The sequence below is a fragment of the Anolis sagrei genome, chromosome Y, assembly GCF_037176765.1.
Source record: "Anolis sagrei isolate rAnoSag1 chromosome Y, rAnoSag1.mat, whole genome shotgun sequence".
NCBI classification, from domain to species: Eukaryota; Metazoa; Chordata; class Lepidosauria; order Squamata; family Dactyloidae; genus Anolis; species Anolis sagrei.
In genome coordinates this window covers 23434764-23578942 of record NC_090035.1, presented here as the reverse complement: position 1 = coordinate 23578942, position 144179 = coordinate 23434764, and the positions used below count along the sequence as shown (strand labels likewise).

The 144179-nt window shown below is 44.8% G+C and overlaps 1 protein-coding gene and 3 pseudogenes across 1 annotated transcript; 2 read left to right on the top strand and 2 right to left on the bottom strand.

Annotated features, from left to right (window-relative positions):
• The window catches only part of LOC137095134 (conserved oligomeric Golgi complex subunit 7-like), a 16421-nt pseudogene extending 11939 nt beyond the window's left edge, over positions 1-4482 (top strand).
• Positions 4483-19116: 14634 nt separating this feature from the next.
• LOC137095136 (conserved oligomeric Golgi complex subunit 7-like) lies at positions 19117-19887 on the top strand. The gene is made up of 2 exons (XM_067461436.1): positions 19117-19298; positions 19478-19887. The coding sequence occupies exons 1-2, from the start codon at positions 19181-19183 to the stop codon at positions 19642-19644; spliced, it is 285 nt and encodes a 94-aa protein (XP_067317537.1). The 5' UTR covers positions 19117-19180; the 3' UTR covers positions 19645-19887.
• A 3980-nt stretch (positions 19888-23867) lies between these two features.
• Positions 23868-109273, bottom strand: LOC137095554 (amiloride-sensitive sodium channel subunit beta-like; annotated as a pseudogene).
• A 6171-nt stretch (positions 109274-115444) lies between these two features.
• LOC137095553 (amiloride-sensitive sodium channel subunit gamma-like) lies at positions 115445-143038 on the bottom strand (annotated as a pseudogene).
• Positions 143039-144179: the final 1141 nt, after the last annotated feature.

Here is a 144179-nt window from a genome sequence, read left to right as displayed (position 1 = left end):
ATCTTCCTACACTCCCAAAATTGATGGTAGTATGTTCCAGTTTCTTTCTTGCATTTCCAGCACATTCCGTTGTATCTTTTATTAAATTTTGATAATTGTAATGGCGTGAGGTGCCATCTATGGAATACCTTGTGCCAATTCTCGATTATCTTCGTGGCCCTTGTATTTTTTAATTGTGTTTTCCATACCTGCTCCCATTCTTTGAGCAGAATGGAATGGCCGAAGTCTTTAGCCCACCTAATCATATTTTCCTTTATATATTCTGTCTCGTTATTCCATTCTAGTAAGCTTAAGTATAATATTCTAATTAGTTTTTTTCTCTTCTCATTATAATCTCCCAACACGTATCCTTTTCATTAAATCCTACCCTCTGATCTGCTTTGAAACATTCTTTTATTTGCAAATAGCTAAGCCAGTTCATCTCCTTATCTTCCTGTCTGAGTTCTTCTAAGGACTTTAGACACCACTCGTTATTCTTTTTTACCAGCAATTGTTTGTATGTTAGCCATCTACTTTTTGGGGTCTCTCTCCTGTGGTGCGCCTCTACCACATTGGTGTTTTGGAATATATGACTTTTTTTATATTTGTTCCAAATCCTTAATAGAGATGCTCTTATATAATGGTTAGAGAAATTCTTTTCTATTTTCTCCTTTCCGTACCATAGATAGGTGTGCCAGCCTCTTCTAATATCATGCCCCTCTAGTGTTAAGATCTTTTTCTGTTCTAAGGTGGCCCATGTTTTTACCCATGATAGAGTGCACGCTTCATAGTATAGTTGCAAATCCGGTAATGACAGTCCCCCTCTCTCTTTGGCATCAGTAAGATTTTTAAATTTGATTCTAGGTTTTCTCCCATCCCAAATGAAATTTGCTATTTCTCTGTTCCATTTTTTAAACCATTTACTTGTTTTTATAATTGGGACCATTTGGAATAAGAAAATCATTTGGGGCAGTACACTCATTTTGATGGTTGATATTTTCCCTAATAATGATAAATTCAGAAACTTCCAATTTTTAAATTTCTTTTGTATTTTTGCCCATACCTTTTCATAGTTGTCCTTAAACAAGTGTCTGTTCGTTGCTGAGATTATAATACCCAAGTATTTAATTTTTTTACCACCTCTATCCCTAAATCCTTTACGATCTTCTCTTTCCCTTCCTTGTTTACATTTTTGGTTAGAACCTTGGTCTTGTTTATATTTATTTTTAGCCCTGCCACTCTTCCGAAATTTTCGATTTTTGATATCCATTTTATGATGGTTTGAGCCGGATTTTCTATGACACATACCATGTCATCGGCAAACGCAATTATTTTGTATTCCTCTTTTTAAATTTTCAGTCCCTTGATTTCTTTATCTGTCCTAAGGTCCTCTAGCAAAATTTCCAATATTAATATAAACAATAAGGGGGATAGGGGGCATCCCTGCCTGACGCCTCTTTGGGTTTTTATTTCTTCGGTTTGTAGGCCGTTGACAATTACTTTCGCCGATTGGTTGGTATATATGGCGTTTATGGCGTTCAGTACGGGGTATCAGATGTCCATTTCTTTTAGTGTTAGTGTTAAAAAATCCCAGTTGGTATGGTCAAAGGCCTTTTCGGCGTCAAGAAATAATAGCCCTAGTTCTTTCTGTGGATTCTTTTCATATAATTCTATTATGTCTAGGATTATCCTTACATTATCTCTCATTTGTCTATTGGGCAAGAATCCTCTTTGATCTTCTTTGATTCAATCATTTAGGAGCTTTTTAAATCTTTCTGCTAGTATGCCCGTGAAGATTTTATAATCATAGTTCAAAAGGGAGATAGGTCGATAGTTCTTAAGTCTTTCCGGCTCGGTACCCTCTTTATGGATCAGCGTAATGTATGCCTCGTGCCAGCTACTTGGTATGTCGCCTCCCCTCATTATGTTATTCATTATTTCTTTCAAGTGGCTGGCCACTTCTTCCTTGAATGTTTTGTAATATTGGGCCATGAGGCCGTCTGGTCCAGGAGTCTTGTTAGTTGCTAAGTTTTTTATGGTTCTTATAACTTCTTCCTCTTCTATAGGTGTATTTATATATTCTCTCTCCATGTCTGTAATTTTTAGAATTCTTTGGTCACATATGTATGCAACTATATCTTCTTTTGCCACCATGTCCTTTTTGTAAAGTTTTTAGTAAAATTTTTGGATTTGCGCCGCAATGTCTTTTTCTCTGGTATAATTTTCCCCCTCTTCTCTTATTTGCGTTATGAGTCTTTGCTGTCTCCTCTTTGCTAGCTTTTTGGCCAAATATTTTCCTGGTTTGTTGGCCTGGACAAAGTGGTGTGCTTTGAGATATTTTAAGTTTTTGGCCATTCTGTCTGTCTCTAGGGAGCTTATTTCTTTTCTTATTATTTCTATTTCTAATTTTATTTTCTTATTTCCTGGTCTCTTTTTGAGTGAGTCTTCTTTTTTTTAAAGTTTTTCTTCCAGTTTGTTCAGTTTTTTTTCCTGTTTCTTAGAGCTCCTTTTTGAATAAAATGCCCTCGCATAACTGCTTTTCCAGCATCCCAGACTATTTCGAGCTTTGTTCCTTTGCCTAGATTATTTTCAAAATATTTTTTCAATATTTTCTTATTATTTTTAATGTCCTCTTCTGATCTTATCAATAAGTTATTTAATTTCCATCTTTGGTGTATTGGCCCGTTTGTATCTCAATTCTTAATGGACAGTGGTCTGTATGTATTCTCGATAGTATTTTCACCTTTTTAGTTTTTATTGCCAGAGATTTAGATTCCCAACACATGTCGATTCGCGACCATGTCTCATGTCAGCTTGAGTAAAAAGTGAAGTCTTTTGTTTCAGGGTTCTTCGTCCGCCATATATCTTCTAGTTGAAATTCTTGTAATAGGTATAGGAAATTTTGTGGTAGCCTTCCTCCTTTCTGGTCCCCCCCCCCCCTTCGTCTTTTTTTGGATTTGGCCATATTGCTGTCCAACACTCCATTGAAATCCCCTATTATTATTAGGTTGTCGTGTGGGTGTTCTATTATTTTTTGTTTTAGGAGTTTTACAAAGTTGGATTTTGCACCATTTGGGGCATGAATATTACAGATAAGTATGTCCAAATCATTAATTTTGATTTTAACCCCAATTATCCTGCCATCCTCATCCCTCAGTTCAGACTTTTGAGTTGATTGCTTATTAATTTTCTTTTATTGGGACTGTTTAGCCTGTTTACATTATTGGACACAATCTTTAATGCCATCGTCAGGTTTTAAATCAATTAAGTCCGTTGTTGCCTTGCTTTTGTAAAATTGTTTGTCGTAATCTTCTGGGGATTTCTGTCTAACTCTTTTTTCTCCTTTGTTCCTCTTGGTCTCATCCCGTTCTTTGGTTAGTTCCATATCCTCTTCTTCTTCCTCTTTATCTTCTCTGGATGTTGTATTTTCATCACTTTGTTTTTTTTCCTGCCCCTGTTATTTTTTTCTGATTTTCTGGTTAAAAGCTTTGGCCTTGTCAACTGATGTTATCCAATACTTTTCACCTTCATATGTCGCCATGACTCCTTCATTGTTTTTCCACCTAAATTTTATTTGTTGTTTCTTTAGTTCATCCCTTAAAAAGTAGTATTGTTTCCTTTTACTCATTGTGGATGCTGGAACTTCTTTTATAATGGCCACTTTTTTTCCTCTGAAGATTGTGGGTTCTTTTATATTGTTTCTCAAAATTTGGTCCTCGTTAGGTGCACGACAATGTCTCTAGGTGTGCCATGTTTTTTTGCATATGTTGTCTGTACCCTATACATTCGGTCTATATTTTTGTCCATCTCATCTTTGTTGCCATCAAATAACAATAATCTCCCTGCACCACCACCACCATCATCATTATCATCATCATTATTATTTGGGAAGCCCCCTTCCGGACTCAGAGCAGAACCTGGAAGATCCCCAGTGCCATTGCAGCCTTGGTTTGGGATTGTTTCTGTGTGTGAAGGTTGTTGGGGGCTTTATATTGCAGTGGGGGCACAGCCTGTGTTGAGAGACACAGAGCGGCTGGGCTGGGACCTGTTTGTCTCAGTGTTGCTGCCTTGGCTCTTCTCTCCCTGAAGACCCCCATCCTCCACTTGTCATTCCAGATCGGCCAGTATCTGATGTCCCTCCCGCTACACTTGGAGCCCTTTGTGACGACCCAGGAGGACTTGGCTCTGGAGCTCGCCTTGCATGCTGGGAAGCTCTCCTTCCCCCCGGAGCAAGGTGGGTGGGTGCATCCACGAGGGCAAAGGAAGACATTTATTTATTTCCAGTTTAAATCCCGGCCGCTCTTACCCCAAAGGAGATTCAGAGCAGCTTACTGGTTGTATGTATACAGTGTTAGAAAAATCACAGGTGTTACATTCCAGGACCACCCGCGAAAAGTGAAAATCTGCAAAGTAGGGACACCATATATGTATATCGAGTTCTGAGGATGAGGCAGACGTGAGGAGAGATTTAAAGGAACCTCGCACCTTTTTTTTTTTTTTTTTGCTAGCTATCTCTGCTTTGCTTTGCAATCTCCCTTGATTGACTGCCTCTCTCCCGAGGGGGTGGGTGAAACCCCCTTCCACACTTCATCATTGCCAGGAGGCAGGATTAGAATGACGCACTGGGCAACGGCAACCATTCATAAACTGAGAGGCAAAACCCCACGAAACTGTGAGTCCGCGAAAAGCAAACCACAAAGTAGCAAGGGAACACTGTATACAATACATTATATTAGCATAGTACAATGTTAGGATTATATATTACTATACTGTATAATACCACTATAATGCAATAATATTAGTAATATTACATGTAATATATAATATACTAGCTGTACCCTGTACCTATAGTAAATCTTTTCATAGTAGAGGTAGGTATCTGGTCTATTATGAAAGAGAGGTACCGTCTCTCTTTCCTTCCCCCTTTTTCTCCCCCTTTCTCTCCTTTCATCCTTCTCCCTTTCCTTTATTCCCTCCCCCTTTCTTCCTTTGCCTCCTTTCTTCCCTCCGTGTTTCCTTCCTTCTTTCACTTTTTATTTGCTGTGGCCAACCTTCCCTCTTTCTCTCCTACTTTCCCTCCTTTCTTCCCATCTTTCCTTCTCCTCTTCCTTCTCTATCTCTTTCCTTCCTTCCCCCTTTTTCTTTGGCTGTCTCTCTTTTCTTCCTTCTCTCTTTTCTTCTTTCCTTCCCTCACTCTTTCTCTACATCTTCCCCCTTCCTTCACTTCCTCTTTCCCTCCTTCATTCCCTTTTTTCTTTCCTTCTCTCCTTACTCCCTTCCCCCTTTTTCTTTCCCTCCCTCTTTCTCTCATTTCTTCCTTCTCTACCTCTTTCCTTCCTTCCTTCCCCCTTTTCCTTTTTCTTCTGCTGTCTCTCTTATCTTTCCTTCCATCTTTCCTTTTCTTTCCTTTTCTTCTTCCTTCTTTCTCTTACTTTCCTTCCTTCCCCCTTTTTCTTTACCTCTCTTTCTCTTTCTTCCTTCTTTCCTTCCCGTCTTCTCTATCTCTTTCCTTCCTCCCCCCTTTTTCTTTCTCTTCTGCTGTCTCTTTTTTTCCTTCCTTCTCTCTTTCCTTCTTTCCTTCCTTCCCTTTTTTCTATGGGAAGGGGGGTGGGGCTTGGAGGGGGCGGGCTTTGGAGGGGAAGAAGAAGGAGGGGAGGAGGGATGGATTTGGAGAGGGCGGGAAGGGGCGGGGCTTGGAGGGGGTGGGGTTTGGAGGGGAAGAAGAAGGAGGGGAGGAGGGATGGATTTGGAGAGGGTGGGAAGGGGAGGGGCTTGGATGGGGTGGGGTTTGGAGGGGAAGAAGGAGGGGAGGAAGGATAGATTTGGAGAGGGCAGGAAGGGGCGGGGCTTGGAGGGGGCGGGGTTTGGAGGGGAAGAAGGAGGGGAGGAGGGATGGATTTGGAGAGGGTGGGAAGGGGTGGGGCTTGGAGGGGGCGGGGTTTGGAGGGGAAGAAGGAGGAGAGGAGGGATAGATTTGGAGAAGGCGGGAAGGGGCAGGGCTTGGAAGGGGTGGGGTTTGGAGGGGAAGAAGGAGGGGAGGAGGGAGATTTGGAGGGGCGGGAAGGGGCGTGGCTTGGAGGGGGCAGGGTTTGGAGGGGAAGAAGAAGGAGGGGAGGAGGGATAGAGCCTCCCCCTCCTCTCCCTTCCCGCCTTTCCCTTCCCTTCCCAGTACTCGCCTCTTTTGCTGCTCTTCCGTCGTCCCTCCCTCCGGCCGGAGCCGTCCAAAAAGGCAAGAAGGAAGTGGGGGGGGGGGGGCGGAGGGAGGGAAGATGGAAGAGCCGAGAGAGACGAGCGGCGGCGAAAGCAGTGTTCCTTGAGTTTCGCCTCAGTAGCTTTCCAAGCGCAGTCCCACGGGCAGTGCCTTGGAGCGCTCCTCCCGTCAGCTGGGGCTTCGTTTCCTGGCGAGGGAAGGCTGCGGCACTCGGCGGTGGCGCTGCTGCTTCCTGACGGGGAGCATGGGCAAAGGGCTCCCTGCCCAGCGGCGCCTTCGACGTAAGCAAACTTAGGCTCTCCGCCTTTGCGCGGCGAGGGAGGATGGGGGCGTGGCTTGAGCGGAGGGAGTGTTGGCCGGCATGCCATGTGCGCACGCCAGGGAACTTGTGGCTGGGTGCCATTGCGCATGCTCAGTTGTTTTGTCGTTTTGTGAGTGCGTGGTGTTGTTTTTCATTTTGATTCGATTTGTTTGTACCTTGTGGGTTGTGGTAGGTGCATGGAAATTTTGGTTAATTTCCGCTGGGGTTTTTTTTTGAGTTTTGCGGCTCCGTTTAACACCCAGAACAGATTTATATATATAGATAATTTTATTTATTTTTTTTTAAATAAGTTTTTATTGAATTATCTACTACATACAACGAAAGAGGGAGAACATTAAAAAGAAGATAGAACAGTGCAGAAAAAAGAAAGAGAAGAGAAAAAAAAGGAAAAAAGGGAAAAAGGAAAAAAAGGGGTAAAAAATATAATAATAAAAATAAAAAGGATTGACTTCCATCTCCTCATCAGGTGTTGTGTCTCCAAAAACCAAGTTATTCCCTTTACTTTAAAATAAGACTCTTAATTACTTTCTTCTTTCTCGTAAATGTCATAAAGTGTCCAATCTGTCCTCTTTATCGGATTTCCAGTATTTTTTTTCAACAAAAAAGTTAGATCATCCATCTCTCTTATTTCTCTGATTTTTCCAAGCCATTCTTCCTTAGTAGGAATACTATTCTGTTTCCAAACTTTTGCTAAAATAATTCTGGCTGCCGTCGTAATATAAGTAAAGAGTCTGTCCTCATTTTCTTGTAGTTGTAAATCCAAGTCTGTAAAGCCTAACAGGTAATATTCTGGTTTCTTCTTAAAGGTTCTTTTCAAGATTTTTTGTAGTTCTTCATGTACCATGGACCAATACTTCCCTATTTCTTTGCATGTCCACCACATATGGTAAAAGGTACCAATCTGTTGGCAACCTTTCCAACACTTATCAGAAGAGTTTTTGTTCATTAAAGATAGTTTCTTTGGGGTGGTATACCATCTGTGGAACATTTTTATCCAATTTTCTCTTAGGTCTGTTGCGTACACATATTTCAACTTTTTGTTCCACATCTGTTCCCATTCCTTAAATTGTATAGGCCTTCTTATATTTTCTGCCCATTTTATCATACATGATTTCACTTGTTCACATTCCGTTAGCCAGTTCAAGAGTGTATTATAAATAACTGCAATTACTTTTTTCTTTAAATTCAGGATTTTATCCCAAATTGTTTCTTCCCACGAAAAGCCTATCTTATTATCTTGCTTGATGTATTCTTTCATCTGTAAATAGTGCAGCCATGTCAAGTTAACATTTCTTTCTTTTAAATGTTGATATGGTTTAATCTCCGCTGTCTTCTCTATCAAAATGTCTTTATATGTTAACCATGCTCTCCATCCCAATAGTCTTCTTTGATGGGCCTCCATTGGAGATACCCATAGAGGTGTTTTATTATAAAAGTAATTCTTGTATTTCGTCCATACTCTTATCAAGGATGCCCTTACGAAATGATTTCCAAAATTTTTTTCTTTTTTTTTCTCTGTCATACCACGTATAGGCATGCCATCCTACTCGTAGGTCATGTCCTTCTAAATTCAAACCTTTTTCGTTTCCTAACAACATCCAATCTCTTATCCATAAGAGGGCACTTGCATCATGGTAAGCTTTTAAGTCTGGGAACCCTAGTCCACCTCTTGTTTTTTTATCAATTAAGTTTAAATATTTAATTCTAGGTCTTTTTCCATTCCACACGAATTTCAATAATTCTTTGTTCCAATTCTTGAAAATTACTTGATTTCTGATTACTGGTATATTTTGAAATAGAAACAATAACTTTGGTAATATATTCATTTTAACTAATGCTATTCTTCCTAAAAGAGATAGTTTCAGTGATTTCCAATTTTTAAGATCTTTCTGTATCTTGCTCCAAGCAAATTCGTAGTTATTTTTCAACAATTGTCCATTCTTTGCAGTTATCCAGATTCCTAGATATCTTAATTTTTTAACAATCTCCATTCCTGTAGCTTTTATTATTTTTTCCTGATGTTCGACCTTTACATTTTTTGTTAAAATTTTAGTTTTTCCCTTATTAATTTTGAAGCCTGCCACTCTTCCAAATTCATACAACTTCTTTATCCAACTCTCCAAATTATTTATTGGGTCTTCTACAATTCCCAATAAATCATCCGCGAAGGCTTTAATCTTGTATTCATATTTTCCTACTTTTACACCTTTAACATTCGTATCTTCTCTTATTTTCCTCATTAACGGTTCTAAAGCCATAATAAAGATCAGAGGGGATAACGGACATCCTTGTCGTGTTCCTTTCGTAATTACAAATTCCTCAGATTGTTGGCCGTTTATCCGTATTTTCGCCCTTTGTACTTCATAAATGGCATTAATTGCATTTGTAAATTTCGCCCCCATGTCCATTTCTTGAATTAAAATCTTGAAGAAGTCCCAGTTTAAATTATCAAACGCTTTCTCTGCGTCAATGGATAGTATTGCAACTTCTTTCTGGTGGTTTGCTTCAAAATATTCTATCAGATCTAAAACAGTCCGTATATTGTCCTTCATATATCTTCCTGGGAGGAACCCTGTTTGGTCCTCCCCTATCCAGTCTATCAAAAATTCTTTCAATCTTGTCGCCAAAATGTTCGTAAATATTTTATAATCTACATTCAGTAAGGAGATAGGTCTATAATTTTTAATGTCTTCTGGTGTTGAATCATTACTATTTCAGCTTGATTCCAAGAATCTGGAATTTTTTGGTATAATAGTGCCTCGTTTAAAACCCTTTTCAGTATTGGTAAAACCGTTTTCTTCATTGATTTATAAAATCCAGCTGTAAATCCATCTGGGCCTGGGGCTTTATCCGAATCCATTTTACTCACTGCTTTATCTATCTCTTCCTCCGTAATCTCTTTATTCAACTTTTCCCATATTTCTTCAGAAACTTTTTGTAATTTCAATTGGCTTATATACTCAGTAATTTCCTCTTTCTTTATTCCATCACTAGTATATAGTTTACTGTAGTATTTTTTAAATTCTTCCATAATGTCCTTGTCCGTCATCAATGTTCTATCACCATCAGTTATTTTCGTTATCTGTGTGGCCTGTTTCTTCTTACGAACTTGCCTTGCCAACCATTTCCCAGATCTATTCGCATTCTCAAACGTTTGTTGTTTCAAAAATTTTAGCTCTCTTGCATGCTTTTCCATCTCCAAACGGGATTTCTCCTGTTTAAGTCTTAATAGTTCTTTATTCACTTTTTTACTGTCCGGTTTCTTCTTTAGTTCAGTCTCCTTATTTTCAATTTTATTCATCACTTCCTTCATTTGTCTATTTCTTTCTTTATTTTTCCTGGCTCCATGTCGTATAAGGCAGCCTCTTAGCACAGCTTTCAACGCATCCCATATAACTTGTACTTTTGTCTCTTCAATATCATTGATTTCTAAATAGTCCTTGATAGTTTTATTATAGTATACTTTGTCTTCTTCTGTCTTAATCAAATTTTCATTTAATCTCCATTTTCTTTGATAATTTTTTTGATTTATTTTTATTTCCAGTGGGCAATGATCTGAAGTATCCCTAGGAAGTATTTCCATTTCTACAACTTTAGTTGATAGATTTTTTGTAATCCATGCAAGGTCTATTCTTGACCATGATTGATGTCGGTGAGAGTAAAAAGTGTAATCCATCTTTTTTTCATTTCTAACTCTCCAAGTGTCTTCCAAATCAAATTCTCTTTGAAGATCAAAGAATTTTTGCGGTAACAGCCCCCCGCTATCTCCGTTTCCTTTTGACTTGTTCCTATCTTTTTTCTTATCCATCACTCCATTGAAATCTCCCATCAATATAAGCTCATCAAATTCTGTTTCTCTCAGTTTTGTAGACAAAAATTGAATGAATTTGGTCTTTGGGCCATTTGGTGCATATATATTACATATAAGGATTTTCAAAGTACCCATCAAAATTCTGACAGCAACACATCTTCCCTCGACATCTTTAAATATCAATTCCGGTGTCAAATTGTCCTTTATATATGTGACTACTCCTCTTTTCTTCTTTTCATATGATGAGTAAAATGTCTTTCCTAATCTTTTATTTTCCAAATGTGCCACATGCTTGTGGCAGATATGCGTTTCTTGTAATAAGATTATGTCATAATTCGCCTTTTGTAATTTCTCAAATATTTTTTTGCGTTTCTGGGGTGAGTTCAAACCATTGATATTATTCAAAAAACATTTAATTTGTCGTTCCGCCATTTATCCAAGTAAATCTGTATCTGATCCTACGTCGCCAAGATTCAATTCCGAAATTCCTTGCGCAGTCACATCCGGTCCATAAGCTCCTTCTCCTAGGTCTTCTGACATTGGTACACTACTCCCTTGGCTTTTACTGAATCGTCTATACTCTTCTGGGGTCTCAATTCTTGGTTTTTTCTTCTCTTTGCCATTGCCATTTCCATTTCCCGGTGTTAATGCCTTTTTGTCTCCCTTTCTTTCTCCAGGTTTTTCCTCTCCTGATTCCTTCATTAAATTTTCATAAAAAGCCTTGGCTTTCTGTTCCGTTGTTAACCAATATCTTTCTTCTTTATATGTTACCATGATACCTTCGATTCTTTCCCATCGAAATCTGATGGATCTTTTCTTAAGTTCATCTGTAAGGAAGTAGTATTTTCTTCTTCTACTCAATGTTGCTTGTGGATATTCTTTCAAAACAGCAATCTTGGTCTCTTTGTAGTAAATTGGATTTTTATTACTTTTATATAAAACCTCATCTCTAGTTTTTTTACGTGTGAATTGAACTATCACATCTCGTGGTGTCTTGTTTTTCCTTGAATAAAATGAAGATACTCGATACACTTGGTCTAACTCCATCTCCAATTCATCTTCGTCACATTCTAAGCATTTTGCGATCAGGTCGGTCATCAATTGCTCAATATCCTCCTGTTTCTCTTCTTGAATATTTCTAAATCTTAAGTAGTAGTCCATTTGTTTCTGAAGTAATTTTTCTTGCTCTATTTCTATTTTTTCCTTTTGTCTATCTATACCTTTAATTCTCTTCAAAATATGGGATTGTGTTTCTTCCATCTTTTCCTTGCTAGTTTTCAATTCTTTTACTTCTCCATGCAACTGGGTTATATCTTTTTTTATTTGCCCAAATTCCTCTTCCATTTTCTTTTTCATACCTTGAAACTCTTCCATCATGTTTTTATAATTCTTTTCTTGTTTGTTGAAAAACTCCTCTTGTTTATCCGCCATCTCTTTTTTTAATGAATCTTGTTTTTCAGATAATTTTTTAATTTCTTTCAATATATTTTCCATGTTGAGGCTGGTATCAAGTGATCCTCTTCTTAATTGAGTCTTCTCCTTCTCTTGTTTACCTTTTAATGACATCTACTTTTTGTTACTCACACCAACACTTATTAATACTTTATTGGGATTTCCTTAATTAATTCTAGATATTTAATTTTAAATTTATTTCATTTAATCTAAATTTTATATATGTGTATATATATATATATATTTAACTAATCTGTATCATTTAATTTTATTCAATATTCAATCAATCTAATTTATAATCAAATTAATCAAATATTAGTGATAGATACTTCAATCTAATAATAATTCACTTTAATTAAATCAATTAATATACTTTAAACCTTCAACATTCATTCATTCAATTTAATATGAGTTAAAAATAGATAATTTTATTAATATATTGGATTATAAGTATTATATTATATTACATTATAAAATTATGATCAATATTATACGTACATACAATATATTATATTATTAGCATAGCACAATATTAGTATGATATATTATGGTATTATATTGTACTATATCACTATACCTCAATATTATTAGTAATATTACATGTATTATACAATATAAAATTATTATATTGTATTATTAGTGTCATATTGTATTACATTATAATATTATGATCAATATTATATGTACATACCATATATTATATTACTAGCAAAGCACAATATTAGTGTTATATATTATTATATTGGACTATACCACGATTCTGCAATATTATGAGTAATATTATGTGTAATATATAATAAAGAATTATTATATTATTACATTAACATTATATTGTATTACATTATAATATTATGATCAATATCATATATATATACAATATATTATTAGCATAGCGCACTATTAGTATTGCGTGCATTGTCTTACATTGTTTTCATTATTGTTTTGCACTATGAACCAAACAGGGTCCAGTGTTGGAGTTAAGGAGGGGATACATTCACTAACGACTCAATTAATCTCCCCTTAATTATTCCCTTTTCCTTCATCTCTTCTCTTTTCGGCCTTTGCAGATTGGGACAGTGACAAATCCCCCATTTCTGAGAGCCTTCGGCCTTCCTGCTGTCTTTTTGTGTGTGTCTGCAGAGTGTGTCTAATCACACCTTTGTCATCCAAAAACCCAGTGTGCTGCTGTAATCCCTTCCTGGCACAATGGTGGTCTTGCCTGCATATTTTGGCCTTGAACCAGATCACTCTGGGAAGAGAGGAGACAATGGGTTTGGCCCTGGGAGGTCTAAAAAGATGGGACCTGGGGAGAAGCCTCTCTGTTGGGGAATCTGAGCTGTTAAAAATAACCCTCAGCTGGGGTGATTCCACCATAAATACAGCAGAGTACCAGAAGCAAACTTCATAATTAGCAGAAACACACATTTAATGAGCTGGGATCAGCTTCTATTTGTTAGGATGGCACAGGATTGCAGAGTCAGAACATTAGGTTCAAAAATATTTATTGAAGTAAAAGAAATACATTCTAGATAGGAAAGGTCTTGGAGCTGACTAGCTTGCTAAATCTCATCTTCTAAAGAAGTAAAAAGGTAAAAAGTCAAATCCATGCAGCTACATTTTGCCTAAAGAGAGATAGGCAAAATGTGCATCCTCACTGGAAGGAAAGAAAGGCAGAAGAAACAATGATGGCGAATGGCCACATGGCCAGCCCAGGGCAATAAAAATACCTTTAAAAAGGAAGTTCCCTCACAGATGTATTGTTGAAGACTTTCGTGGCCGGAATCACTGGGTTGTTGTAGGTTTTGTGGGCTGTATGGCCATTTTCTAGAAGCATTCTCTCCTGATGTTTCACCTACATCTATGGCAGGCATCCTCAGAGATTGTGAGGATGACTGCCATAGTTGTAGGCGAAATGTCAGGAGAGAATGCTTCTAGAAAATGGCCATACTGCCCTCGCAGTGATTCCATGGCTACATCTTCAAAGGGGAAGGAGACAGTGGTGAAGAGGAGGTAAGACCTTTTGGTAAACATGCATAGGAATGTGGGGGAGGAATCCCTCATCCTAATCCTATCTCTAGCTACTCATTAAGGACTAGGGACTTGATTATCAGGAGCCGGTTTCCAGGCCTTGGGTTTTGGTGCTAAAAACCAGGATCCTGACATGCAACGCTGATAAGAACTGTGCAGCTGGTGACCTCGGGGGCAGCAATTTGCATTTGACGGGAATGTTGTGCGGAACTCTTGGCTGGCGGGAAAGGGGATTTCAAATGTGGGGGAGGATATATAAGGGTTGACCGGTGGCTGCTAGTCAATCCTGGCTTTTTTTGTGTCTGAATGTCCAGCAATAAAAGTTTCTGATTGATTACGGAGTAGAGTCCTGTGTCATTTTTGGGAACGGCTTTTGTGAGCTGACATTAAGCCAGGATTTACTGGCACCATCCTGCGGCTGTGGTGAGGTGCTCCCATGGAACAAGAAGAGATTCCAGCAGGGGAGGAACCGGGTCCCCCTTTCAAGAATGTGGAGGAGGAATTGGAGAGAGTGGCTGCACGGGCATCGTTGACCGGTTATGCCCGGCCCAATGGTGTGACCCAGAGGCGGGTGAAGGGGCCGGAAGCAGCGGCGAGAGCAGCGGACTAGAATTTCCCTCCCCGCAGAGGATGGAATACCTGGAGAAGAAGGTGGCGGCCACGGAAACCACCCTCGCTGTGATGTCGAGGCTGATGGACCGCTTAGCCCCCTTGATGGAGGACTCACGACCCCGGGGGGAGTCGATGTGGAGTATGGAGGGGAGAAGTGACTGAGGACTCGGGGCACAGCCCAAGAGACAGGCGAGTGGAGGAGCTGGAGCAGAGAGTGACGAGGAAGAGGGACGACCACAGCGTCTCGCACAAACATCCCAGCAGGCGCTCCTGGTGCCCCCGGCCGAGGCTGGGTGTTGCACAGGGCAACAGGGATGGCGTCCCGAGCAACCAGGAACTCAAGGGGGGGCACCGCGAGCGGATGGTCAGGAGGTGCAACTCCCCTTCTATCAGCAGAGGAGAGAGGAACTGAGAGTGGAGTTTGGAGGCGAGGCCAGGAACCTCAATTTCTTCCTGACCATGGTGAGAGGCTATCTGAGGACAATGCACTTACCTTTAGGTCAGAAGCCAACATGGTATGGGCAGTGGGCGCGGTGCTGAGGAGAGGAGCAGCAGAGTGGTATGTCCAGCTCCATGCCAGGCATGACCCATACCTGGGATCCATGAGACGATTCCTAGCAGCGATGGAAGCGCACTTCCGGGACCCGCTTGAGAGAGTTAGAGCGAGGGAAAAGTTGCAGACCATAACCCAAGGCCAGCGATCCGTGTCCGAGTATGTAGAGGAGTTCCAGTTGCTGGCGGAAAAGGTGCCAGAATGGTCCGGCACCACAAAGGTCCAGATATTTAAAGGAGGGCTGCGGAAGGAGATCTTGTCCTGGGCGCTCCATCGCGATGACCCAGAGACAATCGGTGGATGGATTGAGTTGGCTGGCCACATCGAGACGACGCTGGCTCAGGTCATGAGGCATCGGGGGGCGGCGCCACAGCAAGCGAGAGCCAAGAAGGAGAGTCGGAGGACGGAGAGAGGCCCGATCGGGAAGGGACCAGCCGGAGGATCCAAGGAGCAGAAAAACGGATGTTTTGTATGTGGCCGTTTGGGGCATAGGGCTGCAAGTTGTTGGCAGCGCAAAGGGGGGTGGGGAACCCCCTCAGCCAAAGCCTAAACTGGCTGCTGGGAAGAGAGCAGAAGAGAGCCTCCCTCACGAGGCCCCAGTGGGGGATCTGGTGAGTCACAGCCCAGGAATGCTAGTGTTCCCGATAAGGCTAGAAGGGGAGGGGAAGTGGGCTAGTTGTAAAGCCCTCATGGATTACAGATGCTCCAGGAACATTATGACCCCCGAATTGGCAGACGAACTGAAATGTGAGAAAGCCGTCTTGCCAGCCCCTATAGCATTTTCTGAACTGGACGGATCAGTGGCAGCCGGAGCTCCAGCACAATTCGAGGCGGGGAAAGTGCAATGCAAGATAGGGAATTGGGAATGTGGCATAACGTTTGTAGTGTCTCCTATGGCAACTTATGTGATATTGGGGATGCCGTGGTTGAAGGAAGCAAACCCACAGGTCAACTGGAGGAAGGGCAGCATGAGTTTCCAAGAGGCGCAAAAGGGGGAATGCTGTAAGGGGGAGGGGTGCGCGACAGATTGGGTGCAGGAAATCCCTCTCGAATACCGGGACTTTGCGGACATGTTTGATGAGAAGGAAGCGGATCAACTCCCTCCCCCAAGAAGGGTGGAGGTGAAAATTGAACTCAATAAAGACGCTAAGCTGCCTAGGAGTAGATTATGCCCTATGTCAGCGAGAGAGATGGAGGAATTGAGAAAGTACATAGATAAGAACTTGGCCCGAGGGTTCATAGAACCATCTGAATCCCCGTTGGGGGCCCGGTGCTATTTAGGCACAATAAGGATGGCTCATTGAGGTTGTGCATGGACTATAGGGGGCTGAACGCAGTGAGCATGACCAACAATTACCCGTTGCCTCTAACCAAGGACTTATTATCGAGACTGTCAGAGGCACGGGTGTTCACGAAAATCGACCTAATTGAGGTCTACCATAAGTTGCGGATATGGCCTGAGGACAGATGGAAAACTACGTTCTCCTGTGCGCTTGGCCATTTTGAATATTCCGTGTGTCCCTTCGGGCTAAAGGGCTCGGGAGGGGAGTTTATGCAAATGATTAATGAGGTGCTGCATCCATTATTGTACTGGGGGGTGTACTGCTTTGTGGATAATGTAATCATATTCAGTCACGATAGACAATCCCATGTCCAATTGGTGAGGGAGGTACTTCAGAAATTGAGGGAGGCAAAGCTGTTTGCGAAACTACCCAAATGCGAATTTAATAAGGAACAAATAGACTTCCTCGGGTACAGGATCTCCCAGGGAGTGGTGGCGATGGACCCTTCAAAGGTAGAGGATGTCAAGGGGTGGGAACCTCCCAAGCCACGCAAGCAGTTGCAATCGTTCCTGGGGTTTGCAAACTTTTATCGGGTGTTTATAAAGGATTTCGCCCAGTTGGCTCTACCCCTCACTGAATTGCTGAAGACAAAGGGGAGGGGGGAGACAGTAAGAGTGCGGTCTCCAGGAGCAAAGTTAGATTGCCAGAGGGCTTTCGAGGAACTGAAACGCAGGTTCACAGAAGAGCCTATCCCGGTTCATCCCGACCTGACTAAGCAATTGTGATTCATTGTGATGCATCAGATTGGGCCTATGGGGCAGCTTTGATGCAAAAGGACCCGGAGGGTAGATTGAAGCCATGTGGGTTCATATCAAAAAAGTTCAGCGAAGCTGAGCGAAACTGGCCAGTGTGGGAATAGGAAGCCCTGTCGATATTAAAAGCTTTGGAGACTTGGAGGCACCTAGTAGAGGGAAGCGGCATACCCTTTGAGGTATGGACCAACCACAAGAACCTACAATATATCACTTCGCCCCGGAAGTTGTCAGCAAAACAAATAAGGTGGGCTCAGTTCTTCAGCAGATTTGATTTTCAGCTGAAGTTCCACAAGGGGAGGCAAAACATTGTGGCAGACACATTGTCGCGTATGCCGGAGGTTGAAGGGAGGGGGCAAGACCAAAAGGGGAGTATTTTCTCGGAACGACAATGGGGCATGGCGGTGCAGACCAGGGCACAGGAACACAACCAAAGGCTTGTGGGAGTAGAGAGCAAAGATGGGGGATGGGAGGAGATAAAACAAGCATACAAGAAGGATGAGTGGCTGGAGAGAAACAAGGAAAAGGTGTAATGGAAGGGTGGATTGGGATTTGTGAACAGGAAAATGTATATCCCAGGCAGCCTGCGGGGGAAAATGATGATAAGATGCCATGACAGTAAGGGGGCAGGACACTTGGGGGTTACCAAAATCCTGAAATTACTGGCACGACAATGTTGGTGGCCTGGGATGAGGGGAGACACAAAATTGTATGTATCCCAATGTGACACATGTGCAAGAAATAAAGTACCCACACAAAAGCCGGCAGGGTTGTTACAGAGGGTAGCAGAGCCATCGAAGCCATGGAGTGTGATTGCCAAGGATTTTGTAGGTGAACTTCCAAATAGCTGGGGCCAACACTACATATGGACAGTGATGGACTTATTCTCGAAACAGACGCATTTTGTGGTGCTGCCCAAATTGCCATCCGCAGAAAAATTAGCTGAACTTTTCATCAAACACATATATCGGCTACATGGGTGTCCCGATCAGGTTATAAGCGATCGAAGGGTGCAGTTTACAGCAAAATTCTGGGAGAAGGTCATGAAGCTGCTGGGAGTAGAAAGGACCCTGAGCTCGGCATTCCATCTCATGACCAATGGGGGGTGGGGGGGTGGAGCGCACTCAGCAGACATTGGGGTTATTCCTAAGGACATACACAAATCATTGCCAGAATGACTGGGCAGATCTTATCCCATATGCAGAAGACACATATAACGGAGCCTGTCACGCATCAACGGGGAAGTCCCCATTCGAAATAGTTTATGGTAGAGAGGTAGCCCCTTTACCGAAACTGCCGAATTGGGAGGAGGAAGAATCATGGGGAAAGGACCGATGGCCAGACATGGTGAAGGCCAGTTGGGAGGAGGTGGTGAAGTCACTCCGGGAAGCCCAACGGAGATATAAGTTATTCGCAGATCGTAAGAGAAGGGAAGGAGACAGATCGGAGGAGAGGGATTTGGTATGGCTAAGCACCAAAAATCTCAAGCTGGATGCCCCGTCCAGGAAGTTATCTCCTAGGTATATTGGCCCATTTAGAATCTCCAATAAAATCAACGATGTCACATATAAATTGCAACTGCCAAAGGTTTTGGGGAAGATACACACAACTTTCCATTGTAGCTTGTTGAAAAAGTACCAAGGTTCGCTAGATGAAGAAGGAATGTAGTAGTGACATGTATTACCAGTCCAGGAAGAAGAGGAGGAGGACATCATGTCAGGAGCCGGTTTCCAGGCCTTGGGTTTTGGCACTAAAAACCAGGATCCTGACATGCAACGCTGATAAGAACTGTGCAGCTGATGACCTTGGGGGGAGCAGTTGGCATTTGGCGGGAATGTTGCGCGGGACTCTTGGCTGGCGGGAAAGGGGATTTCGAATGTGGGGGAGGGTATATAAGGGTTGACCGGAAGCTGCTGTCAATCCTGGCTTTCATTGTGTCTGAATGTCCAGCAGTAAAAGTTTCTGATTGATTACTTAGTGGAGTCCTGTGTCATTTTTGGGAACGGCTGTTGTGAGCTGACACTTGACACAGTCCAGGATTGAAACCCAGCACTTTCTGCTCCAGACACATTCTTTCTTCCATCCCAAAAGGTGATGAGCTTCCGGAGCTGGACAACATGGCTGACTATTGGCTAGGCTCCCTGGCCAGGGCCACCATGCAGACTTACTGTGAGACCATTCTCCAGATCCCTGAGCTCAGCCCGTACTCTGCCAAGCAGCTGGCCACAGATATTGGTAAATAAGGGCAAGGGAGGGCATGCTCTGCGTGGGCCACAAATGCTCCCATGGATCCAATCCCTACTTCTTCCTTCCTCTTGGGGACCCCGATTCCTCCTTGGTGTCTCTCCTTTGCTCCTTGGCCTTCATGGGAGAAATGGCCACCCTACATAGACCGACCTGATTTGCTCTTCCAGACTACCTGGCTAATGTGATGGACACGCTGGGCCTCCAGCCCTACAAGGCTCTCCAGAATACTGTCACCCTCCTCAAGACCAAACCCGAGGACTATAAGCAGGTGGCCAAGAGCTTCCCCCGGCGCCTGGCCAGTACCATCGCATCCATGCGGGGCTTAGACTATTGAGCCAATGCCTGGAGTCTGCAGCGGGGCTTTGGGGCAGAGTCCTTTACGGCCCCACTGTGTGTGCCTGGAGTTTTTCCCCATCTCACCTTGCAGGGTTGTTGTGCATCTACCTGGTGCTGGTCTGAAGATGAAACTGTGCTGTGCAGCCCACAGATTGTGCAGCACGGAGGCTGCCTTTTGAAAGCACTTGGTGATGTGAGTGAAATGTTCAGATTTGTAAATTAATAAAACTCTTTAACAGTGCAGTTGTCAATTACGTCTGAGGAGGCACTTGTCCCAAAGAGTCACTTTTGTTGTTTATTCATTCAGTTGCTTCCGACTCTTTGTGACCTCATGGACCAGACCACACTAGAGCTCCCTGTTGGCCATGGCCACCTCCAGCTCCTTCAAGATCAAGCCAGTCCCTTCAAAGATAACATCAATCCATGCATCTTGCCCTTGGTTGCCCCTCTTCCTTTTTCCTTCCATTTTCCCCAGCATCATTATCTTCTCAAAGCTTTCCCATCTTCTCATTCTGTGGCCAAAGTACTTCATCTTTGCTCTAATATCCTTCCCTCCAGTGAGCAGTTGGGCTTTATTTCCTTGAGCAGAAGCAGTCTGTATAAATGACTGCTGTTTTACAAGGTGGGGTGGGGCAGAATGGTGGCCACCTCCAGAAAGAAAGTCAGTGCTAGTCCCAAACCTGGGGTAAATTGTGGGCAGTATCTAAAAGGAGGCCTAGTGAGGAATAGGGAGAGACAGATCTACTCTTCCTGCTGCTATTTGTTCCTTCCTCCTGCATTTAATCTTCCATGTACTCCTTAGCTGAATGTAAAACATTTTGTTCCCTGTTAGATAAGGTACACCTTTACTTCCACATACCAGAATGCAGTGTGACCAGCATGTGTGTGGCATAGACATATACATTTTTTTATTGTGTCAGGAGTGACTTGAGAAACTGCAAGTCACTTCTGGTGTGAGAGAATTGGCCGCCTGCAAGGATTCTGCCCAGGGGAGGCCTGGATGTTTTGATGTTTTACCATACTTGTGGGATGCTTTTCTCTTGTCCATGCATGGGGAGCTGGAACTGACAGAGGGAGCTCACATGTGCTGGACAATGCTGGACAAAGACCATGCTGGTCAGAGTAGGACCAGGGCTGGCTCTGAATAGGGAAGGGGTAACATAGTGTCCCGCAATGAAAGATCTACCTGCTACCTCTTGGTGGGAAAGGGCTGGCTGCTGCTCAGCGTGTGCCATGTGCCTGGGAGGCTGGCCCTTGCATGCGCCTTGTGGGCGCCTGCCTCTTGCTCAAGGCTCTCTTGCTAGAACAGGCAGGACCGCTGCTTCTCCCGCTTCTGAGAGGGAACCCGTTTGGCGGGTTGGTTGCAGCAATGAGGCCGGGTGTTCCCAGCCCTGGATTCTGCGGAGCAGGAGGGGACCTCGGTGCTTCTTCTTTCTAGGGTCTGGATCCGCTACTGCCCAGGCCAAGCTGGCCCCTTTTCTAGGGCCTGGGAAAAGTCGGAGCCAGGGGGCTGTCCCAACTGGATCCTGCTGCCCCAAACAGGCTCCCTTGGCCCTCGCCAGGCACCTGCCAATCTTTATGGGCTCTTGGTCCCCCAGGGGAGGTGGGCAGGGCTCTGCCTGGAATGGTATCTTCTCAGTCGAGGGCCAAGTCTTGGCAGGAGGTAAAGAGCCTAGTGCCTCCCACGCACCAAGGTGGGTGCCTCCTAAGTGTGGAATGCCCAGCTCTGTTTATGGGTTCTTTCCCAACACTCTTTACAAGCCTCCTGGAGCCCTTAAGGAGGAATCGGAGAGAGGAGATGAAGAAGGGAGACTGGCTGGTCCCAGGAGGAAGATAACATTGTGTGCCCCATCCCATAGAATTAAAGGGTAATGCAGTCAGCCCTCCTGCTGCTCAAACAGGGGTAGGTGGGCAACTGGGCCACTGAAAAGGTTTTGGGAAGGCTATAGGTAAAGGTTTCCCCTTGACATTAAGTCTAGTCATGTCTGACTGGGGGGTGGTGCTCATCTCCATTTCGAAGTCAAAGAACCAGCGTTATCCATAGACACCTCCATTTTCATGTGGCCAGCATGACTGCATGGAGCGCCATTACCGTTCTGGTGGTGCAGTGGGTTAAACCCTTGTGCCGGCAGAACTGAAGACCGACATGACGCAGGTTCGAATTCGGAGACAGTGCGAATAAGCTCCCTCTGTCAGCTCCGGCTCCCCATGCAGGGACACGGGAGAAGCCTCCCACAAGGATGGTAAAACATCCTGGCATCCCCTGGGCACGTCCTTGCAGACAGCCAATTCTCTCACACCAGAAGCGACTTGCAGTTTCTCAAGTTGCTTCTGACATGAAAAATAACTAAACCTTCTCGCCGGAGTGGTACCTACTTATCTACTCACATTTGCATGTTTTCAGACTGCTAGGTTTGCAGAAGCTGGGTTAACAGAGGGAGCTCACCTTGCTCCCTGGACTCAAACAGCTGTCATTTCGGTCAGCAAGTTCAACAGCTCAACGCACTGCGCCAACACGGGCTCTTTTGGGGAAGATTGATGGACTGAAACTCCCACCAAACACCTTCCCAAAAGCCCTGGTGAGAAATGCTGGAAATTGCCATTCACTAGTGCCTAGAAGATTGCCCTTTCCTTCCAAGCACATGGTGCTGCCAATCCTGTCCTGAAGCCTCCTCGAGGACAAAACCATAATAATGGCTGAAAGCCAAGGGTTTGGGTCCTCCATCTTGGTTAGAAGGATTACCAGACATAGAAAGGGAGCCCTTGAGGGGGACACAGATTGGAAGCCAAGAGGCCCATCTTCCAGCCAAAGTGAAGGAGACGTTGTGAGGAAGTCGTTATTAAACTGCTGCCACCAATTGTAAAGAAGACTGTATTAATGCCACCGAATGCCACCAAATGTGAAGGCGCGCGTGGTAAAACACCCACTGCCACCTAATCTATGAGGGAAGCTGGGCAATGATCAATATCAGCCTAGGAACTACTTTACAAAGGAACTGTTAATTACAGAAGGCTTTGTTTCAGTGATAGCGTAGCGTTTACTTTCCTGGCCTGACTTTACTATTCCAGGCTGTTCAGCTTATAAGGAACTGTATCAGGCAAGGCTTGAGGAAAAAGTAACTATTTTAACAGGAGTATAACAATGTATAACTGTTCTACGAGGTACAAATCTTGATGGATACATTGGAAAGGTTTCATGAGTAAACTCAGGCAAACACTTCATAAGGTTTTACAGCTGGCACAACAGGCTTAAACCCAGCCAAACCTTGATTCTTAATTCAGAATCAACAACCCCCTGTACCGGGTCCTTCTCTGCAACCACTTTGGTCACCAATTGATTCCCTGAATCTCCAAGAGATTCAGTTTTTCCCTATAGCACACTGGCTACAGACACATTCCCTGAATCTCCACCAAAAGATTCAGTGTCCTCTCAGTAGCTCTCCGGCCACTGACTGACTTTTTAAAACACAGCTGCCTCTGAAGAGGCGGTTGGCTCCACCCCTGTTGCTATGGCAACTTAGCTAACATCAAGCCACTCTCTCCAACAAAACATAATCTCCCATACCATCCCTAAACCATTGTCCAAACTACACATAACCAAAGGAATAAAACTTACACATCGTCACAGACGTCTATGCCTGTAGCTAGTCCTGCAGAACCAGCCAAAGGTGGTCCACCAAGACAAACCATTTAGGAGAAGTGCTTGACTCCAGGAGTTCAAAACTTGTGTGATCTGATCCTGTTTGGCAGGATCCTGGATTCTGAAAAATCTGGAAGGACCAGAGATTTCAACCCAGAAATTTGAAGATGCAAGCTTTAGGTTTTGGGTGTGCAGAGGTTTCTCCCACGGCTAGAAGGACTCAAAAAGCCAGAAGGGACCAAAGGGGAGGCGGTACATTTCCACAAAAGAAGAAGCAGAGAGGCAGGGAGACGTTTGGTAAGGAAAAGTGAACTTTAATGGGAGAGACAGAGGGGTGGGTTGGTAGCTTGTGACAAGGCCAGGGCCCATTGCTGCTGATGAGGGTCACTTGCAGTTTTCCACCTAAACAAAGGTTGGGTAGCCTGGCCTGGCTGGTTCCAGTTGGGAAGGAGGCCTTTGAATTCCCTTCCAAACCTGTGAATCTCGCTATGGAGCTGGGGTTGGCGTAAATGTTTAAATGGGGACCAGAATCCCCTTGGTGCACAATACAAAGTCTGCACCTTTCTACAATTTCCCTGTGGCAGAGACTGCCCAAATCCACTGCCCTTCTTCTCTGGAGCTTTTGCCGCCCTCCTTGTCTCCCGTGGCCTTTTTCTTCCTGCTGATGCATGGCTATCACTGGCGCAGGGCACCAACAGGATCTGAGCCACGGAGCACATCCCGCCTTCCTTCTTTCCTTCTGACTGTTCAGGGCTTAGACCGCCGTCCTACTGGAAACAGAGGCCTCTCCATCGTCACGCTCCATCTCCATGGGGCCCAGGGGACGAACGCGGAGGGAGTCATTGCGGGGGTGAGGTCCCTGGTTCGGGTAGTGCCCTCGGGAGGTTCCCTGCCTGGCCCGCAGCCTCCTCTTCCTTTTCCCCACTTTCAAATGCTGGGTTTGTGTGGACCTCCCTCTTTGCAGAGATTGTGGTGGCAGGGAGACCCTCGTTCTGGGGGTCCAGGCCATTGGGGTGCCACTTCCTGCAGACACTCCGGCACCAGCCGATCAGCTGGAGCAGGAAGATCCACAGAAAGATGATGATCTCGCCAAACTCGATGAGGCACAAAACAGAGCCGCCCATCCAGAAGCCAAACTGGCCGCCCAGGCTGGAGGGGAGCCAGACGATCTGTCAAGGAGAATACAGAAAAGATGGAGGTGCCTCCTTCCCAATATCATCCCTGGGAAGCCATTGGTCTTTTCTCCCCTTTGGTGAAAGTGATCTCCAGAGAAAGAGAGCCAGTGGGCAGAAGAGGAGAGCAAAGCAAACCATGGCCAAGGGTTTGAGCTCCTGGTTGCTCCACTAACGGTGGTTGCTGCTGATTCAGAGATGGTCCGGTAGTTGTACTCTTGGAAGTAGATGTTCAGCTTGATGATCCCAGTTCTGCTGGAGGCAAACGGAGACAAGATGAGCCAAGCACTCTCCATCTCTTACTACTCGGCCAAAGAAGTCTCTAACCGGTACAAAACTTTATATTGAGATTCAAGCACTTTCCTGTACACTCTGATTGGAAATAGCTAGGGTTTCCAGCATGATTCCCCTTCGCCTGACCCTATAGAGCAGGGGTCCCCAAACTGCGGCCCGCGGGCCGTATGCGGCCCGCCGAGGCCATTTCTCCGGCCCGCCTGGCCTGGCCACGCCCACTCGCCGCCGCTCCGCCAATGGCAGAAATCCTCTTCTCCGGGCGCTCTGCCTGTGTGGGAGGGAGCAGCCTCCCAGATGGGTGCTTTGCAGAACAGAGCGGCCGGAGCTGAGGTTGTCCGCCATGGGCGGAGCGGCGCTGGGTGGGCATGGCCAGGGAACGCTGGCGTTCCCTGGCCATGCCCATCCGGCGCTGCTCCGCCCATGGCGGACAACCTCAGCTCCGGCCACTCTGCTAAGCATCCATCTGGGAGGCTGCTCCCTCCCACACAGGCAGAGCACCCGGAGAAGAGGATTTCTGCCATTGGCGGAGCGGTGGCGGGTGGGCGTGGCCAGGGAAGCCGGCGTTCCCTGGCCACGCCCACCCGGCGCCATTCCGCAAATCGCGGACAACTTCTGCTCCGGCCGCTCTGCTCTCCGCGGCCACGAGGCGCCTCCCGCTCAACTCCCAGCCGTGCTGGGAGAACAAGCCCCCGGAGCGCCGCTGTTTTGCACTCTGATTGCAGGTGAACTATAAATCCCAGCAAATACAACCCCCAAACGCCACCAGTGTTCACATTTGGACATATTGAGTATCAGTGCCAAGTTTGGTCCAGATCTATCACTGAGTCCACAGTGATTTATGGAGGCAAGTGAACTACAACTCCAAAACCAAAGGACACTGCCCACCAAACCCTTCTAGTATTTTCTGTTGGTCATGGGAGAACTGTGTGCCAAGTTTGGTTCAATTCCATTGTTGATGGGGTTCAGAATGCTCTTTGATTGTAGGTGAACTATAAATCCCAGCAACTACAACTCCCAAATAACAAAATCATTTTCTTTAAGTGAAGGACATACATTGGGTTGTTAGGTGTCTTGTGTCTAAAATTGTTGTCAGTTTGTCCAGTGGTTTTTGAGTTCTGTTAATCCCACAAACAAACATTACATTTTATTTATATAGAAGTGTGGGTCTTTGTTTTTTGATTTTTTGGGGTGGTTTTTGCACTGCAAATAATATATGTGCAGAGTGCATAGGAATTCATTCATGTTTTTTTTTTCAAATTATAATCTGGCCCTCCAACAGTTTGCGGGACTGTGACCCCGCCCTCTGTTCAAAAAGTTTGGGGACCCCTGCTGTAGAGGCTACCAGGAATGGATTCCAGGCTATTCACCATAGGAACATGGGCGAGGCTTTTTCATGGAGCCCAAGGCGCTCACACATCCCTTCAGTCCCATTCTGCCAGCTCTGGCCACAGGAGCAACCACTCTTTTCTGGGGTTTTGGGCCTTTAACTCACTTGTCCAATTTCACTTGGGTCACAGTCTTTTTTTCATAGGCTAAAATATGGTAAATCCAGTCATCTGAAGCCTTGGAGGGCCAGTCAGCCATGGTCATCTTGTACTGAGTGTTGCTGGAGGAAGAAAGAGGGAACCAAGTCACACCTTTCAGACCCCCGAAGTCCCCATGGGTCAGCCAAGGAAGAGCCTTAGAGAGGTCCATTCCCCCTGTGCCCTCAAATCACTGCCTGAACTGCCTCTGGACTTACTTGCAGGTCTCCTTGCACTTTTCAATGTAAGACTGCCAGTGCTTCAGGCTGGGACGAAGGGAGGAGTAGCAATATGCTGCAAGTGGAAAACAAAGCTCAGACAGCAGAACAAATCACTTTTCTGTATTTATCATCCCATCCACACTGTTTTTATTTTGTGACTGGAATACTTTTTGCCAGCTTCTGGTTTACAGTTGGCATTTTGGACAGAAAGCATAACAACAACACTACTTTATTTATATTCCGACTTATCTCCAAAAGGGAGATAGGGTGGAATGCCAAAATGCATTCAAACTCTTACAAACTTTGACATTTCACCTTCAAAATGTAGCTGAAGTGTTTAAGGTTGGTCCATCTGCCAGAGAGATGCCAAATGAAGGCCTCAGACTGCTGCTGCTGCTTGCCACAGGAGACCTGGAAGCTTACCATCCAGCTCTGCTGTTTTCCAGTCTACTTGTGAGTAGCAGAAGCCCTAGGCCCATTCCATCTGGGTGTGACTCAGCAACTTCCAAGGAGGGAGTGACTATAAAAGCTGAGTTGGACTAGGCCTGGCAAGGCCTTAGACTGCTGCTGCTGCTTGCCACAGGAGACCTGGAAGCTTCCCATCCAGCTCTGCTGTTTTCCAGTATACTTGTGAGTAGCAGAAGCCCCAGGCCCATTCCATCTGGGTGTGACTCAGCAACCTCCAAGGAGGGAGTGACTATAAAAGCTGAGTTGGACTAGGCCTGGCAAGGCCTCAGACTGCTGCTGCTGCTTGCCACAGGAGACCTGGAAGCTTCCCATCCAGCTCTGCTGTTTTCCAGTCTACTTGTGAGTAGTAGAAGTGATTTGGCAGTTTGGATTGTCGGTTTCTGAAGGCCCGGCGGGATTTGGGCGAGGAGCGGAGCAGGAGTCATCGGCGGAGCTCTGCTTGCTGGGGTCCTCCAGCCCTTCTCTCTCTCCTGCTGTCCGCTTCGGCTGCCTTCCACGGGGGCCTGTGCGATGCTGCCCTGACGGCGGAGTCCCTCAATGGGCGACCGGCTGTTCTAGTGGCTGGTGGGCGCTTGGGATGGTCAGTCCTTGCCAACAACAGCCTTACCCGGGGCTGTTCCCCGAGGCTCTTCCCTAGCGGTGAGGCGGGCCTTGCTGCAAGAAACCTTTGGCGGCCCCCAGCAATTGAGTTTTCTACAGCTGGGGTTTGCACAGGATGGGGAGCTTCACAGGATTGTAACCATTAGTCACACTGTATAACCTGGTGCATCCACACTAGCTGGAGCCCCTTTTTGTGGAGGCCTAAATAATATGTTTTACTCATGAGTTACGTGCCTTTACATGTGCCTTTACCTGGCTTGGTTGTTGTGTAATTGTGAAGCTGCTCTTTTACTGCTTACTGTTTGTTTGAGACCAGTCGCTAGTTGCCAACTGTCATTATAGACATCCTCGGCTTGCCAAGAGTCAGTCGCCCTTCCATCCACCAACAAACAGGAATATATTCCAACCTCCAGTAATACAGCTGTACTCTATCCTGGGCAGTGGCTCTGGGGGAGGGGGGGGGTATTGTGTGTTTGGTGCTACTGTTCCACCTATGTGCAGAGAATACTGTCAACAGCTACAGATTGACTGAAGGCATCAGTAGAGGAATTATACGGCTCCCTCCTGGAGCCCGAGGTCTTGCTGCGAATATCTCTCAAGCTACTGTGATTTGCACCTGGCACTTTTTCCTATGCCCCCTACCTAATGTCAATTATACTGCCAATCTGCCGATTTCTTGCCAATAAGAACTGCACTGTGTAGGAATACCTCTGTAGTCTAAACCCCCATTGCACTGTTGTGAAAGATGACTCATTAGCACCCCAGCACTTTAATTAACGGTGAGAGTTCTGTTAGTTACGAATATCAATGGTGCTATTGTGCGGTCACTTTAATTTTGCATTTGAACTTTACATCGTGTATTATATAATCACTCCCAACAATGGTCGAATGGCTGGGGAAAATTGGAGATGGTTTTATAAGGAGGAGGAATTGAACTACAATAATGGCGGAAATGATGGTTTAACAACCATCCGAGCTATTGACATATCATATAACAGCGCACTAGTGAACTACCAGGATGTGGAGAATGATGGGGGGGGGGAGGGAGTTCCGGTGCTTGGGGGCCCCCCATCGAGGTGATGATGGGGAGGGGGAGATACGGGAAAGGGAGAGTTAAAAAACCAATTCGACCAATTCGTGAGCAAACCTTAAGAAAAATTCCAAAATGTCCTCCTGACATGGTAAACTTGGGTACCAAGGTAAATGGTCCTCCCAGATTAAAGGTGGTGCTGTTGAACGCCAGGTCTGTCAATGGTAAAACATCAACCATTCAGGATTTAATCCTGGATGAAAAGGCAGACCTGGCGTACATCACGGAGACCTGGTTGGACGAGGCTGGAGGGGTTAATCTCATCCAGCTTTGCCCACCATGTTATGCCATGCAACACCAACCGAGATCCAGGGGGCGGGGAGGTGGAGTTGCAATAGTCTATAAAGATTCTATCTCCTTGGTCAGGGGCCCAGCCTTACAGTCAACCTTGTTTGAATGTGTCTACCTGAGGCTAGGAGACCAGGACAGAATAGGGCTGTTGTTGGTGTACCGACCACCCCGCTGCACCACGGCCACCCTACCTGAGCTTGCAGAGTTGGTCTCGGGCCTGGCATTGGAGTCCCGGTGGCTTGTAGTGCTAGGGGACTTCAATGTCCATGCAGAGGCCACTCTTTCAGGAGCAGCTCAGGACTTCATGGCTGCCATGGCAACTATGGGGCTGTCCCAATTAATATCTGGCCCTACCCACTGTGCTGGACACACACTTGACTTGGTCTTCTGTCAGGGCTAGGAAGAAGGTGGCGGTGTGGAGGAGTTATCAATCTCTCCTTTGCCATGGACTGACCACCACCAGATCAAGTTTAGACTTGCTGCAACTTCTAACCTCCGCAGGGGTGGTGGACCCATTAAGATGGTCCACCCCAGGAGGCTTATGGATCCAGAAGGACTCCTGATGGCTCTTGGGGATGTTTCCGCTGCCTTGGATGGTGATTCTGTTGATGCCCTGGTCGCTCACTGGAATAGGGAGTTGACTAGGGCAATAGACACGATTGCTCCGGAGCACCCCTTCTTAAGTCGCTGAGCGAAACCTGCCCCTTGGTTCAACAAGGAGCTGGTGGAGCTAAAGCGAACAAAGAGGTGGCTAGAGAGTGTGTGGAGGAAAGAGCCCAGTGAGCCAAACCGAACACGCCTACGCCTTTATCTAAGGGCGTATGGCGCGGCAATAGAGGCCGTGCAAAATGCTTTCTACTTGGCCAATATTGCTTCCGCAAGGAACCGTCCGGCAGAGCTGTTCCGAGTAGTCAGAGGGTTGTTGAATCCCACCTCGAGTGGGTCCCCTGACGACTCGGCAGCGTGCTGTGAAGCATTTGCTCAGTACTTTGCGGACAAAGACGCTTTGATCCGCGCGGGCTTTGACACCACATTAACTGCAGTCTCTGAGGATGTAACTCAAGCATCTGCATGTCCAGTTTTGTTGGATTCATTTCGATCTGTTCAACTCGACGAGGTCATCAGGGTTCTGGGAGAGGTGAGGCCTACCACATGCATCCTAGACCCCTGCCCTTCCTGGCTGGTAAAAGAAGCCAAAGGGGGTTTGGCAGAGTGGGTAAAGGTGGTGGTTAATTCCTCCCTTCGGGAAGGCAAGATTCCAGCCAGCTTAAAAGAAGCTGTCATCAAACCGCTGTTGAAAAAACCATCACTAGACCCCACCCAATTCGTCAACTTTCGGCCAGTTTCCAATCTCCCCTACTTGGGCAAAGTCCTGGAACATGTGGTGGCCTCGCAATTCCAGGAATTCCTGGTGGACATGGACTATCTAGATCTGTCACAGTCTGGCTTTAGGCCGGGACAAGGTACTGAGGCAGCCTTGGTCGCCTTAGTGGATGATCTTCGCCGGGAATTGGACAGGGTGAGTGTGTCCCTGCTGGTTCTGCTGGACCTCTCTTCGGCCTTCGATACCGTCGACCATGGTATCCTTCTGAGACGCCTCGCGGGAATGGGCCTTGGGGGTACTGCATTGCAGTGGCTCCAGTCGTTCCTCGAGGGTCGTTCTCAGAAGGTGTCTTTAGGGGGCACCTGCTCAACTCCGCGGCCATTGTACTGTGGAGTCTCGCAGGGTTCAGTTTTGTCCCCTATGTTGTTTAACATATACACGAAGCCGTTGGGAGAGATCATCCGGAATTTTGGGGTGCGATGTCATCTGTACGCAGATGATGTCCAACTCTATCACTCTTTTTCACCTGCCATTAAGGAGGCTGTTCAGGTCATGAACCGGTGTTTGGCCGCTGTCATGGACTGGATGAGGGACAACAGATTGAAACTAAATCCAGACAAGACGGAGGTATTCCTGGTCAGTCGTAAGACCGAACAGGGTACGGGGTTACAGCCTGTGCTGGACCGAGTCACACTCCCCCTAAAAGCACAGGTACGCAGTGGGAGTTCTCCTGGATTCATCGCTGAGCCTGGAACCCCAGGTTTCAGTGGTGGTCAGGGGAGCATTCGCACAATTAAAACTTGTGCGCCAGCTGCGTCTGTACCTTGGGAAGGCTGACTTGCACGGTAGTACATGCTTTGGTTACATCCCGCTTAGATTACTGCAACACTCTCTACGTGGGGTTGCCTCTGAAGACTGCCCGGAAGCTGCAGCAAGTACAACGCGCGGCAGCCAGATTACTATCGGGTGCTGGGTACAGGGAGCACACCATTCCGCTGTTACTCGAACTCCACTGGCTGCTGATTAGCTTCCGAGCACAATTCAAAGTGCTGATGTTAACCTATAAAGCCCTAAACGACTCCGGCCTTGTTTACCTCTCCGAACGTATTCTCCCCTACGAACCATCAAGACCACTAAGATCGTCTGGAGGGGCCCTGCTCTCGGTCCCACCGCCTGCACAAGCACGGCTGGTGGGGACGAGGAACAGGGCCTTCTCGATGGTGGCCCCTCGACTTTGGAACTCCCTGCCATTAGAGATCAGAACTGCCCCCTCCCTCATGACGTTCAGGAAACTAACAAAGACCTGGCTGTGGAACGCGGCATTTGACAACTGATTTAATTCTTTGCCCACATGAAAGGAGGATGATGAATGGGATTGTGATGGTGTTGGACGATTTGGCTCTTTTAACTGTGATGGTAATGTTTTAATGTGTATGGTGCTGATATTTTAATTGTGTAATGTAGTGGCATTGTGTTGTTATTGTATATTCTTTGTATGTTAACACATGTTGTGAACCGGTCCGAATCCCTCTTTGAAGGTGAGCGGGTATAAAACCTCGAAATAAATAATAAATAATAAATAAATGATTAGTGTCTTCTGGCGACCACGAGTGCTTGGAAACTGGCTCAGCTCTGCCAGGCACCATGGCTTTTATAGGGCCCTCCATTAAAGATCTTGGCTAAGTAGCAAGTTAGAGAGGAAGGCTAGCCATCCTGACTAGCAATCACTCAGGGCCCCTGTTGCTATGAAGTTGTTCAATGCCCTTTCAGAGCTGTCCCAAGTTGGCAACCGTTGCAAGGCAGTAAGTTCCACTGTCTGGCCTTTTGCCTTCAAGTGGGAACGTTCCCCTCCCTGTAGCTGGCCCTACTCACCCCAGTCTGGGAAATCTTCATTGTTGCAGTACTTTTCCCCTTTGGGGAGCGGGAAGGAGTAGTGGCCACAGACGCATTTTCCTGTCGTAGTCAACTGCGAATCACACATATGGTATTCTTGTGCCTGCGCAGGCCCAACTTCGGAACCTTCTGGCAATCAAAGAAACAATTTACCCCTCCTGGCCCCTCCCCCCCCCACCTCGGGTATATAAGGCCCCTGGGCGGAGCCTACCACTAGTTTTCTTTTTTCCGCCAAGCTATAGGCATCAATTTGAGAACCTTCGCATTGCTATTATCGGACTGCCTCTAAATATACGACCTTTGGACTGAAATTGACTACTCTAGGTAATCTGTTGCCCCCTGATTTTGGACTGGACTGACAGCTCCCTAATTGCCCTAGAACCAGGCAAAACCATCGCCTTGCCTGTGGATCGCCGTTCGCGGGGCCTTTGCTCATACAATATGGCGACGTCTTCCTTCAAAAAATGTTCCAAATGCCCTAACGTGTTGCTTACGGCCAATAGGCCAATAAATAAAATGTATCTATCTACCCTAATGTGTTGCCGGACACGGACGGCCACGAGCTTTGTCTGGGCTATGTGGCATCTGCGCGGCCTTCACGCTGCAGACGCGGAGGAACAGGGAGGACTGCTTAAAGGCGGCCCTCTATGAAAAGGCCTTAATGCCCACGATCGTCACTTCAACTCCCAGGGCCTCAGGCAACTTACCTGGAGAGAGACCCCCTCAAATCACGGGGCAGGCCAAGAAAAAGGCCAAGAAACAGAGGGTGCAAGATGGCCACTCCTCAGGGAGCCCGGAAAAGACCGCTGCAAAAAGGGCGGGAAGAACATTGGCCGCCTCTCTCCCGGTCACTGTTCAACCTCCCCTCGATCTCCATGAAGAGAGCATGCTGCCAGTGCTGGAGACCGAGCCGCCACAGGTCCTTCTCGCACACCAGCGCCACCCAGGACCCGCGCAGGAATCGACGCGCTCGGCGCCGTCTTTGACTCTCCTGTGACACCGACGTCGACCCAGCTGGGAGCAGGGTCCCCGGGAGCGCCGATCGCCGCGCTGCCGCCCTGAGCCTCTGCAAACTGCGCTTCCGCCGCTGCCGGAAAGGAGGCCATGCCGGAGGGTGGGGCTTCCGATCGGCCCCAGGAGGGGCCCTCCCTTTCGAGTCTGGAGGAGGAGCGCAGGAGCGAGCCTCTTCAGATGATCTCGCCGATACCGGCGAACACTCAAGCTCCTCCCCCAGTGCCCATCCCGGTACCGCGAGTGCCTTCTGGGAGGCACGCCTCCAGACGTCGGAGGTCTCGATCCCCCTTGAGATGCAGCGGACGGCGAGAGGGGAGGCGACACCGTTGTTCACCGTTGTTCACCAGGGAACTTCATGTATGCCCAGCATCCTAACCTCTCAAGGGTTTCTGGCCCCCAAATGGACCCAATTCAGGGCATCCAGCAGAGGGGATGTGGCACCTCTACAACTGTTTTTCCCCAATTGGACCTGATGCCCCCTGCGGGTGGCAATTCAACTGCTGCACCACTTGATCCATCACCACCTGTTGAGAGAGGGGGTTGCGTGGGTCGCTCAACCAATGCGACTCCTTGTGCAGATGTTTCCACTTCTGTTGATAATTCTAATTGTAATGTTGTTGATATGTTACCTGCTCCTTGACCGGGACCCTCGGCTACCCCTACATTGGTTCAGGACATTCCTGCCACATTGGTTGAGCAGGGAACTGTTGACCAAGAGGACTCGGACTCAGACTCTCACTCCCCTGACTCAGCTCACTCCCAGACGGGGACGGAGCCCAACTCGTTACCATCTGATTTTAGCAAATTTGCTTCACTTGTGGGGAGGATGATTAAGGCTCTGGATCTCCCAGCCCCAAGGGTCCCTGATCATGTCGAAGATCCCATGTTCCCTTTGGAGGAGCAGAACACACCAACCTCCGCTGCCCTCCCCAAGTTACCCTATTTGTTGAAGCTGGTAAAGATTCTGGAAGCTCCTCCCGCTAATGTACCCGCCACCCCTAAAAGAGTGAACTCTTTATACAGGATCGATCTTGCTAATGCTAAATGGGTCACAAACCCACCCAAACCAAATACGGTTGTGGTGGAAGTGGTGAAATCTAAACGCCCAAAGGGGACCCTCTCTGCTCCCCCAGACAAGGAGGGAAAGAAGGTGGATTCTCTAGGAAAGAAAGCCCATTTAGCAGCTGGTCTCTTTATTAGAATGGCACATTATTCCACATATATATGTCAGGGTACCAGACTTTCTTGTGGTCCAAAATACTACCATACTTAGAGAAGCTGCCAATGGAGGACCAGCGTTTCCCAAAGGCGCTTCAGGCAGAGGCCGTCCTTCTGTCAAAGATCCAGAAGGATTTTGCCAAACACTTGGCAGGTCACCTCTTTGCCACGGCCACTTGCATTAGGCGACATGCCCGGTTACGATTGGCAAATTTGTCAGAGGAGGGCAAGGCCTTAGCGGAAGAACTCCCCCTTCACAAGGGAGGACTCTTCAACCCAGAGACTGATGCCACTCTTAAGGAGAAGCAAGAGGTTTGCCAGGCCCCCAACAAGTTTGGCTACACCTAGCAGCCCTATTATCAACAAAAACCGAGATGGCAGGGACCCCCGAATACTTACCATAAGAACTTTAACAATAATTACCAGGGTCCCTTTAGGGGTAGGAATGCGTCATCCTACAGGTACCAGTCCAATAGGAGAAACTCCTATCCCCCCAAATCATGGTACCAACCATACCCGAATAAGCCAAGGACTCAGGGCGCCTCAAAGAAGTGCCTTTGATGAGGCTTGCCCTAGCGGCTTCAACACGCCTCCTCCCGATGATTGCCCTGTTGGGAACCCCTCTCTGGAGGGGGACCCTGAAGTTGCTAGTTCTGTTCACCCCCCCCCCTTCAGGACCTCCCCTGTTTGGAGACAGGCTCGCGCCTTTCTATAACAACTGGGCAGAGATCACATCAGATAAATGGGTCCTGGCTATCATCGAACGAGGGTATACCATAGAGTTCGAAGAGTCCCCACAAGTGGGCACAGTTAACGTTACCCCTCCATCTTCAATTCTGTTACAAGAGATTGAAATGTTATTGCAAAAAGGGGCCATTTCCCCTGTTCATTCTATGTTCCCATATTGTTTTTTCTCGAAGTATTTTGTGGTTAACAAGCATGGAGGGGGCTTCAGAGCCATCCTGAATTTACGGGCCTTGAATAAATCCATTTTGCCCAAAAAATTTTGTATGGTCACTCTGTCAGCTATTCTGCCGTTGTTGTCTAAGAATGTCTGGTTTGCCACTATTTACCTGAAAGATGCGTACTTTCATTTGTCAATAGTACCTCACAATCGCAGGTTCTTGTCGTTCATGGTGGGCTGCAGGGATTTCTGGTATAACGTACTCCCATTTGGCTTAAGCACTGCGCCCCGTGTGTTCACAAAATGCATGGCAGTAGTCATTGCACACCTCCGGACCCAGGGGATTATGGTTTATCCTTACATAGATGATTGGCTCCTGGTTTCCATGTCATACTCCCAATTACAGGACCATGTCCATATTGTTTTGTCTCTTCTGCAGCATCTGGGCCTGGTGGCAAACCTGGAGAAGTCGCTGCTGCGTCCGGTCTACCGGATCCAGTTCATTGGCGCTCTTCTGGATTCCTCCTCACAGAGGGCCTACCTCCCGGGGAACCGTTTCTTCGCGCTTCAAGAGCACATCACGCTAGCCCTAACCTCAACTTACCTGTCTGCCAGGCAGATACAGGTCCTATTGGACCACATGGTATCTACCACATCGGTCAACCCCTTCTCAGACTTCGGTTGCGCCCCCTTCAGGATTGGTTCAGGTTGAACTTCAACCCCATTACGGACGACCCCTGTACCATGCTAGTGCTACCACAGGAAGTACGCTGCTCTCTATGGGAGTGGACACACCCCCAGTGTTTGCATGGGGCTACCCTTCCACCCTCCTGTCCCGTCACATACGGTCACAACAGATTCCTCCCTTATGGGTTGGGGAGCTCATTCAAATGGCCTCGTCACCCACGGAAGATGGGCGCCAGGAGAGGCCGCTCTACACATAAACGTTCTAGAGCTCATGGCCATAGAAAGGGCCCTAAAATCCTTCGAGCAGATGATTCACAACACCATAGTCCAAATACTGACGGACAACATGACCGTTATGTATTATTTGAACAAACAGGGGGGCACCCACTCCCAACGTCTTCTGGGGCTCACATTTCAGATCTGGGAGTGGTGCATTCAGAGAGGGATTTACTTGGTTGCGGCCCATCTCCCAGGGGAGGAGAACTCCCTTGAGGACGCTCTGAGCAGGAACCCAATGGGTTGTCATGACTGGTCTTTGAACAGGGACGAGGTGCATCAACTTTTTCAGGAGTGGGGAACTCCGGAGATCGACCTCTTTGCCACTCCGGAGAACAAGAAGTGTGTCAGATTTTGTGTGAGGATGAGGCACCCTCCAGAAGAGGGATGCCTGGGAGATGCGTTCCTGCTCGGCTGGGGGAGGGCCGTGACTTTCCCCCATTCCCCTTGCTACTAAGGGTGGTTGCAAAGTTACAACGGGACAACGCCCGCTGCATTCTGGTGATACCGTGGTGGCCTCGGCAACCATGGTTTGCTCCCCTCTTACACTTGTCCCAGGGAACTTTCAGGAGATTCAGGAACAGATTGGACCTATTGACGTTCCAAGAGGGACGAGTCTTCTACTGAGACTTACACCTTCTGAAGCTCACGGCTTGGCGAATACAGCCGGCCTAGGTATCCCGACTCAGTCTCTGTCACAATCCGTTTTAACCATTATTGATGCGGCGCATAGACCCTCCACGAAAAGATCATATATTTTTAAATGGGCCCGTTTTAGGGATTACGCTAGAGCATGTGGTCAGGAACCAGAATCAGCTCCGATTTCCCTAGTTTTGGAGTTTATGGTATCTCTGTACGAGAAAGGTTTGTCTAATTCATCTTTAAAATGTTACTTAGCAGCCATCTCTTGGTTCCGTAGGAAGGCTGACTTGTCTTGTTTTTTGGACTCCATGGTGAAATCCTTCTTCAAAGGTCTAGCCAATATTAAACCAACCATAGCTCCAGTGGTCCCCACCTGGGATCTGGAATTGGTGTTGTCTTTTCTAATGAAGGCCCCCTTTGAACCTCTGGCTACCATGGATTTAGCCTACCTTACTTGGAAGGGGGCCTTTTTAGTGGCAATAACATCGGCCAGGAGAGCTAGCGAACTGTGTGCATTGTGGGTAGACCCTCCATACTTGAGGTTCCATAGGGATAAGGTAGTCTTACGCACTGATGTAGCATTTTTACCTAAGGTTGCAACCAGGTTCCATATGTCTCAGGAATTGGTGTTGCCTTCGTTCTTTCAGAACCCTGAGACTCCTTTAGAAAGGAATCTGCATTTACTGGATGTTCGGAGGGCTTTGGCGTTCTATGTTCAGAGAACAGCTGATTTTAGGACTTCTCCTAGGTTGTTTATTAAATATCGTAGGGACATGCGAGGTTGTCCAGTGTCCTCCCAGCGTTTCTCAGCTTGGATCGTTTCTACTATACGTACATATTACAAATTGTCAGGGAGGGATCTCCCACAACAGATACGGGGTCATTCAACAAGAGCTATGGCTGCATCGGCAGCATTCATGAAGGGCATTCCATTGGATATGGTGTGCAGGGCAGCAATTTGGGCTTCCCCTAGTACTTTTGTCTCCCATTACAAGCTGGATATTGTTTCTAGGAGACAGGCCAATTTTGGTGGGGTAGTCCTGTTTTCGGCAGTGGCATGACACCCTCCTGCCATAAATTAGAGCTTGTGAATCTACCATATGTGCGATTCGCAGTTGACTACGACAGGAAAATATGGGTTGCTTACCTGTAACCGTAGTTTCCTGAGTGGTCACCTGCAAATACGCACATCCCCACCCTTCCTCCCCTCGGATGTCATGCCACGCCTTCTGGCCAGTTTTTTGGTGGAAGAGAACTAGTGGTAGGCTCCGCCCAGGGGCCTTATATACCCGAGGTGGGGGAGGGAGGGGCCAGGAGGGGTAAATTGTTTCTTTGATTTCTAGAAGTTCCAAAGTTGGGCCTGCGCAGGCACAGGAATACCATATGTGCATATTTGCAGGTGACTACTCAGGAAACTATGGTTACAGGTAAGCAACCCATATTTCTCCACCACCTCAGCCTGGAAGCAGGAGCGCAGGCAAGCCTGGGAAGAAGAAGGGCCCTGGTTGAATATTTGAAGGGGGGGGGGGGGGGACAGTAGCAGCCATCATGCTTTGAAGAGGATGCCCCAAAGGCTCAGAGTTTAAGTCTGACTCTATACCCACTGCATGGCCTCTGTCCGGTCCCTTTCCTTCCTGCCCTCTAATAAGGAGGATGAGTATGGCCGCAATCAGAAGCTCTTTGGATTTGCAAGGCCACTTATTTCCAAGTCTGGAGGCCTGAACCCCTTTCTCCACTCTGCAGGGCAAAGGGAGGAGTCTCAGGGTGATAGCAGTGCCTTGCAAATAATGTAAAAGTGCATTTACATCGTGTTCCTGCCTGCTGTTTAAGGAATGCTCTGAAGAGGATGCGGTTGTCCCTCCTCCTGGGATACTGACTAAGGGCAATGACTTGGTCTTAGAGTCTGGGCCCTGAAATCTGAAGGTTTAGGATACTGCTAGTGTGGCTTCCCTGTTTCTAGGTATGATCTTGGGATCTGCAAAGAGAAGAGCGCAGGAAACAGGAGCCCAGGGGGAACTCACGATAGAGGAACAGCTGGACATGACCCACCTGGATGGAGTAGATCTTTGTGAAGGAGTGTGGTTAAAGCTTACTGCCACCTAATCTGTGAGAAAAGCCAGGCAACGATCAATATCCACTTAGGAGCTATTTTATAAAGGGACTATTAATTACAGAAGGCTTTATTCATTTGATAGCGTAGCGTTTACTGTCCCTGCCTTTACTTTACTTCTTATGCAGGCTGTTTGCCTTGAGAGAAACTGTATCAGGCAAGGCTTGAGGAAAACAGTAACAAGTTTATTTTAACAGGAGTATAACATGTTTAACTGTTTCTTCACAAGAGGCACAAATCTTGATTGGTTACATTAGTAAGGTTTCATGAGTAATCTCAGGCACAGACTTCAAGAGGTTTCTATAAGCAGATGTAACTTCTGGACAACTGTCCTAATAAAACAAATAAGCTAAAAGGCTTATTAACAGATTTGGCTCCCAGTCAAACCTTGATTCTTAACTCAGAATCAATAACCCCCTGTAGTTTTATCACTACCGGGTCCTTTTCTGTAACCCCATTGGTCACCAATTAATTCCCTGAATCTCCACCCAGAGACTCAGTCTTCCCAGTAGCTCACCGTCTTACTGACTGACTTTCAAAACAGCTGCCCCGTGAAGAGGCAGTTGGCTCCGTCCCTGTTGCTATAGCAACCCAGCTAACGCCAAGCCACCATCTCCAACAAAATATATTCCTTCATACTTACCATTTATCAACCACTGTCTAAACAACACATAAACATGAGAATAAAAGTTACACATCGTCACAATCCTTCTGTAGGATCTGCCTGAGGAGTCATTTCCGCTGCTGGCATCTTGGCCTTCAACTGTGCAGTTTATACAAAGCTTGGTTGGCTCTGTCTGGCCTTGAGGGAGACAGGAACATGGTCCAGCTGTGTCTCCTTCTCACTTTGTTCCCAGGGAGGATAGATCAGGACCTGGCCCTTTTAGCTTTGGTGCCCAAAGGTGTCCAAATCACTGGGTTTCCCCATGATTTGGGTGGTAAAAGGGCCTTGGCTGCTCACCTGGAAGGCAAGATAGTCCTCATAGAGGCTGCGGACGGGGATGTCAGAGCCGTTGTCTGTGCAGTCGCTGTAGGGAGACCCCAACCGCTTGAGCTCATCCTGGGAAAGAAAAAAGGAAGGTGCATCTAAATACAGCTCTGGGTGGCAACTACCTATTTCTTCCATTGTAAGACGCACCCTAATTTCAGTATTCCCACTGCCAACAAAATGCACAAGATCACCTGTGATTCTAAGACAAAATCCTGTTTTTATGGATGTCTCTATAAGCATCTTAGAATGGAAGAAATATCATTTATTCACATTAGGCTCTGCTGCTTTCCCTTCATGCAAACGTATCCACTACTTGCCTGTCATCCAAGTACCATTTTGCAGTTGGAAGGATCCATTCTGGTTGAGACTCATCAGCCATCAATGAGCAATGAGTAAACAGATGGTAAAGCAACATTTGGCTATCTGCGAGACAACAGTTGAGCAGAGGACTGGCACCTGGCCGCCCTTTTCCCATGTACCACCATGATGCCAATGGTCTCTGTGCCGGCCATGGCGTAGATGCCCTGGACATTGAGGAAGGGGAAGCTCTCCTGTTCATGGAGTATGAGCCGGGCTCCAGCCATTGTAGTCAGGAAGGGGATGTAGTCTGCCTGGCTCACATCCAGGATGAGCTTCAGCCCTGAGATTGAGGAAGAGGAGGAGGAGGAAGATGGCAGTCTGAGGAGAAACGGCAAGGAAGTCCTCCCAGGACCACCATATTCCTCTGGAGGGAAGGGGCACCTACCAAACTCTGCTCCGGGGTTGGAGGAAATGAGTTGCTCCTTGTCCATGCCCCAGTTGAAAGTGAAGCAGTTGCCATGGTCCGGGTGGTAGAGGCGGGTGAAGTTCCTGGAAGGGGAAAGAAAGGGGTCACTGGAGAGGAGGGAATGGAGGGGCTCCTACATCTGCAGGACGGTAAAGAGTAGGATGCTCTGTTCCACTCTGCCTGCGTTTCCCTCCTTCTCCCTCTGCATAGAGGCACACTATTGTTTCCCCTTCAGAGTGTGCAGTGTGCCCCATGGTATGTGCCTTGTATCTTATGACAAAGGAAGACTGAGGGATCCAGACTGTCAACAGAGCCACTTTCATAAAGACAAAGACTCCTAGAGTTGGGAGGAACCCTCCAAAGGCCATCCAGTCCAACCTCTTCTGTCATTGTGGAAGACATTATCTGTTCCTTCCCGACAGATGACCATCTAACCCAGGTATGGTTAAACTTTGGCCCTCCAAGTGTTTTGCACTGCAAGTCCCACAATTTAACAGCCTGAGGCTGTTAGTAATTGTGGGAATTGTAGTCCCAAACACCTGGAGGGCCCAAGCTTGCCCATGCCTGATCTACCCTGTATTAAAAATACATATCATACATATCAGTTAGAAGAGACCCAAAAGGCCATCCAACCTTCTTCATTCAGGCAGGAAATGTACCATCAAAGTACTCTCAACAGATGCCCATTCAGCCTCCATTTCTTCCACTATGGAGGAAGGAAGCATAATGGCCCCTGTGAAGTCTCGGCCTAGTAGTTATTTCCCTGTTTGCTTTCTTGCCTGCGGACTGTTCCCTTTTGCTTAGTTTAGGGGAGAAGCTTAGGTTCCCCCTAGAGGCCAAGCTCGGTTGGTGCAGCCCATTCTGTCTCAGAGCCAGAATGGGCTGGTGAAAGAACCTTTATCCCCATTCTTTTTGGACAATAGCTTATAGTTGGTTGCCAGAAAGTGTCTGGTCTGGCTTGCAGTCTGAACAGGCCATCCTTAGCACATACATGCCCCAGAGTTCATAGACAATACATGCCATAGTCTATAGCCAATACATGCTCCATAGATTATAGATTTGTATATGTTATAAAAGGTAAGGTAAAAGTAGTCCCCTGGATACAAAGTCCAGTCATGTCTGACTTTGGGGTGTGGTGCTCATCTCCATTTCTAAGCCGAAGAGCCAGAGTTGTCCGTAGACACCTCCAAGGTCATGTGGCTGGCATGACTGCATGGAGCGCCGTTACCTTCCCGCCGGAGCGGTACCTATTGATCTACTCACATTTGCATGTTTTCGAACTGCTAGCTTGGCAGAAGCTAGGGCGGACAGCGGAAGCTCACGCCGCTTCCCGGAATCGAACCTGCGACCTTTCAATCAACAAGCTCAGCAGCTCAGTGCTTTAACCCACTGCGCCACCGGGGGCTCCTAGATATGCTATAGAGACTAGTTAATAGATATACATGCCCCAGAGTTCATAAACAATATATGCCATAGTTAATAGCCATACATGTGTTAGAGTTTGTAGATTATAGAATATGCCATAGTTAGTAGTTATATTTACCTCATAGAAATTATAGTTGTTACCTCAGAGTTTATATTTTACTATTCTAACTCTATATCATAATCAAACTGCACTTTTATACCTTGATTCATCTTAATTGTTTAGTAAACTCAATTGTTTGAATTTAGTCTTGTCTGTAGAGTTTTATTTTGGGGGAATTACAGTACTTATAGGGCATACCGATGGTCACTGGGAAAATAGCCAGACACATTTAGTTTTCTCATTAGATCTACCTGGTGTGCCATCATAGTGCTAAGGAGCCTGATTGGCGTGCAGCCGATTCAGATTGCTATTAGAGAGTTTAAAAAAGAGAGAGCCCACTCCTTTTGTGAATGCGTGTAAGAGAGAAAGGCACAGCTTCCATAGTGCTAAGGTGCCTGATCAGCCTGTAGCCGGTTCGGATTGCTTATAGAGAGTTAGAAAAGAAAGAGCCCACTCCTTCAGGGTGTGTGTGAGAGGAAAAGGCACTGTTTCCTCATTGCCATATTGTCCCCTCAAAAGAAGCGGCAGCCATTTTGTCTTCACCATTTACATAGATTTCTTTTTTTTATTGAGGTTTTTCACTTAAATACAACCAACAGTGCTTTCACATGGATACAAAGACCCGATCGACGGACACTTACATCAACTGACACATACAACAGTGCAAATACCAATAACAGAGGGCTCCCTATCCCCTGAGTCCTTTATGTCACACACGGCTACCATTAGAAAGTAACACACAACACTTTCGGAGAGGGGGGAGAGGGGGAGGGGGGGATGTGGTGGGAACTGAAGGGGGGGGGGAGTGGTAGGGGTTACATTTAAAACATTGGACTTCCCCAACAGATTACGAGGTATTTCAACTGGTACAAAGATTCCGTACTCTTTCTATAGTAACAACGTCATCTGCTCAACATTTATGCGTTATAGTCTAACATTTTTCTTAGCTTTTAAGTATTGACTTAGAGGTTGCCAATCAATCCCTTTCTTTTTACTAACACCGTATACCATGTTTGCAAGAGAGTCTAGTTCCAAAAATTCAGTAATTTTTAACAGCCAGGCTTCCAAAGACGGCAGTTCTTTTGATTTCCATTCGCTGGCGAACACATTTCTCGCTGTCGCAGAGAAGTGATACAATAGTCTCTCCTTGTTTCGATCCAATTCGAAATCTAGTAAGTGCAGTAAATAGTATTCTGCTCTCAACTCAAATTTAACTTGTAGAATTCCCTGTACGTGGTGGTGTATTTCCCTCCAATAAGCCCTGGCTCTTTTGCAATGCCACCACATATGCAGGTAAGTGCCTAGCTTTGTACCGCATTTCCAACACAGATTACATGTACCTTTATAAAATTTTGCCAATTTTTGGTGTGTTAGATGCCAACGTACAAACACTTTGTATCAGCTTTCTGTGATGTTTACTGACTTGGCAAACTTTATTTTTCTCCTCCATAAATCCTCCCATTCTTTAAGCAGAATGGTATGCCCCAAATCTTAAGCCCAGGAGATCATGTTTTCTTAAATGAGCTCTGTCTCAGTGGCCCATTCGAGTAATTTCTGATATAACCCTTTTATTAATTTTTTATCTTTCTTCATGATTGTCTCCCAAAATGTCTCCTGGGGGGCAAAAACGATTTTGTTGTCTTCCTTGTAACAGTCTAAGACTTGTAGGTAGTGGAACCAAGAAAATTTTCCATCTAGAGTCCTTAGTGTTTCTAACTTCCACTGCTTTTCCTTTCTTTCCATCAATAGCCTATATGTATGCCAATTTTCGCTGGGGAGCTCTCTTTTGTGACAGGCCTCTATTGGGGATAGCCATAAAGGCGTTTTGCTATAAAACCTGGTCTTATATTTTCCCCATACCTTGAGGAGGGCCGCTCTAATAAAATGATTGGAAAAATTCTTTTCAATCTTATCCTTCCCATGACATAAGTACGCATGCCAACCCCTCCTAGTATCTGCTCCCTCCAGATTTAGTAGTTTCTTTCTCTTTAATAAGGCCCACTCCCTTACCCATGTCAAAGCACTGGCCTCAAAGTAGAATTGTAAGTCGGGTAGGCCCAGCCCCCCCCCCCTCCCTTGATGGTCTTATATTTAATCCTAGCTTTTTTGCCACACCAAATGAATTTCAGAATATCTCTCTTCCAACGATTAAAGCAATGTTTAGTTCTCAACACAGGTATCATTTGAAAGAGAAAAATCATCTTCGGGAGTACGTTCATTTTTATCATGGCCACTCTACCCAGCAAACTCAAATTCAGTTGTTTCCAACTTTCCAATTTTTTGCTTATATCTCTCCATACTTGTTCGTAATTATTTTTCACAAGTTGTGAGTTATTAGCAGTTAGATTTATCCCTAGGTACTTGATCTTATTAGTAATCCTAAAATGTGAGATTTTCTCTAATTCAGCTTTCTTGGTTTCCCTGATATTCTTCGTTAGAAATTTCATCTTTGTCTCGTTAATTCTCAGACCTGCCACTTCTCCATATTCATTAATTTTTTTTCCAATTTAAAACTGTTTCCACAGGATTTTCCATTATGTAAACCAAATCGTCTGCATAAGCTTTCAGTTTGAATTCTTCTTTTCTTATTTTAGTACCTCTCAAGTTTTTATCTCTCCTTATTTCCTCTAACAGGACTTCCAGCAACATTATATACAACAGAGGGTATAGGGCGCAACCCTGTCTAGTACCTTTTTCCACCTTGATCTCTTCTGTGAGCTGGCCATTTACTCTGATCTTTGCTCTTTGATTTGCATATATTGCTTTTAATACATTGTTGAATTAGTATCCCATATCTTTTTCTTTAGCAAGCTAAAACATAAACTCCCAATTTACACAGTCAAAAGCTTTCTCGGCGTCGGGAAACAACAGACCGATCTCCCTTTGAGGGTTTACCTCATAGAACTCAATTAAATTCAAAATAGTTCTTAGGTTTTCGCTCATATGCCTATTCGGTAGAAATCTGGTTTGGTCTTCATTAATAGTGTCACTCAGGAAGGTTTTTAATCTATTTGCTATCACATTTGCGAAGATTTTATAATCGATGTTTAAGAGTGATATCGGCCTGTAGCTCTTCACACAAGTCTTCCTCCGAGCCTTCCTTGTGTATCAAAGTGACCGTTGCCTCTTGCCACGAATCCGGAATTCTTGCCTCAAACATAATATTATTAAAGATTTCTTTTAGGTGTGGTATTAGTTCATCTTGGTATATCTTATAATATATCGCAGTTATTCCATCAGGGCCGGGCAATTTATCATTAACTAATTTGTTTATGGCCTTGCTAATCTCCTTCTCCTCTATCTGTTTATTAAGGGTATCTCTTTGCTCCTCTGTTAGTCTATCCGGTTTGTGTGTCGCCAAGTATTCTACTATTTTCTCTGCCTGTATCTCATCCTTCTTATAAAGGTCCTTATAGAAATCACTGAACTTTTTCCTAATTTCCTCATCCTCAGTATGAGAAATCCCATCTTTGGTTATTTTGGTTATATATTGTGATTGTCTTTTTACCAAAAGTTTCTTGGCTAGGAGTTTGCCTGGTTTATTGGCCTGGGCGTAGTACTTTACCTTCAGGAATTTTAGGTTCTTTGCTATCTGTTCTAATTGTGTTGTGTTCCATTGTTTTTTCAGAATCCCAAGTTCTAGTTTCAGCTTTTTATTTCCTGGCTTCTTCTTTAATAACTTTTCTTTAGCCCGTATTTCCTCTAGCAACGCCACCTGTGCCGTTATTCTTAGTCTGTTGTGGAGCGTTCCCTGTTGGATAAAAAGCCCTCTAATCACTGCCTTGCTGGCATCCCACACCACCTCGGGTTTGGTACCCTTATTACTATTAAGCTCAAAGTATTCCTTGATTTTTTTTTCTGAAGAATTCCACATCCTCTTCTTTTTTTAGGAGAAATTCATTTAATTTCCAATTCCTCTGCAACTTTTTCCCTTGGAGCTCTACTACTATGGGGCAGTGGTCTGAACTGAGCCTTGGCATTATCTTAATCTTGCTAATGTTGGTTACTATCGAGTTTGAAACCCAGGCCATATCTATCCTAGACTATGCGGCATGTCTATTTGAATAGAAGGTATAATCCCTTTCGTAAGGGTTTTTTACCCTCCAGGCATCTTGCAAGAAAAGGTCTCTCTTCATTCTCAGGAAGTTCTCAGGTAGTTTCCCACCTTTGAGCTTCCTCCTCCCAGTCCTGGATTTGTCACTTGCACAGTCTATTACCCCGTTGAAGTCCCCCAGCACAATCAGGTTTTCAAATGATTGTTCCGCTATCTTTTTCCTTAATGTATTTATAAAGTTCGTTTTAGGGCCGTTGGGCGCGTAGATGTTGCAAATGAGTGTCTCCTGGTTATTTAAACGTGTTTTAATACCTATAATTCTGCCCTCATCATCTTTAAAAGCCATAGTGGCTTTCCCTGTGTCTCTCACATATATTGCGACTCCTCTTTTTTTTGTGTGTGGCCAATGAATGGAATTCTTTACCCAACTGTGGTTGGGTCAGGTACCTACTGTGTTTTTGGGTAACATGGACCTCCTGTAGGGCAATGACGTCATAATTCCCTTTTTTCAGTGTATTGAAAATGAGTTTTCTTTTATTGGGGGAGTTCATCCCATTTACATTATTAGAATACAATGTTATATTCTTCATTATGCATTATTTGTGTCTCCAGGTCTGAAGGTCCCACTTCTTTCTCTCCCTCTTCGTCTTCTGTGGAGTCTGGTCTAGGTCGTTTCTTTTCCTTTTTGCTTTGCTCTGTGTTTTTGGTTGTATTTCTCCTTGGCTCACCTACTCCTTTGAGCATTTCCTCACTTTTTCCTGATTTTATCCCAGCTTCAAGATCTTTCATAAGCTTCTGGTGGAACTCTTTTGTTTTGTCTTCCGAAGTAAGCCAAAATTTGTTTTCCTTGTATGTTACTTGGATTCCTTCCAACCTTTCCCATCGAAATTTAATTTTGTGTTTTTTGAGTTCGTCTGTGAGAAAATAATATTTCTTTCTGCTGTTCATTGAGCTATAGGAGAATTCCTTGAGGATTATCACCCTTTTACCTTTGTAATTTATCTGTTCTTTTGCCTTTGCTTTTATAATCCCTTCCCTGATATTTCTTCTACAGAAAGTTACCACGATGTCTCTTGGTACTTTATTTCTTCTCGCATAATTAGAATTCACCCTCCGAAGCGAATCGATCTCTCTGTTCATCTCTTCTATGGGAATTTCTAGGATTTCCGATGTAATTTCAGCTACTATATTTCATAGATTGTCCTCTTCTTTCTCCTCGATGTTCCTGTATCTCAGTTAAAATTCTGCTTCCTTACTTGCAATAATTTCCTGTTGTCTCTCCATTTTCTCATTAACTTCTTCAAGTCTTTTTATTCTGGCATCTGTTTTCCCTTGATTTCTTTTGAGTAAGGCATTCTCTTTTTTCAGGTCTTTTATCTCCATTTGCGCCCCATCCACCTCTCTTTTTATCAATGCTAGGTCTTCTTTTAGTTTCTGTCTCATTTTCCCCATTTCCTTCTGAAACAATTTTTCCAAGTTATTCTGAGTTTTAATTTGATTATCTTCAATTTTTTCCCCGATATTCTCTTGAATCTTTAACATTTCTGCCATCAGGTCTTTTAGAGAGATCTCCCCTTGTACTGATGTTGAGAGTCTTCTCGCTGGGATTGGGGTAGTTCCTTGTGCAGTTGTTGGGTTTGCTAAGGTAGGTGTCACGTTAGTTGTTTTATTTTGCTTTGATTGAGTCAAAAATTTCTCCATTTTGCCCTCAGTCATTCTTTGGAGGAGTCGTAATAAGTTGATTCCCTATTTCTGTGTGGGATAATGGCAGATGATCCAGTGGCAAATTTATTCCTCCAGCAGGTGTTTTCTTTTCTACTTATTTTCCCAATATGACAGTTTTCCCCTTCTTTCCCCTTCTTTCCCCGCTCTTCTGCCAGACTTCTTGTGGCCTTTAGCTTATAGCTTCGAAACACAGGGTTGCCCTCCTTTCTCAGCTCCTCTCGTAGCACTGGATCCTTCTGTGTCCTCTTCTTTCCTCTTCACTCCTTTCTCCCTCTTCTTTCTTGTCCTAAACCCCCTCCTCTTATCCACTTTGCCATAACCTACAGTGAGGGTCATTCCGCCTTTGCAGTATTCCTCCGCGCTCCCTTCTCTCCTCCCCTCACGTCCCTTTCTTTTCTTCTTCCCCCTTCCACTCCTCCCTCTTTACGCCTTCACTTTTCTGTCTCAGTCCTTTCCTAGGCTTTCCAGGCTTTCTGGGCTTTCTTACCTTTCGCTTCTTCCCGCTGCTCTCTGAGTGCTCTCTGAGTGCTGCTGTTTCTATGGTGATGTTCCTCTTCACGTCTCCCCCACATGCGCGCCGGCGCAGCGCATGCATTGCGTGATGCACGGCGCGTTCTTTGTGGCGGCTACTTCCTCACTAGATGCTATTGTTAGTTCCGGAGTTCTTCAGCAGTTACTTAAAGGGACAGCTCTTTCGCGGCCGCTTAAAGGAACAGCGGTCTTATGCAGGCTTGGCCCAAATCGCCTGGAGCAAGGTTCGGGGACTGAGCACAGAGGGTGGGGGGGGGGGTATATGTAAGGGCGCAGGAAAACCACAAGGTGAGGGAATCGGTGGGGTTTGATAGAGGACCCTTATGTCTCCTTCACATCTTGGCCCATATCTTTCCAGGTCTTTCCCGGCCTACCTTAGGTTCTCCTCATTCTCTTTCTGCTCCGGGTCTCTCCTTGAGTTCTCCCCACAGTGGTTGAGTAGCTTCTGAAGAGCTTAAATTCTAACCGGGGGTCTATTCCCTCTTTTCGCTTAGCGCTTTCCGCTTTTCTTCCTTTCCTTTCTTCTTATTCTCCTTCTCCTTAGTGGATTGATTGGTTTGCATTAACTCCTCTCTCTCTCTCTCTCACCCGTTCTCTTCTTCACACTATTTTATTTGTTTGTTTACATATTGACGATGCTGTCCCTTTTCCTCGCTTTCTTATTGTCTCTTTCTTATTCCTGCTCTGTATAGGTCTCCTTCTGCTCCTTCTTTCTTAAATAGAGGCTGGTGGCGATAGCGGCTCTTTCGAGCCGTGCTTCCCCTCCGGGTGCTGGCTCGGCGTCTTGCCAGGCGAGAGGTGGCCGCCTCCCTTGAGGGGAGACCGCTCCTTCCGCCCCCGCAAGACTGCTTCGAGCTTTGCTTGCAAGTGGTCCTCGAGTCCAACCACTTGTGGGGTTTCGAGACCCCTTCCCTCACGAGGGGTACACAGGTCTCTCTCTAGGCTCACGGAGCCTCAGGAACCTGCATCCGCTGCCATTCCGCCTCTACCGGAAGTCCTCCCATTTACATAGATTTCTATGGGATTTGTGCTTATAGTTTAAAAAGAGTGGGAAAAGGTGTTTTGGGGCCTGTTCTTGCATTTTTTTGAGGAAAAGGAGTTAGAAGACTCTTTAACCTATCCCAGTAAATTGTTGTTTTGCTGTTATAACATAGGTGGTGACAGTAGGCTGTGTGAACATTTTGCCTCACACTCAGTCCTCTTCACCCACATAGAGTTGTTGCCTCAGCAACCAGTGAACAACAAGAATGGATGGGCTTTCTGATGGAAGTGCAGACATACATGTACACAGCTCCCGTTCACATAATTAGGCACTCCACAGAAAAGGCCCTACAGCTGTTGCTGGAAAGGGAAAGTCATTTAATTGTGAAGGCAGAAAGTGCTTGGAAACACCTGCAGTATGGCATGAAAACTTTGTCAGCCTCCAGAGACCCTGAGGTAATAGCAGTGCATAAAGAAGAGCTCCAGGATAGTTTTTTTACTCTGGAAAACTATTATAGAAAGGCAACAACAAGCCCTTACAAACATTAATGATGATGATGCCCAAGTAAGGCTGCAAGTATTATCACTGGACTATCAAAGTAAAGAAAGAGAGTTTAATGCCATGCTTGAAGCTGCACAGTTTCGGCTTCAGGAATTTCAGCTGAGGGAGGCTTACTCTTTATCCCCTACTAGAAGCCCCAAGTCCAGCAAGGGTTTCTACCCTCACCATCCTCTAAGTGCCAAAGGTTCTGTCACACACAGATCGCATAGATCAAATTCCAGTGCTGGCAGCAATAGTGCCTCATCTTGCCACAGTAAGATTTTTCTGTGGCAGCCCAACATTTCAAAGAAGTTGAGAGGATGAAGCTCAAGGCGCAAATCTTGCAGGCAGAGGCTGAATCGGCTATGGCTGCCAAAGAGCTTGACTTCTCTCAACTAGAAGCTGATCAGGCCAAGCACCAAGCTGAAATACAAGCTAAGCAGGCCATACAGCAAGCTGAAATGGAAGCCCAGTTAACAGCTTTACAAAGCAAAAGAAATATATCAGAAAAGGCCAAAGGAGCGGCCAAGCTTGCTGTTAAGGCAAAAATTCTTGCCAAAGCTTTTCAGGACGAGTTGATTCCTGAAAATGTTAGGCTGCTGCCTCAGGAGGACATCGAACCAAAGATGTAATTTCTTCTCTTGTCTGACAAAGATGTCACCACCAAAGAGCTCAGCCCTATTAATACCAACACAATAGAGGATCTGCCTAATGCTGAGGGGGAAAGATCTGCACCTCAGCGTAACCATCAGCCATCAGCAGCAGTCTTTCACAAAAATGAGAGTCCTGTCAAAGTGCAGAAGTCTACAGCGGGGAGCCAGTCCTTTATGATCTCCACCTGTTCCCCTGTTCCTGCTACCTGGTCCCTCCCTGACCCCAAACCTGAGAAAGAAGTTAAAGTGGAGTTTTTGGACAATGCACCTTGTGTCCAGAATTCCTTCCCCAATCAAACCATAGCCTCAGGTGATTCTCCTTTGCGTCAGGGCAAAGGTGCAGAGAGGAAAAAAGCAGTTTTTTCTGTGCCAAATCAAATGTTTTCTATGCCATCTGTGGCCTGGAACCCCTCCTTCTTCAAAAGCCTTCTTCAAAAGCCTCAAAAAGCCTCAAAAGAGGGGATTCAAAGGTTTTCAGACCAGCCAGAAGACTTCCACATTTGGAAGACAACCTTTAAAAGGGCTATAAAAGATTTACAGTTATCTGCTGATGAGGAGCTTACTTTGCTTCATTCTTGGCTGGGTCCTACTTCTTCGCTTCAGGTTCAGAAAGTCTATGCCGCTCATGTATCAGACCCTGAAAGGGCGCTAGATTCTGCCTGGTCACAGCTTATGAGAGATATGGGGCCTCCTCTGAAATAGAGACTTCTCTCCTAAATAGACATCATAGTTTTCCAGTTCTTAAACTCAAGAACTATAAGCAACTATGGGATTTAAGTGACCTGTTAGTGGAGTTAGAATCTGCCATGGCCAACCCACAGCTCCCTGGACCAATATATCACTCAGAGGCAAATTCTGCAAAAGCTTCCCTTCCAATTTCAAAGCATGGGGAAAAGAAGTCTTCACTTATAAGGAGCAGAATATGCAAAAATACCCTTCTTTTGCACACCTTGCTGCATTAGTAAACAGAGTTGCAAGGGAAAGAAATGATCCTCAAACAGGATTTCCCACTCTTTACCAAGGCCCTCGACAGGAAAGGTTTTTTGAAGCTCAGAAGAACCTGCCAGATGGTGGCAAAAGGTCTGCCTTTTCTGTTAAGTCCACAGAAGTTATTCAACAAGGGCCTGAGTGTGGACCAGAGACTAAAGAAATTCTTTGCCCTCTACATAAAAGGCCCCATAGACTCGCAGACTGCACCGAGTTTGCTAAAAGGTCTTACAAAGAAAGAGTTGCCATAGTGGAAAACGCAAAGGTCTGCTTTAGGTGTTGCAGTTCCCAAAGACATTTTGCAAGGGACAGCAAGTCTACAGTAAAATGTACGGAATGCAATGCTGCAAAACATTGCACTGCCATGCACAATTTCAAAGCCAGGGGTAAAGCAGTCAACTCTAAAGAGGGAGGGTCGGGCTCTGTAAAAGCAATATAAACTGTGAATCCTAGTCTTCACAAGGAAGAAAATAAGACCGCTGTAGCTTGCACCAAGCTATGTCAGAGTTCCGATCAGCAACGAACCTGCCACCCGATTTGTTTGGCTGAGGTTTTCCCTCAAGGAAAGCCTCAACTGAAGAAGAGACTTTATGTTGCCCTGGATTCACAGAGTGATGCATCTTTAGCTACCCCTAGTTTCTTTGATATGTTCAACATCAAAGCCAAAACTATAGAGTACGTAATGTCCACCTGCACTGGCCAACAGAAACTGCAGGGAAGAGTTACATCAGGCTTCACCATCTCCCCGTGTGGTAGCAAGACAAGTTTCAAGTTGCCTGCATTGCTTGAGTGTTCCACCATACCAAGGAACAAAGGTCAAATAGTTACCAAATCAGTGGTTGAGAGTCATCCTCATTTAAAGAGACTTGAAAGTCAGATCCCTGACATAGACATAGAGGCTGACATAGCTCTCCTTTTAGGTTCTGACTGCCCAGATTTATTTCAAATCCTAGAACAAATAAAAGGCCCTCCAGGAGCTCCTATCGCCCAGAAGCTTCCGTTAGGGCGGATAGTCATAGGGCCAGTTTGCAAGGACAAAATGTGCCCTCCAGCCACATCCAAGCTACTGGGCTGCAGCAAATCTTCCAAGTCATGCCCTATACAATTGCAAAGCTGTTTAAGTCAAATCAGTGTTTGCTGTTCAAGTTCGATCATTGACAACTTGCCAATTTTTGAATCTGCTTGTAGGGGTGATTATTTGAGCTTCTCCAGAAAGGAGCAAAGGTTTATGGGCATTCCAAACAAATAAGCAGTGCAGTTGGAAGAGGGAAACTGGATAGCTCCCCTTTCCTTTAAAGACATTAAGCCTGACAAAGTGAGATTAGCCTTTGACTCCAGTGATACATCTGGCACTCCACCTGGCCTTCCACTCACACAGCAGGTGCTGCTTGCCAAAACTGCTGAGAAAGAGGCTCCATGTTTCAGTGGCTGCAAATCAGATTTTCTGGGGTCTGGTGCTCATGCATTCCATTGTGATTCTGAGCAGCTTGAGGCAACAGAGGCAGTGTCCCCTGCAGCAGTGCCATCCCACAAAAAGGTATTGCTCAAAACGTCAGCTTGCCAGGATTCCATTCCTGTGGGGCCAAATACTGCGTGTGAGACCAGCAAAAGGCCAGATAGAAACAACAAGAGCATTTCCTGTGCTAAGCCAAGTCGGTGGATTCACATCGCCGCTGAGGAGAGACCTGCAGACATCATTTTCAAGGGGCGTCCACACGGAGGTTGCTGCGTTCCAGCTAGCTGTTGGGTTCCGGATGCCTCGCAGACCCTGGTTCTCCAAAGGACAACAAACCATTGACCTTTCCAGAGCTTCCTGAATCAACTCCAGAGAAGAAAGGTTGGACAGCACCCCCACAAGGACGTCAAGGTATGAGACATTGTTTTAAAGGACCAAAGTGCTTCCTGGAACTTTTGGCTTATGGGTGTCGCCCAAGAAGAAGGCCCAAGTGCAGATGACCACAGCAGGAAGACTCCAATCAAGACGGCCTCCTAAGAAAAGACTGAAACTTACCAAAGACTTATCACAGACTTGGTGGTTTTAATAAAAGTTTAAAGTTTGTTGTATTGTTATTGTAGAGTAATATGTGACAATGTATATTTGCAAATTTGTTCCAAATTTGAGCGGAGAGTATGAAGTCTCGGCCTAGTAGTTATTTCCCTGTTTGCTTTCTTGCCTGCGGACTGTTCCATTTTGCTTAGTTTAGGGGAGAAGCTTAGGTTCCCCTTAGAGGCCAAGCTCGGTTGGTGCAGCCCATTCTGTCTCAGAGCCAGAATGGGCTGGTGAAAGAACCTTTTACCCCATTCTTTTTGGACAATAGCTTATAGTTGGTTTCCAGAAAGTGTCCGGTCTGGCTTGCAGTCCGAACAGGCCATCCTTAGCACATACATGCCCCAGAGTTCATAGACAATACATGCCATAGTCTATAGCCAATACATGCCCCATAGATTTGTATATGCTATAGAGGAGCCCCTGGTGGCACAGTGGGTTAAAGCACTGAGCTGCTGAGCTTGTTGATCGAAAGGTCGCAGGTTCGATCCCGGAGAGCAGTGTGAGCTTCCGCTGTCAGCCCTAGCTTCTGCCAACCTAGCAGTTCGAAAACATGCAAATGTGAGTAGATCAATAGGTACCGCTCCGGCGGGAAGGTAACGGCGCTCCATGCAGTCATGCCAGCCACATGACCTTGGAGGTGTCTACGGACAACGCTGGCTCTTCGGCTTAGAAATGGAGATGAGCACCTCACCCCAGAGTCAGACATGACTGGACTTAATGTCAGAGGACTACCTTTTACCTTTTTATATGCTATAGAGACTAGTTAATAGATATACATGCCCCAGAGTTCATAAACAATATGTGCCATAGTTAATAGCCATACATGTGTTAGAGTTTATAGATTATAGAATATGCCATAGTTAGTAGTTATATTTACCTCATAGAAATTATAGTTGTTACCTCAGAGTTTATATTTTACTATTCTAACTCTATATCATAATCAAACTGCACTTTTATACCTTGATTCATCTTAATTGTTTAGTAAACTCAATTGTTTGAATTTAGTCTTGTCTGTAGAGTTTTATTTTGGGGGAATTACAGTACTTATAGGGCATACCAATGGTCACTGGGAAAATACCCAGACACATTTAGTTTTCTCATTAGATCTTCCTAGTGTGCCATCATAGCTCCCAAAGAGCCACACTAAGTGCCCTCATTCCAGGAACTGCCTACTTTGTCAATGCCGTCCCATGAAAAGATGCTGAACTGCATCCTACAAGAAGGGCTCTTCTTTTTGTCAATTATTCGGGCACCTTTGTTGGAACATTGCAGCACCCAAATCCCTGGGTGCAAAAGTCCATTGACTCTGCATAACACAGAGAGCCCATCTCTAGTCTCAGATTCCATGCAGGGCTTCTGGAATTTGACACCAGCCTTGCACTGGGAAGAAATGGACTCCTGACTAGCTTGGGTGGGCACAGACCATGCTGGATCAGTGAAGAGATCCAGGGGGAAGCCCTGAAAGCAATGGGGGAGATGGTAGGCTGCCCTGGCCCAAGGATTCACTGGGTGATTGGGTGGCTCTGGGAGGAGACACTCAAATGGGATTCTGTCCACCTGGGCATTGTTCTGACTTGTTTGCTCAGTGGCTTTTAAGGCCAGCAAACAGAACAGGAGAAGACTGCTGACGGAAGGCGGCTGCCACGAAGGCAAAGAACTCAAGGGGGTAAACAGGTGGATTGGTTGGCAAAGGTTTGTCCCATTGCATGAGCAGAGAAGGGCTCTCAAGAGTTATATCAAAGAGGAATGTCAAGGGCAGCAAGGCAGGAGAAGTCACGGAAAGTGGGCAGCAGAGCGAGAAAGAGGGAAGGAAGCCTACATGGTTCCATTCCACTCCACTGTTTGGCAGTTCTCAGATCCTGGTTTCCTTGGATGAGGAGTGAAGATGGTCTTTTGGCCCCCTTTTTGCCTCTTTCCCCCAGAAAAAGCTCCCAAAACCATCTCTTCTATGTCTTTGGCATCCTCCCAGGAGCAGGCTGGAGCGCCAAGTCCAGGTCACAGCATTAGCCTGGAGCTGTGATAACCAATATATTCCTGGTTTAATTAAATAAGCCCATGGCTGATGGATAGTTTGGTGGCAAAGTGAGTCAGCATGCGGAAAGGTGGGTAGGATCAGCCTTTTGCAGCCATGTTGGGAGAGCCACAGCACAAGCCCATGAAGGCAAGCAGGGAACACAGTCACAGAGCTCTTTTGAGGGCAACGGCAACTTAGCATTGAGAGTGCAGCCCCTGGGACTGAGGGATGAAACCTTGCAATAATGCAGGATGTGGCCAGTATGATAGACCAAGCAGGGGGTTCAATGCAAATAACAAACAAAACCCAGATAAAAGGTGTATGTCTGTCTGTCTGTCTATCTATCTATCTATCTATCTATCTATCTATCTATTTATTATTAAACTTTATTTGTACCCCGCTAGCATCTCCCGAAGGAGATCTCCCGAAGGAGATCTCCCGAAGGAGATATCTATCTATATCTCACACCTGTTTTTCAAGGCAATGCCCTTGCCTTCAGATTCCTCCCTTCCTTCAAGGCTCAGTGCCAAACTGAGAGACCTGGAGACCTTCCTGGAGGGCAGCTCTCTATCCCTGGTCTTTATGAGTTAATAGTGTTACTAAAAGAGGAATGTGATTCTATAATATCAATTAAAGCAGGGGTTCTTAAACTTTTTCAGCCACAGAGCCCTTTTTGAAATTTCTTGTGAAGCCCCAAGAAATGTTTATATAGTATATTATATATAATTTGTATAATTTGACCAGGAATAGAAAGCTTTGTATATATATATCAGGAATGGGGAAACTTTTTGACCAACATAAACTTAAAAGTATTTTAGTGGAAGAGCCCCAGGGCAATTCAGTCAAATACCCTTCTGTCATATAGGAAAAGCACATTCAAAGCATCCCCAAAAGATGGTCACCTAGCCTTTGTAATAATAATAATAATAATAATAATAATAATAATAATAAGAAGAAGAAGAAGAATAGCAAAAACCAAAAAACCAAAGGGGCCATTGTGGAGCCCCTCAGGATGCTTTGCAGAGCCCCAAGTGCTCCCCAGAGTACACTTTGAGAACCGCTGCTTTAAACAGAGTACACCAAAAAGGGATTAAAAATAATGAAAGTGTGAGATCTGTTTCCCTTTCCCTTTCCAAGACAATGCCCTTGATGCCAAGCATCTCCCCCCCCCCCCCAAGTATTTGTAGTTCGCCAAGGGCCGGACGATGGATTCTGTTGCTTCCTGACCCAGCACACATAACTGGGTTCCTGTTTCCTCTCTGTGAATTCTCTGGCTTGTGCACTGGACCCTGGCCCCTGATCAGGAAAATGTAGTTTCCCGGGTCTCGGCTGGGAGATGCAGTTCTCTAAAGGACATTGCCCCACACTTCATCGTTTGGAAACTCTTTGCGGACCTTTCTTGCCATCACTTATTGACTTGATGCCCTATCATCATGAACTTCCTCCACGGACCCTGAACCAGGCCTCTTGGGGAGGGTAATCCCCGCCTGTGTGTGCGCCCTTGCCAAGAAGATCATACCTCAATCTCCAAATGAGCCACTTTTATCAATTGTTGTTACTTATAATAAACTTTGCTGGGATGGGATGGGATGGGGATCCCTTTTTATGAAATCTATGAAACTTATGAGGATTTATGGAATGTATAATATGAAATCTATGAGATGTACCCTTGCCCTTTCTTCCCTGCTTTTCCCTTCTGAACTTTACCCTACTAAAAAGGCTGTGACCTGGGGATTACAGTTAAGGAATCCAATTTCCTTAGAAGAAACTCCATTCATATTGACATTGCATGGATCAGGGCTGGCAATATCTTAGGGCTTTGTTTTCAGAGTCAGACGAACAGGGCCAGAGATTTGTCAGCCAAACCCGGAAAACAGACTGATTGAATCAATCATGGTATTTGTGTACGCTCCTTTGTGACTAAGGACCCCCTTTGTCCACAAGGTTGAGATCCAAATGCCACCCATAGCCTTCCCTTTATGCCTATACACATCTGTTATCGGAACTCAGGAAATCCCTTGTTTCCTCCGTCTGCCTCCCTGCCGAGAAAGAACAAAAGGTGTTCAATCAGCTGGCGGACGCCTCCCAGGCATTCTGCCCCTCTGGACTGTCAAACTACGTCCCGCCTCCTGGCCGCTGATTGGACGATCTCCAGAGGCGCTCCGAGGGCTCTGATTGGCCCCCTGGAGGCGACAGCGGCCGGCGATTGGAGGGAAGGCGAGACCAGCGGCCAAGCCTCCTCCCAGCTGTTCCGGAGCCGGCCAATCAGGACAGAGGAAACTGACAGAAGGCGGGCGGGAGATTCAAACCGGGTTCTCTTTGTTTTGCCTGTATAAATATGCCTGAAAATCACTGTACTGTATGCTTATGGTGGAAATATCCCTGTAACGCATCCTTTTCAGCTGAATCGCAGAAATAAACGCTTCGGTCGCTGGATACCTCTTCAGCCTCTGGTGGGATTAATTCTTAATATTTTGCGCTTTGGATTGGCTTTTGCTGGCAGCTCACCAAGGTCAAAGACCCCCTTGTGGTCTTCTGGGGCCTTCCTCGCTGGGAAAGCCCCCCAAAAAGAGCTCGATATCACCCTCACCCTGAGATTCCTCCCCTTCTTTAAGTCCCTGGGACCCAGGAACTATCTTTTCCTATTCGTGGGAGGTTTGGTATGAATGTCTCTGCCTGAAGAGGAGTTTTGTGAATGTTGAAAGCTCAAGCCTTTGGAGGAATAGGATATGGCCTGCTATCCAACCCATAAACCAGATACCTGCCTTGGACTAACGTTGTAGATTAAAATGTGGGTATTATTTCGCATCCAAGATGACTTAATTCCTCTCCTAATCCTAGCAACCCAGGAGCCTGCCTTGTACCCTGCAAACCGATCTCCGCTCATCCTGGCCTTTGTCTCTTTGGCTTCAAGTTCTGGGCATTTGAAATGTGCTCTAATCCGATTCTGGAATGCCGAAGGTTGTTATTTAGGGAGTAACATATCTCAAAAACCAGGAGAAATTTAATTAAACCAAACATGAAACTATGAACACCTGACAGAAACGGGAGGAAAGCAGAAATCTTCACAAAATTGCACCCATTGGCCTTCCTATAGATTTTGCATGCACTAGAGCTTGGCCATGTACTTTGCATGCACTTCTTGTTGCATATTTCTATTTTCCCCCTAAATTTCTATTCAATTCTCTCCACATTAACTGTTAAGTAGTTATTCACACCAAGAAATGCACATAATGTCCATCGTAGGGATGGAAAACCAAACCTATAGACAATAGAAGCAACTGGGTTGCTGTGAGTTTTTCGGGCTGTGTGGCCATGTTACAGAAGCATTCTCTCCTGATTTTTGTCCACATCTATGGCAGGCATTTTCAGAGGTTGTGAGGTCTGTTGGAAACTAGACATGTGGGGTTTATATATCTGTGGAATAATGTCCAGGGTGAGAGAAAGAACTCTTGTCTGTTGGAGGCAAGTGTGAATGTTGCAATTGGCCACCTTGATTAGCATTGAATGGCCTTGCAGTTTCAAAGCCTGGCTGCTTCCTGCCCAGGGGAATCCTTTGTTGGGAGGTGTTAGCTGGCCCTGATTGTTTCCTGTCTGGAATTCACCTGTTTTCTGAGTGTTGCTCTTTATTTACCACCGTATCAGACTACACAGAGAAGCCACTGAAGTCCATAAGAATGTGGACAATTTTGACGGAAAGGAGAAAACCATGAAAATGAAAAAAAATCAGGGCTACCAGTATTATAAAACCCTAGAATCAGGACACTTTAGCACAGACGTTATAAGAAAGCAAACGCTCATAAAGCAGCTTACACAATTGTAAATGCAAATGGCTCAAATGTGCATCATTGGAAAGAGCACATAGGAAAATGCTTCAGGCGATGAGGAAACGTTGGCTGAATAGGGCAAACGTTGCCATAATTGAGCACTTTGCGGGCAAAAAAGAAAAGTAAAGTACACAGATTTCTCTGCTAGGTGAAGACACAGAATGCTTTGTATTCCATTTAAATTGCTATTAGTGTTCTAAATTGTTTAAAAATTGATTTTGTCCTGATATCTAGACAAAGAACAGGATAGAACAGGATAGAAATCTTTTCATAGGATCACAGAGACATAGAGTTGAAAGATACTCCAAAAGACCATTCAGTTTGACCCATTTCTACCATAAAGGAAGACACCACATAAGCCCTCCTGACAGATGGCCATCTAGGCTCTGCTTAAAAACCTTCCAATGACAGAATCATAGACTCCTAGAGTTGGTAGGGCACCCCATAGGTCATCTAGTCCAGTTCTTTTGCCATACAGAAGACTGTAGGACCATCCAGTCCAATCCCTTTTCTCCCAGGCTTGAAGATACCATGTAAGCCTTCCTGACAGATAGCTATCCAGCATCTGCTTTAAAGTCTCCAGAGAAAGAAGAGACTCCACCAGACTCCCAGGCAGAAGCATATTATAGAACAGAATCATAAATATTATAGGATTATATTGTTGGGACTCCCAGAGGCCATCTAGTCTGACCCCTTCTGCCACAAAGAAAGACACAAAGCCCTTCCAAACAGATGGCCACCCAACCTCTGCTTAAAAAACTTCCAATGTTGGAATCATAAGACTCTTAGAGGGGGAAGGACGCCCTAAAGCTCATCCAGTCCAACCCCTTCAGCCATAAAGGAAGGCATGATCCAAGCTCTCCTAACAGATGGCCATCCTGCTACTGCATAGAAGGAAGGATGTGCTACTGGACTCCCAGGCAACAGCATATTTCACTTATTTTAATAAATAACAATAGGTAAGATGTGTAAATCCTACTGTCCAGCTCACCTGTAGCTGCAGGGCTCAGCCCCATAGAAGCAGGCCAGGATGACCTCCTCCGCCTGGTATCCCATCTCTATGCGTTTCTGGATCGGCACTTGAGACAACATGCTGGTGGCTTGGAGCACGTACCACTCGCCCACAGCCTGCACTGCACTAGAGAAGTTGCGGTAGTAGCAGCTGGTGCCGTTGTCGGCGCACTGCGGGTTCAGAGACACACACAAGAGAATGGCATGACGGGTTGGGAAGGAAGGCAGTTTGGTGGAAAGGAGTAATAGAGTTGAGTGTCATCTGTATACCCCTTGCCTTCATCTGCGTATTTGTGTCTCATTGTATTGTAACAAGGCATTGAATGTTTGCCTGTGTCTGTTAATGTGCTGTAATCCTCTCTGTGTCCCCTTGGGGAGAAGGATGGAATATAAATAAAGTATTATTATTTGAAACACAATAAGATTAATACGCAGCAAAGAAGATCACTATGCTGGTTGTTGTATTGGATAACACGTCGGACACTTCCCAAGTGTCTAGGACTATGTGATGTATCGGTGAATAATGGTGGAGATTCCAGTAGGGTGGCCTTTTGCAGCTGACAGATGGTAATTTTGTCAGCGCTGATTGTGTTTAAGTGCAGACCAAGGTCTTTAGGCACTGCACCCGGTGTGCTGATCACCACTGGGACCACCTTTACTGGCTTGTGCCAGAGATAATGATGATTATGATGATGATGATTATGCAAGGGATACTCAGAGGTGGTCTCTTTCCTTTCTCTGAAAATAGAGCCTTCAGTTGTTCACAGCCCAACAAAAGTGAAGAATCCTCATTTCCCAGTTGGAAGTGACCCCTGATAATAATTAGAGACCCAGTTGTCTATCGGATATAATACTTATGTGTAATACATTTACTTTGGTATGTTGCCCGCTCTCTCTCCACCCCACTTACCAGTTTGAGCGCCAGCCTGTACCTCTTCTCTTCTGGATTGAAGGAGAACGGGTCAGAGTCGTTCTGGCTGTTCAGGCCATGGGCAGGGCCCTGGAGGACGTCGTGGTCGATGGGTTTGGCACCGTTGCCCTCCACGATCATCACCAATGGGATCTGGACCCATAGGTGCATCTTGAGGCTCTCCAAATCGCTGGCATTGTATGTGGGTGTTTCTCTGTCCCATCCAGTCTCCAGGATGCGTTTCAGGGCCGCCCCGATCAGGGAGTCCAGGTCTGCCAGGTAAGGTTTCACTTTGGGGTACCTGAAAGGACAAATGGGATGTTAGGGCAGGATCCTTGCCCTAGACTTTGGAGGCTGTTCATTGCCATCCCCTGCTCAATAAATAGATTAAAAGCACAAATCATTCAAAATATTTCCATCGGGTCTATCTTCTTCCCTGTTGGTTTCTTGCCCGGATTGTATTCATCTGCTTCCAGCTTTCTTTCTGAAAGTTGCTAGTTCCAGCTCCATAATCATTATAACATCTCTGCTATTGCCTCCAACAAAATTGAGGCTGAAAGGGAAGAGCAAAGTGACCTCCCGCCACTGTTGTTGCTGTTATTGTTATTGATTACTTTCCAGCTCATATCTTGGTGGCGCAGAGGGTTAAACCTCTGTGCCGGCAGGACTGAAGACCGACAGGTCGCAGGTTCGAATCTGGGGAGAGGCGAATGAGCTCCCTCTATCAGCTCCAGCTCCTCATGCGGGGACATGAGAGAAGCCTCCCACAAGGATGATAAAAACATCAAATCATCCAGGCGTCCCCTGGGCAACATCCTTGCAGATGGCCAATTCTCTCATACCAATAGCGACTTGCAGTTTCTCAAGTCGCTCCTGACACGATAAAAAAAAAAAGCTCATGTCTTTCTCTCAGAAGAGCTGATCAATTTGACTTTAAGTTCTTGGAGGGATAAAGTGATTCCCGTTCAGGACCCATAACAAAAGCATGTAGAGATACACCACACCAATATGACGGATCTCCCAGTCAAAATACTGCATGCTTCCAATACATAGGTACTAGGCTTGGGCGGTTTCGTTCATTAATTTCGTAATTCGTTATTAATTCATATTTAAATTAGCTTACGATCCAATATTGAGCCATGCAGGACTACTGTGAGGAGTAATTAAAAATCGAAACAATTTTTCCAATTTATTTCGTACTAGCTTGGGGACCCGGCGCTGCCCGGGTTATTAGAGAAAGGAATTGTATATCAAGGTTGGTCTTTACCAGTTATTTATATGGCTCGCATGGTCTCAGGGAGTTAGTGAAGGTACTGTGAGTCCCATTGTCTGTGGTCCATCATCCTCCAAACTGCACCAGGATGGAGAGAGGGTCATGGGGGCTCTGTGTGCTAAGTTTGGTCTTGATCTTGATCAGTCATTGGATGAGGGTTTCAGCAGTCTCAGAAAGTGAGTGCAGGTATTGCAAGTCCCATCGTCCATGGTGCATCCTCCTTCAAACTGCACCTGGATGTAGAGTGCGTCATGGAGACTCAGTGTGCCAAGTTTGGTATTTATTGGTAACTAGCTTGGGGACCCGGCGCTACCCGGGTTATTAGAGAAAGTGGGTATTGGGGGCTCTGTGTGCCAAATTTGGTCTTTATCAGTCATTGGATGAGGGTCGCAGTGGTTTCAGTAAGTGAGTGAAGGTACTTCAAGTCCCATCATCCATCTCCAAATTTTTCCAAATGACACCAGGACATAAAGTGGGTCATGAGAGGTCTATGTGCCAAGTTTGGTCTTGATCAGTCATTGGATGAGGTTCGCAGAGGTCTCAGAATGTGAGTGAAGGCACTGAAAGTCCCATCATCCATGGTCAACCCTCCTCCAAAACTGCAGCAATATGTAGAGTAGTTCATGGGGGCTCTGTGTGCCAAGTTTGGTCTTGATTGGTCATTAGATGAGGGTTGCAGCAGTTCTGTGGGAAGTGAATTGGGTGAAGGTACTGCAAATCCCATCATTAGTGGCCCATCCTGCCCTGAACTGCACTGGAAGTCCCATCATCCATCGTCCGTCCTTCTCCAAACAGCATCGGGATGTAGAGTGGGTCAAGGTGGCTCTGTGTGCCAAGTTTGGTCTTGATCGGACATTAGTAATGGTTGCAGCAGTCTTGGGAAGGAGTGAAGTCCCATCATCCATGGTCTGTCCTCGAAAGTGCACCAGGATGTAGAGTGGGTCATGGGGACTCTGTGTGCCAAGTTTGGTCTTGATCAGTCATTGGCGAGGGTCTCAGTGGTCTCAGGAAGTGAGTGAAGTGACTGCAAGTCCCATCATCCATAGTCAAATTCTTCCAAACCGCACCAGGATGTAGAGTGGGTCATGCGCGTGTAAATTGTGGTCCTGATCCATCATTATTGGCAGTTGTATTGGTCTTAGGAAGGGAGTGCAGGTATTGCAAGTCCCATCATCCATGGTGCATCCTCCTCCAAACCGCACCAGATGTAGAGTGCGTCATGGAGACTCAGTATGCCAAGTTTGGTCTTTATCGGTAATTGGATGAGGGTTGCAGTGGTCTCAGGAATTGAACAAAGGTACTGCAAGTCCCATAATCCATGGTCCATCCCCGGCCAATCCACACCAGGACGTAAAGTGGGTCATGAGAGGTCTATGTGCCAAGTTTGGTCCTGATCAGTCATTGGATGAGGTTAACAGCGGTCTCAGAATGTAAGTGATGGTACTGCAAGTCCCATCATCCATGGTTCATCCTCCTCCAAACTGCAGTAGGATGTCGAGTGGGCCATGGGGGCTCTGTGTGCCAAGTGTGGTCTGTATTGGTAATTGTCTGACTCAGCCCCCTCTGGCCTTTTCCTTTCCTCTCTTTGTCATCTCGGAATCTTGGAATTGAGGCTGGCCAATCAGAGACCATATGCAAATTTCCTTCTCATGTCCCCGTTTCTGCCATGAACTCTTTTCTCCACCAGGAGCTCCTATTGAAGCTGGCCAATCAGAGACCATATGCAAATAGCACCACTGGCTGGCCAATCAAAACGCTGGCACATACTCCTCCCGTCGCACCGCCACACTTTTGTCCGCCGCATACAAACTTTCACCTTTATTATATACTAGCTTGGGGACCCGGCGTTGCCCGGGTTATTAGAGAAAGTGGGTAATGGCGGTTCTGTATGGCAAGTTTGGTCTGGATTGATCATTAGAAGAGGGTTTTAGCAATCTTCGGAAGGGAGTGGAGGTACTTGAAGTCCCATCATCCATGGTCTGTCCTCCTCCAAACTGCACCAGTATGTAGAGTGGGTCATTGGAGCTCCATGTGCCAAGTTTAATCTTGATTAGTCATTGGCAAGGGTCTCTGGTCTCAGGAAGTGAGCAAAGGTATTTCAAGTCCCATCATCCATCTCCAAATTTTTCCAAACAACACCAGGACGTAAAGTGAGTTATGAGAGGTCTACGTGCCAAGTTTGGTCTTGATCCATCATTGGATGAGGTTTGCAGAGGTCTCAGAATGTGAGTGAAGGTACTGGAAGTTCCATCATCCATGGTCAACCCTCCTCCCAAGCTGCAGCAGGATGTAGAGTGGGTCATGGGGGCTCTGTGTGCCAACTTTGGTCTTGATTGGTCATTAGATGAGGGTTGCAGCAGTCTTGGGAAGTGAGTGGAGGTACTTGAAGTTCCATCATCCATAGTCTGTTCTCCCCCAAACCTCACCAGAATGTTGAGTTGGCCATGTGGGTTCTGTGTGCCAAGTTTGGTCTTCATCAGTCATTGGATGAGGGTCTCAGTAGTTTCACTAAGTGAGTGAAGGAACTGCAAATCCCATCGTCCATGGTGCATCATCTTCCAAACTGCACCAGGATGTAGAGTACATCATGGAGACCCGGTGTGCCAAGTTTAGTCCTTAGAGAGTGGAGGTACTTGAAGTCCTATCATCCATGGTCTGTCCTCCTCGAAAGTATACCAGGATGTAGAGTGAGTCATGGGGACTCTCTGTGCCAAGTTTGGTCTTGATCAGTCATTGGCTAGGGTCTCAGTGGTCTCAGGAAGTGAGTGAAGTGACTGCAAGTCCCATCATCCATTGTCAAATTCTTCCAAACCACACCAGGATGTAGAGTGGGTTATGTGGGCTCTCTGTGTAAATTGTGGTCCTGATCCATCATTGTTGGCAGTTATAATGGTTTTAGGAAGGGAGTGCAGGTATTGCAAGTCCCATCATCCATGGTTCATCCCCCTCCAAACTGCAGCAGGATGTCAAGTGGGTCATGGGGGCTTTGTGTGCCAAGTCTGGTCTGTATTGGTAATTGTCTGACTCAGCCTCCTCTGGCCTTTTCCTTTCCTCTCTTTGTCATCTCGGAATCTTGGAATTAAGGCTGGACAATCAGAGACCATATGCAAATTTCCTTCTCATGTCCCCGTTTCTGCCATGAACTCTTTTTTCCACCAGGGGCTCCTATTGAAGCTGGCCAATCAGAGACCATATGCAAATAGCACCACTGCGGCAGCCAATCAGAATGTTGGAACTTTCAGGCTGGCCAATCAAAACGCTGGCACATACTCCTCCCGTCGCACCGCCACACTTTTGTCCGCCACATACAAACTTTCACCTTTATTATATACATAGACATAGATATAGATATAGATTGTTTCGTAATTGTTTCGTAATTGGTTCAAAATTGTTTTGAAATTGTTTCGTAATTGTTTCGTAATTTCCGTATGTCTGGTGCAAGTTTTATAGTTGTTGTTTGTTTTATCAGTGATAAAAAATAAATTATCACACCAACAGTCAACAACAGAGGGAGACAGAAGCTTCAGAAGTTCCCCCTGTCCCATTTGGAGGGTTTTTTAGCATATTGCGTAATCGCGCCCGCCATTAACGAATCAATTCATAATTTTACGAAATTTCGTATATTTCGAAATTTTTTAAAGGGAAATTTCGGAATTCTTTTAAAAAAAACGAAACGCAAGGGGCCCCCTAAAAACGAAACGAGTTTAGAACCAAATTTTTCCGTGGTTACCCAAGCCCAATAGGTACCACTGTGCAAATGCCCAACTGCATTTTGCGACACACCCACACTATGGCATAAAATTTGCCCCACATGCATAGGGTAACTTATGCATATGCCTGTTGCTAGCAGGGTGCAGCCCAAACTTCCAGAGAATGAGGTTCCATCACACTCTGAATATGCTCCCTGGGAGTTCATTGCAATCTCCATCTTTGGAGGTTTTTAAATAGAGGCTGGATGGTCATCTGTCGGGAGGGCTTTAACTGTGTCTTTCTGCTTGACAGGAGGAAGTTGAAATTGATGACCCTCGGGATCCTTTCCAACTCTATGAGTCAATAATAATAAGAAGAATAATTCTATCTTGCTGCTTGGCAGAAGAGGGTTGGACTGGACGGTCCTTAGGGTTCCTTCCAATTCTATGAGTCAATAATAATAATAATAATAATAATAATAATAATAATCTATATATATATAAATGCTCTGTGCATAATGAGTACCTTAAAAACAAAAGAACCAATGAACGAAATCACACCAAATTTGTCAACAAAACGTCTCACAACACAAGGAGTGACCATCACTCAAAAATTATGATTTTGTTATTTGGGAGTTGTAGTTGCTGGGATTCATAGTTCACCTACAATCAAAGAGCATTCAGAATGCCATCAATGATGGAATTGAACCAAAATTGGTACACAGAACTCCCATGACCAACAGAAAATACTAGAAGTGTTTGGTGAGCATTGACCTTGAGTTTGGGAGTTGTAGTTCATTCAGAGAGCACTGTGGACTCAAACAATGATGGATCTGGACCAAACTTGGCACAAGCACTCAATACGCCCAAATATGAACACAGATGGAGTTTGGGGGAAATAGACCTTGACATTTGGGAGTTGTAGACACTGGGATTCACAGTTCACCTACAATCAAAGAGCATTCTGAACCCCACGAATGAGAGAATTGGGGCAAACTTCCGACACAAAACTCCCATGACCAACAGAAATTACTTAAGGCCATTGAGTCCAACTACCTTCACCAGGGCAAGAAAACGTAATCAAAGTCCTCCTGACAAAGAGCCATCCAGTCATAGATATAGATAGATATGATTCGCACACACAGATATTGTATCATAGATTTGAAAGGGACCCCCGAAGGACAATTATATGTTGCATGTTCCAGAGTAGGCAAACCAGACACTCTCCACATCAACACTGACAAAGGAACAACAAAAAATACTGTTTACCCACAAGCATCAAGACATTACATTTATTAGAAACCAACATTTTCTCATTACTTTATTTTCCTGATCACTAGACTGGGCCAGCTAGTAATAATAATAATTCTATCTTGCTGCTTGGCAGAAGGGGGTTCAACTGGATGATCTTTGGAGTTCCTTCCAAATCTATGGGTCTAATAATAATAATAATAATAATAATAATAATTCTATCTTGCTGCGTGGCAGAAGGGAGTTGGACTGGATGGGGTCACCAACTCTGAGAATCAACCACAACAACAACAGTTTATTATTATCTTACTGCTTGACAGAAGGGAGTTAGACTGGCTGGCCCTTGGGGTCCCAACTCTGAGTCAATAATAATAATAATAGATTTATTATTATTATTATTATTATTATTATTATTATTATTATTATTATTCCTGCTTGGCAGAAAGGAGTTGGACCGCATAGTTCCCTGTGGGTGTCTCTTCCTATGGTGCTATGGCTGCCCATGTGATGGCTGAACAAGGTGCTCAGACTGAGGCAGTGACATTGTAGGAGAGGTAGGTGTCAATGAGGATGCCCCACTGCCAGATGACCAGGGCTGCAAAGAGCAGGGTCAGGAAGAACCAGATAAGTTTCTTTTTGGGGCCCTTGCGGATGATGCGCTTGGGACCGTGAGAGTTGGTGTTGTCAAAGTACCAGACTAGCTGCTTCCGGTAGGAATAGCCAGGGCCCTTCTGCAGCCGGTGCAACGCCTTCACAAAGTACTTCTTTACCAACATTATCCGGGACTCTGCATCATGAGAAGAGAGAAATGGATTTCAGCAAGAGTGGATCCCGACATGTCCCTGGATCCAAACAACAGCAAAGGTGGGATGTTGATAAGAACAGCAATAACACTGTTGTTATTCATGCATTTCCTTTTCCACAACTCTAGTGACACTAAGTTTTAAGCCTTAGGAGAGACACTTTTCTCTTTTTGAAAATATATAAGAGCAAGGGAAGGAGGTCCTATTGAAGAGGATCCAGGCTCTTTTTCTGCTTCTCCAAAGACTGGGACACAATGGAGCCAGGGATTCAAAATGCAGGAAAAGAGGTTCCACCTAAACATTAAGAAGAACTTATTGATTGTAATATTGACTGCCTTAGAGTTTGATGGCATCTCCTTCCTCTTCTGGAGGCTTCCTTGGAGGCTGGATGACTATCTGTCGGGAGGAATTGGATAGCAGAATGGGCGTGGACTGGAAGGCCCTTGAGTGCTCCTTCCAACTCTATAATTCTATAGCCCTAGTTCTCCATGAATCTCCTGCCTTCTCTAGAGGCTGGATGGCCATCTATCAGGAGGGATTGAATGGCAGAATGGGTGTAGACTGGATGGCCCCTGAATGTCCTGTCCAACTCTAATTCTATAGCCCTATTTCTGCATGAACCTTAAAATGTCTTTGAGATTGGATGGTTAACTGTCAGGAGGGATCGGATGGTGTCTTACAGCATGGTAGAAGGGGGTCAGACTGGATGGGACTTTGGAGGACCTTCCAACTTGATGATTCAATATTTCTATAATTCTAGGTGGCACACAATGGCGTTACAGGGGGAAGGGGCATGGAGTGGCCAGGTTTGGCCCCAGCGAGAGATAAAGTGGGGTAATAATAATAATAATAATAATAATAGGACACTGCTGCCCCGAAGCAGCCCTTGGGGTCTTTTGCTCCAAATGGATCTCTTGAAGGTAGATGGGCCCTTCCTTCCTTCCTTCCTTCCTTCCTTCCTTCCTTCCTTCCTTCCTTCCTTCTTGTCTCTGCCAGCCAAAGAGACCCTCCCCAGCTGATCTTTCTTCCCTCGGAGACAAGTGGAAGATTCCTTGAAGGCAGGCGGCTGCCTGGCGGGGAGGAAGAGGCCATAGGTTAGGCCTTCTGTCAAAATTCCTCGACTCTTTCAGATACCATCAGTACATTTTGTCCTGCCATACTTCGTGTGGGTCTTGCTGCGAGCGAGCGCTCAAGGTACACCTTGTCCTCCTTCGGCAAGGCAAGAATCTCTCTATTCTGAGGTGGAATTTCAAAACAAGAGCAAGGAAAAGAGAAAGCAGGGCAGCGGCTCCTGAGGTTTAGATTCAGAGAGAAAAGGGACCAGATTGGGGTTCATTCTCAGGGATTCTGGGCAACTCAATGCACCGGGGGTCATTCTTACAATTGGATGCATTTGGGTTCCGCCTTCAGGTTTTGCACCTGAGGATGCATCTACACTGTAGCATTAATGCACTTTGATACCACTGTAGCATGAATGCACTGAGTCCTGGAAGTTGCTGTTTTGCAAGGTATTTCACCTTCTTTGCAGAGTGCCAAACTACAACTCCCAGGTTCCCATAGCATAGTGGGTTTTTCCCCCCTGTGTCAGGAATGACTTGAGAAACTGCAAGTCGCTTCAGATGTGAGAGAATTGGACATCTGCAAGGACGTTGCCCAGGGGACACCCAGATGTTTGATGTTTTCCCATCCTTGAGGGAGGCTTCTCTCATATCCCCGCATGGGAAGCTAGAGCTGACAGGGGGAGCTCAACCCCACACTCCCTGGATTCAAACCTCTGAACTGTCAGTCTTCAGTTTTGCTGGCACAAGGGTTTAACCAGCATAGTGATGTTGAACTACATTCATTCCACAGTGTAGATGTAGCCAGAGACATCAGGATATCTTTTTTTCATTCAGAGTGCCTTTAGTTCTCATGTTCTTGCTGGGAGTTCGGAGCTAGGTTATTTTTTATGGGACCAGATAGCATTTAAACTGCTAGGAGAATATTTGAGAATGCCATAGAGGTATTTGCAAAATGTCTATCTGTGCATGCATCAACGGATACCAAGGGTTTGTCCCCAGCCTGGGCTCCGTTCAACAAAAGCAAAGAAGCCAAAAAACCCAGTCACATCCTGTTGAAGGGTGGTTACCTCATCGTCATGGACGGCAAGTAAAACATTTCCAGAAAGATAAAGAGGTGGCACGACCAGATGCCTTCTCACCTCCAGTAACGGATCTTATCTGATACCATCTTCCAGAACATCTTTCATTTCTTTCTCGCTTTGAATGGAGGCCTTTTTAAGAGAGGTTTGGCCGACTTCAGCATGAGCAAACGGGCGGAAAAATTGCAATGCTTTGCAAAACGACATCAGAATACAATTCCCAGGTTGTTCTGGGGGCAAAAAGAGGGTTCTAAATGCCCAGATTTGGGAGGAATCCTATTGCAGCAATTCTTAGAACAAAGGAGGGAGTGGTAGGATGCTGTTTTGTGGAGTTTTATGTCTGTGTTGCTATTTGGGCCAGAAAGCTTAGTAAGAAAACACCTCCTGAGCAGCCAATAATGTCCAACAAACCCAAGGATAAGGAAGAAGCAACTCTATAGGCCATTTCAGCATGGAAATTGAACTAATTGCATTTTGGGAAGGGCTGAAGAGAGACCAAGAAAGTACTAACCCAAACCCAAGGGAAGTGGCTCCTCTATTGTCCGTAAATCTGGGGAAAACAGTTATCTGTGACTGGCCCCAACACCCTTAAACCAGTTTCAGTATTCATTCAGTTTGCACTGAATAAAAAATGGGATTTTAAAACCCCTGAACACACAGGGCTCAGTGAAATGACACTCCGCTGAGCGCTTGCGGGCCAAGGGAATGGATTAGCTGCCCAGACACAACCGGTACTAATATGGCAGCCATTATGTGCCATAGATCTTCAGGCTGTTTCATGGGACTAAGATAAACGCAGCAGACGCAGCAGTCCCTCCTGGGGCTTAGTTGCAAATAATCAATCAGAGGCGTTTGATAGATGTATGAATCAATTAAGTCCAGGCAAACTGGGCCTACCAACCCAAATCAACTCTGGCTATGCAATCAATGTTTATGGCAGAATAATGCTTTGCATCCATCCCAAAATGGGGGAGGGGGGGAATTGTGTCAGTTTCTCATAGCGGAAACTGGAGATGAACTATTTAGTCTCCTTTAGGAGGGGAATGTCTGATGATGATGACAACGACAATGAAGATGATGATGACAATAATAATAAAATAGAGGGATGGCAGCATCAGATTTGTATTGTGACACTGGTGGATCCGTTCCAGGTTTTAGCCTGAACTTTCTAGGGGTTCTCCAAGGTTCTGAACTTAATTTTTTCCAAAAGTTCAGACTAAAACCAGGAATGGATTCATGCCTTTTCAAGATTATGGCTTCCACTGGTGGCCCCAATCCAGAGGAAGACATGCTGCTATATAACAACAATAACAATATTAATTTCCACTGGCAGATCTACCTCAGATTTTAGCCTGAACATCAAAGTGGAGCTTGGGACCAAAGTGGTGATCCCGACCTCCTTCAAAAGACTAAAGTTCACATTAAAATCCAAAGTGGATTCATTTCTCTTCAAAATTATGGCATCCACTGGTGGTCCCAATCCAGAGGAATAATAACAATAACAATAACAACAATATAACAGCAATTAATTTGCATTGTAGTGGCTGGCAGATCAGTCACAGTTTATAGCCTGAACTTCCAAGGGGCTTTCCAAAGTGCTGGTCCCAACCTTCTTTAGACTAAAGTTCAGACTAAAACCAGGAGTAGATCTACACCTCTTTAAGATTACGGCAGCCACCTGTGATCCCAATCCAGAGAAAGACATGCTGCTATGCACTTTCATAAATGTCTTCTGCTTCAGTCGGTGTGTACTGGAAACAATTTGTTGGCTTACTGAACTATCGTCAGGAAGTAAGTTTTTGGTTGCTGAAGACTGGTTCTCTGAGCCTCAGGGATGACCCTTGATTATGTCATAGAGGGGCAGGCCCTGGTGATGTCATTAAAAAATCGCCTTCAGCATCAACTGCAAGCATGCCATTCGAGTCAAAGTATAGCCCCCTCCCCCTGAGATTCCTCCTCCTTTAAGGCCCTGAACCTTGCTTGTCTGGAAACAGCCTTACCTGGCGATTGTGTGCTAACCGACCCAAGAGCGAGTGCCAGATCCACTTGGAGCTGCCTCATGCTTTGCTGCTTCAGCTCCTTTTGCACATTTATCCAGGGAATGTGAATACAAATGCTTTGCAAGTCCAGGAAGAGATATATGTATCTAAAGTTGGCAGTGGTGCGGAGATTGGGCAGTAGCTAAAGGAGGGGAGGGGGAGAGGCTGAAATTCTCAAGCTTCTGCAGGGAACATACCCCAAGGCGATATGCACTAAGACACACAGACAACAAGGGCAGTTCCTGGATGGAGCAGTTGCTGCTAGAAGTCGATCTCTGGATGGAAGGCACCTATATGAAAGAGAAGGGCGCATTAGCCACAGCGCTACCCCAAAGGCTCTCCTCTCTCAGCCACACTCAACTCAGAAGGGCTGGGGAGCTATTCTTAAAGGAGGGGGTGCCCAAATATGCCACAATAGGAGCCCAGCCCCCCCCCCTTTCAGCCCTAACCCTCTCCTTTTTCCCTAGTCCCTTTGCATTATCACCCAATGAGATATGGCATTTTGCTTCTAAAAGGTCCTCCATTTGGATGGTCCACTTTTCGGCTACAAGGTGCAACCATCTGCACTGTGGAATTAATGCAATTCTGCATTGCTTTACCTTCCCTGGTTCAATGCTATTCAATTTTGGGAGTTGTCATTTTACAAGGTAGAGAAGATTGGACTAAATCTGCATTCCTGATTTCATCTAGCGCCTTCAGAAGTGGCAGGTGGGAGATGTCGCAACCCAAAGAAGAAGAAGAAACATGCCTGAGGTCCATGGAGAAGAAGACCCTGGCACTTATGGCCCAAGAAGGCTTCCAAGATGGAAGACTAAGGGCCCAATCTAGCCAATACAAAAGGGACCCAAGAGCCTTCTTGCCTGCTGGCCCTGGGCCCAATGACTCAGAGCCCAAACTCTTCAATTTGAGAAGAACAAACATCTCTGGTCCCTTGAAGAGGACTCTATTTGAAGGAGAAACATAGAATTCTGGAGTTGGAAAGGACACCCAAAGGCTATCCAGTCCAACTCCCTTCTCCCAGGAAAGGCACAATCACAGCTCTCCAGCCTCTGATTCATAGACTCCTACTGCTGGAAGAGACTCTGAAGGCCATGCAGTTGAACTCCCTTCTACCAAGTAGGAAAATAGAATTAGAAATATGTTATTATCCATTTATATCATGTATTATTATTATATTCATACACTTGAAAGGGACCTCGAGGGCCATTCAGTCGAACCCCCTTCTGCCAAGCAGGAAGATAGAATTACTATTATATTATTGCCCATTCATATCATGTATTATTATTATTATTATTATTATTATTATTATTATTATTATATTCATACACTTGGAAGGGATCTCGAGGGCTATTCAGTCGAACCCCCTTCTGCCAAGCAGGAAGACAGAATTGCTATTATATTGCTATTGGCCTTTCGTAAGCTGCACCGAGTCCTTCGAGAGATGTTAGCGGGGTATAAATAAAGTTAATAAATAATAATAATAAATATTATTATCCATTCATATCATGTATTATTATTATTATTATTATTATTATTATTATTATTATTACTAGCTGTGCCCTGCCACGCGTTGCTGTGGCCTATAGTAAGAATTTTTGAAGTAGAGGTAGATATCTGAACTATTATGAAAGAGAGGTACGTACCTATTCCTTCCCCCTTTTTCTTCCCCTTCCCCTTTCTCTCTTCCTTCTCTACCTCTTTCTTTCATTCCTTCTTTCGCTCTTTGGTTTCAGCCTTCCTTCTCTCTTTCCTTCCTTCCCTCCCCTTCTCTACTTCTTTGCCTCCTTTCTTCCCTCCCTGTTTCCTTCCTTCTTTCCCTTTTTATTTCTTTTTCTCCTTCCTTCCTTCTTTATCTCTTTCCTGCCTTTTCTTTCCTTTTTCTTTCCTATTTTCTCTTTTTCCTTCTTTCGGTACCTCTTTCCTTCCTTCCTTCTCTCCTTCCTTCCTTCCCTCCTTCCTTCCTGTCTGTTCTCCCCCAATACCATGGTAGAGTCCCTTCTAACTCTATTCTATGAGTTTATTTAATACTAGCTTGGGGACCTGGCGCTGCTCGGGTTATTTGAGAAAGGAATTGTGTATCAAGGTTGGTCTTTATCAGTTATTTATATGACTCGCAGTTGTCTCAGGAAGTTAGTGAAGGTACTGTGAGTCCCATTATCTGTGGTCCACCCTGCTCCAAACTACTCCAAGATGGAGAGTGGGTCATGGGGGTTTTGTGTGCCAAGTTTGGTCTTGATCGGTCATTAGATGAGTGTTGCAGAGGTCTTGGGAAGTGAGTGGAGGTACTTGAAGTCTCATCATCCATGGTCTGTACTCCCCCAAACCTCACCAGAATGTTGAGTTGGCCATGGGGGCTCTCTGCTCAAAGTTTGGTCTATATTGGTTTTTGAATGAGTGTCGCTATGGTTTCAGGGAGTGAGTGAACGTACTGCAAGTCCCATCATCCATCCTTCAAACAGCACCAAGATGGAGGGTGGGTCATGGGGGCAGTGTGTGCCAAGTTTGGTCTTAATTGGTCATCAAATGAGGGTTGCAGCAATCTTGGGGAAAGAGTGGAGGTATTTGAAGTCCCATCATCCATAGTCTGTCCTCTAAACTGCACCAGGGTGTAGAGTGGGTCATTGGGGCTCCGTGTGCCAAGTTTGGTCTTGATTAGTCATTGGCGAGGGTCTCAGTGATCTCAGTGAGTGAGTGAGGTTACTGCAAGTCCCATCATCCATCTCCAATTTTTTCCAAATGACACCAGGAAGTAAAGTGGGTCATGAGAGGTCTATGTGCCAAGTTTGGTCTTGATCAGTCATTCGCAAGGGTCTCAGTGGTCTCAGGAAGTGAGTGAAGTGACTGCAAGTCCCATCATCCATTGACAAATTTTTCCAAACCACACCAGGATGTAGAGTGGGTCATGTGGACTCTTTGTGTGAATTGTGGTCCTGATCCATCATTATTGGCAGTTGTAATGGTCTTAGGAAACGAGTGCAGGTATTGCAAGTCCCATTGTCCAAGGTGCATCCTCCTCCAAACTGCACCAGGATGTAGAGTGCATCATGGAAACTGAGTGTGCCAAGTTTGGTCTTTATTGGTAATTGGATGAGGGTTGCAGTGGTCTCAGGAATTGAGCAAAGGTACTGCAAGTCTCATAATCCATGGTCCATCCCTGCCCAAACGACACCAGGGTCATGAGAGGTCTATGTGCCAAGTTTGGTCCTGATTGGATGAGGTTAACAGCAGTCTCAGAATGTGAGTGATGGTACTACAAATCCCAACATCCATGGTTCATCTTCCTCCAAACTGCAGTAGGATGTTGAGTGGGTCGTGGGGGCTCTGTGTGCCAAGTCTGGTCTGTATTGGTAATTTTCTGACCCAGCCCCTGGCCTTTTTTGTCATCTCGGAATCTTGGAATTGAGGCTGGCCAATCAGAGACCATATGCAAATTTCCTTCTCATGTCCCCGTTTCTGTCATGAACTCTTTTCTCCACCAGGGGCTCCTATTGAAGCTGGCCAATCAGAGACCATATGCAAATAGCACCACAGTGGCAGCCAATCAGAACGCTGGCACATACTCCTCCTGCCACACCGCCACACGTCCGCCGCATACAAACTTTGACTTTTATTATATGTATAGATATAGATAGTAATATATAGTAGTACACTATATTATATAGTAGTGTATATAAAAATAATACATATAATAGTAATATAAGAAGTATTGTTATATATATGTGTGTGTGTGTATATATATATATATATCTCATGTGTATATATGTGTCTGTATATATCACCAACCAGTGACAACATCCATCCATATGTGTGTGTGTGTATGTATGCACCTGCACGTGTGTGAATGTGTCTATACTGCCATATAATCCAGTCCTAAATAGATAATCTGGATTTTACATGGCAGTGTGGAAGGGTTGACTTTGGGTGCATCTACACTGTAGATTTAATAAAGGAGAATGAAGCTGGTGAGGGGAGGAGAAAATCTATTTTCTGTCTTTTTGAAAGTGGTTTTTGGCATGAGTCCCCTTTCAGGGGGAGAAGGGCAGGGTATAAATATAGGAAATAAATCTATCTAAATAAAAATTTAATGTTCGTTTGTGGGATTAACAGAACTCAAAAACCAGTGGACACCTAACAACCCAATGTATGTCCTTTAGGGCTGGGTAACCACGGAAAAAAATTGTTTCTAAACTCGATTCGTTTTTAGGAGTTTTTTGCGTTTCGTTTTTTAAAAGAATTCCGAAATTTTTCTTTAAAAAAAGTTCAAAATATACAAAATTTCATAAATTATGAAACAATTACGAAACAATTACGAATCGATTTGTTAATGGCGGACGCGATTGCGCAATATGCAAAAAAAAAACCCTCCAAATGGGACAGGGGGAACTTCTGAAGCTTCCCTCTCCCTCTGTTGTTGACTGTTGGTGTGATAATTTATTTTTTATCACTGATAAAACAAACAACCCTAAAACTTGCCCCAGACATACGGAAACAATTACGAAACAATTACAAAACAATTTCGAAACAATTACGAAATAAATTGAAAAATTTGTTTCGATTTTTAATTGCTCTTGCATGGCTCAATATTGGATCGTAAACTAATTTAAATATGAATTAATAACGAATTACAAAATTAATGAACGAAACCGCCCAGCCCTAATGTCCTTCACTCAAAAAATGATTTTGTCATTTGGGAGTTGTAGTTGCTGGAATTTATAGTTTACCTATAATCAAATAACATTCTGAACCCCACCAATGCTGGAATTGAACCAAACTGGGCACACAGTTCTCCCATGACCAACAGAAAATACTGGAAGGGTTTGGTGGGCAGTGTCCTTTGGTTTTAGAGTTGTAGTTCACCTACATCCAAAGTTCACTGTGGACTCAAACAATTTTGGTAGAGTATGGGGGAAATAGAATCTTGACATTTGGGAGTTGTAGTTGCTGGGATTTGTAGTTCACCTACAATCACGGAGCATTCTGAGCCCCATCAACGATAGAATTGGGCCAAACCTTTTCAGAGCGGAGTCCATCGCTTGTTCTCTGCTGGGAATGGAGCAGGAGGTGCCTCGTGGCCGCGGAGCACAGAGAGCGCAGCAGAAGATCCCTGATGGCGAAGAGGGGGGTGTGTGCGCTTGGTGGTGGAGGCAGCAACGGGTGGGCGTGGCCAGGCAACGCTGGCTTCCCAGGAGGCTTCTCCCTCCCCCACGGGAGGGAAGGAAGGAAGAAAAGGAAGGGGGGAAGGAGCGAGGGGAAGGGGGAAGAGAGGGAAGTAAGGAGGGAGGGAGAAGCCTGGCCCGGCGCGACCCCGGCCGAAGCTGCTGGGGGGGGGGGAGAGAAACACCGCTGACGCAAGCGGCGAGGGGCTTTGCACGAGGCCTGGCCAGGCTGCACAGGCCGCATCTCGCCGCGATGAGGGAGGGAGCTGGGTGCCGCTCGCTGTGCCAGTTCTATTTGTATGGCCATGCGTGCGCACGCGCTTGGCTCTCAGTGCTGTAACAGCCGCTATTTCCTTGTGTAGATTTTTGGGGTTACTGCTGTTTCTTGGGGGGGGGGGGGGGGTTGAGTGGAGAACATAAATTGGACTGTTAGGTATTTTGTGTCCAAATTTGGTGTCAATTTCCCAGTGTTTTTTTGAGTTCTGATGGTAGCACAAACGAACATTACATTTTCTATATATATAAATTTGTTAGGGGCATCCAACGAGGAAACAAAACTCAAAAACCCCCCAACGAAACTTAACCAAAATTCCCATGCCCATAACACAACCCACAAGGTACAAACATACCTACTCAAAATGAAAAACAACACAACAACACACTCACAAAACGGCAAAACAACAAAACTCAAAAATCCCCCAACAAAACTTAACTAAAATCCCCGTGCCCATAACACAACCCACAAGGTACAAACATATCTACTCAAAATGAAAAACAACACAACAACACACTCACAAAACGGCAAAACAACAAAACTCAGAAATCCCCCAACGAAACTTAACCAAAATCCCCGTGCCCATAACACAACCCACAAGGTACAAACATATCTACTCAAAATGAAAAACAACACAACAACACACTCACAAAACGGCAAAACAACAAAACTCAAAAATCCCCCAACGAAACTTAACTAAAATCCCCGTGCCCATAACACAACCCACAAGGTACAAACATATCTACTCAAAATGAAAAATAACACAGCAACACACTCACAAAACGGCAAAAGAACAAAACTCAGAAATCCCCCAACGAAACTTAACCAAAATCCCCGTGCCCATAACACAACCCACAAGGTACAAACATATCTACTCAAAATGAAAAACAACACAACAACACACTCACGAAACGGCAAAACAACAAAACACAAAAATCCCCCAACGAAACTTAACTAAAATCCCCGTGCCCATAACACAACCCACAAGGTACAAACATATCTACTCAAAATGAAAAACAACACAGCAACACACTCACAAAACGGCAAAAGAACAAAACTCAAAAAAACCCCAACGAAACTTAACCAAAATTCCCATGCCCATAACACAACCCACAAGGTACAAACATATCTACTCAAAATGAAAAACAACACAACAACACACTCACAAAACGGCAAAACAACAAAACTCAGAAATCCCCCAACGAAACTTAACCAAAATCCCCGTGCCCATAACACAACCCACAAGGTACAAACATATCTACTCAAAATGAAAAACAACACAACAACACACTCACAAAACGGCAAAACAACAAAACTCAAAAATCCCCCAACGAAACTTAACTAAAATCCCCGTGCCCATAACACAACCCACAAGGTACAAACATATCTACTCAAAATGAAAAACAACACAGCAACACACTCACAAAACGGCAAAAGAACAAAACTCAAAAAAACCCCAACAAACTTAACCAAAATTCCCATGCCCATAACACAACCCACAAGGTACAAACATATCTACTCAAAATGAAAAACAACACAACAACACACTCACAAAACGGCAAAACAACTGAGCATGCGCATTGGCGCCCAGCCGCAAGTTCCCTGGCGCGCGCACATGGCCTTCCGGCCAACGTTCCCTCTGCGGAAACCATGCCCACTCCAAGCCCCGCCGCGCCGCTTCCCGCACACACACACACCCTGCCGCACACACACACGCAACCCCACGCTCCATCACTCCCCCCGCCGCCGCATACACACACGCAACCCCACTCCCCCTGCCGCCACACACACACACGCAACCCCACGCTCCATCACTCCCCCCACCGCCGCACACACACGCAACCTCACTCCCCCCGCTGCCGCACACACACACGCAACCCCACGCTCCATCACTCCCCCCACTGCCGCACACACACACGCAACCCCACGCTCCATCACTCCCCTGCCCCAATCTTACCTCCTTTTACTTCACGCCACCTCCAAACCCCACCCCGCCCCTTCCCGCCCTGTCAAAATCTAGGAAAGACAGGAAGGAAGGAAAGAAGGAAGAAAGAGAAAGGGAGGTAAAGAAAAAGGGGGAAGGAAGGAAAGTTAGAGGAAGAAGAAAAGGAAAGAAAAGGAAAGATGGAAGGAAAGAAAAGAGAGACAGCAGAAGAGAAAGAAAAAGGGGGAAGGAAGTAAAGAGGTAGAGAAAGAAGAGGAGAAGGAAAATGGGAAGGAAGGAAGGAAGGAAGGAAGGAAGGAAGGAAGGAAGGAAGGAGGGAGGGAGGGAGGGAGGGAGGGAAAGAAGGAGAGAAAGAGGGAAGATTGGCCACAGCAACACGTGGCGCGTAAAGGTTGTTATTTCTATGATTATTATTATGCTATTGTTCCTATGTGACCCTTTTAGGGGGAATGGGAGAGGTGTCAGGTCCCAGAGGCAATGCATTGCATTATTGTTATTGTTATGATGGTGGTGAAATAAAAGGAAATAAAAAGTGAAAGAAGGAAGCAAACAGGGAGGGAAGAAAGGCAAAGGAAGAAAGGGGGAGGGAATGAAGGAAAGAGAGAAGGATGAAACCAAGTAGTGAAAGAAGGAAAGAAAGAAAGAGGTAGAGAAGGAAGAAAGGAGAGAAAGGGGGAGGAAAAGGGGGAAGGAATAGGTAGGGACCTCTCTTTCATAATAGTCCAGATATCTACCTCAACTTTGATAAGTTTTACTATAGGCCACAGCAACGCGTGGCAGGGCACAGCTAGTTATTTATATAAATTATTATTATATTCAATAAGTTGAAAGGGACCCCAAAGGCCATTCAGTTCGACCCCTTTTCTGCCAAGCTGGAAGACACCATTAAAGCCCTCCTGGCAGATGGGCATCTAGCCTCTGCTTAGAAACTTCCAGAGAAGGAAATAGTTTCTTACATGTGAAAAGATTGATAGAATAATAGAATCCTAGAGTTGGAAATTATTCTAAAGGTTATTCAACCTGACCCACTTTTGTCATGAAAGATGAAACAATCCATTCACTCCTGACAGATGGCCATCCAGCTTCTGCTTAGAAAACTCCAGATAAGATGGCTAAGTTGGAATGGAACATTATTGTCTTTCCAAAGTGTTGTTGTTGGATTCATAGAGTTGGAAGGGACTCCAATGAATTAATTAATTAACCAATCAGTCAATTAATTAATAATTTTATTAACTGCTGTTGAAGATTTTCATGGCCAGAATCACTCTCTCCTGACATTTCACCAACATCTATGGCAGGCATCCTCAGAGGATGTGAGGATGCCTGCCATGGATGTGGGCGAAACATCAGGAGAGAATGCTTCTGGAACATGGCCATATTAACTGCCTCTCCCTGTGGCTCAAGGTGGGATGCAACAGGGTTAAAACAAAGAGATAATACAACATAAATGTAAGAACACACCAATAAAATGCTGGTTAACATTGCATGGGGGAGGCTGCAGGATGGGATGTAGCAATCTTGTGCAGCCAGAACCGCCTTCTCCATGCCTCCTGGGCCTTTTTATGTTTGCTCCACACCTTTGCCACAGTTCTTCATGTGCATACAAGGAATGTGCCTGTTCTTATATGTTTCCGATGGCCAGGGAGTGGAGATTCTGCTCTAGGACCAATCTATCCCTCTTTGTTTTGCAAAGTGACCAGTATCTATTGATGGCCCTGCCCTCCTCTATGAATCTGTGTCTCCTCCTAAATAAAGCAGGATATCAGAGCACTGAACTCCACCAACAATGGACCTGGAACTGACTTGGCACACAGAACCCGCATGACCACCAAAACATACTGGAAGTCTTTGGGGGATTTATAGGAGTTGTAGTTCACCTACATCCAGAGCGCATTATGAACCTAAACAATGATGGATATGGACCAAACTTCGCATGCATACCTGATCTGCCCAAATTTAAATACTGGTGGGTGGGTTTTGGGGGGAATTGGCCTGAACATTTCGGAGTTGTAGGTACTGAGATTTATAGTTCACCTGCAATCAATGAGCACTCTGAACTCCACCAAAGATGGAACTGGGCCAAACTTGGCACACAGAGCCCCCAAGACCAGCAAAAATACTGGAGGTCTTTGGGGAAAATTCATCTTGTTTTGGGGGGAGTTGTAGTTCACTTACACCCAGAGAGTGTTGTGAATCCAACACCGATGGACCTGGAACAAACGTGGCACACAGACCTGATATGCTGAAATGTGATTATTGGAGGGGTTTGGGAGGAACTGACCTTCTTTTCTGGAGTCGTAGTTCACCCACAACCAGAGAAACTGTGCCCTTCCCCAGTGATGGACCTGGACCAAACTTGGCACACAGAACCCCCTTGACCAATTCAACCTACTGGAGGGGTTTGAAGGGACTGACTCGCCATAGTGGGATTTGTAGTTTACCCTACAGTCAGAGAATACACTGAACACCACCAATAATGCATCTAGACTAAACTTGCCCAATATAACAAATGTACTGATGGAGTTTTTCAGGGTTAACCTGGCATAATGTGACTTGTGGTTCACCCACACAACCTTATGCATTTTGTACAATTAAAGAAATGACTTTTTCAACTAATCTGGGCAACGCCGGGTACCCAAGCTAGTAAATAAATAAAAATAATAATAAGAGTGGGATTGTTAGTAGCCTTGAGTCCCCAAGGGCAGAAAGGCAGGGTATAAATAATAATAATAATAATAATAATAATAATAATAATAATAATCTGTTGAAAGGGATTGGGTGGCACCTTCATGCATATAAATTGATTACGATAACAGATCAGATAAAACAAGTAGAACCAAACAAATAATATTGATAACCAGATTATATAAGAATAAATATTATTAAATGCAGGTTTAAATTCCTTTGAGTTTGTGAGGTCATTTTTTGCAGATTGTGATCTGGCAGCAAATAGTGCATGTAAAACTCATCAGTTCTCCCAGGAATGCTTTGTAGGATTGCGTGGATAAAAGTATGTCGGAAGCCAATGCAGAAGGAACAATATAGCAGTTCATGTCTTATTGTTTTTACTGAGCCAACACCGCAAAGACATAAGAGTGCATCATAGGGGTCATTGGTATACCTCCCATCTAATAAGGTTTTTCTGCTTTCATATATACCATTGCCAAAATAGTAGCACCTTCCTGCAAGGCAAAGGGGGGTTGGACTAAATGGCTTTTGGGGATCCCTTGTAACACTGGGATTCTAGAGGCCCTTCCAGACAGGCCCTATATTCCAGAATCTGATCCCAGGTTTTCTGTTTATCCCAGATTATCTGGCAATATGGACTCGTATAATCTAGTTTAAAGCAGAAAATCCGGGATCAGATCCTCAGATACAGGGCCTGTTTGGAAGGACCCTAAAACAATTTTATTCAAAGAATTCAGCAGTGATAACTATAAATGATGGAGTGACAAACGAAATAAAAGTGACTAGAGGAACTAGACAAGGGTGCCCTTTGTCCCCGATATTATTTGCTATGGTGATAGAACTTTTTGCTAATAATATAAGGAACGATAAAAATTTAGAAGGATTAGGAAAAAAGGAGAAACAGAAGGTGAGCTTATTCGCTGACGATACATTGTTATTTATAGAAAATATAGTGGAGAAAATAGATAGAATAAAAGAACATTTGGAGATATTTGGGAAAGCAACGGGATTACAAGTTAATTGGAACAAGTCAGAAATGATGCTACTCAATTATACAAGAGAAGAAGAAAAAAAATTTATAGAACAGAGAAAAATGGGAATAAGAATTAAGAATAAATTAAAATACTTGGGAGTAATAATAACTAAGGATTTAAAAGAGATAGAGGAAGTAAATGTAGTAACTTTAAGAAAAGAAGTTCAGAAAAAGTTAATAGAGTACGAAGGTATACATTTATCCTGGTTTGGAAGAATAGCATTAGTAAAAATGAAAATACTTCCAAAGATAAATTTTATATTTAGAATGTTACCACTTCAAATCACAGAAGAAGAGCTAATTAGATGGCAACAAATGATTAATAAGTACTGCAATGGAAGTAAAAGAAACAGGCTAAACAAACAGTTATGGTATAGATCGCAAAAGGAGGGTGGACTAGCACTACCTAATATAAAAAAATATTATGAAGCAAGTAGATTAAATTTGGTTATAGAAGGAATGGTTAAAAAAGAGGGAATAGATTGGCTTAGTAATGAATCAGGAAAAGTGGAAGATGAAACTTGGAATATATTTTTTAAACAGCTTACTAGAAAAGAACTGAGGGAAATTAGAAACCCAATGCTGAGCAACATACTGAAAGTATGGAATAAATACAAGGGGAGGTTAATAAAGGAAGGATCAATTATAACCCCAATAGTGATGGAAAAGAAATTCCCAAAAAATTTAAAAAAAGCAATGGATAAAAAGGTAAGGGAAATAAATTTAGATAGAATAGGGGATTGGATGAAGGCGGAAATGAAGAGGGAAAGGATGTTGGAAGAGTTTAAAGAAATAAAATTATCATGGTTTCATTGTATACAACTAGAACAATGGTTAATAAACTGGAAAAAAAATAATAGAAACGGAAGCCAACTCAATCAATTTGAACAAATAATACAGAAGGGAAGGGCAGTAGAAGAACACGAAAACTTGAGAGGTATAATTAGCAAAATCTATAAGATACTAATTGAAATGAAGGATGGGAAAATGAAAAAGAGTACCCTTAAGGAGATTTGGGAAGAGGATTTAGGGATAAAAATAAGTGAAATAGAGTGGCAACAGTTATGGGGACAAAGACATTTAAAAAACCTATCGATACGTGTTAAAGAAAATTATTACAAGTTAATATGGAAGTGGTACTTAACACCGGTAAGAATAGCATATATGAATAAAAACAATTCAACAAATTGTTGGAGAGGATGTAAAGAACCAGGAACATATATACATATGTGGTGGCAATGTAAATATGTAAATAATTTTTGGGAGAAAGTATTTAGAGAAATAGAAAGTATAATGAATATGAAAATAGACAAAAGTCCTAGTATAGCCTTATTATCATTATATACCAATAAGCAACTGAAAAAGGAGGATAAAGAAGCGATAACAAACTTACTAACTATAGCAAGACTGCTCATAGCAAGGAATTGGAAAAAAGAAATGAATATACGAATAGAGGAGTGGTACAAGGAAGCATGGAAAATAGCATTAAATGACAAACTGACATGTATATTAAAGGTTAAAAAAGGTATATGGAAACAAAGTGATTTTGATGCTATATGGGGAAAATTTGTGGTAAATGGATTAAAAAATAAGGAAGGAAAATTACCGTCACAAGAAGAAATGAAATTTTGGACAGATGAAATGTAAAAAATGTGGCTTGAGACGGGTGGAGGGGAGCACTGAGGTGAAAATAGGGGGAAAAAAAAAAAAGAGAAAAGGGGAGGAAATGTCAAAGCAAAACAACAAAACAACATGTTAAAGAGGTTGATGTATAAAATGCAACAGTATGTAATAATTGTGATAAATCAATAAAAAAAATTTAAAAAAAAAAAAAAAAAGGAAGGACCCTAGCCGGTAGGGAGTTGTGGGAGTTGAAGTCCAAAACACCTGGAGGGCGCAGGTTTGCCAATGCCTGGTCTACACTGTCAGATAATCTGGGATAGGATAATCTGAGATACGATGCTGGAATACAGGGCAGTGTAGAAGGGGCCTTGGAGAAAGGAGAGAGGGTGGGGGTCTCTGAGGGAGGTGTATTTCAAAGGGCCCCTGAAAAGAAGCAGGAGAGCTGAGGGATGATTTATTGTTGCCACAAATTTGAAAGGAACCAGTATTCAGGAGATTTTACCCCAGTTCCCAATTTTAAAAAGACTTGGCCAATTTGCAATGGAGGCACTTAATCAGTTGTTAATCATATCCCGTCGTCTGCCACCAATTTGAAAAGAAGCAGGAGAGCTGAGGGATGATTTATTGTTGCCACCAATTTGAAAGGAACCAGTATTCAGGAGATTTTACCCCAGTTCCCAATTTTAAAAAGACTTAGCCGATTTGCAATGGAGGTTGCTGATTAGGAACCAAATTTACCATCAAGTTAGGAGGGAGGCTGTTCAATTGCACCTCCTCCTTTATTAAGAAAATAATAACTTAGTAGTAATTACACTGTATATACTGTAGCATGACTGGAGAGAAGAATGTAGATTTATTTGGTTACTTTTCCCTACGTTTCTGCCATCACGTGAGGTAAGTTGTAATATTGTGAGAAATGGCACTTGGTACACAGAATAGACGGAGCTGAGGCAATTTTCAAATAAAAGTTAACAATTTTATTAAGTACACCGCGTGTGGTTGCAAGATGTAACTTTTCCTTGTTGCATTTGGAATAATACTTGTAACTTTAACAGTTCATTCTTTCAAGTAACACAGAATCTTTCTGACGTAGAGCACTTGTTTCAGACAAACTTTCCATACAGGGATGTTTCCCTCAGTTGATCCTCCCTAGATCAAATACTAAGTAAACTATTCTTTAGCCTCTCCTTAGACTAAAAGAATACCAGCTATGTTTCACCATTCGGCTGCACTTGCCTGAGAAACTTCCAATAGCCAAACCCAGCTTTTCAAAGTCTCAAAGCTTTGCTTCACAAGTCACTCTGCCACCTTTCCTTTCCTTCTCTCCCAACTCCTAACTCCTCACTCCTCTGAACCTAACTCCTGACTGCTCACTTCTCTAAACCTAAACCCCTAACTCATTTTTAACTGTCGTTTTTTCAAACTCTCCCCTCTAAGCTCCTCCCACTTCCCTCTCTCCTGCATCGGTCTCCATGGCAACGCACATGGAGGACTCCTCTGACTTAGGCCGCTCCAGCCTTACTGCAGGCAATCTAAACACAAATACAGTTAAAATCATACAATTTATAATCAACTCCTGTACAGCCCCTCTCTTAGACCCCAGATACAGCTGGAGGAGGCAGCAGGGGGTCTCCTGGAAGGAGAGGCATGGCTCTGAGTGACCCCCTCCCTTCCCTCCCACCTCACCTGCCCTACCCGTCTTACCTGGCTCACCTGGCTCACCTGTGTGTCGCCTCCTCCGCTGCTGCCTCTCGCCCTTCGGTGCCACCTAAACCTCTTCCTCGATGGGGACGGAGGAGGGAGGGATGGAAGGAGGGAGGGAGCACTCTCTTGCCTGCCCCTCCCTTACAATTATTTCCCAGTATGTTTATTTCCCAGTATGTTTACAATGGAAGAGGGGATTTCCATCCTCGGAGGGATGCTCTTCTCCTGGACCCCTCCCTTACAATTATTTCCCAGTATGTTTATTTCATGGAAGCTGGATTCTGTATTCTCTGGACTATTGAAGGATTTTATGGCCGGAATCACTGGGTTGCTGTGAGTTTTTCGGGCTGTAAGACCTTGTCCCTAGTGGCAATCTCTCCTGACCTTTTGCCTGTATCTGTGGCTAATGGCCATCTGAACATTAGGAAGAACTTCCTGGGAAGTCATGCTACCCCTCTATTGTGCCTTGGAGATCACACTGGAATATTGTGTCCAATTCTGGGCACCACAATTCAAGAGAGATGTTGAAAAGCTGGAATGTGTCCAGAGGAAGGTGACTAAAATGATCAGGGGTCTGGAGAACAAGCCCTATGAGGAGCAGCTTAAAGAGCTGGGCGTGTTTAGCCTGAAGAAGATAAGGCTGCGAGGAGACATGATAGCCATGTATAAATACGTGAGAGCAAGTCATAGGGAGGAGAGAGCAAGCTTGTTTTCCGCTGTCCTGGAGACTAGGATGCGGAACAATGGCTTCAAACTATAAGAAAGGCAATTCCATCTGAACATTAGGAAGAACTTCTTGACTATGAGAGCTGTTCAGCAGTGGAACTCTCTGCCTCAGAGTGTGGTGAATGCTCCTTCTTTGGAAGCTTTTAAACAGAGGCTGGATGGCCATCTGTCAGGGTGCTTTGAATGCAATTTTCCTGCTTCCTAGCAGGGGGTTGGACTGGATGGCCCATGAGGTCTCTTCCAACTCTATGATTCTATGATTCCATGACTGTGAGAACTGTTTGGCTGTGGAACTGTCTGCCCCGGAGTGTGGTGGAGGCTCCTTCTTTGGAGGCTTTTAAACAGAGGCTGGATGGTCATCTGTCGTGGGTGCTTTGAATGCTATTTTCCTGCTTCTTGGCAGAATGGGGTTGGATTGGATGGCCCACGAGGTCTCTTCCAACTCTATGATTCTATGATTCTTCAGATGCCACTTCTGTGGCTAATGGCCTATGGCATCTTCAGAGGTTTGTTAAGAGGCAAGTGGGGTATATATATCTACCTGTTGAATAATGCCCAGGGTGAGAGAAAGAAGCAAGTTTCAATGTTGCAATTGGCTAGCTTGATTAGCATTGGGTAGCCAGACTAATTCAGCACTTGATGAACCAACCTGGACACAGAATACATTATTTGAGAAAACAGAAATGCTGGACCACTCTGACAACCACCGTACCAGGCTACACAGAGAAGCAGTTGAAACCCATGAGCATGTGGACAATTTCAACAGAAAGGAGGAAACAATGAAAATGAACAAAATCTGACTACCATTAAAAAAACACCAGATTCAAGACAGTAAATAAAGACACAAAGGGATTCCAGACAGCAAACAATCAAATGTCAGGTAACACTTCCCAAATTGAGGATGCCTACAGGCATGTTCAGAGACACTCCTTCCTTCATAAGACCCTGGCATGAATGGTTTAAATGCTTTTTTGTTGACTCCTATGGTCCCTTCTACAGTGCCATATAAAATCCAAATTACCTGCTTTGAACTGGATTATATGAGTCTACACTTCCCTCCATGCCCCATCCACATTATCTGCTTTGAACTGGATTATATGAGTCTATACTTCTGTATCATCCAGTTCAAAACAGATAATCTGGATTTTATATTTCCAGAAAGTTTAGGTTAGAGTCAGAAGCTGAGGCCTAGAGCCCCTTCTCCACTGCCATATAAAATCCAGATTATCTGCTTTGAACTGGATTATATGGGAGTGTAGACTCATATAATCCAGTTCAAAGCAGATAATATGGATGGGGCATGGAAGGCAAGAAAGAAAATTATGATGATTATTATTGATAATATGGATTTTATGGCAGTGTAGAAGGGGCCTTTTAAAAATTAAAAATATAATGCCATATATTCCAGAATGTATTGTAGAATGCTATGCATTTGTTGTCATTATTGGTATTATTAGCAACATTATTAAGTTTATTTTTATTATTATAATATTTATTTATACCCAGCTTTATATCTCTCAAGGAAGATTAAAAATGGCACCAGTTTCCCCATCAGTTCTAGAAAATATATATGCTATATTTCAGATTTCATAGTATTTTATGCCCGGGGTGTGGGTCCATCAGTGGTGTGGATTCATTCCATGTCTCTAGACCTCAAGGAGGCATTCCAACGAGCCTGACTTTCTGTCTTTGTGGCCCTCGCTCTGAGGATTTCCTTCTGACATATAGAAGACCTGTTTTGGATTGAACTCAGAAGCACACATTGTAACATAACCACCTACATCATTGCTGGTGCTACCACCGTCACTGTCAATAAGTAGATTTCTCAATTACCCATCAGGAAGACTTCTGCAAGACTTGGTTATTCAGGCGGGTGGCATTTGAGATTCAAGATTTGCAATAAGACAGGTCCTTTGCTCAGTGAATGGAGAGAATAAAGCAGAATGGATTGGATGGAGGAACTTGGTTGCTTTTCATGCCTACAATGATTCATATATGTGTATATGAGTCTGGGGTCAAAGAGGATCTGCAACTGCACCCAGGGACTGGCTCTGGTCCCTGGTTTGCAAACCAGCATCTCCCTTTCACCAAATGCCTCTCCTTCACTTTCTGTCTTTCCCCCAGAACCTTTCTTGTTTCAAAGCTGCAATGGTGCCCACCGGCCTTTTCCCCATGGATGCTGACACACAGCTGAATTAATGCAACGTGACATCGCTTTAACTGCCATGGCTCCAGGCTATGGAATAGTAGTAGTTGTAGTTTTCCAAGGTCCTTCTGATGCCAAGCATCCCCCCCCCCAGTATTTATAGTTCGCCAAGGGCCGAACTATGGATTCTGTTGCTTCCTGACCCAGCGCGCATAACTGGGTTCCTGTTTCCTCCTTGTGAACTCTCTGATTTGTGCACTGGACTATGGACTCTGCTACTACCCAACCCAGCGCCCATCACTGGACTTCTGCCTTCTCTTATTGACTTTCTGCCTTATTGTCTTGGACTGTTTCCCTGCCATACTTTTGGACACAAGCCTCAAGCCAGGCTCGCCTGGAAAGACAAACAGCCTCAGCCTGCCTGCGCCTTCACCAAGAAGACTATGATTCCGACGGAAATGAAATACTTTTATTATTGTTATCATTATTGTCTTTAATAAACTTTGCTGGGATGGGGATGGGAATTCACTCATGAAATGTATGAAGTATGTGAAGCATATAAGATTTATATAGTGGAATATCATATAAAATGTACCCTGACTCCCCTCCCCACCTTTTCCCTCTGAACTTCGCCCCAGAAAGGAATGTGACCTGAGGTTACTGTGAAGAGGAAATCCTTTGTCCTCTAAGAAAACCAGTCCATATTTGCATCTGCATGGGTCCGTGGTTGATCCTGTCTCGAGGCTCATTTTCAGAGCAGACAATGGGCTGAGAGATAGGTCAACAGAAACTCCGGTAAAAAGACTGATTAACTCAACTTATGGTGTTTGTGAAGCTCCTTTGTCTACAGGGGCCCCTTGTTTACAGAGTTTTGAGATCCAAATGCCATCAACAGCCCCTTTTTCATATTTCCTCGCAAATCTAATCAACGGACCAGGAAGCTCTTTGTTCCCCCTGTCTGCCACCCCGCTGATAAACACAAAGGCTCGGAAATCAGCTGGCGGATGCCTCCTGGGCATTCCGCCTCCCCTGAACTGTCAAGCTGTGTCCCGCCTCCTGGCTGCTGATTGGACCATCTTCAGAGGCACTAGGAAGGCTCCGATTGGCTCCCTGGAGGCGGCAGCGCTCGCTGGTTGGAGGAGAGGTGGGACATACGGCCAAGCCTCCTCCCAGCTGTTCCGGGGCCAGCCAATCAGGGCGAAGCCAGCTGACAGAGGGCGGGTGGGATTTTCAAACTGTTTTGCCTTTGTTCTGACTGTATAAAAATGCCTGGAACTTCTGTGCTGTATGCTTGTATGTGAATGATCACTGCAATCGCATCCTTTTCAGCTGAATCACAGAAATAAACGCTTCGGTCACTGAACCTCTTCAGCCTCTGGTGGGATTAATTCTTAATATTTTTCGTTCTTTGGATTGGCTTTCGCTGGCTGCTCACCAAGGTTTCAAGACCCCTTTAGCGGTCTTTAAGGATCTCTCCCGCTGGGAGACCCTCCAAAAGAGCTCGATATCATTTGGCTTTACCACGAAGGGACTCCTGCTTGAGGTCCAGACTAAATTATAGCCTAAATTTTCAAGCAGGCACCTTGGTCCAGGAGCTTGGGCCAGGCTGCTGGGAGGAACGGCTTGGGAAAAGAGGCGCCTCTCTTAATTTGGATTCTTCTTCTTGACAAAACTACAAATTCTCCCGAAGCCAAATTTCCTCCCAGTCTCTGACCTGGGTTCCCGGTGCAAAGGAGTGCCAGGGAAGCCTTGATCCAAGGACTTCCTGGAAGAGGAGCGACCGACGCGGAAGGGGGAAGACATCTGGGGGGTAAGTAACAGCAACCGAGGGCAGGCCAAGATTTCTCAGGTGGGAGGGGTCCTGGGTCCCTTTGCTCAGCTTCGGAGTAAGACCACTGGGTGTCGGGATTGCGGGGCTCGGTAACAAATTCCTGAGTGAGGTCTGGGAAGATCTGGCGATTTGGGTTTGGATATCTGCAGTCCAATTTGCGTTTTGCATACCTGGAACTCTGTTGGGAGGGGAAGCGTCCTTCTCCTCGCCTGCAAGTTGCCAGGCATTGGCCACTCAGTCCTAGTGGAAGGAACTCTTGGAGAAAAGTCTTTGTTGCGGTTGGCAGGACATTTCCCATTAACTGCTAGGTAGGCAGGGGCTGAGCTAGAAATGAGTGTTTGTGGGCCCAAGCTCAAACGTCCTGTCTCAAAGGAAACACCTTTAGATAAGTTCTTGGCCAATTGGGACAGGCAAGCGTCACGACTCGTCGACGCAGGCCAAGATGGTTAAATATAGCATGCTCAAGTGGCCCTTAAGGCCCTTGGAAGGTGGAACCTCCTGGTCCCCACATGACAGCGCGGAAGACTGTCATGGACGGGCGAAATGGGAAGAAATTGCTCATATTTCATGCTTTTTGACCAAAGCCGGAAGGGGGTGGAGGGAGGAGCTTGTGCCCAACTTTCACCATGCAAAAAGGAAGGCCACAAGGCCCCCCCCTTCTCCCAGAAACCCCCTCCAGACCTTTTTCACCCCCTCCCTTTGAGAAAAAATTTTTTGCTTGTTCCCCTACCATCCCATTCCCATTTCCCTTTACCCAATCTCCCTGACTCCTTCCTTCCCTTTCCAACCCCTCCATTTCCCTATTCCCTATTATGATATGTCTGCATTTATATGCCCCTTCCATTTTTTTTCTTTCCTGCTCCTTGAGGAAATGCACTAGGGAAATTCTTTGCTCTCCTCCTCTCCTGCTCTCTCCTGTGCCACCTTTTCCTTCCTTCAGATGGGAAAGGAAGGCATTGCTCATTCCCTTCTTCACCAAGCTACTACAAACCCCTTTCTTTCTAAAGCTAAATCTTCAGTGCCTTTGTGTTTCTCCCCACCAGGAGAGACCCTGCCACTGATGTGACTCAGCTGCCTTGCAAAAGCCTCTCTCTCTCTCTCTCCCCTGGTTTCCCTGACCCAAGAGCTCTCTTCTTCTCCCCTTCTCTTCTGTGCAACTACAAAACCCATTTTTCAGAGGCAGTCACCAATGCCCCTGCCTTTTCCTTTGTTTTCTCTGTTCCTGTTTCCTTTTGCCAAATAAAGTTTGCTGGGTCTCTCTCTCTCTCTCTCTCTGCTTTTCCCCTTTTCTCTCTAAGGACCAGACCTCACCAAAGAGTTCCATGTGCTTGTGAAGTGTCTCTGAAACCCATCCCTTCTCTCTCTCTCTCTCTCTATTCTCCCTCCCCTCCCATCTTCTAAGAAGCCAGTATTCTGTGAATTCTTTCCTCTATCTCCCAGAGAAATCCTGCTGCTCCCTCTTACCTCCTTCTCCTCAAACCTAAGGAAGGGATGTTCCAGAAGCGTTCCCTCCTGACATTTCACCCACATCTATGGTTAAGTCTCTCTCTCACATACGCAGACCCTCTGATGCTTTTTTCCTTCCTGGCCCTTCCTCCCTCCCCTTTCCCTGAGCGCATGTATGTGTATGTTTTAATTATCCCCCTAATTGGCTTAATCGTGAGGGGGGCAGCAGGGTCCGAAAAGGTCTCCCCTGCACAGGGAACCACCGAAACATCAACTCAAACTGTGGGACCCATAATCCACTCCTGCCGCCGAAGACAACTACCTGGGTGAGGCGCTCTATGGACTTTCCGTGTGGCAGTTGGGACCCAGATGATGCAGGAAGATCCTAAAAGAGCCACCCAGAAGAGACTGGTCTGCACCCCTTGAGGCTGGTCTGCACCCCCCACGAGGGAATGCCATCGCAGGAGGAGCATCCAGGATCCCACAGTGAAGGAAAGATGTCCTTGCTGTCCAGGCTGTGCAAAGGGGATGACCCAAAAAAGGACCACTGCAGTCCCCACTAGGTATGAAAGTCTTCCCTTTGTTTCCCTACTAACTACCCTTGGGCTGGGAAGGGGGGGATGGGGGGGGGGCTGTAAACCTTCTTTCTGACTGTCCTAAACACTACCCCTGAGTCTCTGTGATGATGGAGAGCCTGACCTGTCTGCGGTCACCAGGAGGCGCCACGCCAGAAGGAGTAGCAAGGCTGTGCCCCATCTTCTCCCTCCCCCAAGTGCCAAGGGAGGAGCCAGCGCCCCCAGGAGGCCTGAGGACCACTGCCAGATGGGAGAATTCCACCATGTGCCATCCTTCTCCATTGGGGACTCACTCGGGACCCCTGAGTGCTCCATGCTGACTGCCATCACAGACTCCATCATCCCCTGCCTCCACCGCCTTCACCTTCTTACTTCAGTCTTTATTACTCCAACCCAAAGGACACTCTGCCACTGGTCTCTCCCACGTTGCTGGGCCCTGCTGTTGTTGCATAAGTTGGGCCCCAAAATAATCAACAGAATACAATCTAATCTGTCTAGAAAGAGGCCCTGGGTGCTAAAGAATTGTCGAGGCTTGGGAAAATGAGCATGACCATTTTCCAGCCTCGAAGGGAGGAATTGATGCCAAGCATCCCCCCCCCAGTATTTATAGTTCGCCAAGGGCCGAACTATGGATTCTGTTGCTTCCTGACCCAGCGCGCATAACTGGGTTCCTGTTTCCTCCTTGTGAACTCTCTGATTTGTGCACTGGACTATGGACTCTGCTACTACCCAACCCAGCGCCCATCACTGGACTTCTGCCTTCTCTTATTGACTTTCTGCCTTATTGTCTTGGACTGTTTCCCTGCCATACTTTTGGACACAAGCCTCAAGCCAGGCTCGCCTGGAAAGACAAACAGCCTCAGCCTGCCTGCGCCTTCACCAAGAAGACTATGATTCCGACGGAAATGAAATACTTTTATTATTGTTATCATTATTGTCTTTAATAAACTTTGCTGGGATGGGGATGGGAATTCACTCATGAAATGTATGAAGTATGTGAAGCATATAAGATTTATATAGTGGAATATCATATAAAATGTACCCTGACTCCCCTCCCCACCTTTTCCCTCTGAACTTCGCCCCAGAAAGGAATGTGACCTGAGGTTACTGTGAAGAGGAAATCCTTTGTCCTCTAAGAAAACCAGTCCATATTTGCATCTGCATGGGTCCGTGGTTGATCCTGTCTCGAGGCTCATTTTCAGAGCAGACAATGGGCTGAGAGATAGGTCAACAGAAACTCCGGTAAAAAGACTGATTAACTCAACTTATGGTGTTTGTGAAGCTCCTTTGTCTACAGGGGCCCCTTGTTTACAGAGTTTTGAGATCCAAATGCCATCAACAGCCCCTTTTTCATATTTCCTCGCAAATCTAATCAACGGACCAGGAAGCTCTTTGTTCCCCCTGTCTGCCACCCCGCTGATAAACACAAAGGCTCGGAAATCAGCTGGCGGATGTCTCCTGGGCATTCCGCCTCCCCTGAACTGTCAAGCTGTGTCCCGCCTCCTGGCTGCTGATTGGACCATCTTCAGAGGCGCTAGGAAGGCTCCGATTGGCCCCCTGGAGGCGGCAGCGCTCGCTGGTTGGAGGAGAGGTGGGACATACGGCCAAGCCTCCTCCCAGCTGTTCCGGGGCCAGCCAATCAGGGCGAAACCGGCTGACAGACGGCGGGTGGGATTTTCAAACTGTTTTGCCTTTGTTCTGACTGTATAAAAATGCCTGGAACTTCTGTGCTGTATGCTTGTATGTGAATGATCACTGCAATCGCATCCTTTTCAGCTGATTCGCAGAAATAAACGCTTCGGTCACTGAACCTCTTCAGTCTCTGGTGGGATTAATTCTTAATATTTTTCGTTCTTTGGATTGGCTTTCGCTGGCTGCTCACCAAGGTTTCAAGACCCCTTTAGCGGTCTTTAAGGATCTCTCCCGCTGGAAGACCCTCCAAAAGAGCTCGATATCACTTCCCTGCCAAACAGGGCCGCCAACTCAAAAGATCCCTTAGCCTTGAGCTATGGCAGTACAGGTGATGCCAAACTGCATCCATTCTACAGTCTAGATCAGGCATGGGCAACTTTGGCCCTCCAGGTATTTTGGACTTCAACTCCCACAATTCCTAACAGCCTACCGGATGAATACTATCATTACAAGATGATGGTATTCAGATGCCAATTTTCTCTCTACTCCTGGCATTGGGAATGGTATCCGTTCCTTTGTTTACTTCTGCAGAATTTTCACTAGTGCCTTTCTTTGTGTCTGTTAAAAACTTTCACTTGGGATGTGTCTAGAGTTAATGTGGTTTAACATTGCTTTCACTGCCATGTCTCAATGCAATGGAATCCTGGGAGTTGTAGTTTGGCAAAGTTTTGAACCTTCTTGGCTACAGAATATATATCAAAGGATTCTATAGCATTGAGCCATGGCTGTTAAAGGAATGTCAAACTGCATCAGTTCTACAGTGTAGATCAGGCAGGGGCAAACTTTGCCCCCCCCCCCCAGGTGTTTAGGACTTCAACTCCCACATCCCCAGGCTCTTAAGCATAAATGTCTGAGGGGGAAAAGGAAGGGGCCTGAGGCTGTTAGGAATTATGGGAGTTAAAGTCCAAAACACCCGGAGAGCTGAAGTTTGCCCATGCCTGGTGTAGACGCACCCACAAAGGAGGGGTGAGTGATGAAGTGAGGACACAAGGAGGATCGGGTGGGGAGCCTCATGAACTTTGGTGCCCTTTGGCTCTTTTTAAGTCCAGGTGATCCTGCAATCAGATCCTCCTTCGCCGGTACAGCAAAGGCTTGCAAATGGAAAGAGATAAAGTGGGTTAAAGATGCCGAATCAGACACTGCCATGGTCCAGGTCACTTGTTTGCCATTTGAGCACATCCAACAGTATCCTAAGCCCCTTTAGGACCCATGTTGGGAGACAGGCGGAAAGTAATTTCCCTCCAGTCTTTGGATACTTCCCTCCTGTGCCTCTCCTCCTCCTCCATCTGTGGTTGTGGTTGCTCTCAGAGACCAAAACCGCTGCTCCTCTCCTTAGGAGTTCCTCCCGGTGCCTCAGGTTTGGCAAGTTTGGGCACCAGGAGGAAGTTGTGGCTCCTTCGCATCGGAGAGATGACACCAGTGACGAAGGAGAGCCAGGATGAGTAATCTCTTCCCAATACCTGTGGCAACCCTGGGCTTTCTAGGCCCAAATGCAGACAGCCTTTCGGCCCAACTGGGCCACCTTGGGCAAACTCAGGGCAAAGGAGTTCGAGGCCTCTGTCGCACACATGACTCAATGGTTACTCCTGAGGTTTCGGGTGAAGGCCCTGCCGGCCCCAGGAGGCTGATGGAGCTCCAGGAAATGGGTCCTAAGGGCTACTTGGGAGTTTGCCTGCTTGAGGCTTGCCTTTTTCTTCTCTAGCCCTGCTGAAGTCCCAGCCTTGTAGCTACCTGATCCCATCCACCCCCAATATGCCAGGGACCAGCACAATGTTTGTGCCATTGGCCATAAAGCTTTACTGAAAATAACAACAACTTTCTTGGAAAGTTGCTGCAGATTGTCGCCCAACCGCCTGCTAACTGGCACCTGTCCACGGATTACCAATTAGAGCTATTGATTGATTGATTGTGTAGTATTCTCATACAACTTTTTGTATCTTAAAAATGCATAGTACTGAAGTTAAAATGCAATCCGTATCTCTCTTTAAAAAGCCCAAGTTGAAAGCGGGTTGAAAACATGGAAAAACAGGACCACAACACTTGGACAGTCTTTCTCATGTGCATTAGTGCAAAGCACATCAGTGTGCACTGTTCATCAGTGTACCTTGTGCACTGATGTATTTTATATTAGTGGAGGTGTTGAGGGATGGTTGTGATTTTTGTGGTGTGTGTGTGTGTGGGGGGGGGAAGCATGTAATATCATTGTAAAATAGCACAATCTATATATATATCTATGTATATAATAAAGGTGAAAGTTTGTATGCTGCGGACAAAAGTGTGGTGGTGCGACGGGAGGAGTATGTGCCAGCGTTTTGATTGGCCAGCCTGAAAGTTCCAACATTCTGATTGGCTGCCGCAGTGGTGCTATTTGCATATGGTCTCTGATTGGCCAGCTTCAATAGGAGCTCCTGGTGGAGAAAAGAGTTCATGGCAGAAACGGGGACATGAGAAGGAAATTTGCATATGGTCTCTGATTGGCCAGCCTCAATTCCAAGATTCTGAGATGACAAAGAAAGGAAAGGAAAAGGCCAGAGGGGGCTGAGTCAGACAATTACCAATACAGACCACACTTGGCACACAAAGCCCCCATGACCGACTCGACATCCTACTGTTGCGGAAGATTCATTACCCAAGATCATTTAGAGTACAATCAGGAAGGAAGAGAAAGGAGACGGCAACTGATTCCAGGCTTTTTAATTCTATCGAGCTCGATAGGGTGTCCAGAAAACAATATCTTGACACAAGTTGGAAGTCAGATTTGCTCCAGCATTTATAGCATAAATTCACAGGTTTACACATGCGCATATGGGTCTTGACATTTAACAATTTAATCAATATCAATTTGTCCTCGAGGAAACGCAGCCAAGAACATTTGTTGGCAGGACATTATAATTTCCACTGCTCCCCTCTTCGTAAGCTGATCAGCCACGCTCCCAGACAATTACATAATCTTTAGAATGAATCATAACTTCATATATATCTCTTTATACATATGTCTTCATATATGTATCTTTAACATAAAACTTATTCAAAAGCAGCCTCCCCAGTAATTCTTCTGTGATTACTTTCACAATACATTATTTTCCTCAGTTGATCATTTAAAAAGGTGTGTAAAATTACCTGCTATTTACATCAACCAGACAGGAGGTGGCGCTACTACTACGTGACCTTTAGATGTTAGTTTTCGGATCAATAATATTGCCAAGTTTCCTTTAGCCTTGGCTTCCTCAAATATTGACTTAAGATTGAGCCAGCCTGAAAGTGTTCTAAGTCACCTGGAAAATTTCTCTTCCACCAAACTCTTTGCTTCCCAGTCTCAAGAACGGACAGGTAAGCCTTATTGCTCATTATTTTCATTTTAAATTATAATTATTTTATTTCTCCTTATGGCCACCACATTCCCCCCTTTTTGCGAGCGAATGTTCCACAGTAGCATCGCAAACTCAGGATGTCAGATCCTTATTTTAAAGCAAGAAAAGAAAAATAACATTTTCAACACAATTATTATAGTTCTAAACAAAATCATTTATCACAATTATTGAAGAATGTCCCATACACGTTGGCACTTCCACAGTGCTCCTCAATCTTCTGTGAGATTTATTTGACCAGCTTCCAGGTATGTGGTCAAAACCAGAGCCGTAGTCCTCTTTCTGGGTCTCATGGCGCTGTTGGTTTGATGATATGAAGTCTCAGGGGATCTTTTGGCTCAGGAGTCGCAGTCCACTCAGGTGGTGCCTTTTTTAATCTGGTATAATGGATCCAGGCTTTGATTCCTTCCACTTTGACAGCTGCAAAGGGGCCATGACCAGCTCTTTTCCTCGTCCCTTTCGGGTCGCGGCCTTTGCGGTAGTGTCAGCATACCGGGTTTCCAAAGGTCACAGGATCCTCGCCATATTGATGTCCTTTACAATGCATCACTGCTACTTTAGCAGGAATCCAGACAGCATCTAACAATCTCAGAATGGTCTCACTATGTTGTATTTCTTTCCCAGCAGAATTTAATAGTCCCTTTTCTTTATATAATGCTCCATGTGCATGCAGAGTAGTAAATGCATATTTTGAATCCGTATAAATGTTGACTGTTTTTCCTTCTGACAATTCAAGAGCTCTAATTAGGGCTATCAGTTCTGCCTTTTGAGCTGAAGTATTTAAAGGAAGTGGTTTTGCTTCCCACACAGTAGTTGCAGTTACTACTGCATATCCAGCATATCTTTGTCCATTTTCAACAAAACTGCTTCCATCTGTAAAAAGAGTGGCATCCGCCTTAGGCCATGGTTGATCTTTTAGGTCAGGCCTACTGGAATATATCTCATCCATAGTTTCTAAACAATCATGTTGAAGCAGTTCTCCTTCAATAGGCAGGAGTGAAGCAGGATTTAATGTACTGCAAACCTGTAACTTGATTCGAGGGTTTTCACATAATAAGGTCTGATATTTTAACATACGGCTATTTGTGAACCAATGATGTCCTCTATATTCCATAATAGCCGTTACTGAATGAGGGACCTTAACTGTTAATTCTTGTCCTAAAGTCAACTTATCAGCTTCTTGAGTCAGCAAGGCCGTAGCAGCTACAGCACATAGACAAGTTGGCCAACCCTTTGCTACATTGTCAATTTGTTTAGACAAGTAAGCTACTGGTCTCGGCCATGTTCCTAATAGCTGGGTAAGCACCCCCACTGCTATTCCATCTCGTTCACCAACATAAAGGGTAAATGGCTTCTCCAAATCTGGCAGGCCCAATGCAGGTGCTTGCACCAAAGCTTGTTTTAACTGGGCAAATGCTTGGGCACATTCGGGGGTCCAATTAAATGGTTCCTTTTCACCCCCCTTTGTAGCTTCATAAAGAGGCCTTATCATTATAGCTGCAAAGCCCTTATTCCAGCCACAGTTTTGTTTTCCAACCTTTCAACTTGAACTGAGAGTTTTTCCAAATCTGTCTTATATTCAAATCTAAACCCATAGCAGGGAACAAGATGCCTCCCAACCTTTCTCCTTCACTTAAACAAGTTCTGTCTGGATCATATCCAACCTCTTCATAAATACATGGAGAAGGAGATTGCAATTTTGATAATGACTAAGTTCTATTTGGTGAGTATGGAGAGGGTTTCCCTGATCTCGTGTCCCTCTCATTTCTTTCCCAAGTGATTCATGTTGGGGCCTCCATTGAGGTCCCTTTATGTGTCACTATAGCTTGTTCTGGATCAAGTAAGATTTCAATCATCTCATAATTTTGAGGCTGTAAGGTGCTCCATCCTTTTTAACTTAATAACGTTCCCACCATTTGTGTCCATCCCTCACGCTGGGAAGTAGGCCCATGACTGCAAATCCAACATTCAATAACTTCTGTATCCTTTACTCTATCCTGACTCATCTGATGGAATATGTTTTGCTCCCATCCCTCCTTGTACTACCTTCGGGATGAGTACACTCAACTTAATCAGGTATTAAATATACCACATGCCTACGTGAATACGCTTTTCCCCCAAAAAACATGCCTATAATTGTAACACAACCATACCAATCCCACGATAATAAGGAATCCCACAATAACACACTCCCAACCCTGAAAGGTCCATCCAATCTTCTTTCTTCTTTCTTCTTACAGCTTTCAGATGTTGGCTCTCTCTCTTATTCAGAGCAACTTTTATCCTCTTATTGATGTACGATGCAATTAGTTCTTTATACCGTCGATCAACTCCTAAATTGTAAATCAGGGCCCGTCACTGTATGATCTCCTTTTTTAAGCAGGCTTAATTCATCCGCAATTTGGCATTTTCTTGTAGCATTAGGACATTTATCAAGCAGTAGACCCTGTCCACTTTTTCTCAGGGATCACACTTCCAAAATTTTTCCAAAATTTTTCCAGCCACTCTGGGTCTTCTAACAAAACAGGGGATTCTATAACAGGCCAATGTAAAATCATTTAACATTTCCATAATTTGTACTTCTTAATGCTTAATTCCCCTTTACTTCCACATCATATTACCCTCATCTATTTTCATTCACTTATCAATTCAGTTGCTGACATTTTGGACTTTTAAGAGGGGGTGTACATGTCAATTAATAAAATATATTAAACAAATATCTTCATAACATCCAATTTTTCCACCGCTCTTCCCACAAAATCTTCTAAATGTAAATGTATCACAAATTGTCACCACTTTTCTCCTGTATGGTACAGTTTCAAAACTAGTTTCCATTTTTTTTCTTTCCTAGTGAGGGCATTCAAGTTGGCCATTCTTGAATACTCTCAACACCTAATAATTAATTTCTCTTTTTAACCCATCAAATGTTTAAACATATAATAATTAAACATAATCAACCTCCCATAACAGTCTTGATGTATCCCAATCTGTTTTCATACATGCATTCCCTTATTCTAAACTGCAATATTGCCACACATTTATCTAAACTTTCACAAAGGGAATCTATTCATTCACATCTCAACATTTCAGGTTTCTATTATTAAGCAAATGCTAGATCTTTTCATTTCTCTTCCTATCATTTCATCACCACTATACCACTTTCTCTACATTCTCTGGCTACATTTCTCATTTCAATTCTACCTTGTCTTATTCTGACTTGCTTTTTCTTGCTTTCCCTACACATACCTTCTTCACATACCTTTTCTTCTTGGTTTTGCTTACCCACATGAAAACATATAAACTTGGCATTTCCCATATCATGTGTATTTTTCCAGGTTTTTTTTCTGAATTATCCTCTTTTTCCTTTTTATTTGAAACCTGTAAAGATTATTTCTTTTTCCCAACACAAACAGTTTCCACACATTCCTTTTTGGCTAGCCATCCACATACATTCAAGTTTCCAGAAAATGTAAACGAACATTTTCTCCTTGTCCCAAAAGACAGGCACCATTTCTCCATATTGCACATAGCGTTTCCTTTTTTCTTCTTCTTCTCATTTTTCTCATTTTTCATTTTTCTTTATCTTTTCCATCTTGGCTTTTTCCCGGAAGCCTGAAACCATTTGACTCTTTTCATTATACACATCTCCACAACAAAAACAGCATTGATACACAAATGTGTGCATAGGGTTGCAAAGCAGCAAGAAGGGGTAAAGCATATGGACACAAACATCATTAACCAAGACAACCACAAAACATAAAACAGACTTATCACTTTCCCCCTGAAAGGGTATTTCTCCAACCTGTGAGTGTGATTTCTGTGCGAAAACGTCACTCGGGGTTTCACTTGATTTCTGCGCAACAATCTTACAGTGAAATGTTCCCCACGTACTTCTCATATACCTTTTCCCATATACCTTTAAGGCTAGCCTTTTTCCTTTACCTGAGCCGTGGAATCAAAGCTGTTAGTTCTCAATGTACCCCAGTCTGGAGGCAGGGAAGGCGAGGATCAGCCGGGCCGTTTTTCCAGTGGGCACCCGTTTTTCGTCCCTTCTGATCGTCGTCTTCCCCGACCCGCTGAGTGGAGGCAATCAAGCCCTCAAGAGGCTTCGTTTCTGTTCCTTCGCTGTTGACTCAGATCCCGGATGAGCCCCCATTTGTTGCGGAAGATTCGTTACCCAAGATCATTTAGAGTACAATCAGGAAGGAAGAGAAAGGAGACGGCAACTGATTCCAGGCTTTTTAATTCTATCGAGCTCGATAGGGTGTCCAGAAAACAATATCTTGACACAAGTTGGAAGTCAGATTTGCTCCAGCATTTATAGCATAAATTCACAGGTTTACACATGCGCATATGGGTCTTGACATTTAACAATCTAATCAATATCAATTTGTCCTCGAGGAAACGCAGCCAAGAACATTTGTTGGCAGGACATTATAATTTCCACTGCTCCCCTCTTTGTCAGCTGATCAGCCACGCTTCCAGACAATTACATAATCTTTAGAATGAATCATAACTTCATATATATCTCTTTATACATATGTCTTCATATATGTATCTTTAACATAAAACTTATTCAAAAGCAGCCTCCCCAGTAATTCTTCTGTGATTACTTTCACAATACATTATTTTCCTCAGTTGATCATTTAAAAAGGTGTGTAAAATTACCTGCTATTTACATCAACCAGACAGGAGGTGGCGCTACTACTACGTGACCTTTAGATGTTAGTTTTCGGATCAATAATATTGCCAAGTTTCCTTTAGCCTTGGCTTCCTCAAATATTGACTTAAGATTGAGCCAGCCTGAAAGTGTTCTAAGTCACCTGGAAAATTTCTCTTCCACCAAACTCTTTGCTTCCCAGTCTCAAGAACGGACAGGTAAGCCTTATTGCTCATTATTTTCATTTTAAATTATAATTATTTTATTTCTCCTTATGGCCACCACACTACTGCAGTTTGGAGGAGGATGAACCATGGATGATGGGACTTGCAGTACCATCACTCACATTCTGAGACCGCTGTTAACCTCATCCAATGACTGATCAGGACCAAACTTGGCACATAGACCTCTCATGACCCACTTTACGTCCTGGTGTGGTTTGGCCGAGGATGGACCATAGATTATGGGACTTACAGTACCTTTGCTCAATTCCTGAGACCACTGCAACCCTCATCCAATTACCGATAAAGACCAAACTTGGCACATTGAGTCTCCATTACGCACTCTACATCCTGGTGCGGTTTGGGGGAGGATGCACCATGGACGATGGGACTTGCAATACCTGCACTCCCTTCCTAAGACCAATACAACTGCCAACAATGATGGATCAGGACCACAATTTACACAGAGAGCCCGCATGACCCACTCTACATCCTGGTACGGTTTGGAAGAATTTGACAATGGATGATGGGACTTGCAGTCACTTCACTCACTTCCTGAGACCACTGAGACCCTCGCCAATGACTGATCAAGACCAAACTTGGCACACAGAGTCCCCATGATCCACTCTACATCCTGGTGCACTTTCGAGGAGGACAGACCATGGATGATGGGACTTCAAGTACCTCCACTCCCTTGCCAAGACTGCTGCAACCCTTACTAATGTCCGATCAAGACGAAACTTGGCACACAGAGCCACCTTGACCCACTCTACATCCCGATGCTGTTTGGAGAAGGATGGACAATGGATGATGGGAATTCCAGTGCAGTTCAGGGCAGGATGGGCCACTAATGATGGGATTTGCAGTACCTTCACCCGATTCACTTCCCACGGAACATTGTAGCCCCTACAAATCACAGACCAGGCCCAAACTTGGCACACAGAGTACTCATGGCCCACTCTACATCCTGATGCAGTTCTAAGGGGGATGGACCATGGATGATGGGATTTGCAGTATCTTTACTCACTTACTGAAACCACTGCGACCCTCATCCAATGACCAATCAAGGCCAAATTGGCACACAAAGCCCCCATAACCCACTCTACATCCTGGTGCACTTTCGAGAAGGACGGACCATAGATGATGGGACTTCAAATACCTCCACTCCCCAAAACTGCTGCAACCCTCATCTAATGACCAATCAAGACCAAACTTGGCACACAGAGCCCCCATGACCTACTCTACATATTGCTGCAGTTTTGGAGGAGGGTTGACCATGGATGATGGGACTTTCAGTACCTTCACTCACATTCTGAGACCTCTGCGAACCTCATCCAATGACTAATCAAGACCAAACTTGGCACATAGACCTCTCATGACCCACTTTATGTCCTGGTATCATTTGAAAAAAATTGGCGATGGATGATGGGACTTGAAGTACCTTCACTCACTTACTGAAACCACTGCGACCCTCATCCAATGACTGATAAAGACCAAATTTGGTACACAGAGCCCCCATGACCCACTCTATATCCTGCTGCTGTTTGGAGGAGGGTGGACCATGGATGATGGGACTTCAAGTTCCTTCACTCACTTCCTGAGAACAATGCAGCCGTTATCCAATGACCAATAAAGACCAAATTTGGCATACAGAACCGCCATTACCCACTTTCTCTAATAACCCGGGCAGCGCCGGGTCCCCAAGCTAGTATATAATAAAAGTCAAAACTTGTATGCGGCGGAGGTGTGGCAGTGTATGTGCCGGCTTTCGGATTGGCCAGCCTGAAAGTTCCAAGAATCTGGTTGGCTGCCACTGTGGTGCTATTTGCATATGGTCCTTGATTGGCCTGCTTCAACAGGAGCCCTGGTGGAGAAAAGGGTTCATAACAAAAATGGGGACATGACAGAAGGAAATTTGCATATGGTCTCTGATTGGCCAGCCTCAATTTCAAGATTCCGAGATGACAAAGAGAGGAAAGGAAAAGGCCAGAGGGGGCTGCGTCAGAAAATTACCAATACAGACCAAACTTGGCACACAGAGCCCCCATGACCCACTCGACATCCTACTGCAACCATGGATGATGGGACTTGCAGTGCCATCAATCACATTCTGAGACCGCTGTTAACCTCATCCAATGACTGATCGGGACCAAACTTGGCACATAGACCTCTCATGACCCACATTATGTCCTGGTGTGTTTTGGCTGGGGATGGACCATGGATTATGGGACTTGCAGTATCTTTGCTCAATTCCTGAGACCACTGCAACCCTCATCCAATTATTGATAAAGACCAAACTTGACACACTTGAGTCTCTATGATGCACTCTACATCCTGGTGTGGTTTGGGGGAGGATGCACCATGGACGATGGGACTTGCAATACCTGCACTACCTTGCTGAGACCATTACAACTACCAACAGTGATGGGTCAGGATCACAATTTGCACAGAGAGCCCGCATGACCCACTCTACATCCTGGTGCAGTTTGGAAAAATTTGGAAATGGATGATGGGACTTGCAGTCACTTCACTCACTTCCTGAGACCACTGAGACCCTCGCCAATGACTTATCAAGGCCAAACAGACCATGGATGATGGGACTTCAAGTACCTCCACTCCCTTCCAAAGACTACTGCAACCCTCATCTAATGTCCGATCAAGACCAAACTTGGCACACAGAGCCCCCATGAACAACTCTACATCCCGATGCTGTTTGGAGGAGGACGGACGATGGATGATGGGACTTCCAGTACCTTCACTCACTTCCTGAAACCACAGTGACACTTATCCAAATACCAAGAAAGACCAAACTTGGCACAGAGAGCCTCCTTGGCCAACTCAACATTCTGGTGAGGTTTGGGGGAGAACAGACTATGGACGATGGGACTTCAAGTACCTCCACTCACATCCCAAGACTTCTGCAACAGTCATCCAATGACCAATCAAGACCAAACCTAGCACACAGAGCCCCCATGACCCACTCTGCATCCTGCTGCAGTTTGAAGGAGGATGGACTTTGGATGATGGGACTTGCAGTACCTTCACTCACTGAAACCACTGCCACCCTCATCCAATGACTGATAATGACCAAACTTGGCACACAGAGCCCCCATGACCCACTCTATATACTGCTGCTGTTTGGAGGAGGGTTGACCATGGATGATGGGACTTCAAGTACCTTGACTCACTTCCTGAAAACAATGCAACCATCATCCAATCACCAATAAAGACCAAACTTGGCATAGAGAACCACCATTACCCACTTTCTCTAATAACCCGGGCAGCGCCGGGTCCCCAAGCTAGTGACAAATAAAGCTAATCTATTCTAATCAATTCTGTATTGATGTGTTTTGACTGTATTGTAGCCCACTTTGAGTCATGAGGAAAGGCAGGTAACAAATAAATTATTATTATTATTATTATTATTATTATTATTAAAGTTAGTGGTACTTATATTTGTATAGCATTAATAATTCATTCCACCTTTATCTGAGGAACATCTCCTTTAGGTAGAATTGGTTTCTTATTTTCCAAACAGGAAAATATGTTATGTGTTTGTGTGTTCAATTGACAAATTGTGAGCAACTGCTGATGGTTCTAAATGTATAAAATGTAATGACATCACAAGGGCCCTTTCTCTGGTCTTTGATTTTTGACCCAGAAACCTCAGTGAGTGGGATGATCTTGAACTAGTGACCACAGTTTTGAATTGCTATTGTGGAAACTTTGCAGGTGTTTGTGGCCAACTGTCCATTTTGCAAGTCTCCCCAGGTGATTTTCATAAGTGTGATTCACAGCTTCATAGAGTGGGAAGTGACCCCCCAGGACTATCCAGTTCAGCCTCATTTTGCCAGGCAGGAAGACGCCATCCAAGCACTCCTGATAGATGGCCATCCACACTCTGTTTAAAGACATCCCGAGAAGGAAACTCTATTGGACTCCCAGGTAGAAGCATTTTCCAAAGTTGAACAGCTCTGACCACCGGGAAGTTCTTCTCAATGTTTAGGTGGAATCACTTTCCCTGCCATTTAAACCCATTACTCTATTGTGCCCATTACTCTATTGTGCCCACTCTCACCAGCAGCAGAAAACGAGCCTTCCCCCTCCCTCAGTGGGTAAGGTAAAGGTTTTCCCCTGACATTAAGTCCAGTCATATCAGACTCTGGGGATTGGTGCTCATCTTCATTTCTAAGCCAAAGAGCTGCCATCGTCCATAGACACCTCCAAGGTCATGTGGCCGTCATGACTGCATGGAGCACTGTCACCTTCTCGCAGGAGCGGTACCTATTGATCTATTCACATTTGCATGTCTTTGAACTATTATGTTGGTAGAAGCTGGGGCTAACAACAGCCGCTCCCTGGATTCAAATCTGTGACCTTTCGATCAGCAAGTTCAGCAGCCCAGTGGTTTAAGCCACTGCGCCACCCACTGTGACACTGGGGGCTCCTCAATGGGATGTCCTTTGAAATATATAAACATGGATCCATGTCCCCTTCTCTCAGCCATCTCTTCTCCAAGCTTTTCATACCAGCTCCATCAGCTGCTCCTCTGAGGGATTCATGGAGGCCAGACCTTTGGCCGTTTTGGTGGCCCTTCTCTGGTAACCTTCCATCTTCTCCATACCTTTCTTGAATTGTGCCCAGAACTGGACAAAAGGATATCATTCCAGGTGAGGTCTGATCAAAGCAGAAGAGTGGGCCATGACTTCCCTCAGTTGTGACACTAGACTCCTTTGGATACATGAAAACATCATTCTACACATTTCATACATATGGCATTAGTTTTTCCTTCCTCCACCCCTCGATTGCAAAAACAGTGGCCCAGGGAAAGATGACTGCTGATGGCCTTTTTGTTCCAGCTGCTCTGAATCTGGTTCTGGGCGGCTACTTTCCTTCTTTGTTGTCTTTGGAGCAGGAGGGACCTTACCTTGACTCACTCTACCACGACCCCGTTTGTTGTGGTTTTCTGGGTTGCTCTTTTTGGCAAAAGAGAGCAGGAGATCTTGGGCAGAACCAGAATAGGGTTTCCCCTCCCAGGAACCCATTTCCAAATCCTGGAAGGTCCCAGATATGCTACCAGTTCTGGCACTTTCCCAGTTCAAGCCAAACTGTGGAAAACTATCACCTCTACAAGGAGGGACATTGCTTTCTTTCTCTCCAGCTGCGCGATGACCTGGGAATGTTAGCCCGGCTGTCTTCATTCTCTGGAAGTGTCTAAGCAGCATGTTGACCTGGTTAACACAAGGACTGAGGTGGAAAGCCACCTCCGTGAGGTCATTGCCCTCAACATCAGCAGCTGGTAGAACTTTCTCCACATCCTCCTCCATCTCTTGTACCAGGAAAATCAAAAACAGGGCTGCTTCTGCCTCTGAAATCAAGGAGAGGCTCAGGGCCTCCTTCCATCTCTTCATTCTTCGCAAGTGACAAAGAAGGAGGAACAAATGGTGGCACTGCAGTGACTCTATTGGGTCAGAAGGACTCACTCACCGCTCTCCCAACCATCCTAAAGCTCTGACTTTTAGGAAGGCATTCCAGCAAAGAGATTAGGAGCCCAGACCTTGGGTCTGGACGAACAACATGGTCGATTAACCATTTCCCTATCTACCATTTCCATACAAAGCTATCCCTCCTTCACAAGCTTTCAGGTAGGAAGACATGGGAAGAGGCCAAAGGGTTAGGGTCATACCACAAGGGAAAGTGAATAATAAATGCACTAGGGCTGGACGGTTTCGTTTCGTTAATTCGTAATTCGTTAATAATTCGTTAATTTTTTAAATTACAAAACGATAACGAACCATTCTGGAGCATTTTTTTTAAAAACGAATTTTTAAATACGTTTTGTAAATGCTTCGTATTTTGTTATTGTATTCGTTTCGTTATTGTTTTGAGGTCGTTTCGTTATTATTTCCGCATGTCTGGGGCAAGTTTTATGGTTGTTTTTTGTTTAATTAGTGAAAAAAAATTATAATATCACACCAACAGTCAACAACAGAGGGAGAGGGAAGCTTCAGAAGTTTTTGGAGATTTTTTAGCGTTTTCGCGGTCGCGTCCGCCATTAACGAATCGATTCGTTATTGTTTCGGAAATCGATTCGTTAATGTTTTGTAATTTTTTTCACATTTACGAAATTTCATAAATATCTAACTTTTTAAAAGGAAAATTTTGTAATTATTTTAAATAACGAAACGCAAAACCCCCCAAAAACGAATCGATTTTAGAAACAAATTTTTCCGTTGTTACCCAGGCCTAAAATGCACTATCATCATCATCATCATCATCATCATCATCATCAGGAGCCCCCGGTGGAGCAATGGGTTAAACCCTTGTGCCGACAGGACTAAAGACCGGCAGGTCGGAGGTTCAAATCCGGGGAGAGTGTGGGTGAGCTCCCTCTGTCAGCTCTGGCTTCCCATATAGGGACATGAGAGAAGCCTCCCACAAGGATGGTAAAACATCAAAACATCCGGGCGTCCCTTGGGCAACATTCTTGCAGAAGGCCAATTCTCTCACACCAGAAGTGACTTGCAGTTTCTCAAAACGCCATCCCTTCCAAGGCCAAGAAGAGGAGGAGGAGAGAGGAAGAGCCTGGATGCGGAGGAGGAGAGCACACGGAGGCTCCACTGGAGAAACAACATGGCAGAAGACTAAGTAGACCAAATCTCACGAGATGGGAGGATAGACATCTCGCTAGAAGAAGGAAAACCAGGAAAGAAGCCAAGCCACTGAGGGCAGAAGAAGGGCAAACCGAAGGGAAAGAAAATAAGGAAAAATTAAGGAAATTAAGGAAAAATTAAGGAAAAATCAAGGAAAAATAAGGATAATAAGGAATACATTACTGGAAATACAGAAATAATAACAAAAATAATAACAAAAATAATAACAAAAATAATAACAAAATTATAAACAACGAAAAGAAAAAACCAGGAGACAAATCAATAAGAATACATTGCAACAGAAACAAATATTTAAATAAACATAAACACGGACGCAAATAAAGAAAACAAAAATTAATAAAAATATAAAACCTATTGAAGAAAGAAGAAAAGGAAGAAAGAAGGAGAAAGAGGGAAGGGCTAGAAGTCAACAAAACAGAACAACTATAGCAAGCAAAATAATATAGGGAAAAACAACAATAAACTACAACAAAATTGGGACAAAAGAGATAAATAATCAAGCAATCTGTTCGAACAAAAAATAATAAAATAAACCAACACAACCAACACAACATACAACAATACTGATTAAATAAATACGAAATATTTACAAACTGTACAAATTATCAGATAAATAGAACGAAATGCAAAGCAAAAGAGAAAAAGCGCAAACCCAGGCAGCACAAATAGTGCAAACGCCACAATCACCACAGCTGGCACAAGTAGCTCTAGCTACAAAGTTGCAAACTAAAAGGAACTCCACAACGGAAGAAAATGTACTAAAGGACATTCTAGCGGAGATCAAAAAAATCTCAAATAAACAGGATGAACAGCATAAGGAACTGCAAGCAGAAATCCAAAGCTTAAAGACAGACCTAAAAGAAGACATTAGGAAACTCCAAGAAGATGTAGACAATATGAAAAAAGAGAATCAAAAAATAAACAAAGCCCAAGGAAAAACGGAACACAGACTCAACAAATTTGAAAAATAAAGTTCAAATGGGAAAAGCTAGAAGGTATCATGGTCACCCTAAACGAAATTAGGTATTGGCTGAACACTGAGGAAAAAGCCAAGGCTTTCTTTGATAACCACATAAAAGTAACAACATAAGACCTATATCCAAGAAAGATGCCCAGAAGAAGAAAAGGTGAATACTTTAAAGATTGGGACAAACAACAGGAGGGCGAGAATGAAAACAATGAAGAAGGGGAAAGAGATGAAGAAGAGGGGAACAAGCCAAGAACCAATCAAAATGAAAGAGACCTAAAACGGCTAAGAGAATTCTCACCAGAGAACTACCACTTGGTGCTGCCCCAGGAGGTCGCCCAATGGGAAATGCAGGACAATACCAATGAGTAAAGACATTTGAGTCTACTCGAACAACGTTAACGGTCTAAACTACCCATGTAAGAAGAAGAGAATTTTCAACTATCTGAAGCAGCAGAATTTTGACCTGGTGCGCCACAAGAAACCCATATTTGTTCAAGCTAAGTTAGGCATGGAATTTTATGTGGCCAGCAATGAAAAAAAAGGAGTTGTGCTATATATTAAAAATTGGTTAAACCCAAAACAGGTTTTTAAAGATTTTGAAGGTAGATACATAGGGGTAATCATTGAAATAAAAAATTTGAAAACACTGATCTGCAACATTTATTGCCCGAATGGACCAAAACAGAAGTTCATAAAGGGACTTAAAAAGACATAGACAAACAGGAATATGATGAACGAATACTGTTAGGAGATTTTAACGGTGTAGTAGACCTAAACCTAGACAAATTATATAATAATACAAAAAATTTCCGTGACAGAAACAAATCTTGCCTCCTGCCAAAAACTTTCTTAACCCAATTAGAAAACTTAAACCTAAAGGACATCTGGAGACATATCAAAGGGACCACAAAGGATTTTACATACTACTCAAATAGACACAATTTCTGGTCCCGGATTGATATGGCATGGGCAACCAGCCAAATGTTATTAAATGTTAAAAAGATAAAAATAACAGCTAGGATATTTTCTGACCAGTGCCCCATAGAATTCACAATTAAAGGAATCGATACTAAATTTAAATGGAGATTAAAAGAAAACTTACTAAAAATGGAAAAAGATATCAAAAGGAAGAGGGAATTATTAAGGGAATACCTTGAACATAACAAGGGAGAGGAAACATCAAAAAATACCCTATGGGAAGCTCTGAAAGCATTTATGAGGGGGTATTTTATGCAACAGGAATCGATCCACAGAATCAACAAGAATAAAGAGACTAAAAGAATTATTGAAAGTCTAAACTCAGAAGAACACTTACTGAAAAAGAATCCCAGAGACCATAACACGAAGCTAAGATTGGAGGCGCTCAAAAAACAGGTACAACTAACACAAACGGGTAAAATAGAAAAAAACCTAAAATACATGTGGGTAAACTATTTCCAAAATGCAAATAAGATAGGCAAATGGTTAGCAAACAAGTTTAAAAAGCACAAACAGAAGCAATTAATCACAAAGATAGAAGTAGAAGGGAAAATCTATACAGAGGGAAAAAGTATTACGAATCAATTCCTGAATTTCTACCAAAAACTATATAAGAAAACTAACTCCTCAGAGGAAGAAATTATGGAATATATAGGAAAACAAAAGCTAGAAAAATTAACGGAGAAACAAAGAGAAATATTGAACAGACCTATCACCACACATGAAATAGATAGTGCTATCCAAAAACTAAAAAACAACAAGGCACCGGGCCCAGATGGGTACACAGCAATATTTTATAAAACATTTAAGGATGGATAACCCATCTGCTAAAAGACATCATGAATAATATATTGGTTGACAAAACAATACCTAAATCCTGGGAAAATGCAAATATCACTCTAATACATAAAGAAGGCTCAGACCCATTAGAAATTAAGAATTACAGACCCATATCCCTATTAAATAACGATTATAAGATATTTGCAACAATAATGTCAGACAGATTAAAGACCTTCCTGAAAGATTGGGCATCAAAAGAACAGACAGGCTTCCTCCCCAACAGGCATATCAAAGACAATATTAGGATCCTAATTGACACTATTGAATACTTCGAAAAAAACAACGAAAAATAATTGGCACTACTCATAATCGACGCCGAAAAAACTTTTGATAAAGTAAATTGGAGTTACCTAAAATTATTATTTCAAGAATTGGACATTGGATATAATTTCCAAAATGCAGTGAATGCAATATACGAAAGACAAGAAGCTACCTTAATAATAAATGGTCAAGAATCGCCCCCTTTCAAAATTACGCAAGGAACGCACCAAGGTTGCCCCCTCTCCCCCCTTCTCTTCATCTTAGTAATACTCTAATAAGAGACATAAACAATGATAAGAATCTCAAAAGAATGAAGATTCAAACACGGCAATACAAATTAAGAGTCTATGCAGACGACGTGGTCTGTATTATAGAAGACCCTATAAAAAGAATTGATGATTGGATAACTAAAATTGAGACATTTGGGAAACTAGCGGGCTTTGAACTTAACAAACAAAAAACAAAACTTCTAGTTAAAAATATAGATAAAAAGACAAAAGAACTGCTACAAGTCAAAACAGGCATAACGATTGAGAGCAAAGTAAAATATCTTGGAGTAACAATTACTCAAAGCAATACAAAATTGTTAAAGAATAATTATGAGCACTTATGGAAAAAAATCCATATGGATTTGGAAAGATGGAAACATGAAAACATCTCGCTGCTAGGACGTATTGCAATATTAAAAATGAATATTCTCCCTAAGCTTATATTTCTCTTATATTTCTCTTCCATAATTAGGAATGACCACTTATTCAAAAAATAGAACAAAGAAATCACCCAATTCATGTGGAGAAACGGCAAACCAAGGATAAACTACAAAGTGCTAACTGATGATAGGAAAAGAGGGGGTCTAGGCCTTCCTAATTTTAAACTATTCTACGAGGCATGCAATCTGGCAGGAATTAAGGAATGGGCTACACTAAAGAATAAGTCACAATTAATCCTAGAAGGGCATGATCTGAGGACCGGATGGCACGGGTACCTCTGGCATAACAAAAGAAAAGTAGAGAAAATTTTTAGTAATCATTTCATAAGAACGGCACTAATCAAAACTTGGGAAAAATATAAATTAAGATTTTATACTAAGACCCCTCTGTGGATATCGCCAATGGAAGCCAGGCACAAAAGAGACCAAGGGGAGGAGAATTGGTTAAGTTACAAACAAATCCTTAAAAAAACAGCAAAGGGAGAATTAGTCCTAAAATCTTATGACGAGATAAAACTACTGAACGAAAAATTAACATGGCTACAGTATTTTCAAATTCAACAAGGCTTTAAGGAGGATGGTAAAATAGGCTTTAATCAGGAGGAGGGATTCTGGGATTCAATTTTACACAAGGATAAAAAATTGAATAAAATAATATACCCAAAACTTTTAACCTGGTCCACAGAAGAGGAACAAATTAAAAACTGCCAAATACAATGGGCAAAAGATATAGGGCATAGTATACATACCGGCCAATGGGAAGAAATTTAGAACAAAAAATTAAAATACACGGCAGCCAATGATCTAAAAGAAAATTGGTATAAAATGCTATACCGCTGGTATTGTACCCCTGAAAAACTTGCCAAATTTAACAAAGGGATATCCAGCACCTGCTGGAAATGTAAGGAAGAAAAAGGGACCTTCATTCATGCATGGTGGTTGAAAAGAAACAGGGGAGCTGAGGGATGATTTATTGTTGCCACCAATTTGAAAGGAACCAGTATTCAGGAGATTTTACCCCAGTTCCCAAGGTTTTCCAAGTCTGCCCTGGGGGTAAAATGGAGAATATGGTCAAGGAGGAAAAAAGAAGAAGCCAGGTGCAGGCAGGGAAATCAGGAAAGAGAGCCTGCCTGCTTTTCTTTTGCGTGACTTACCTGTTTAATGTCTTGTTCTTCATTCTTTGGTCCCAAGAGAGAACGCGGAGCATCCACTCCTTGAGGCGAAATCAAATCAGGGTCAGTGCTTAGGCGATCCCTCGTTGGACGAGTAAGATGGTCTTCCATTATGGATTTCCTTGTGGGTCCGTATGTGGCTGTGGAGCCCTATTCTTGCTCTGCATCTTCTTCCGCAGTGAGGGCATTGGTTTCCAGGTGGAAGGCGGTCCCGGTCAGGGTTGTATGGCCACACTTACTTCTCAAGGCCCCTATTTATTGTCCCACAACCCCTGTGCCATTTACCAAGGACCCCTAAAGTCCCTCTTCCTTGCGCTCTTCAGTTGCTTCGCCAACCCGTTTGTCTTCCTGAGCTTCAAAGCCCCTAAAATCTGGCACTCTTTGGCTATTTGTCCAGAGGAATGGCTAAATCCCACTCTAAGGTCAGTAGGGTCTTCATCATTGATTCTTTCCCAATATTTTCATGCAAAATGCACCAGAAATACCAAGGCAGCCAAGAATTATGGCTGAGATGCTCACCTCAGCGGCAGTCAAGGGCCACTGGGCCAGGCTGGTGGTGAGGGTCCATTCCTTCAGGCTGCAGAGAGAACAGGTCATTAAACAAGCACTACAACCTGGGGATCCCACTAGTAAAAGGCTGGGATTGGGCCTTACCTGCAGGCTTCCTTGCAGGTCTCCTGGCATCCCAGTTGCTCCTTCACAAACCGCTCATGCAGTTTGTAGTAGCAATATACTGTGGAAGGTAGGGAGGGAGAAAGGTTAAGAAGAGCCAAGACAGGACACCCCCATCATGAAAATCCAGATCATAGAAAGGGAGCTAACAGATGCTCACTCCAGTCTGGGTTTTTCTTGTAGTTGCAGAACTGGGCTCTGGCCGGTGGAGGCTGGGCATACTGGGCACAGCCGCAGGTCTTGAACATCAGCTTCTGGAAGCAGGAATGCAGGCAGATCTGCAGAGGGAAAGCAGTGGGAGTCAATAGGATGCCAGTCACCAAACCCGCAACACCAGTTTGGCCCTTATAGAGGCTGCCTTGGGACTGATGGGGGGGGTGGGAACCAGGGCCTCTGTCCCACCTGCAAAGAGTAGTTCTTGTTGTAGAGGTTCTCCACAGGTATATCCGAGCCATCCTCCGTGCAGCTGCTGCAGGGCTTGCTCAGCTGCTGGGAGGTGGTCTGGGTGCATAAAGGCAGAGGTCAGCAGGGCAAGGAGAGGGACAGCTTTCTTGTGCCCTCCAACCTAAGGAGGAAGCTCCACTGCCCAGCAATGAGAGCATCTGAGCATTGTCTAACCCTTCCTTCTCAGCAGTGAGGCCCATAACGTTTTGCACTAGCTGGGGGTCAGAAAGTCAAGGCGACTCACAAAGTGCATCCCGATTGAGGTGGCGGTGCCCATCTCGATCTCGGTGCCAATGTCCTCGATGAAGGGGTACTCATCCTGGCCGTGGATGACCACCTTGGCCCTTGTGGAGGTCACTAGGTAGGGGTTGTAGTCAGCCTTATCAATGTGCAGGACCACCTGCAGCCCTGGGGACAGGAGAAAAGAACTGGTCAATGGAGGGGACCAAAGGTAAACCTTGGTATTTTGGATCAAGCACTTGCAATGTTGGCTTTGTCAAAGTGCCACTATTCTTCACTATTCAGGGCTCACTGAAGGTAGTTAAGCAGCAGGGCTTCATCTGCACCAGGCATGGGCAAACTTCAATCCTCCAGGTGTCTTGGATTTCAACTCCCACAATTCCTAACAGCTTCAGGCCCCTTCCTTTTCCCCTTCAGCCACTTAAGCGGCTGAGGGGGGAAAGGGCCTGAGGCTGTTAGGAATTGAAATCCAAAACATCTGGAGGGCCAAAATTTGTCCATGCCTGATCTACACTGTAAAATGGATGCAGTTTGACATTCCTTTAACAGCCATGGCTCAATGCTATGGAATCCTTAGATACATATTCTGTAGCCAAGACCCTTGCCAAACTACAACTCCCAGGATTCCATTGCATTGAGCCATGGCTATTAAAGGAATGTTAAACCACAGTGACTCTATAGTATAGATCTGTAATGGCGAACCTGTGACACGCGTGTCAGTAGTGACACGCGTAGCCATTTCTACTGACACGCGCCGAAGGTCCGCCATTGCTTTGGTTGGAGGAGGAGGCGGAGGAGCCTTTGAAGAAGAGGAAGAAGCAAATCAACAAAACAAACTTTAGGGCAACGTTTCTCAACCTGGGGGTGGTCGCGAAGCAATTTTTCAGGGGTCGTGACATTGCCTCCTTTGGCCCTGCCCCCTCTGGTTGCCAGGAGTCACGGAGAGGCGCCCCCATTCTGATCCCAATTATTTTGGATGAGGCATCCAGCCTGTATCAAGTGCTTCCGAAGGAAACCAGAGGAACTTCCAGGGTAGACTCAGGTTCGCAGCTTGGGAGTGATCCTGGACTCATCGCTGAGCCTGGAACCCCAGGTCTCAGCGGTGGCCAGGAGAGCTTTTGTGCAACTAAAACTTGTGCACCAGTTGTGCCCATACCTTGGGAAGTCTGGTCTGGCCACCGTGGTCCACGCTCTTGTTACATCTCGAATAGACTACTGCAACACACTCTACGCGGGGTTGTCCTTGAAGACTGTTCAGAAACTTCAACTGGTCCAGCGAGCGGCAGCCAGATTGCTCACCGGAGCAACATACAGGGAGCACATCACCCCCCCCCCCCCTGTTGCGTCAGCTCCACTGGGCTGCCCGTTCAGTTCCGAGCACAATTCAAGGTGCTGGTTTTGACCTACAAAACCCTTTACGGTTCCGGTCCAGTGTATCTGTCCGAACGTATCTCCCTCTACGTCCCACCCCGGAATTTGAGATCATCTGGAGAGGCCCTGCTCTCGACCCCACCGCTATCACGTGAGGCTGGTGGGGATGAGGAACAGGGCCTTCTCAGTGGTGGCCCCTCACCTGTGGAACTCACTCCCGGGGGAAATTTGGGCATCAACATCCCTCCTCTCCTTCAGGAGGAAGGTAAAGACGTGGTTGTGGGACCAGGCCTTTGGGCAATCTGACAACTAGCTATGGACAACCAGATGGATAGGACTGAAAGGACTGACAATTGTGGAATTGGAATTTGAACTATGAGATTGCGAAACGCTGACCGTCAATGAGGAGAAATGGTTTGTATTGGTTTTATTGCTTTGTGGTTTTATGGTTGTTTTTGCCTTACAATAATTATTGTTTTCTGTTAATTGATGTTATTGCTAGAATTGCTGTTTTCTGTTAACTGATGTTATTTGTCTTACTGCTGTTATGTGACGCGGGCATTGAATTGTGCCTTGCTTCTGTAAGCCGCCCTGAGTCCCCTCCGGGGTGAGAAGGGTGAGGTAGAAGCAACCGAAATAAATAAACAAATAAATAAATAAATAAATAGTGTGCCATCTCATACGTTGGAGTCATGGTTTGCAGAGGGCCTTCTGTGGGGTGTAGTTTGATGACCAACCAAGCCCGCTCCTCATGGCCGTGCGCATTCTTGGGTTGGCGGGAAGCCATCAGAGGGTGTGTGTGTGTGCCGTGAGTGTTTGTTGGTGCTGCGTTTGGCTAGCTGGGAGCACCATGGTAGAGATGGGGCAGTGGGCAGGCACTCCAAGCTTGGACAGCATTGAGTACCTGACCCTGTGCACCGCTGGCGCTACCTCCCGCCCTGCAACAAGTTTGTCACCCCCCGCCCCCCAGTAAAGGAGAAGGAAGGTAGCTGACCCTCACGATAAGGGTGCGTGGGTGGGTGAGCAGTCAAGGCCCTCTCTTTCCTCCTCGTTCTTTCAGCCGCAGCAAACACACACACTCCGGAGCCCCCCCCCCTCCTTTTTCCTTCTCTTTCTCGGATTTTCTCTCTCTTCCCTCTCTTTCTCTTTTGTTATATCCATTTCTTTTTCTTTATTTCTCCCCCTCCATCTTTCTCCCTTTCTTCTCTTTCTCTCTTTTTTTCCTCACCCTTTCTCCTCCTCTCCTTTTTATATCCCTTTCTTTTCTCCCTCTTCCTTTCCCTCCCTCCCTCCTTCCTTCTCCGTGCCTCCACCTCCACCTCAGCAGTTTTCAGGAAGAAGGGGGTGGGAGGAAGAAAGGGCAGCCCAGAAGAGAAAGGCTGCTGCTCCAAAAATGCTGCTTCTGCCAACTCCTGACGGCCGGTGAGCGGGGGAGGGACTTTAGGAGCCCACCCGCTGTCCTCCTCTTCCCCTCCTTCCTCCTCTTCAAAGCAGCGGTGACGGGGCAGCAGCGACAATAACACGATGTTCAGCCTGCAAGGCTGGAATGCCCAAAAGTTGGAATGGCCATCTCATTGTGCTTTTCCTTTATGGCAGAAGGAGGTTGGACTGGATGGCCTTTGGAGGTCTCCTATTCTAGGTTCCTATTATTATTATTATTATTATTATTAGAAGCAGGAGCAGAGGCTGAATGGCCATCTGTCAAGATTGCTTTGATTGTCTTTTTCCCTTATAGCAGAAGGAGGTTGGACTGGATGGCTCTTGGAGGTCCCCTATTCTAGCTTCCTATTATTATTATTATTATTATTATTATTATTATTAGAAGCAGGAGCAGAGGCTGAATGGCCATCTGTCAGGAATGCTTTGATTGTCTTTTTTCCTTATAGCAGAAGGAGGTTGGACTGGATGGCCCTTGGAGGTCTCCTATTCTAGGATCCTATTATTATTATTATTATTATTATTATTATTTTCATTAGCAGAGGCTGAATGGCCATCTGATAGGAGTGCTTTGATTGTGCTTTTCCCTTATGGCAGGAAGGATGTTGGAATGAATGGCCCTTGGAGGTCTACTACTTTAGGATCCTATTATTATTAATATCATTATTATTAAGCAAGGTCTCTATGGCCATCTGTCAGGTGTGCTTTAATAGTGCTTTTTCTCTTATGGCAGGAGGGAGGTTGGAATGAATGGCCCTTGGAGGTCTCCTCCTACCTTAGGATTCTATTATTATTATTATTATTATTATTATTATTATAAATTATTATTAATATTATTTAGTTGAGGGTGAATGGTCATCTGTCAGGTGTGCTTTGTGCTTTTCCTGCATTCTTCCTCTCCTTCCTCCTCTGCCAAAGCAGCAGCAGCGAGAACAACACGAAGTCAGCGTGCAAAGGCTGACTGGCCACCTGACTTGATTGTGCTTTTCCCTTATGGCAGGAGGTTGGATATACATCCTGCATATCAGAGATTTACATGACGATTCATAACAGTAGAAAAATTACAGTTATAAAGAAGCTAAAAAAATAATGTTATGGTTGGGGATCACCACAACGCAAGGAACTGTATTAAGGGATTGTGGCATTAGGAAGGTTGAGAAACACTGCACTACTGGCTATTAGGAATTGTGGAAGTCCAAAACACAAGGAGGGCCCAAGCTGGCCCATGCCTACTTTAAAGAATACCCATGATATTTAATTCTATTGCAATGTTTTACATATTTGTAGATTTGAAATTGTTTTGAAATTTAAGCTGCTTTGGCCCCTTCCACACAGCTGTATAAAATCCACACTTAACTGGCTTATATGGCAGTGTGGACTCTGTTAATGCAGTTCAAAGCAGATATTGTGGATTATCTGCCTTGATATTCTGGGTTATATGGCTATTTGGAAGGGCCCTTTCAGAGCCCCATATCCCAGGATCTGATCCTAGCTTTTCTGTTTATCCCAGATTATCTGGCAGTGCAGACTCAAATAATCCAGTTTAAAGCAGAAAACCTGGGATCAGACCCTGGGATATAGGGCCTTTCTGGAAGTGCCCACAGTCTCCTTGCGAAGACAAAAAGTGGTGTACAAATAAGCATAATAATAATACTCAGTTCTTGTGGGTTTTTTCGGGCTATATGGCCATGTTCTAGAGGCATTTCTCCTGACGTTTCGCCTGCATCTATGGCAAGCTTCCTCAGAGGGTGAGGTCTGCTGGAGCTGGGGAAAAAAGGGGTTTATATATCTGTGGAATGACCAGGGTGAGACAAAAGGCTTTTGTAAGTTGGGCTAGGTGTGAATCTTTTCAACTGACCACCTTGATTAGCATACAATGGGCTGACTGTGCCTGGAGCAAACTCTTCTTGAAAGGTGATTAGATGTCCCTGCCTGTTTTTCTCTTTGCTGTTTTAATTTTAGAATTTTTTAATACTGGTAGCCAGACTTTGTTCATTTTCATGGTTTCTTCCTTTTTGTTGAAATTGTCCACATGTTTGTGGATTTCAATGGCTTCTCTGTGTAGCCTGACATGGTGGTTGTGAGTGGTCCAGCATTTTTGTGTTCTCAAATAAAATGCTGTGTCCAGGTTGGTTCATCAGGTGCTCTGCTATGGCTGATTTCTCTGGTTGGAGTAGTCTGCAGTGCCTTTCATGTTCCTGGATTCTTGTTTGGGCGCTGCGTTTCGTGGTCCCTATGTAGACTTGTCCACAGCTGCATGGTATACGGTAGACTCCTGCAGAGGTGAGAGGATCCCTCTTGTCCTTTGCTGAACGTAGCATTTGTTGGATTTTCTTGGTGGGTTTGTAGATTGTTTGTATGTTGTGTTTCCTCATCAGCTTTCCTATGCGATCAGTGGTTCCCTTGATGTATGGCAGGAACACTTTTCCTCTGGGTGGATCTTCATCTTTACTCTTGTGGCTTGTTCTTGGTCTTGCAGCTCTTCTGATGTCTGAGGTGGAGTATCCATTGGCCTGGAGAGCCCAGTTGAGGTGGTTCAGTTCATCTTGGAGGAGGTGGGGTTCCCAGATTCTTTTTGCACGGTCTGCCAAGGCTTTAATTGTGCTTCTTTTTTGACTTGGGTGATGGTTGGAGTTTTTATGTAGATATCTATCTGTGTGTGTGGGTTTTCTGTAAACGGTGTGACCCAATTGTTGATCTGGTTTGCGGATGACTAGGACATCTAGAAAAGGCAGTCTTCCTTCCTTTTATTTTTCCATAGTGAACTGGATGTTTGGGTGGATGCTGTTAAGATGTTCCAGGAACCTGTTGAGTTCTTCTTCTCCATGGCTCCAAATGGTGAAAGTGTCATCCACATATCTGAACCATATAGTGGGCTTTTTGGTTGCTGTTTCAAGAGCTTGTTTTTCAAATTGTTCCATGTAGAAGTTAGCTATGACTGGGCTGAGAGGGCTCCCCATAGCTACTCCATCTTTCTGTTCGTAGAATTCATTGTCCCACTGAAAATAGCTGGTGGTGAGGCAATGGTGAAACAGCGCCGTGATGTCTTCTGGGAACCTCTGGTTGATGAGTGCCATGGTGTCTGCAACTGGGACCATGGTAAATAGAGACACCACATCGAAGCTGATCAGTTTGTCATTTGTATTTAACTTGAGATTGCTGATTTTTTCAATGAAGTGGGCTGAGTCCTTGATGTAGTGTGTTGTGAGCCCAATGTGGCTTTGTAACTGTGCAGCAAGAAATTTGGCTAAGTCATATGTGGGGGACCCAATGGCACTCACGATTGGTCTGAGTGGGGTGGAGTCCTTATGGATTTTGGGGAGTCCATAAAGCCTGGGTGGAAGGGCTTCCGATTTACATAGCTGCTGTCGTATGTCGAAGTTGATGGAGGAGTTTTTAATTAGAGTGTTGGTTTTTCTGGTTATTTTGGAAGTTGGGTCTTGCTTAAGTTTTCTGTATATAGTAGGGGCCAGGAGTTTTCTGATTTTCTCCTTGTATTGCTCTGTATGCATGATGACTGTGGCATTCCCCTTGTCTGCTGGCAGAATGAGGATATCAGGATCTGAATTTAGGTCTCTAATGGCTTCTCTTTCTTTCCTAGTAATGTTACTGGAGGGGAGTTTTGCCTTTTTCAGGATCCTTGCTGCTTCCGCTTGTACTTCTTCTGCTTCCTCCTCTGGGAGGCGGTAAATTGCTGATTCGACATTGGCAATTATGTTTTCTACTGGGATCCTGGTGGCGGTTACAGCAAAGTTTCCTCCTTTCGCTAGTATGGATACTTGGTCTTCAGAGAGTTGTCTGTCTGTCAGGTTGATGATGGTCCGTGATGTATCCAGTTCTGGTTTCGGCTGTTGCTTTTGTCGTTTGTGGAATTTTTGTTTTTGTCTGTTGGTGTGGACAACCATGTTTTTCTCCATTTTCCTGTAAGTGAGATTGTCTATTTTGTCCCAGTCCTGGGAATTCATCTTCTGGCTGATATTGATATGGAGATGCAGCAGTTCCTTGTCTGTGTTTGCGAGTTCTTTGCGGATGGTGCGGATTCTCTCTCTTAAGAGGTTGCGTTCCAGGCGGTCATAGATCCGGTGAGCCTGTGGTGTTTTGAGAGTCCTTTTGGCTGCGAGGAATTGTGGGATGGTATCTGTGTCTCTGCAGCGTAGAAGGAAAGTCAGGGAGCACAGCTCTACAGGCCAATGGATACTCCACCTCAGACATCAGAAGAGCTGCAAGACCAAGAACAAGCCACAAGAGTAAAGATGAAGATCCACCCAGAGGAAAAGTGTTCCTGCCATACATCAAGGGAACCACTGATCGCATAGGAAAGCTGATGAGGAAACACAACATACAAACAATCTACAAACCCACCAAGAAAATCCAACAAATGCTACGTTCAGCAAAGGACAAGAGGGATCCTCTCACCTCTGCAGGAGTCTACCGTATACCATGCAGCTGTGGACAAGTCTACATAGGGACCACGAAACGCAGCGCCCAAACAAGAATCCAGGAACATGAAAGGCACTGCAGACTACTCCAACCAGAGAAATCAGCCATAGCAGAGCACCTGATGAACCAACCTGGACACAGCATTTTATTTGAGAACACAAAAATGCTGGACCACTCTCACAACCACCATGTCAGGCTACACAGAGAAGCCATTGAAATCCACAAACATGTGGACAATTTCAACAGAAAGGAAGAAACCATGAAAATGAACAAAGTCTGGCTACCAGTATTAAAAAATTCTAAAATTAAAACAGCAGAGAGAAAAACAGGCAGGGACATCTAATCACCTTTCAAGAAGAGTTTGCTCCAGGCACAGTCAGCCCATTGTATGCTAATCAAGGTGGTCAGTTGAAAAGATTCACACCTAGCCCAACTTACAAAAGCCTTTTGTCTCACCCTGGTCATTCCACAGATATATAAACCCCCTTTTTTCCCAGCTCTAGCAGACCTCACCCTCTGAGGAAGCTTGCCATAGATGCAGGCGAAACGTCAGGAGAAATGCCTCTAGAACATGGCCATATAGCCCGAAAAAACCCACAAGAACTGAGTGATTCCTTCGATGAAAGCCTTCGACAATACATAATAATAATATTGTAGAAGAGAAATCTGTTCCTGGTTGAAATTATTTGTTTAATTGTGCGCCTCTTACTTTGAAAGTAGTAATTATCCTCCAGAAACTTTGTGTGGCTGCCACAAACTATGATGACAAGAGGTCATGGGAATTCGGCCAATAGGCTGATTAGTAAACATATTCATGGGTTCCCTGCAGTTATAGTTAGCCTGTTACCCATGCTACGACATATTGAAGTCAAAATTTCATTTATTTGTAATTAGAAATAAATGTTTCACAATATATAAAACAAATGTTTCATAATATTCCCGTGTAAACTATAGTCCAGCCCTCCAACAGTCTGAGGGACAGTGAACTGGCTCCCTGTTCAAAAGGTTTGAGGACCCCTGGTTTAAATAATGGTCAAACATTTTGCCTCTTCTCAATGGAGAAACCAAACATTTCTACAACCTTCAAAAGCTGCTACAGAAGGAGAAGGATTGGGGCGGCAGCGTCTTCTCGCAGTTTGGACTTCAACTTCCAGAACCACTGACAATTGGAAACAGTGGCTAAGGCTTCTGGGAAGTGGAGTCCCACATTCAAGTTGGGGGCTCATTACTAAGCATGCGCGGCAGTCTCAGAAAGCATTTCAGAGGCTGGATGGCCATCTGTCAGGTCTGCTTTGAATGCAATATTCCTATTTAAACTAAATATTGCGAAATTATGGTTTTTTTCTTGAAGTGACACACCACCTGAATTTTGCTCGGTTTTTTGGTAAATTTTGACACACCATGCTCAAAAGGTTGCCCATCACTGGTATAGATGCATCCTAAGTGAAAGTTTTTTAACAGATACACAGAAAGGCACTAGTGGAAATTCTGCAGAAGTAAACAAAGGAACAGAGATCATCCCCAAGGCTGGATAGGCCAGGACCCCCTCGATGGACTGTCACCTTGTCGTGGTGAGGGGGCTTGCGCGTTCCGATGAACCTGTAGGCACAACAACTGGAGTCGTGCACTCCCAGGAGTGGCCACAGGGGAGGTTCCAGACCAAGCACAGTCCGAAGACCCAAAGACCTCAACGGCGGAGCAGGCGGAGGATAACATGGCATATGTTACAACGGCTGCGAAGGCGGAAGAAGGCTGCAACAGACTGAGAAGCCACAGTCATTGTGTTAAACTACATCACCAGCGGAACCTCACTCTGTGAAGTCTGTGTGTTGATCAGTTGTGTACTGACCTCCACACATTAAAAAAACCCACGCACAGGCGTCTTCCAAAGAAAATAAAAACAAACCAACTAAAGCCCCATGGCGATCAGCGAGTGGCGACGGGGGCAGGACTGTGAAATCTGGAAGCCCCTAGTCACAGACTGGCACATGGGCGGTGGGTACGGACTCAGTCGTTCTGCCTCAAGGTCCGAGGCAGTTGAGTAGTTCGGCAGCTGTATCCGCGACTGAGCAGCCCTTTTTAGGACCCACTCTGCTCACCCCACATGGGGAGGGGGCTAGAAAAGGTGCCCTAAACATAGTCTGCCTCACTTATCCCTGACTGGACTGCCGCGTCCAGTGGGGTCACCACCCTGCGGCCAAAAAAGAAAAATGAACTTCGGTACGTGGAACGTACAGACTCTGATGGACAACAGCGGCAGTGAACGCCCCGAACGCAGAACCGCCATCATTGCAAGGGAGCTGGGACGCTTCAACATCGACATAGCAGCCCTTCAGGAGACCCGGAGAGCAGGAGAGGGACAGCTGAAGGAAGAAAAAGGAGGCTACACCTCCTTCTGGAAGGGACTGCCCGAAAAAGACCAAAGAATGCACTGAGTTGGCTTTGCCATCAGAAATGATCTGATGAAACATCTGCCCGAAGCACCCACTGGCATCAACGAACGACTGTCAACCCTCCGAATCGATCTTGCCAAAAACCAACGGGCAACCTTTCATACCCTGTGAGGAGTTGAAATAATAATAATAATAATAATAATAATAATAATAATAATAATTTTACTGAATTTTCTCCTAGAAAGAAAAAACTAAAGTCTTTATGGCAGAACAGGCTAGCCACAGGCAGAAAAAACCCCGCTACCTATGTAAAAATTGTGCCGTTATGCCCAGACGCTTTAAAATAAAACTTTGATGTGCTGCTATCTAGGTCTGGGTGAACTGCTGGGGTCTTTCTTTAGAAGATTGAGCTTTCTTGAATAACTGAGTCCACTTCAAGTTTGAAACATCAAACAGGGTATTTATTCACGAAGTCCTGGTAGACTTGGCTCAGCTTATCAATATTACAAAACAAACAGTCAATTGGGGTTCAATAATTGAGGCAATCTTTCTCCAAAAAGGGTATAACTTTCTCCAAAAAGGGTATCTCTATAACTATCTAGATAATCCTCTATAACTATCTAAATAGTTCTTTTTTAATCTATCTCTAACTAAATAAATCAAACTCAATTGTTTTCTATCTATGACTCAATTACTCAATAAATCTATCTATCTGTCTGTCTGTCTGTCTGTCTGTCTCAATTGTTTTTATAATGGTATCTTCGGAGGTACCTGTCTGCCAACAGCACATCATGGATTCTTCCTTAAGACTGAAGGGGCAGGGAGACCTCCAAAATGGCTGGAAGCAGGGGCAGGCCCAAAGAGCTACTCTTTGGCCAATCATAGAATTGAAGGGAACTATTTCAATAGGCAAATGTGGTGAATCTAAAAAAAGACAATTAGTCTCCATGAGGTTTGAAGCAAAAATCTCTTTTTATTTCAAGTGCGGCCGCACTGAGACAGGAGCAACTAGACAATCAGATGTCTATCAAAAAGGTTGCCTGTGCCATCTGATCTTTTCAATCTGATTCTTATACCCTTCTTCTGCCGTGTCATGAACAGATCCACCCCTCTTTCAAACTTCCTTTCAAAACATCTTCTTTCACCTCCTTCCCTTTCGACTCTACAAGGACAGAGCCCTTTCACCCACTTTAGAGTCTCATACTCATGTTATGACTGCAGATCCTTGGATGTCATCTTGTCCTGTCCTTCAGCCCTGCATCCTGTTCTTCCCTGTTCTCTTCCAAAACTGTCTCTCCTCTTGTCCTTGCACCTTTTCTATGGCAAAGGACAAGACTCTTCCTTAGGCTTTTATAGTTTTCAGCATTTTTCCCAATAGGCACTAATAATTTCCTAATAAGCTCTATTCACCCCCTTCACTCCCCCGTTTTTTTCTTTTTGCGAAAGCTGAAGATACAGAAGCTGAAGCAAAATCAATATCTAGTTATGACATTTTTACAATATTCAGGTCTTCTTGCAACTAATACTAGTTGACGTTAAGTAGGAATCACACTTGTGGTACACTTATAACACATCTTCATGATGATGGGACAACACATTATTATTTTTCCCCTCGGTAAAGTCAATGTTGTCAGGATCATATTCTAGTTTTCCGTGGTATTCCCTCTTCCTTCTATTCCATGCCCACTGCTTTTACCAGGCATGTTTTGGCTGGTGTAAGGGGTAAGCTCTTATATCAGCTGGGGGTAGGCTTCCCAATGTACAGGTGTCATTCCATTCAGGAGGTAACATTTTTCCTGCCCAATTTCCACAGATCCAAAACAATCCTGGGGGCAATCCTCCCGTCCCCATTGGACTGTGTAAGGTACTTGATTCATATACCTTCCATAGGGCTTGTTCAGCTATCAAATTATTGTACAATGGAATTATACCTGCTCCATTTGCATCATTATAATGTAAGGGTGAAGAGAGATTTGAATTTTCAGTCTGATTAATACACAAAACCTTATTTTCATAGAGAGTCACAATCATCTCACAAGTGGGGTAATGTCCTAAATGTATGCGTCTTCGGGGTCGTGTCTCAATCTGTCCCTTAGTATATCCCCACTCACTTTTGGTAGAGAGGATTATTTCGATAAATACATAAAGGGGCCACTGGAGTGGGTTTTCTTAGAGTCAGAGTGCTTTGACTTCTGTCTTTTGTCCAGTTGGAATGATAGGCCCATACCTTTGTAGAGTTCCATCCTGACCTATCGGCCATCCCTGTGAGTGGGTAGACGGACCATGAGAACACACCCAACAATCAGTGACATTCCCCGTAGAAAAGATAGCATCAACCAACTGATGGAATAAATTGGCATGCCATCCCCTTTGAACAATGACTGGGCTGTTCACCGTTATCCAAAGAGTAAAGTACCACTTGAAGTTCCACCTCATGGCTATTCTTAAGGCAAAAGAAATCAATCATCAATTATTAAGGCCTCTTATGCTGCGGGGGGGGGGGGGGATTTCTATCCTATTTGTTCAGGCTTCTATCTCTTCTTGATGAGTTGCTATTAGGGTGCACTGTATACACCTGTTTAGATAGCGCTGAGCATTAGGGTGTCCATATGTCCAATGAATCTCTAAAGCTGGAAATCCTAAATGTGTAGTAACAACAATGGTAGTATCTAAAGGCACACAGATTTTTCCTGCCATATACTCGATTCTCCCAAGGAGAGGATATTCTTGATCACGTAGTCTCTGGTACACTCTTGAACTCGTAGTCTTAACTCTTGAACACGTAGTCTTTTAGTTTTGGACCTTTTTGAACCGCAATCAAAGTGGGTCACCGCTGACAGGGGACACTGACCATGGACCTTTCCATTTATGACCCAATGGCTTCACATGGTAGTCCTTCAATAACACCAAGTCACCTTTCAGTAAATTTTGATCAGTTCTTGCTGTCAGGCCCAAACGTGGCCGCACACATATGTATCCAATTTTTATGTCATTTCAGTCTCTGGCATAAAAAGCAATCTGGGGATGTGTTACCCTTCTTGATTGAAGAAATGAGTCTATTAAATTCCAGGTAAAATGAAGAAAGTCTCTATGTCCAACAAGTCTCTATATCCAGCAGTCTCTAGTCTCTAAAGTCAGTCTCTGTGTAAAGAAAGTCTGTAAAATAAAGTCACCATATTTCATGTCTTTAGCTTGTCCTATCCAGCAGGTGGGGTTTTGGATAGGCTGAGCTCTTGTATTTTGGACTCCCATTAGGCTTCTCAGCTGGCTGTGGTCCTTTTGGATATCCAATTTAGGATCCGGGTCTCATACCAGGAGCTCAAGAGCTGAAAGAGACAAATAGTGAAAAAAAGAGGGAGGGGGGATACTGATTACCCATCTGCCGAAGTCTTCTTGGCCAGTTCTGTTGTCAGTTTCCATCGATATCTTTCACTTCTACATCCATTGACGGGCCTCCACAATCTCTCACTTTTTAGTCCTCTCTACCAATCTCCATCCTTTTAAACAATTCTCCACGGTTTTCTTCTACGATTCATCTTACGTTCCTTTCCATAATTCATCTCACAGTTTCTCCGTCCATCTGCTGTAAGCAATCCTTTATACTGGTAGCTCATTCCATCCTCAACTTGCTTTTTCCAACTTAATAAACAGTTATCCTTTTGCTGGCAATGTCTCTCAAATCTGACAAAAACCTTCTTGGCCCTTTGCAAGGCACTGTCTTTTAAATCTGGCAACTCCAGGGCAAGCTGCCCTATCTATCTGGTTTAATGTCCAATTTCAGAATTAATTCTTTCAGTAACTTTGTAGAGGGATTGACTGGGTCAAAATAGCAAAATCTGTAGAGGTACTTTGTCCTATGTTTGAAGAAAGCTGTGAAATATAGCCACCTCGGGCTAAGAACTATAACAAATTTTAGACATGAATCCTGTGCCTCTTCTTTGTCTCAAGAGAAGTTGCTGGAAAATCCCTCTTTTCTGTAAATTACTAGCTCTCTCACAGTTCCTAGTGTGTGCATCCCTAAATAGCCAAAAGAAAAAGTTTAAACTTTCAACATCTGAGGGTGCCTGTCATAGGTGCAGGCAAATTGTCAGGAGAGAATGCTTCAGGAACATGGCCATTTAGCCTGAAAAACTTATGACAACCTGAACCTTTAAAACCTTTTTGTCCACACACACAGATGTAACTTTTCTCTTCTTGACACAAGCCTTAAAAATGTCCCAACCTGCAAAGAGTTAACACCTAATAACAGTCCTTAGGAGAAGGAGGGGGTGGTAAAAATGAAGCATCTTTGAAAACAATGTCCGGGGCAGGCTGCCTCGTTATCTCTCTTCTGGCTGTGTAAGGCAGCTGTCCTCCATTAGGTTTGCTTTAAACATAAGAATTATTTCATATTCTTGAGCAAAAAAAATGAAATTTAGACCTCAGGTTTTAAAAATATACTCTTAAAAACACAGTCAATTTGTTCCATAATCATTTTTTTCCTTTCCAAGAACAATAGACACCCTTTGATTTTATTCTGGGCTGGCACCAATGTAAGTTCTTAAATAGCCTGCTTTTTTAAACCTTTTAACACAGACGAGTTTGTTTTGGGTCTTTTTTCCCTTTCCAATTCCTGGCACCCAAGTGGGTGAATTTTTCATGTTATCTCAGATACATATTCATAGTGCAAAATTCATTTTTCATAGACACAGAACACATTAGGATTTTAACCATTTCACAAAATATAGCATAGACAAATATTCATTCTCCAAACTCTCTCACACATCCTTACACATTTACACACAAGGAGAGAAACGTTCACACACACATACACAAACACCCACACATGATTTGAAAATGGCATACGGAGCAGAACATAAACATCAGAAAATTAAAAACAATTATTAAAAAATATCAATGTTTAAGGATAACCCATTTTGTCATTTATCCACATTACCCACACATTCTTTTGACTTTTTTTCTTCTCAAATAGCACCGGCTGTGACAGCAAGGGCATGCTACCAAAGAAAAGACACATAAATCTATTTACCATTGAATCCTTCAAACACAATTTACATTCTATATATATACCTTTCAATTCAACATGTCTGAGTTCTTTCTTGTCAAATATCCATTATATCATTTAGACACACACATACAATGGTCTGCCAAATTTTTTTAGGCATCTCACCAATTTTTAGGACATAATTCCATGAAACACATTCCTAGCCTTTTCTGAGTACTGGAACAAGAATCCAACTCTTTTTCTCATTTTCCTTTTCACAAAACAGCGCTTCAGACATGCACCAATCTCAATCCAGTGTTGCAACATACAGACACACACAATTTATTATTACAGTTCCCTGACATGGCAAACTGTTTAATCTTCCAAGGGGGTCTGTTCCTCCCTTCTCTCAAGGGTGGGCCTGTTTAGTTGTTCACACTTCTAAACAGACAATTTCTCCTCTCACCCTTCTGACGCGTCTCTCTCTCTCTCTCTAGTCTAGACTCTTTTCACTTTCCTCCCCAAACTTTAGGAAACCCAAAACTATATTTGCCTCCTTCGGGGGGGTGGATTTTAGGCTTCCCTCTTTTTCGGAGCGTTCCCAGAGACGAGGCCTGAATGTCTTGGATGACAAAAAAAAAAGGCGGTCTTTTTCGGGTACCCTTCTCACCTTTTGTTTTATTCTCCCAGACCTTAAAAGCAACCGTCTGTTGGAACGAATGGCAAAGATTCCTGGTTGTCTTTTTATTTTTCACCACCAGATGGTGTCAAGATCCCGGACGAGGTCCCCAAAATGAAGGGAACTATTTCAATAGGCAAATGTGGTGAATCTAAAAAAAGACAATTAGTCTCCATGAGGTTTGAAGCAAAAATCTCTTTTTATTTCAAGTGCGGCCGCACTGAGACAGGAGCAACTAGACAATCAGATGTCTATCAAAAAGGTTGCCTGTGCCATCTGATCTTTTCAATCTGATTCTTATACCCTTCTTCTGCCGTGTCATGAACAGATCCACCCCTCTTTCAAACTTCCTTTCAAAACATCTTCTTTCACCTCCTTCCCTTTCGACTCTACAAGGACAGAGCCCTTTCACCCACTTTAGAGTCTCATACTCATGTTATGACTGCAGATCCTTGGATGTCATCTTGTCCTGTCCTTCAGCCCTGCATCCTGTTCTTCCCTGTTCTCTTCCAAAACTGTCTCTCCTCTTGTCCTTGCACCTTTTCTATGGCAAAGGACAAGACTCTTCCTTAGGCTTTTATAGTTTTCAGCATTTTTCCCAATAGGCACTAATAATTTCCTAATAAGCTCTATTCACCCCCTTCAGAATCATAGAATCAAAGAGTTGGAAGAGACCTCATGGGCCATCCAGTCCAACCCCCTGCCAAGAAGCAGGAATATTGCATTCAAATCACCCCTGACAGATGGCCATCCGGCCTCTGTTTAAAAGCTTCCAAAGAAGGAGCCTCCACCAAACTCTGGGGCAGAGAGTTCCACTGCTGAACGGCTCTCACAGTCAGGAAGTTCTTCCTCATGTTCAGATGGAATCTCCTCTCTTGTAGTTTGAAGCCATTGTTCCGCATCCTAGTCTCCAGGAAAGCAGAAAACAAGCTTGCTCATTGCAAGCTTTGCAATGATTTCAATCAAATCTCTGGCTGCTAACTTTTTAGGCCTTGCAGAGGCTGCAGCAGCCTGGGAGAAACACAAGGAGAGGCTGTTTCCAGCAATTTAAAGGTAATGCAAAACCCATACTCCTGGGAGACGGAACAAAGGACTTGAATACCATCTTCAAAGTGTTCCATGGAACACAAATGGCACGTTGAGACATTACAAAAGTTTAACTTTATGGTGCTATTTGTGTGCTTGGATGGGATTTTTTAAATTCAGCATTGCTTCCTTTACCACATGGATCCTAGTATAAAGACTCTGAAGGCAACACAACCGCTATCTTATAAATAACTAGCTGTCCCCTGCCATGCGTTGCTGTGGCCCAGTCTGTTGATCTGGCAAATAAAGAAATGAGAAAGTGTTGGTTTCTAATATATGTAATTTCTTTCTGCTTGTGGGTAAACAGTATTTCTTGCTGTTTCTTTGTCAGTGTTGATGTGGAGAGTGCCTGGTTTGCCCACCCTGGAACATGGAACATATAGTCCTTCTTTAAGGGTCCCTTTCAAATCTATGATACTATATCTCTGTGTGTGAATCATATCTATGGCTGGATGGGTCTTTGTGAGGAGGACATTGATTACATTTTCTTGCCCTGATGAAGAGAGCTGGATTGGATGGCCTTAAATATTTTCTGTTGGTCATGGGGGTTCTGCGTGGGAAGTTTGCCCTGATTCGTGGGGTTCAGAATGCTCTTTGATTGCAGATGAACCATAAATCCCAGTAACTAAAACTTCAAAATGTCAAGGTCTATTTTCCCCAAACTCCATCTGTGTTCATATTTGGGTGTATTGAGTGCTTGTGCCAAGTGTGGTCCAGATCCATCATTGTTTGAGTCTGTAGTGCTCTCTGGATGTAGGTGAACTACAACTCCAAAACTGAAGGTCAATGGCCCACCAAACCCTTCCAATATTTTCTGTTGGTCAGGGGATTCCTGTATGCCAAGTGTGGTTCAATTCCATCGTTGGTGGAGTCTAGAATGCTCTTTGAATATAGGTGACCTATAAATCCCAGCAGTTACAACTCCCAAATGACAAAATCATAATTTTTTGAGTGATGGTCACTCCTTGTGTTGTGAGACATTTTTTTGCCAAATTTAGTGTAATTTCATTCATTGCTTCTTTTGTTTTTAAGGCAGTCATTATGCACAGAGCATTTTTATGGAAGAGACCTCCAAGGGCCATCTAGTCCAGCCCCTTCTGGCATAAGGGAAAAGCACAATCAAACCACTCATGAGAGATGGCCATTCAGCCTCAGTATAATACTTCTACTACTAATAATAATAATATTAATAATAATAATAATAATAACAATAGAAGAAGAATCCTAGTATAGAAGAGACCTGAAGGGGCCATCCAGACCAGCCCCTTTTGGGAAATGGGAGAAGCACAATCTAACCACTTCTGAGAGATAGCCAGCTTCAGGTTAATAATAAGAACAACAACAACAACAACAACAACAACAACAACAACAATAATAGCAGTCCACTTACATCTGGAGAACACTGTGAACCAACAGAAAGATGGCAAAATTTGAACACGGTGGAGTTTGGGGAAGACCTTGACATTTGGGAGTTGCTTGTGGGGGGGGGGGGCGATGGGCCCTTCGCTCTTTCACCCCACGTAGGACAGAAGGGGAAAGAAGGGAGGGAAAGACAGAAGATAAGGGGAAGAAGGAAACGGAAGTAAGGAAGGGGAACGGTAGGAGGGAGGAGAAACAGAAGAGGAAGAAGGGAAGGAAGGAAAGAACGGGCAGAAGAGAACAAAGAAGGAAAGGAAGAAGATAAGGTGAAGAAGGGAAGAATGGAAAGGAAAGGTAGGACAGAAGGGGAAAGAAGGGAAGGGAAGGGAGGGAGGAAGGAAACAAAGAACAGAAGATAAAGTAAAGGAAGAAAGGAAGGAAAGACAGAGGATAAGGGGAAGAAGAGAAGGAAGGAAGGAAGGAAGGGAGGGAGGGAGGGAGGGAGGGAGGGAGGGAGGGAGGGAGGAAAGAGGAGGGGAGGGGAGGAATAACAAAAGATAAGGGAAGGAAGGATCAGAGCACTGCAGGCTCAGCACCAGCAGCACGGTGATGGAGTGGAGAAGGCGCCTCCTGCTTCTGCTCCCTTGCTTGAAGAGGCCCCTCTGTCTCCGTCAGTCAGGCTGGTGTTTCAGATTTTAAATTTTGGTGGAGCTGTGGCTGGCTCCGGGAGGCCCAGCAGCTGTTGCCATCACAAGTTCCACCGCGAGACGATGGAGGAGCTCTCTTACATGCACGTGCGCTCTCCTCACAGCTGCACGCATGTGCTGTAATGGCTTCTCCTTTTATTAAGGATTTCTAAGTTGTTTTCAGATTTATTTTAGTTTTTATTATAGATGGTCACACCTTGTATGGTAAGGAGTTTTGTTGCCAAATTTGGTGGATATTGGCCCAGCAGTTCTTTTGTTTTTAAGCCACTCATTACGACATGGGCATTTATCTATATATATAAATTTTTTGGGGGCATCCAACGAGGAAACAAAACTCAAAAACCCCCCAACGAAACTTAACCAAAATTCCCATGCCCATAACACAACCCACAAGGTACAAACATATCTACTCAAAATGAAAAACAACACAACAACACACTCACAAAACGGCAAAACAACAAAACTCAAAAATCCCCCAACGAAACTTAACCAAAATTCCCATGCCCATAACACAACCCACAAGGTACAAACATATCTACTCAAAATGAAAAACAACACAACAACACACTCACAAAACGGCAAAACAACAAAACTCAAAAATCCCCCAACGAAACTTAACCAAAATTCCCATGCCCATAACACAACCCACAAGGTACAAACATATCTACGCAAAATGAAAAACAACACAACAACACACTCACAAAACGGCAAAACAACAAAACTCAAAAATCCCCCAATGAAACTTAACCAAAATTCCCATGCCCATAACACAACCCACAAGGTACAAACATATCTACTCAAAATGAAAAACAACACAACAACACACTCACAAAACGGCAAAAGAATAAAACTCAAAAAAACCCCAACGAAACTTAACAAAAATTCCCATGCTCATAACACAACCCACAAGGTACAAACATATCTACTCAAAATGAAAAACAACACAACAACACACTCACAAAACGGCAAAAGAATAAAACTCAAAAAAACCCCCCAACGAAACTTAACCAAAATTCCCATGCTCATAACACAACCCACAAGGTACAAACATATCTACTCAAAATGAAAAACAACACAACAACACACTCAAAACGGCAAAAAAACAAAACTCAAAACCCCCCCAACGAAACTTTACCAAAATTCCCATGCCCATAACACAACCCACAAGGTACAAACATATCTACTCAAAATGAAAAACAACACAACAACACACTCACAAAACGGCAAAACAACAAAACTCAAAAATCCCCCAACGAAACTTAACCAAAATTCCCATGCCCATAACACAACCCACAAGATACAAACGTATCTACTCAAAATGAAAAACAACACAACAACACACTCACAAAACGGCAAAACAACTGAGCATGCGCATTGGCGCCCAGCCGCAAGTTCCCTGGCGCGCGCACATGCCCTTCCGGCCAACGTTCCCTCTGCGGAAACCATGCCCACTCCAGGCCCCGCCGCGCCGCTTCCCGCACACACACCCCCCCCTGCCGCACACACACACACAACCCCACACTCCATCACTCCCCCCGCTGCCGCACGCACACACGTAACCCCACTCCCCCCGCCGCCGCACACACACACGCAACCCGACACTCCATCACTTCCCCCGCTGCCGCACGCACACACGCAACCCCACTCCCCCCGCCACCGCACACACACACGCAACCCCACGCTCCATCACTCCCCCCGCCACCGCACGCACACACGCAACCCCACTCCCCCCGCCACCGCACACACACACACAACCCCACGCTCCATCACTCCCCCCCCACCGCCGCACACACACACGCAACCCCACGCTCCATCACTCCCCCTGCCGCTGCACACACACACACAACCCCACGCTCCATCACTCCCCCCGCCGCTGCACACACACACACAACCCCACGCTCCATCACTCCCCCACCCCAATCTTCCCTCCTTTTACTTCACGCCACCTCCAAACCCCACCCCGCCCCTTCCTGCCCTGTCAAAATCTAGGAAAGACAGGAAGGAAGGAAGGAAGGAAGAAAGAGAAAGGGAGGTAAAGAAAAGGGGGGAAGGAAGGAAAGTTAGAGAAAGAGGGAAGAAGAAAAGGAAAGAAAAGGAAAGATGGAAGGAAAGAAAAGAGAGACAGCAGAAAAGTAAGAAAAAGGGGGAAGGAAGGAAAGAGATAGAGAAAGAAGAGAAGGAAAGATGGGAGGGAAGGAAGGAAGGAAGGAGGGAAAGAAGGAGAGAAAGAGGGAAGATTGGCCACAGCAAAACGTGGCGGGTAAAGGTTGTTATTTCTATTTCTATTATTATTATGATGCTATTGTTCCTCTGAGACCCTTTTAGGGGGAATGGGAGAGGTGTCAGGTCCCACAGGCAATGCATTGCATTATTGTTATTGTTATGATGGTGGTAAAATAAAAGGAAATAAAAAGTGAAAGAAGGAAGCAAACAGGGAGGGAAGAAAGGCAAAGGAAGAAAGGGGGAGGGAATGAAGGAAAGAGAGAAGGATGAAACCAAGTAGTGAAAGAAGGAAAGAAAGAAAGAGGTAGAGAAGGAAGAAAGGAGAGAAAGGGGGAGGAAAGGGGGGAAGAACAGGTAGGTACCTCTCTTTCATAATAGTGCAGATATCTATCTCAACTTTGATAAGTTTTACTATAGGCCACAGCAACGCGTGGCAGGGCACAGCTAGTATATATATATATATAGATAGGTAAAGGGACATCTGGCAGAAAATGGGAGCTCTCCAAGGTGCCAGATCTATTTTCTGGAGGACATCTTCCATCACCAGCTATTTCTGAACTATAACCCAGAGGAGATTCAGTACCCCCATTTCAGACTCTGCCTCCTTAAAAATGAACAGATCGTCGAACTTTTATTATGTTTCCTAGCATGGGCACCCGACGTTGCCCAGGCTATCTGAAAAAGTCAATTTTTAAATTGTACAAAGTGCATCAGGTTGTGGGTAAACTATAACTCACATCATGACAGGTTAACCCCGAGAAACTCCACCAGTACTTAAAGTTTATTATGTTGGGCAAGTTTGCTCTAGATTCATCATCGGCGGGGTTCAGTGTGCTCTCTGGCTGTAGGGTAAACTACAACTCCCACTATGGTGAGACAGTCTCCTCAAACTCCTCCAGTAGGTTGAGTTAGCCATGGGGGTTCTGTGTGCCAAGTTTGGTCCAGGTTCATCATCGGTGGAAGATACAGTTTCTCTGGTTGTGGGTGAACTGCAACTCCCAGACAGGAAGGTCAGTTTCTCACAAACCCCTCCAGTAATCAAATTGTGGCATATCAGGTGTGTGTACCAAGATTGGTCCAGAACCATTGGTGTTTGAGTTCACAGTGCTCTCTGGATGTAAGTGAACTACAACTCCCCCAAATCAAGGTGCTTTTCCCCCAAAGACCTCAAGTATGTTTTGCTGGTCATGGGGGCTCTATGTGCCAAGTTTGGTCCAATTCCATCTTTGGTGGAGTTCAGAGTGCTCATGGATTGCAGGTGAACTATAAATCCCAGTACCTACACTCCTAAATGTCCAGGAAAATTCCCTTCAAAACCCACCAGTATTCAAATTTGGACATATCAGGTATGCATGCTACAGTTTGTCCAAATCCATCATTGTTTGGGTTCACAGTGTGCTCTAGATGTAGGGAAACTACAACTCCTATAAATCCCTCCAAAGACTTCCAGTAAAAAAAAATTTGGCCATGGGGTTTCTTTGGGTCAAGTTAGTTCCAGGTCTATCTTTGGTGGAGTTCAGAGTGCTCTTAGATTGCAGGTGAACTCTATATCTAAGGACCTACAACTCCTATAAAGCATGGTGAATTCTCCCCAAACCTCTCTAGTATGTTCAGTTGCTGACCAATTCCTTTTCTTTGTAGTAAAATAATATAGTTGTACTATTTACAATAACAAGGTTTCTATAACACAAATAACAAATTCCTCTGTTTGCTGTGTGCCATAGAAAAGAATAGGAAAGGTTTATGGGAGAGACAGTGGGTGGGGTCATGCAAATTCCACACTAATGGAGAGAGCAAGAAACACTGGGATGTCTGTGGTAGAGGAAACACATAAAATCTAGGATGGAATTGTCTTCATATGAAAGCCTTCATGTGTTTGATGGGCATTATGGTGTTTGTGGAGGACATTGGCAGGGCTCTTGTAAATTTTCATAACCTGAAATGTCATTGGAGGAAGGGCCATTGGTGTCTTCTGGGAAGTGGGAGCTGTAGCTGTTTGTGGAAGTGGTAGCCTGTCTGTGTAAGTGGACAACGTGGCCACAAACACACATATGTATTTTCACTTTAAGAAAAACCTTGGAAATGAGTGTAAGTCAACGGGTGCCTTAAACGACATACTCAGACACAGGCTGCCTTGTATTCTGTGCTGAACAAAGCCAGGATATTCAATCCGTCAAACAATTAATCAACCAATCTCTGAGATTCTTTGCTGGAAGGAAAGTCCCAGTAACAATGGTTGACCTCTGAGCAAACAGGATTCGGCACTTTGATGCACAACTTCAGTGCAGTTGCCGTACACTTCTCAGAAAGGTTAAGATCCACTCCATCTGAGTTAAGCGCACAGTCTCAAGATGCCATTGAAGAAACCCATGGATTCAGCCCATGCACAGAACTCCGTTGGTGTGTGCCGTTCCCCTTCCCTGGCCCCCTCAAGCGCTCTCGAGGGAGGCACCTGCTTAACGTCTCCAACTGGAAACCCATTTCGTTTGAATCCATTTTGCAATCCTCGGGCCCAATTGCTCCCCTTTTGAAAATGGTGGGGAGAGAGACCTCAGGGGTCTAGGGAAGGATACCTCATCTTGGGAAGGAGTCTAGGGAAGGATACCTCGCCCTGCACTCATGAGATTGATGGTATCACTCTGGCTCAGTCTGCCCTTGAAAAGAGCCCTCCAAGTGTGTTAAGATGACCTCAGCACCTTCAATAAACCCAAAGCAGACCCACCACCCCATGGAGAAGAGAGCTGCCTACTAGCCCTGCTGCTTTACATCTCCTGATCAAAACCAGAACTTACCTGGCATCGCAGGAGACGCCATCGAAGGAGCAGCTCAGCAGAAGCTCATCATGAGAGTAGCTCATCCTCTCCTTCTCCTCCTTATCAATCTGCACCATATGTTCATGTAATGCAGCTTGTACCACTCCTGAATGGCATTGACCCCGGAGCTGAACTTGTAAACGACACAGTCGGTGTTGTTTTGGGAGTCACACTGGAAAGGAAGAAAAGAAGGGAGGGACGGAAGGGGAGAGGAAGGAAAGAGAGGGCCATTAGAACTCACCCTGCAGGGGTCAAACTACAGGTTTCTGGTTTGCCAGAAGGAGACCACCAAAAGCAGGCATTGGCAACCCAGACTCTTGGGTGTGGACTCATGGAATGCTAAAGTTGGAAGTGACACCCCAAGGGTCATTCAGATCCTTTCTGCTATAAAGTACAATCTAACCCCTCCTGACCGATGGCCATTGAGCCTTGATTAAAAACCCCAAATCATAGAATAACAGAATGTTAGAGCCCTCTAGTCCAATCCTATTCATGTCAAGCAGGAAAAGCACAATCCAAGCCCCTGCTGACAGATAGCCATCTAGCCTCTGCTTAAAAGTGCCCAAGGAAGTTCCACTGTTGATCATCTCTTCTATTCCTCTTCAGCCACAGCTTCCCTTTCCAGAGCAATGCTGAGCCAAAGAGGAGCAGAATTCAGGCCAACACCCAATGCCAATCAATTCCAGGCTGGGCAGTTTTCTGTGGCCAAAGAGAGAGCTTGTGGCACCTGCAGCTGCATGAACCCCCTCTCAACTCAATGTGCCCAACTTTTCCAACCTCAGGTCCTCTAGGGCTGACTATAAGGTGCCCAGATGATATTTCTACTTACCAACTGGAAGCCCACTTCAGGGTTCTTAACGTTCATGATGCTGGAGCTCCCTGGGAAGATGCTGGCATCGGCCTGACGCTTGTAGCCAGAGGAACTGTTTCTGGGCCTGACGTCAAACTCGTTGGCTATCACAAGGGGAAAGAGCTTGAGGAAGTGTCCCTTCATTCCTTCTTCACTTTCTTCAGAGCCCAAGGTGCGGTGCTCCCGGATTGGGCTCCCTGAGAAGTTGTACAGCAGCTCCAGTGCCATCTCGGTCTCCTTGTCCAGTTCTGTCAGGTGCTCTTTGATGGTGCTGTACCTGCGGGAAGGGAAATATGGTGTGAACAGACCAGTTTCCACCCAAAATTCAAATGTTTAGATCTTCCTCAGAGATGGACGGCTGTTGCCTCCCAGGTGACTCTGGGTTTTAGTCCAAAACTTAAAGGAACCTTCCAAAGTGAAGAGGGGGCTTCAGCACCTTGCAATGATAAAGTTGGGACTCCATGGTCCATCCAGTCCAAACCCCTGTCATCTAATAATCATAATTATAATAGAATTGTAAGGGGCCTAAGGGCCATCCAGCTTAAGAATAACAACAACAACAACAACAACAAGTTGAAAGGAACCCCAAAGGCCATCCAGTCTGATAATAATAATAATAATAATAATAATAATAATAATAGTAAAAATATCATAGAGCTGGAAGAGACCCCAAGGCCATCTAGTCCAACCCCCTTCTGGCAAGCAGGACGACACCAACCAAGGGCCATCCAGTCTAATAATAACAATAACAATAATAATAAGTTGGAAGGGACCCCAAAGGCCATCCAGTCTAATAATAATAATAGTAATAATAATAATAATAATAATAATAATATCATAGAGTTGGAAGAGACCCCAAGGCCATTTAGTCCAACCGCCTTCCGGCAAGCAGGACGGCACCAACCAAGCCTTCCTGACAGATGTCCATCCAGTCCTTACTTTCAAACCTTCATAGAAGGAGAATCCACCAGACTCTGGCATTTTATATTCCACAAGAGTTGGAGGGATTCCCAAAGGCCAGCCAGACCAATCCCCTTCTGCCAGGCAGGAAGACACAATCAAAGCCCTCCTGGCAGATGGCCATCCAGCCTCTGCTCAAAAGACTTCCAGAGAAAGAGATGACACCAGACTTTCAGGCAACTGCTCTTATCATCAGGAAGTTCTTCCTAAGGTTAGGTGGAATCTCTTTTCTTGGAGTTTGAACTCATTGCTCCTTTGTTTCAGTCTCGTGAGTGGCAGGAAACGACCCTGTTCCCTCTTCTTTATGACCACCTTTCCAATGTTAAAACACAGCTTTCATGTCCCTTTTAAGACTTCCTCAAGGTAAAAACCGCCAAGATCCTTAAGAGGAATTCATAGTCTCCACATTGTATCATTTTGGTGGCTCTTCTTTGGAAACAACTCGGACCTGCTTTGGTCAGAATGGGATGTATTGCTCCTTGGCTAGAACTCCCTCAAAGCTCAGACTAAACTCCTCCATAAAGGAGAGACCTGCACCCCAGGGGTGTGAGGCAGGTGCCACTCACTTGTAGGGGTTGATGTTGCAGATGGTGACGGCCGGGAAGGGCAGCTTGTGGAACTGGACGGTGATGGAGACGGAGGCCATGTAGTAGTTCATGACCAGCTGGGCGCAGTAGCAGAGGATGAGGCCCACAGCCCCCATAATCCACAGGGCATGACGCAGGCAGCCCCGCGAGACCATGATGCGCCGGCAGCCGTGCGTGTTGGTGTTCATGCAGTACCACTGCATCAGCTCCCGCAGCATGGGCGCCTGGGGCCCCGTCATCGGGAGTGTCCGCTTGATGGTAGCCTTCAGCTTCTCTGCTGGAGCCATGGTCACTAGTGCGCGAGGGCCTCTGCTCTTCTGCAGACGGATCTCTATTCAGGAGCAGAGGGGGAAACAAAGGCATTACAGCAGGTGCTGAGTGAACCCCCACTGGGATTGCTAGGTGTTGCCAATAAATGTTGCTCCTGGAGGCTTGAGAGTCACTATGGAAAACAAGCCTCACACTATACCCCAGGCATGGGCAAACTTTGGCCCTCCAGGTGTTTTGGACTACAACTCCCACAATTCCTAACAGCCGGTAGGCTGTTAACAATTTTGGGAGTTGTAGTCCAAAACACCTGGAGGGCAAAAGTTTGCCCATGCCTGCTATGCTGTTGCGGCAAATACTTTACCTGAGATCATTTTAGAGCACAATCAGGCAGGAAGGAGACGGAGACAGCAATTTGATTCCAGGCAAGTTTACTATCAAGTTGATAGGACGCTCAGAAGCAAGATTCTGAAGCGTACTAGAAGTCAGTTGGCTTACAACATTTATAGCAGGAATCCACTGGTCTAGACATGCGTACTAGGCCTGTTTGATCAAGAAAAAATTTGTTTCTAAAATCGATTTGTAATTGGGGTGTTTTTTTGTTTCAATATTTAAAATATTTACAAAACTTTCCAAAAAAATGTTTTGTTATTTACGAAATTTCGTAAATATTTACAAAACATTTTGTAAGTGTGAATGTTGCAGTAATGGTCACCTTGATTAGCATTGAATGGCTTTCATTTCTCCCACCCTGGACATTCCATAGATAAACTCCATTTGCCTAGTTTCCAACAGACCTCTGAGGATGCCTGCCATAGATGTGGGCAAAATGTCAGGAGAGAATGCTTCTGGAACATGGTCATACACTCATACAGCCCTGAAAACTCACAGCAAAAGAGCCTGGATGGATGCAGCCTTCAATTTGTGGCAATCAGATGGTATTGTTGGTCTCATCTCAGGCGGGCCACGGAGGCAGAGCCGGCGCTGCAGGAATCCCCTCCCCGGCTCCTGCGCTCCGGCTCCGGCTTCTGCACCCTCCTCTTCCTCCTCCGCCTCCCAGCTGTGTTGCAGGAAGCCGATTGGATGGCGCTTGGAGGCCGGTTGTAAGGGTGAGCGCGCGCGCGCGCCATCCAATCGGCTCCGGCTCCTGCGCCCTCCTCCTCCTCCTCCTCCTCCCAGCTGTGCCAGGAGGAGGAGGAGG

Coding starts and splice junctions, on each gene's coding strand:
- LOC137095136 (XM_067461436.1), top strand. CDS start 19,181: ATGGCTGACTATTGGCTAGGCTCCCTGGCCAGGGCCACCATGCAGACT. Junction 19,299..19,477: donor GCAGCTGGCCACAGATATTG/GTAAATAAGGGC, acceptor TTGCTCTTCCAG/ACTACCTGGCTAATGTGATG.